Here is a 144,179-nt window from a genome sequence, read left to right as displayed (position 1 = left end):
CTGCTTAGCGGTTCTGTCAGAACTGTACTCCACACCTAACTACACTTCTGATCTTATCTACACAACACCCCCTTTTGTTGGAAGTATAGATAGAAGAGGGTTATTTATAACCACTAGCCTGGACCATAAGTCCCGAGTGCTGTCCTGGCCTTCCAGGAGGCAAGCTACTGATGTAGACATTTTCTGAAAGAAATCTTGGGATATTTTAGAATAATGTTCAGTTGTTCTAACATTAACTACTACTGCACATCTAATAGCCAAAATGAAATTCTAGACAAAATATAAATTTGGTTAAATGGGAAACTTTTTAAGAAAAAAAATTTTGGTTAAAGATCCAAGAGACAAGAAATACACAAAAGAGAAATAAAGAACATCCTTTGATCATCATATTCATTTACCTCGGTAATTTCCAGACATCATCTGTGTGCCAGGTGCTGGATGAGTGTTACTTATTAATTGTCCCAGGATAGTGAGTGCTAAGCTAGCCTGGACTGCAGTGTGAAACCATGTCTCAAAAAACAAAACCAAGCAAAAAGAAGAAAAGTAAAATGAAAATAATCAAAAAGCTGGGCAGTGGTGGTGCACGCCTTTAATCCCAGCACTCAGGAGGCAGACGCATCTCTGTGAGTTCGAGGCCAGCCTGGTCTACAGAGCAAGTTCCAGGACAGCTTCCAAAATAATACAGAGAAACAGACAAACCCTGTCTCGAAAAACCAAAACAAAAGAACTAGGTGTAGGATGGCTGGGCCAAATGCTCTTCCTAAGTGCCTCACATAAGAGCGTCATAAAATCTCTTCCTTAAAACCCATCGTGATAGGAACTATTTCATTCCTATGTCCTGGCAGGAGGAACTGAGGCTAAAGGCAACCAAAACAAACAAGGAATTTGAGCCCTAGCACTCAGACATCTGAGGCAATGCTTGATTGCGATCTCCAGTGTGTAAAGAAATATAAGCGTACACTTGAGGAGTGTATAGGTGACTGTTTATTGTGGAAAGTACTTACAAGAGAAACTGGCAACCCAGGCTAGTCTCAGCAGCTTTCCGAGACCTGACCGGACCCCCGAGAAGAGAAAGCATGCTTCTCTTCTCAGCCCTTTATTCCACACCTTACACACCTGTAGCCATGCCCAAAATGGGCATGGTCAGTGGCACAGGTGCCCACGTCTCTCCCTACACCAGTGGCTGGCTGAAGATCTGTGTTATGGTCTGAGTGTGACATATCCCCCACAGACTCATGTGTTAAACACTTGGTCCCCAGCCACTGGTTTTATTTGAGTGACGCTGGAAACTTTAGGAGGTGGGACCTTGATGGAAGAAATAGGTTATGAGCTTTCCACTTCCGTGATGATATTTTTATTACTGCTTTAATTTTTAAGACTATAACATAGTTATATCATTTCCTCCCTTCATAGACTGAACTCTATGACACCAGGAACAAAATGGGTCTTTCCTCTTTTCTGTTTTGTTTATCAGATCACAATGAAAACATCAACTAACACAGATTTGGGTATTAAGAGTGGCTCTAGACCAGAACTAAAGCTGACCTTGTTTAATTGACTTGGTGGTTTCTAGAATTAGCTTGCTAATTTTATTAGACCTCCCTTTCTGGTACCTTTCTGACATCCAAGCATGATAGTGTGTTTATGACTGCCACTCTTTCCTGTGGACGCCAGACTCTAGCTCTTCAGCCTTTCATTGCGCCCACATTCCAGAAACTTTCCAGACTGCGTCCAGGCCCTCAGTCTTCCCGAAGGAGCAGCATTATCCCCTTGTTCTTGGGTTCAGCAGCTACCAAGTTGCCTGCCTCTGCAATGGGCACCCAGACATTGCTGACCCACCCAGATGTGAATTTTATAGGCCAATCCAATTCATTCCCCTTTGTAATTTCTTGTATCCATTCTACTGGTTCTAAGTCTAGAGTACAACTTCTTAAATTTCTTCCACTCAATCTTTTACACCCAAACTTTTCACACAACTCCGAGTATAGAGGTATTTAAAGTAAGATTTTAAATCAAAATTTTTGATAGTAAACCATAAAAATTCTTTTCCAACAGTTATTTGCTAGACAAGTGATTTTACCAACCCAGGTACAGAGGCTCACAACTTTAACCCTATCACTTAGGAGGCAGAGGCTGGTAGATCTCTGTGAGTTTGAGGTAAGCACTGTCTATATAGTGAATTCATGACAGCCAGGGTCACATAAAGACTCTGACTCAAAAAAAAAAAAAAAAGGAAGAAAGAAAGAGAGGAAAAAACAGAAAATGAGCACAAACATGGTTTTATACATCAGAGAAGAAAAGAATTTTGTTCAGTTATTTTCACATAGTGAGTTAAATTTTGGCTGAATACATGAAACTACAAGATGCAGAGTGAGCTTCATCAGTGGTTTGCAGAGTTGATTGGTATCTTGATATCACCATTGCTGGGAATTTTAGGCATCCCTGGCAATTGCCACATGTTATGGGGAAATTGAGTTCCCTTTTGAACTGATAAAAGAATGTATGAATGGACTCAACAGGAAGCTAGATCATTTTATTAAAATTTGTAAGAAACATCCCAGAGAAGACAACCTATAGCTTATGCAATTGCCTGGAGGAGGAGGAGGAGGAGGATGGAGAAGAAATTTGAAGTCAGCTGGAGTGGAAGTCAGCCTAAGGGCAGACAGGCAGCCATGTGGGAGGTACTGGAGCTTTAGCAAAAGATAAAGCCCAAAAGTTTCAAGGGAAACATCCTCAGACAAGAGGCAGAAGGAAAGTAAACGCTGTGCTTTCCAGAGAAATTCACAGAGGCCGCAGACAGGAGCAACTCTGTAAACAACTGTGTACCAGAGTAGGGTCCTGGGAGGAAAGGGCAGATCATTTCATTACAAAGAGTCCTCCCATGTCTTTAGCATAGCTTTAAGTGAATCTGTCTTCCAGAGGGTGTTTCCTTAGCCAGGCCATTGAGCAGCGCAACCAGACTCCCTTACTGGAAGAGACAACAGCTGTCTCCACCCACGTGGATTCCGTTCTTCTAACCAGAAGGAAATAGCTTTTCCTTGATGGGCTTCCAGTACTTCTGAATATTACAATCATCAATGCCGACAACACCACTTTATATAAACCCATAGTAAAAAAAAAAAAAAAAAAAAAAAAGGGGCAGAAATGTTTAGGGCCCTTAGAGAAATCGTTGAAAATTCTATCCCAACACAAGCTTTTTATGAACCAAGCCAGCAACTCAAACAGTAATTTTAAAAGTCCAACATTTGAACACAACAGAACCTACAGGGATACTAATTTGATGCTTGCATGGTAAGGAGTGACAGAGAGAAAAATAGTAAAAGATTTTGCCTACTGTAATTAAACCGTATTTTTTATAAGGAAAAACACTAAAAAGCATTATGGGGGAGAAAAGCACCACAACCAATAGCATGCAATCGTCTTGAATTTGAGTTGTACTTCAGGCAACATTGGTTTGACTGCTGTACGGCGCGACAGTTTCAGAGTTAAGCACATACGCTGTGTGTTCAGACCCAAAAGGGTGCAGTGTAGCCCGCGATGAGGGAGCTTCCAGAAACACCCAACTTTGAATTCGTTTTGCTCCTCTAAACAGAAAGTGTTTACTGTTACCAGGCTCACATGCCTCCATTCGGTTCCACAGCCCCATGTGGGGTTGTGACCTCTGGTTTCAAAAGCTAAACTCTAGAGAACCCTGACAGATGCAGGAGGGCAGGTGCCTGGGAAGGAAGGCGGAAGACGTAATTACACTGGAACAGAAAATGTGGCAGGGGGGTTATCAAGAAGCAGAAGCAAGCCGAGCGTTGGTGGCGCACGCCTTTAATCCCAGCACTCAGGAGGCAGAGGGAGGCAGGGGGATCTCTGTGAGTTCGAGGCCAGCCTCGTCTACAGAACGAGTTCCAGGACAGACTCCAAAGCTACGCAGAGAAACCTTGTCTCGAAAAGTAAAAAAATTAAAAAAAAAAAAGAAAGAAAAAAGAAAAAAGAAAAGAAGCGGAAGCAGCCTGGGACAAGCGTACTGTTCCGGTGTGAAGCAGCTTACTGTTCCGGTATAGAGAAGAGGAAGTGAAGGGAGGCGTCTGACTCTCGGTTTCAGCATTTGAATGAGATGTAGCTTCCTGCGAGACAAGAAACACTTGGCAGAGAAGTGGAAAGGGTTACTTTTGGACATGTTTCAGGAGAAGCTTCTAAAGGGAAAACACAAAAGAGAAAAAGAAAAAGAAAAGGCTCTGGCTACATAATCTACAATCCAACACTGAGGTATGGAAGGAAGACACAAACTTGAAAGTATTTACCTGAGGGACATGACAAGGCAAACTTTCTAAAGTCACATTTTGTGTGTGTGTGTGGGGGTGCTTTTCTAGACACGGTTTCTCTGTGTAACAGTTCTGGCCACCCTGGAACTCACTTTGTAGACCAGGCTGGCCTTGAACTCACTGAGACACAATTTACAAATGTAGTGTTTTCCAAGACTCACATGAAGAAATTCTCTAAGTGCAGGCCTGTGAGCCCTTGTTCCCCCAGCCATAGCTAGTCTTGCTGTAAGTAAAAGAAGTGACTCTTCACAATTGGCCCTTTAGAGACGGGGAGTGGAATCAAACTGATCGAGCATTCCCGGAGCACACTGAGGCCCTGCATTGATCCCCACTAGCAGGAGATACGCTGAGGAGGCACGCAGACAGGCGTGGCAGCTCTCTGAGGTGTATGAGGAAGCAGGCACAGTGTACTGAAAATGCGCAACCAGCATGGTGGGAGGAGCTGACCGACCTGGACTGTGACTGAACAGTCAAGAGAGAAGAGTGTTTTAAAAAGAAGAGCAGCCGGGAGGTGGAGGCGCACACCTTTAGATCCAGCACTCACAGGCAGGCAGATCTTTGTGAGTTCGAGGCCAGCCTGGTCTGTAGAGTTAGTTCTGGGGCAGCCAGGGCGTTCAGAGACACCCTGTCTTGAAAAACCAAAACCAGAAGTAGGACGCGGAGGAGGAGGAGGAGGAGAAGGAGGAGGAGGAAAATAAGAAGAATCAAATATTATGCTGGCACATGACCAGCACTTCTGGGAGCCAACTGTTTTTCCTAAGGGCTCTAAGGAGTACAAGATACACCCACAGTAATGGGAGAGATCCAGGTACACGTGTCAAAGCAGGCATGGACTTTGTATCATATGTATCATGTTTATTTTGCTTTGCCTAAAATTTATATAGACTCATGTTTACTTACGTTGAGCGAGAGGAGGTTTTGTGGAGCAAACTGTAATCTCAGCATGCTGCAAACCCAGACAGGAGACCAAAAGTCCAAGGCCAGCCAGGGTTATACAGTGAGGTCCTATCTCAAAAAGACAAACAGCTATTTAAAAAAAAAACAGGTAAGGTGACAAGTACAATCTCTACTATAGACTTTTACATTGAGGCTTCCTGAGATTAACATTTCTGAGTATAGGCTGAATATAAATTCAGGAAATGATGAACACACAACTCAAATCCAAGGCTAAGACTGTAGCGACTCAGCTATAGAGGTCACACTCTCCTTTGCATGAGAGCCACATATAGGACACTTGGGAAACAAAGGAGGGGCATTCCCCACAGAGGAGGAGGAAGGGTTGGGAAAGGCCATGAGCTAGCTAGGCCTTAAAGGAGAAGTGCCTGGTCCATGCTGGGTGAAGAGGGTATTTCCAGCCAAATAGTCCATGTGGGTGGTGACAGGAGGGACCGGGGAAGAGGAAGGAGGGGACAAAGGTAATATCAGGGACCTTGTGAAGCCCAGGGTTCCTGTGTGGGAGCCAGGAGTCTTGGGGAGGAAGACGGGAGGTAGGACTTCATACTGAAGCATTTAGCTATTTTAAACGCAGCATCACCAGGGCAACCTTCAGTAGGAAATCTGGTACCACTGTTGAGGAAGACATGGCACCAGGGGAGGAGAATGCCCTCGGGTGGGTCAAGTGACAATGCAGTCAATGGCAGGAGAGAGGGACCAGGAAACCATAAAGTAATGGGAGCTGGCGGCAGGCCCCAGGCTTGGGAAGGAGGCGGCAGGGACTCCTTTCTGCCTTGGGCAGTAGAACAGCAGGGGAAGCAGTCAGAGGAAGTAGGTGCGACTGAGAAGGAAGTCCCACTCTTGACTTCCATTGCCCGTGGAATATGTCCAGGAAGTCAATTGCAAAGATAGCTGGGGACTTGGGACCAGAACCATAAACAGAGGGGTGGGCTGTGGCTGAAATAGTGCACAGCAGTGCCATTCTGGGAAGAGTTTACAGCTCTCCGCTCCTGGGAAAGCAGTCAAACTTCAGTAGTCCTCTTTCCACATTGTTTTCAACAACTGGATAGCTCACGAAACCAGGATGGCAGCAGACCAGGGCCCGTATTCTTCGTCATTCCATCAGAGTCAATCTCACTTACAATGATGGATTTTATTTAAGGCAAACGGTACTTGATGAAGCATCTTTTTTTTTTTTGTTTTGTTTTGTTTTTGTTTTTACGAGACAGGGTTTCTCTGTTTTGTTTTGGAGGCTATTGGTCCAGCCTGGCCTCGAACTCACAGAGATCCGCCTGCCTCTGCCTCCCGAGTGCTGGAATTAAAGGCGTGCGCCACCACCGCCTGGCTGATGAAGCATCTTTTAAAATAAATTCTTCAGCTTTGGTGTTCCCGGACATTTCCATACCAGTGACTCGGTTTTGATGTATGCTTTGGGTTAGGTAAAGGGGAAGGAAAGGAAACTGCAGTGACACCATCTTTCAGATTGTGACAGTTTGAGAATTCAAAGCAATTTATCACGTGAAGAACTTCCTTTCAAACAAACAAAAGTCAATCCATGAAGAACGACAAGGACAAAGGGGCTGGGTGAGAAAGGTCTTGGCATGCAAGCACTGGGTTCTGAGTCTGGATGCCCACATGGAAGCCAAACACGGTGGCACGTGTCTGGATCCTCAGCCCCCTCCCCCACTGAAACAGGATCCCTGCAGCTCATTAGTCAGGTGGCCTGGCCAAACTGATACGTTTCAGGATGAGTGAGAAACACCATCTCAAAAAATAAGATGGAGAGTGATCATGGAAGGCATCTGATGTCAACCTCTGGTCTACACACACACACACACACACACACACACACACACACAGAATGGCAAGAACTCGACTCCTCTCTGATGGTGACACCACAGAAAAAGTTTCAGATCCTTTATTGTTGGTATGATGTAGCATTTGCTTAAAAATGGGAGAGGTGGAGATTGCACAATTTTCCTAGTAATGGCCCAAAAGGGAGTTTCCATAGCAAATGCATAATTCTTACATGGAAACAGCCACTTACTGGACAGAAAGCCCCCACCCCAAGGGGAAAAAACCCAAACCATAGTTCTCCGTCTGACCATTGCTTCCTTTAGGGACTAAAGTGGTAAGGGAGAAGATGGAGTAATTCTAGATCCCAGAGACAGACTCTCCCATCCGAGCATGGATGCACCGCTGTTTAAGGAGACGTTACAGCACATGAACCAGCTCTCCGTACGCAAGTCACTTGTTCCCGAACAGGAAGCAATACAGACCTGATAGCAGAAACACCTTTGGGTCATCATGACTGGCAAGAGCAGGATCCTTTCTCATTCTTTGCCAGGGTTCTAGTCGGTCTCAGGGATGCTAGACTTTTGAAAACTTCATAAAAGTGCACTAAATATTAGAGGTCTGTCTTAATTGTGTGCTACCAACTGTTAGGGTCAGGGCATCCCTGGGGTTTCTGGTTCTTATGTGCCAGAGCAAGGAATTGGGCCCAGTACACATGGATCGTGGGAGAAATGAAGATGTTAATTAAGACAGAGAGCACTCCTGGGAGTGGAAACAGGCCAGAGAGCCAGAAAAGGCTGGAAGCTCTAATGATGGGCTTCTGTGGACCACTTACAGGGCACGAGCCTTCTCTGTGATGGGGATCCATTGAGTGTACCAGAGCACTTGTTGGCCTCAAGTCAGAGTCGGATGCTGGGTAACTGATCTATGGCTATCAAAGCCACTCCAAGCCAGTGGTGTCCATGTTCTTTGTTTCATGGCCCCCAAAAGAATAAGGGAAGGCAGACGAGCAGCGCAAACACAGATATTAAGGAAAAGTGAAAATGAACTCCCCAGAGTGGGTGGGACTTCCAGGGAGGAATCAAGGCCATGCTACCCGGCAAAGTGATCCTTTCAGGAAGCTAAGCTGCCGTCTCAAGCTGGGAGATGGGGAGGGTTTCTCCCTTGCGTGTTCGGCCCTTCACATGTAGGAGAGGGGTTTTCAGTCCTGCCAACCAGCTTCCTTCATCAGTTAACCCTGGTGCCTCTCCCCATGCCCAACTTTCCTGCTACACAACTACCCTATCCCAAAATCTCACACACACACACATCCCCAGACCTGGGCCTCATTACAGAAGATGACCGTCAAGCTTTCCAGTTGCACCGGGAAGTAAACTACAGAAATGCTAGTGTGTACAGAGAAGGAAAAATAGATGTGGAGCCGGGGTAGGGGTGAGTGGGTGGGGTAGTGTCATGGCACACCTTTAATCCCAGCACTCGGAGGCAGAGACAGTTAGCTCTATGAGTTCAAGGCCAGCCTAGTCTACAGAGCAAGTTCTAAGATGGCTACACGGAGAAACCCTGCCTCAAAAAACAAACAAAATTAGCAAGCAAACAAAAGATGTGGAGAGGTATGCAAACAAGAGAAACAATTGTCTTCAGAACAGGATAGCGGCTTATGGAAAATGAGTAAGACTTGGAAAGAAATAGCCAAGAGAATTTTAAAGTCCTTTTATGTCAGTGCGATGGTCATTATAAGACACGGGGTTCATGTTAAATACCTGGCACTAAAGGAGTAGTCATGACTCTATCTAGACATTCTAGAGATGGCTTTGAGTCAACTGGTCCAATCCAACCCCAGGCGGCTGCCAGGGACCACAGCTGGGCCTGTGGTCCTACCACAGCAAGGGTCTATGTTGATGTCTGTGGCCCACAGTGCCACCAAAGGCTACATGGATACTGGGGGTCTAGGCAGCATCCCGTGGCCATGTTGGTGTCCAAGGGCTGGGTCCATGCCCATCTGAGTGGTCTGTGCTGTCACCTAAGGCCATAGTGATGTCTGCACCAGAGCTACTGCTGAGGGTCATGTCTGGGTCCTTGGTCCTGCTGCGGCTGGGGTCTGTGACGCTGTCCAAGGCCTATGTTACCACTTGTATGTTGAAATCCAAGGACCATGCTGAGCCAGCCCCACCCAGTACTGGCCCTAGGATAGCTGTCCCTGTGCCTCACTGGAGGCACACTGTAGCAGGAGAGCTGGTCCCACCCTCCCCTCCCCACCCAACTCGGGAGAGATGGCCCCACCCTCACCACGGGCATGGGAGGGCTGTCCCTGATGGCATGGGCCCAGGAGAGCTGGCTCTGCCCCTACCGGAGGCAGGGCTGGGGGTGGGGAGGAGGGGATGGTCCCAATGACCTGGACTGACCAGCTCAGCCACCACCCTGACCTACATCCTGGACCTTGGGTTGGCCCACCCTAACATCTGCCCCATCTATGACCTCCTGGAGTGAAAGAAGAGACTGGTCCTGGGAAACAGTAACTGCAGGACCTCCATGGCTAGGGCAATAGCAATATCTAAGGAGTTTTGGTAAGGGCCCAGTGATGATGGTGTGTAACCTTGAACCAGACCAAGGACTCATTGCATTGAAAATTGTGTGGGGAGGGCTGATTGGACAAAAAAAGTATACTACATGACACACCACAGCTCCAATGCCACTAGGATGAGTGACAGGTGCCAGGAAGATGGAGAATGGGGTGGAGATTTGTTTGTCTTGTTGTGCTTTTAATTAATTTGGGGGTCATGCTACAGGGGTATGGAGAAGACATGAAGGGATTGGGAGCTGAGTGGGATCGGGGTACATGTGAAATCCCCCAAATCAATAAAGAATTATGTTTTTAAAAAAGTCGTCAGTTCAGATAAGGCCAGTGGCAGGGCGAGAGTAGATGGAGACGAATCCCAATCCCAAGTTGCAGTGCCGTACACACCTCCTAAATAACTAGTATCTTCCTGCCCCAAACTTCACTACAGAATACTTCAGCTTAGCTCTGGAGGACATTTTCCCACTGCCTGGTCTTGTGACTGGTGGCTGAAGACATCCAGAATCAGTCATTTCTTGTTGGCTGGCATCTGTGTGGGCTCATTAAAACTGTTATTTCTGAAGTGGGTGTGATGTTTCATGCCTGTAATTCCAGTATTCAAGAGGCTGTGGGATTGCCCAGTTTGAGCCAGCCTGTGCTACACAGTGAGAGGGGAGGAAAAACAAAACTTTCTGTGATGTGAAGCCCCCAAGAGCCGCAGCTGCATACAGTCTACGAAGGCTGATATGCTGACCATAGCTAAAGACTGCAGAGGGGTCAGAATGTTGCAAGTACACAGTCATATTACCATGGGCTGTCTTACCTCCTAGACAGCCATTTAGTACCCAGCTGCGTGACATAACACCCTTGGGACTGTGAAGCAAATTCTTTTGTAGTGTATGAGCTTCTACCAACCCATGAGCTATTAGTGTTACCAGGTAACATCTGAGACATATGTGTCTCGGTTGCGTTACTATTGCCGTGAAGAGACAGACACCATGTCCAAAAGCAACTTGGGGAGGGAAAGGATTGTTTGGCTTACATGTCCATATCACCGCTCGTCACTGAAGGAAGTCAGGACAGGAACACAAATGGCAGGAACCTGGAGGCGGGAGCTGCTGCAGACAGAGGCCATGACGGGTGCTACTGACTGGCTGACTCCTTCTGGCTAGTTCAGCCTGCTTTCTCACAGAATCCAGGGCCACCAGCCTAGGGATGGCTGTACCCACAATGGGCTGGGCCCTCCCGCATCAATCACTACTTAAGAAAATGTGTACAACCCTAGTTAATGGAGGCATCTACTTAGTTGAGGATGTCTCCTCCCAGATGACTTCAGTTTGTGTCAAGTTAACCTAAGACTAGCCGGGACAGCGACAGCAGAGGCTTCCTTGCTTTCTGCAACTCGCCTATCTGATGTGCAAAGCAGTGTGCTTGAAAGAGTTTTGATTTATGACTTTGTTGTTACTATAAAAACCTCATGAAATTGTTACCTCGTTGGAACATGGTAATTGGGGCGACCCGAATATGTGTTCCTGAGCCAGGGCCACTCACATTTGGTTCCAGAATAAACTGTCTCTTATTCCCTTTAGGTGAGGGCTGTGTATTTACTTCATCCTCTTTTATTTCTGAGATCCTTTGGTCTCCAGAGTTTGGGTTTAAGAAATGTTTTACCTTGTTTAAGGGAGGCTTTTAAGTGAATATTTGTATTAGTTTGGGGCTGGGAAAGTTTCATCTAAAATAAAAACAAAACATAGTAGGTATATAAATATTAAACTATTTAAATGTTGTTTGGATTTTGGAAGGAAAAGAAAGGGGCCCGGAGGTAGAACTCAGTGGCAGCGTGCCTGCATTATAAAACTGAATTTGGTCCGATTGACCCAGTGTGAGGCCTTGATGGCTGCTAAGCCACGCAGTCACCTTGAAGACCAAGTTCCTGCACTTAAAGGCCAGACAGCTGCTGTCCTTTCCCGGGACTCAACATTATCTCCAAATTCCTTTTTCTTTTCATTTCAGCTAAGAATTTTTTTTTTTTTTTTTTTTTTGGTTTTTCGAGACAGGGTTTCTCTGTGGCTTTGGATGCTGTCCTGGAACTCACTTTGTAGACCAGGCTGGCCTCACAGAGGCCCGCCTGCCTCTGCCTCCCGAATGCTGGGATTAAAGGCGTGTGCCACCAACGCCCGGCTTCAGCTAAGAATCTTTGGGGAAACACACAAAGTGTCCATCGCCTTCCTTTATTAAGATGTTATGGAAGCACAGTAGACAATGGAGAAGAGAGGGGAATCAACATTAACATATGAAAGAAGCCAGTTAAGAAGACAAAAACTGGCTGGGCATTGGTGGTACACGCCTTTAATCCCAGCACTCGGGAGGCAGAGGCAGGCGGATCTCTGTGAGTTCGAGGCCAGCCTGGTGTATAGTGTGAGTGCCTGGATAGGCTCCAAAGCTACACAGAGAAACCCTGTCCTGAAAAACAAAACAAAACAAAACAACAACAAAAAGAAGATGGGAAACGGTTCCCTTCTGAGCTTCACCCAACCAGTGGTACACGCCCAGGAGAACCCTGAAAGGCACTGCCCTGTGAGAGGCTGGCACTGTGAAGATGTGGGGATGCCCTGCATATGGCCAGCATATGTGATCAAGGGTCCAATGCTTTCAGGAGGCATGCCCTTCTTTTAGCTCATCAGCTCTAAGGCTGGAGAGGTGGCTCAATGGTTAGTGTGCATTGTTGCGTTGTTTGTGCCGGGGACCTAAGGGGTCCCAGCACCCACATGGGGGGTGGTTCATGACTGCCTGTGACGGCAGCTCCAGAGGATCTGGACACCTTCTTCTGGACTTGGTGGACATCTGCACTTCCATGTGCACATACCGATACGCAGACACACACAGTTTAGCTGTTCTCACTGGCTTTGTGCTTTCGGAGGAGAGCAATCCCATTTTATACCATTGTGGGGAAGTATCACACAGTTCATTGCTGAGATTGACTTTGAAGAGGACTTGGAATACAGCAAATAACCCCTCCAAGCACAGTAAATTAGGAAACAATTGTCACTTATGCCTCTCTCTAAACCCTCCCCATCATCCCTTCCCCACGTTATTCTAAATTTTTTCTTTTATTCTTTTCTTTCCTTTTTTTGCTTTTTTTTAAAGTTAGAAACAAGCTTGTTTCACATATCAATCCCAGCTCCCTCGCTCTCATTATTCTAAATTCTAGGAACCTTAACGGTTCCTCTCCTCAGCTGCTGTGAACCGACTGGAGCATTCGGAAGAGAAGAGGAGTCTAAGCTCTAATGATTGGGGCTGCCCCGACTCTAGGATGCTAAGACTCTGGGTGCCAACTACAGTCCAGTCTCCATGTTCAGCTCTCCCTTCAGACAGTCTTTGCCTGCAGCTGCCTGTGTGGAGTAAGGTCCTTCCCCTTTGATGCAGACCGTGAGCCTTTTCTTTAAAGGGGTAGTCTCCCTAGCGTGGGAGTCTGCCAGCGAGCAATCCTGAAACTGCTTCCTAAGGGGACACTCACTGGGCCCCACGCTTTAGATCACAGCAGACGAGCCTAGAGCAGCAGCTTTGAAATCCCAGGGCTGTGGTCAAAGTACCGACCTCCTGGAAGGACAAAGCGTTCTGTTTCTGCAGTACAAGGGCGTGGCGTTGGTAGCTAGTGAAATACTCTGAAAACAAAGGCCTCCGGCTCCTGCGGGGCACGGTGCTGGACTGACTCAGCGGAAAGCGGTGGGAAAGGAAAGTAGCTCTTAGATTTCGGAACCTCCAAAGCTGCACCACCCCTCTTAGTTCCGTCCCCGCCAGGAAGGGGCTGTCAGCGGTTAAAGTACACACTTACACACATTCACACAAAACAGGATAGGATGAGGAACACCACGAGTCTACCGGAGCCTCCTCCTAACCTGTGACCAGCCAGCCTGCTGCTCCGTCTCAGCATCCTTTCCTTGAGTAAACCATCAGGCTGTCTTACGCTGGTGAACGCAAGCTCAGCCTCTGCCTGAAACAGGGCTGCAAAGTCAAAAATCCTCCTTAGCACGGGGTAGCGTTCTGAATATCGTGAATAACCACAGATGTTCTGGTTGCTAATGTCCAATGGAGGACTAGTGTTTTAGAAACAAAATAGTTCTTTGTTAGACAAACTGCCGTGGTATTTCAAATACTCTGATTCCATCAATTAAAAGACCCAGAGGTAAGGATTTTTCATAAACTGTCTACAGTGTTTACATTTTTCTCTCATAATTGCTCATTTTTAATTTCATTTAGATAATTTTGTCTAAAGAGGGTGTGGAAAGATTTTAGCAAAAAAAAAAAAGCTATACATAGGTTCATGCTCTATCACAGACCAATGAGGTATGGAATTGAGATCCCAAGAATTCATAACCAGGGAAAATAAATCATTGGCCAGGAACCTGAAGCTGACTGATTTGGCTTGACTGGATGGCCAGCAGAATCCTCAAGCTCCTCCAGTCGGTGTGTACCAGACCTATTTTACTCTTTTTAACTCCTTCACGGTATACCATCATGCAGCCATGAAGTCATTTAAATACCTCCTGACTCATGAGCACTCACATCAACGTCAGTATTTCTAGGATCATTGTTCCTGACATAGTTGGTTTTGGTTGTCAAGTTGGCTGAATTGAGGGATGTCCAGAGAGCCGGCAAAGCACATCTGGCTGTCTGAAAGGTGCTTCTCCAGAAGACTAGTGTGGGTCAGCATACCCACACTAGTGAGCAAGAATGTAGGCTAGGGGCGGGGACAGAAAGAAAGCAGGAAGAGTTCCCTCACTCACACTCACCTCCCCTTCCTGAGCATGCCTGGATTCCTTTGCTGTGGTCTGGGGGTTTTGCTCCTGTCCTCTGTGACACCAGACTCACGGCTCTAGTTTTCCACTCCACAACACAGAGACTCACACCATGGGCTATAGGGAGGGCTTTTGGAAAATGACCTTGGATGGGTTCTCCCTCCCTCCCTCCCTCCCTCCCTCCCTCCCTCCCTCCCTCCCTCCCTCTCTCTCTTCCTCCCTCCCTCTCCCTCACCCTCCCCTCCCTCTCTTCCCCCCTCTCTCTCCCCTACCCTACTTATGCCCCCTCTCTCTCTCTACTATCCCTCTTCCCCTCCTTCTCTCTCCCCTCCCCCTTTCTCTCCTCTACCTCCCTCTCTTTCTCCTTTCCCTCTCCCTCTCCCTCTCTCTCATCTACCCTCTTTGGCATCTAGCTACAAGTTTTATGCAGCCTGCCTACAGACAGCCACTGTAGGACTTTTTAGCCTCTAACTGGATAAGCTGGTCCATTAAACCCCCTTTATACTTCCCCTGCTGTTTCTGCTTCCCTGAAGACTCCTGTAGTTCCAAATCATGCTATTGTGAAGTCACAGGGAGCATCACAGAATATTTCTGAACTTTGAGTGAAATGCACCGATGTCTGGTAGATAGTATAAAAACTGACAGTATAAATTTAGGGCAACCTGCTTCCTTAACAGATAAGTGAGGCAATTCTTTTGTACCAGAGCCAACATCACATAAGGATCACTGAGACATGAAGAGTACCACGAACTAAGAACATTCAAGAATTAAAAATGAATCCTTTCCATCTCTTTCTTTAGGTCTGGGAATCAGACTCAAAGTTCTCTGTGGACCACACCAGCATCTACCACTGAGCTACATGCTCAGCCCTTGGATGTTTTCTTTCCTGCAAACAATTTTACCAATTTAGTCCCAGAAAGTCCTCAGCTAAACTTGCAGGCACTTTAGCATTCATATTTACTGTCACTATGACAACACATCTCCCAGAACTTCTATTCCTCTAGCTTTTATGCCTTAATGGGCTTGCTATTTATTCTGATCACGGATAGAGTATACCTTGCTTTGTTTCTGTTTTGAGACAAGGTCTTGCTATGTAGTGCAAGTTGGCCCAGAATTCACTTGTCCTAGCTGTCCTGGGCATTGCTGTCCTCTTCCCTCGGCTTCCTGGCTACTGGGTTGATAGATGTGTATTACTGTATCCAGCTCAGATAGTTTCACTGAAAAATACATTTAAGTAGATGTTTCCTGGCATAAAGAAATACCAGATACCTCCAATGCTTCTTGGGTTTCAAAAATTCAAGTGAATGTATTGATTTGTCGACAGCCCACAACCTTATTTCTACTATGTAGTATTTATGCCAGTAAAGTTTGGCAATTACCAACATAATTTCAGCAGGTAGGTTTGTGCAGTTGCTGGGATTCAAAATAAAACTATATATATATATATATAGTTATCTGCTAAGAGACAGACACACAAGGCGTCCCATTGACTATAAAAATATACAGAGTTTAGAAGACACCAACTCCTATCTGGGACTTCATAGCTTTACTGTATAGTTCCAAACACTTTAAAAACAGTGATTCAATTGTCTTCCCAATCATTAAAGAATCCATTAGTGAATAAACCTGAGGACAAAGGTCTCCTAAACCATGTTACAAGACGTTCCTTTGTGGTTTCGGTGCCTTGTTAATTACCCCTTACACGAGAGTCATGAGCATAAGAGGCGTGGTCATCACCCTCTTAGAATCGCTGTCACTGCTGTCTCAGATGCTTTCAGTGCATGTCTATAAAAAGGCTAGTGTAGCCATAGCCCAGCCATGGTTTACACCTTACACCAGCCCTAATTTGAGGTACCACTTACTGCCTATTTTCTGAGACCCTCAAAACAAGCTTAGTATAATTTGGCAGATATGTTTGATGAAATGATTGTAAAACCACCACCATAAACATCTCTTTAGAATAGCCCAGGAGATAAATCTCAGAGGACTGTCTTCTTGAGCATCTTTGAAAACAGTTTTTCAAGAATTCTCATCACTCCTGTCAGTTGTCTTTGAACTGGAACTATGAGTGAAACCAAAGGGAAGAGGGTAAAGGCTCTAAAACCTTTGAGTAGGAGGTTTTAACTCCTATTGCTGCTTTCTAGTTTTAAAGTGTTAGTGAAGATACATCTCAATCCAAAGTTCTGAGTGGTAACTGTACCTACTTATACAAGGGGCTGGCTGGCAGGGGCAGGGTTTCTACCCAGCAAACTGTTTAGCAGACTTGAGACCTACAAGTCACCAAGGTGCAATTAGCTTTTCATGTGGCTAGTTGAACGTTGGAGTTTCTGTGATTGCCTGTGAACCCTGTGAACCCGTAAGTCACAAGGAAAGTGTCACTGCGCCACGTCCAAGTCCAAGATAGAATCACAGCAGGCCCTTCGTGCAGACTCTGCCCTAAGCTGCAGCTTCCTTTCAATAGGCCTGAGAGTCTTGTCAAGAGGAGCCCCAGTGTCCACATTGCTTACCTAGCATTCAAAGGGTCCCAGTGGGAACTAACAGTGGTGCCCGCATTAAGGCCTGACTTTAAAAATGTGAAATATACAATTAGGGAGAGTGGCAGGTGCTTTAATATCTGAAGACTCACTTTCACGACGAAGAAAGGTAGGTTCTGTGTTATATCACTATTGCCTTCTTTGCCGTCTCAACTGACATTTGTACTAAATTTGTTTTCTTTGAAAATTGAACACCTGAAGTTTTGAGAGTCAAGGCTAAGAAAATATAATGGCTTACAGAGGTAAAATCTGAAACTCAGGTGACTTAGAGCAGCAGCCAGGCTGAGATTCACTAGCGTGGATTATTTATTCTACTTGTACCATGTAATATGGGATCAGTTTCTCCATGTGCCCTAACTTCCCTCCTTAGAACCATGGAGCAATAGCTGTTCACTGGAGATAAACCCAACCTACATTTCCATATCATTAAGACACCTAATAAGCATGCTTTGAAAGACACTGTTACTGGGAACTAACAGTGGTGCCTGAATTAAGGCCTGACTTTAAAAATGTGAAATATACAATTAGGGAGTGTGTCAGATGCTTTAATATCTGAAGACTCACTTTCCTTAAAAGGGGAGGGGATGAAATTAAATCATCTTTCTATGAAGTCCTTAAAGTACACATGACCGACTTCACAAAAATTCTAGAATATTAGCATTACTTGGCAATGTAAACATTTTTATAAAATCCATCGAAAACATACAAAACTTGACATTAGCTGCCTTCCTGTGCGTAGTAACCATTGTGTCTAAGACAGACTGTCCCTGCTGACCTTCCCCAGTCGTCTACAGGGTAAGTCCAGCAGAAGAAAAGATCCAGAAAAGGCCGGATTTGGAAGCTCAAATAGAAATGAAGCCATTAGTAATCACTCTTCAGCTGCCCTATCAAAGCATGTGGTCTCTGCTCCTGAAACTTGTGTTTTTCTAGGAGTCTATGTGGTTATAGGAGTTTATGTATCTTCCTGTGTCATTTTAGTTAGGGTTTCTTTCAGACTATGTCTCATGCCTCTTCCTATGTCCTATTCTGTTACTGTTCAGCATTATAACTTAGTAAAGACAAAATGTTAGAATATAGACTCAAGATCAGAAAGAAAGAAAAGTGAACTTGGTTGGCCACGGAGGGAAACAGGACGGAGGCGTCTGCATTGCAGTCAGCAAAGGGGCTGGCAGTGGCCCACCTGCAGGATGGGGCGTGTGGCAGACAGAGGTTTGTGGGATACATGGAAGGTTGATGATAACCCTGTGAAAACTGGTAAATGGGATGGACCAGCTGTGCAAAACTCTTTGGACAATTCCCCCAAAACAGTACTCCTGGAAAAACACAAGTATGTGGAGAACTTTGGTCCAATTGGTGGTGACCTCTCCATCTGTACTGTCTGAGTCTTTGCCAGAGTGGCTTTGATCTAGGATCATATGTACCCCCCCCCTTTCCAGATTCCAAGCCAGTTTCGGCTTTGTCCGTCGCATCCTATTTTGAGATGATGGGGATTCTGGTCATCTAAACCTCATATCAGGAGAAGAGCATCTTGTGTCCTACAGAAAAGATCCTACAGGAATGGATTCTCCAGACTCAAAAGGTCTGACGACAAACACACTCCAAGGTTGACCTTCAGTTGACCTTCATCCACGGAGGACAGCAGCAGTGGAAAGCCCACCGTGAAGTTCTTTGATCACAGCAGGACACTGGTCATGGATGCACACGAACCTGAAATATCCACAGGTCTCGATGGGTATTCCCGGTTATACATAAATGTGAAATGTGTATGGTGCACACACTAACGCATGTGTGGAGACGGCACGTATGTAGGAGCAGTTTGTGCACAAATCTCAGTGTCTCCTTGAGAAATGCCTAAAGGCTGCTCGTCTCAGGATCCACCAGCACGCCCAGCGCCCAGCAGCTGGCTTCTGGCTGCCACTCTCCTCAAAGGAAACAGCTTCTTGGAGAAATGGCCGATTCTAGTATAGGGACAAGGAAGCCAAGCCGGGTCATCCACTGTGCCAGAAACTAAGGAAGTGCTGAGTGACAGGGATGTCACAGAGACAGAGGAGTCAAGCCAAGCATGGTGCCTCACACCCGCAATCTCAGTACTCAAGCAGCTGAGGCAGGAGGAAGGCACGTGCTGGGCCAGCCTGGGCTACCTAGTCTCAACAAACAAAAGTGTGTGCCATTCAGAGGGCAGAAGCAGGGAGATCCAGAGACTCAAGATTACCCTGAGCTACACAGTGAGTTCCAGACCAGCCTGCAGTCTGAACTTCATGACAGCCTACCTCAAAAATAAAATAAAAACAACCAAAACAATACACACAGCATCTACCCTGAGAGGGCTCGTTCCAAACACTCGAATCTCAGACAATTTGGTCACCAAAACCAAACCATGATAAACTGAATTAAGAGCTCACTGGGTAATACAAGATTCAGGAAATCACAATGACATCAATCAATCATCAATCAATCAATACAACTGTAATGACATACAGAACATGAATAAATGGAAAATGAAGGCACTAAAAATCAGAACTTTTTAAGCCAATATAATACTTAATCAGGCCGGGCATTGGTGTCACACGCCTTTAATCCCAGCACTCGGGAGGCAGAGGCAGGAGGATCTCTGTGAGTTCAAGGCCAGCCTGGTCTACAGATCCAGTTCCAGGACAGCCTCCAAAGCCACAGAGAAACCCTGTCTCAAAAAAAAAAAAAACTTATCAGGTAATAAATGCTAAAGGTAATGGACAAAAGAAGGCTTAGTACTCAAAGGGTACTTTAGCCTCAAATTTCTCCTTACAGAGTAATCCCTAATTGCAAGTTGTAACAAAATAGCAATGCTTCTGGAGGATCTTCACAAACATAACCTGTTTTTGTTTGTTGATATAGGATATGTAGCCTTGGAGGCTCTGAACTCACAGAGATCCTCCTGCCTCTGCTTTTCCAGCTCGGAGATTAAAGGTGTGCACTACTATGCCTAGCCCCACAAACACTGTTACTGAAATAACTAAGCCAGACATTGCCATAACAGGAACCCATTGACATCACATTCCATATGATGGATGTAAGAAAAATAGCACAATTGGGGAAATGTTGTCAAACGATCACCTGGATACAATTACTAAGAAGTATTAATTCTCTTATGTTAAAAAACCTTGTACACTAAGAAAAATAATAAAACATAAATCAAGAAAAAGAAAAGAAATACTAGATAAACCCAAGGTCACCTCAACGGCTATTTCTGCAACAACTGACCTGTGACCTTCATAATCGACAGGGCATGAAAGTCAAGCAGGAAGGAAGGAGCAAGTGTCCCAGGGTACACGAGACCAGCTACCTCGCTGAGCCTGGACTGCACCCATGTCATAAAGGGCATTGTCGAACCCACTGGGTGAAAGGTTGCAGATATTTTTGTGCTATGTAACTCTTATCCAGTTTGAAACTGTCCCAAACTTAAACGTGAGGAACACATCTCAATATGTTACTCTCTACGACTGTTGCCTCTAGGGAGTGATGCCCACACCAAAAACGCCATCTTAATGGGTGTGTGTGTGACTAGGACTCTCCACAGTCAAATGTACATCAGAAAAGTGGCGCATTCAGAGAACCGAGTTACTCACTGTGAAAACACATTAAGTGCCGACTCACCAAATGCCTCACCTGAGAATTACCAGCTGTTGTTATTAGTGTTAAACAACCATGCAGCGCCCATATCGTTATTCATAATTCAGCAAAAGTAATGGCTCCTTCAAGTTACCCTTCAAATACAATCCCAAAACTAACATACATACCAGACACATCCTAACACTATGTTTACAAAGATAAGGAACCCCCTTTCAGAGGTCAAATGTCACAAAGGAAAATAAAAAAAAAAGCCTAAGCATACTATTCTTCTCCCTTTTACTTCAGGTCAGAGAAGGCACAAGCCCAGGTGTCCGAAAATTACTGTTCGGTAGTTTGAAAGGAATGACGATGACATCCTGTTTGGGCATGGCCAATTAAGTATTATGGCACACCTTTAAAACCCCAGGCCATTCACACTTCAGCAAGACTGTGCAATCAAAGTGATGATACTTATTATTGAGAATATTGGTGTCTGTGTGGACACTGCACAAACTCTCTGTCCTGACTCTATTACAACAGGGGTCAGAGGCATCCAAAGAAGACAGAAAAGCTTGCTGCTGCACATCAGAGACCCCTGAACATTCATCTTTGCTTCAAAGAAACGTTAATGTGCTTCTTCAGGATCTCTTTAATTCCCCCAATGCCAACATCTATGCTTCCCTATTTCAACACTGGATTTGACATAAACACGTGCTTGTTTAGCCGGGTGTTGGTGGTGCTCACCTTTAATCCCAGCACTCGGGAGGCAGAGGCAGGCGGATCTCTGTGAGTTCGATGCCAGCCTGATCTACAGAGCAAGTTCCAGGACAGCCTCCAAAACAATACAGAGAAACCCTGTCTCAAAAAAGAAAACAAAAACAAAACAACAAAAAAAAAACATGTGCTTGTTTCTATCCATTATTGTTCTGACCGCAGATGCTACACAAAGAAATAACAATACAATATCACACTGAGAGAGAGCCATAGCTCATGCACACTGAACAAACTATAAAAATGGTATTACCTGAAAGAATGCCAGGGACTTCAGATAATCTATGCAAACCCACAGTGTCTATGGTACTTCTGTTAAATTTCATTTGTAACCTAACAGTAATGCCCTGAATGTACACTAGACAGCATCTATTGATCCTTGTAATTTTAATTTTAAGCCAGTATATTAGTATCCCATTCTGCAGTTTTAGTAACCCATTCAAAGGAGCTGGTAAGTGGCAATCACCAGATCTTATTAATTAACAACTTTCTCCTGTGAGGTCTTCTAAGTCATTGCCAACACTTGTATTTAGCAGCTCTCAAGTTGCAGCATTTCAAATCTAGAATTTCTAGATAATCAGTCCAGAAGACATAGGGAATTCACTGGTGAAAATTTATTAGGAAGGCCAGTAAAAGAGCACTTGCCTACCATGCACAATCCTCTAAACTCAATTGCCAGCACCTGAAAAAAAAAATCCTACTAAGTCCAAATCATATAAAAAATTTCAGGTATACTTGCAACAGAACTTCATAATTTAAGAAGACAAGGGCTTGCGGCAGATACTGTGGCCTACACTAATGGGGAAAAGCAAGAGCAATTTAAAAATGTATTTATTATTTATTGTGGTGCTGGATACTGATATGTACCATTCTATAGATATTCTGTTAAAATAATACAAAGAAAAGCACCCCAAACACACAATCAATTGCCAAGAAATAAAGACAAACATCACAAGTGACCAGAGACCGAAAGACCAGCTACTTTCACAGGAACAACACTATTCTAGTGGCTCACTTGCCAGCAAAGACAATGGAAGTAAAAAAACAATGGGATTACATGACTTGAAGCACTAACAAGAGGCCAGAGACACGGCTCAGTGTTGGGGTTCACTACCAGCCCATGCCAGGTAGCCCACTCACATCCACCTGTAACTCCGGCTGCAGGGGATCTAGCTGCCTCCTTTGGCCCGCAAGGGTGCCCATGTGTGAGTGGCATACACTCACATAGAAGCTAACATTCATACATTAATAAAAATTTAACAAAGTAAATCTTTAAAGTGCTAGTAAAAACTTAGTGCCAGGCATAAGGGTTCATCTTATAATCCTTTACTCAGTGTCTAGAAGACAGAGACAGAAGTTTCACTGCAAATTTAAGGCCAGCTTAGTCTACATAGTAAGTTTGAGTTCAGCAAGGACCATACAGGAAGTTTATTACAGAAATACTCAAATAGTACAAAAAGTCTGATAACTTCTGCAAAATCTTATTGAATGGATAGACTTGCTTGCCCTGTCTAATTTAGTAGCAACAGTCACACATGTTCTGTTACATGAATTTCTGTATAAATTTAAAACATGACTCCTCATATATGCAACCATATCTCAGCAGAGAATATTTACAGCATCATAGTCAGTTCCATTAAAATGGTGACAATCGGTAGCTAACATTACAAAAGAAGAACCAACAGAAAAATCAAAGCACTAAGAAACATGTCATTAACACACGACTACCTATATGCATTCAGCGAGGTCTAGGGCAAGGGTTCTCAACCTTCCTAATGCTGCAATCCTTTAATACAGTGCCTTGTGTTGTGGTGACCCCGGCCATAAAATTATTTCATTGCTACTAATGACTGTAACTTTGCTACTGTTATAACTAGTAATGCAATATCTGACATGTGACCCCCCCCCAAAGAGTTTCAGCCCACAGGTTGTGAATCACTGCTCTAGAGGATGGGAAACCTAAGGAGATTTGTATCAACAAATCTCACTGTATGGACCAAAACCTAGTAGGATCCTGATTCTAAGACTGCAATTTTTACAAATATTTTGTGAATGTGTGAGTGTGTGTAAGTGTGTGAGTGTGTGTCTGAGTGTGTGTGTGAGTGACTGTGTGTGTAAGTGTGCCAGTGTGTGTCTGAGTGTGTGTGAGTGACTGTGTGTGAGAGTGTGTGAGTGATTGTGTGTGAGTGTGTGAGAGAGAGTGTGTGTGATAGAGAGAGAGAGTGTGTGTGTGTGTGTGTGAGTGTCCACATGAGGCTCCCAGCTTGTGGAGGTCAAAGGACAGCTTGCTGGAGTTGGTTCTCTCCTTCCATTATGTGGCTTCAGGCAGCTTTATAGGCTGAGCCATTTCACTGGCTCATGATTTTGAAGTTTCAGGAAAGAATTCTGTCATCAGGGAAACACCAAACAGACAACCAGCAGAAGAAACCAGATTGGTCCTGAGTGACTCAAACGAAGTGAGAGCTATTTTGAGTGTGGGTAATTGCTCTGGGTTAGACATGAAATCAAGACTTGGAGGTAGGGCAGTGGGGAGGGGAGGCCACGGAAGAATTTAGGTCACTTGGGGCATGCTCCTAACAAATACTGGGATTGCAGCCCCTTCTGTACTTCCCAGCTACAGAGAGGTGAGCAGAACTCCTACTCCTCCCCATGTCTCCAGCATGATCTAATGTGCCACCACAGGCCCAGTCCTAGACAGAAAGGGAGCACGGACCAAAAGCTCTGAAACTGTGAGCCAGCCACAAGCCTTTCCTCTCTTTTAAAGTCATCCCAGGTGGTTTTGTCACAGTGCTGGGAAGCCAATCAACACAGTTATGCTGGTCTAACTTCTGAGTAAGATTGACATTTGATGTATGACTTTACTTTTAAAATCTTAAACCAGGGTTGGAGAGATAGCCCGGCTGTTAAAGGCTAGGCTCACAACCAGAAATATAAAACCTTAAACCAGCTTGTTTTAAGTGAGTCTGCTTGAACATTTCCATCTATCCATTTTAGAACTCTATGCACATCTTAAGACATCAGCTAGCTCCAAAGCAAAGCTCCTTTTGTGTATGGGTTAAAATGAATGTGTAGGCTTTGACACTCAACAACATAGTGTCTCTCTTGGTACTGATTCAGATTCACTCAAGTTTGGCTGAATGTTTATTACAAAGCAACCACTGTCTAGCCAAGATGGCAACTTACATCGTAATCCTAGTACGCAGAAGGCGGAGGCAGGAGCATCATTCTGGGTTCAAAGCCATCCTGGGCTAACACAGTGAGTTCCAGATCTCTCTAAGCTACGGTGAGACCCTGTCTCAAAAAAATAAGTAATAAAAGTAAGGCAAGCACTGTGCTTCTGTGAAAGTACTTCTTCAAAGGTCTGAGGTTTAGAGACTCATGCCTAGAACACTAGTACTCAGTAAGGTGAGGCAGGATTGGCAGCTCAAGACCAGTCTGGGCTACATGGAGAACTCCTGCCCAGCCTAGGCAACTGAGTGAGACACCGTCTTTGAAACCAAACCATAATAAAAGGTCTGAATTATACAGTATTCAACAATATTTTTTTCTACTAAGTCTCTTTCAACTTTCTTTCTACTGCTGGAGATAGGAGAGCCCCAAACCACAGAGCCATCTCCCCGGTCATCTTATGTTCTATAACAAATGCCTGGCTTTACACTAGTGCAGTGATTAACTTCAATGAGTGCCACACTCACCTGGACGGTGTAAGCACAAAGACTGCTGGGCCCAACCCTAGAGCTTCACATTCCTCGGTCTGGAGTGGAGGCCGAGGCTTTGGACTTCCACAGCTTCCCAGCTAACAACGCTTCCTGCCCATCACTGCCGCATCTCACCCAGCTGGTCATTCAGAAGCTGTGATGCAGTCACATCTTCTCCACTAGGTATGGAACAATCTCAGTGATGCCTTAAAGGTTACTTTTCATTGTTTTTAGTGTGTGTGCGTACCCAGGAAGTCACAGGCGTCAACCCTGTGGGAATTACAGGCAGCAGTGAGCCCCAGTGTGGGTGCTGGGAACTGAACTCTGGTACTCTGCAAGAGCAATGTGTGCTTGTGACTGATAAACCACCTCTCCAGCCTTTCACCAATGCGTTCATTCTCCCTCATTATAAAACTGGGATAAGAACCCCCCCATTGGACTTACTTAGGCCAGTATTTGTTTTTTGTTTTTCACCCAGTTTACTTATAAAACCATCTTGCCCGGTATGGGTAGCATCGATTGCAGCAAAAGAAACCATGTAAAACATGAGCTGAAGAGCTAAGGAGACAGCTCAGTGGTAGAGCATAGGCTAGTACTCAGGGTTCTGGGATGTCTTAAATGTGGGGTGGGGGTAGAAAAGCCCCCCCCAGACTGAAAGAAATCTAAAAATAACAAGCATTTCAAAGATCCACACTTTGGTTTTGAATTTTCAAGTTCTGTAGAGTAGTATATTCTCACTACCTAGAAAATAACTGAAACTCTTAATTTTTGTTTCCTGGGGGAATGTTAAGACTTTTATTGTACTCAAACGCTACAGAAATCAAAGAAAATGAGCTAAATTTCTAAGAACTGAGGATGCTTAGACTTTCCTGAGTTCTACCAAACTGCCATTTTGTGTTATGGCACACAGGTCCTAAGAAAAACATACTATGGCCTTCCGTCATTCCTACTCCAAATGTCTTCTTTTCAACTACAGATGCAAGAAAATACTCCAGCTACTAATGTATTCAATGCTTACTATGAGTCAAGTCCTCAAACTACAAATGCATTTAATCCTTTCATTCAATAGACATGACCTTGGCTTACAAGTGAAGAAGCAAGAGACCCATATTAAACTGATCAAGACAAGTCTAGTAAGCAGGCTCCATTATCAAGCAGGGGCTTATGTGGCCATTATCATGCCACACTGCAACTCAGCACATCCCTACTCAGTAAGAATAGTTTACACACATTATTTCCCTCAACCTTCTCAAGCTAGGTGGGTCTCCGTGTTACCAGGACACTCACAAGTTACAAAGCATGTACTCAAAGGGCTACATGTATAACCAAAAAGCATCAGGCCTGGGACACTGGCTGAACCTCATGCTGGTTTTAGTTAGCACAATTATTCTTCACCAAACCTAGCATTTCATTTGATATTCCTATACTTTGAATTTGCATAGAATTGGAATATTCTCTGGCTGTGATCTATTGGCAATATCTTTTGTCTTTAATATTAATTTATGGTATTTTTGGTATCCTTTGTTTTCTCATATGAAACTCTTAATAAGAAAAGGAACCTGCCGGGTGTTGGTGGCACATGCCTTTAATCCCAGCACTCGGGAGGCAGAGGCAGGTGGATCTCTGTGAGTTCGAGGCCAGCCTGGTCTACAGAGCGAGTTTCAGGACAGCCTCCAAAACAATACAGAGAAACCCTGTCTCAAAAAAAAAAAAAAAAAAAAAGAAAATGACCTAAATATTCTATATCAATACCATCCATTTCCAGAATGCTCTGCAAAAATGAAAACTTTAATATAAAATCACAATCCAAGTATGGTAGTACATGGTTAACATCATCCCAGTACCCAGCAGTAAAAAAATTGAACTTCAAATGACAGTCTAACCCAAGGTTCCAAGTTGCATTAATTTATTATTAAGAGTTATTAATGTATTATTAAGAAACACTTTTGTATCGTTGTTCCAGTAAAATCATTGTTTATATGATTAAACTGCTACATTAAATAGAACACTAAATACTATAAGCAGATTTCTCTCAAGGTCATTATTAACAATGAACTATTCTCAACAAACCAATCCTATAATGGCTTATTGTTCATTTGCAGTGTTAGGAATTGAACCCAGAGCCTCATACCTGACAGGCAAGCACCTACCACACCTGATAATCCTAACTCCTACAACTGCACTCTAAATCTATGTGCTTCTTACTCGCTCTTAAGTCACCGTCCATCCACCCACAGGTCAGTCATCAATTCCTCTATATATCCTAACACTGTACTTTTTAGCTCTCAACAAGGATTTACCTCATTTTATGGTTATTAATGAATCTATCAGACTAAAACATACATTTATAACTTTGGATATCTGAGTCTTTATATATTTTAGAACTTTTTATTCTACAGTAGTTAATTTAACCCAATTAATAGTTTATATTAAACCAACTCATTTCGAAAATAGTCAACTACTTTAGAAATCTATTTTAGGTGCTGGAGATGTAGCTCACTGATAGGATGCTTTACATACCTGGGGCCCAGGGTTTGATCCCTGACACTTCAAAAAGACAAATATGCTTTGGAAAAGAGTGCCTTAACTGAAAATCAAAACCCTAGACACGTAAGCAGTCCCTAAACTGAGACTGAGAGTCTCATTAGCTTATGTGGCTGCCAGCTGTAACAGGTGATAGACTTCGAATTTACCAATATGTAAAATTTTAATTGAAATGGCTTATATAAATACAATTTCATGCAATGCCCATTTTTGCTGTCCTTTAAATATAGACTTGCTGCCCCACTTAGCTACAAAAACAAGGGTCAAGAGATAGTTAACACAAACTCCGTTTTTCGTTTTGAGGCAGGGTCTCTCTATATAGCCCTGGCAGTCCTGGAACTCACTCTGCAAACCAGACTGGCCTTGAATTCAGAGATCCACCTGCCTCTGCCTCCTGAGTGTGGGGATTAAATCTATGAGCCACCATCCCTGGCCCAAACTACTTTCTAAAGCAAGAACAGAGAAAGGGAGCAGTGAAAATCTAAACTGATTTAGAACTGAGGAAAACAAGCTTCATTATCCCATCATGGACTTAGGGATTTGGGAGAGGATCCTGAATAATTCAGTATAAGGGGGAAAATAATCTCCCAGAAAATAGCCTTGTGTGAAAAGCTCAGTAAAGTCCAAACTATTATAAAACTAAATAGAGTCCAACTGATAAGTCCTTCTACACATCTAATTAAGAGCTGCAGCAGAAATGGAAATATGTATAAACTCAAAGTTAGACTGTTCTCCTGATGCCTCAGGTCATTTACTGTAATTATTATCCACAGCTCTATGAACATAAACATTCTAGGTGACCATCACTAGTGCAGTATACCTGACAGTCCCACATGGAGCTACTTCATTTTGTAACAAGAATCAAGGTTCTAAAAACTCAGTTGTACTGGAAAAAAAAAAACTAAAAGCTCAAAACCAAAATGAGTCCTGCTATCAAAGTGCACTTCCCTTGCTGGATTCTGAACAAGCAGCTGTTGGCTTCAAACATAGGAAATATGCAGATTTGCTAATACGTGATTACTGGAAATAAGTCTTTTCCTGGAGATAAGAATTAAGGTTCTCCCCGCCTTGTAATTTCATTTTGCTTTTACTACAGTAGAAATAGCGCCAGTTAACTGTCGAGAAATGGCTTTGCCACTTTCCCCTTCATTTTCTGGGATCTTAATTCCTAGCTGCAGTATCGTACTATTTCTTCCTAGGATCAGAGCTAGAAAGCTCTGGAAATACTGTTCAGCTGGTAAACAAAAAAGTTAAAGCTCAGAACACACACCAAAAGGTATCTTACATATTCATTCCACAACTCATCAGGTGGTTATAAAGCTTTCATCCCTCCCAAAATTGTACAAAAATATGTGAAAAAAAAGATGCTTCCAGACAGCAAATAGTAATAAAACAAGTATCTTTTAACTAGATCATTTGAGACTATGTATTACAGCAACTACCCGTGATTGAATCCACTTTCTCCATAAATTCATTCATGTATTCAAGCATATGCATTTAGTCTGCATGTTCATATTTACTACATTAGAGTCATTTTTAGGTTCAAGTGACAGTTCTTCTAACAATGAACTATTTCTACAATAGCTCTAAGGCCCCCAAAAGATTGTTTTAAACTTGTGTAAACAGATGCATAGCTATTTCTAAAGATTACACACCCAAACATGCTTGTCCAGAAAATTAATTCATGCACTTGAATATACTGCAAATATTTTTATTAATGATGGACCAACTAAATTAAACACTGCCTAGAATTAAAGAGATACCATTAAAAACTGATTCCAGAAAAATGTTCAAAAATCATCTTGCCAAAACCTCAAAACAGAAAATACTTCCTTCTTATCCCAGTGTGTTCAATTTATCTGTTTGTGTGTACACACAATAGATATACCTTAATATTTCCATTCATTAGCATTTTGTGTTTACAAAGCCTTGTTCTGCAGTTTCTTGGCAAAGACTTCCCCCCAAGATACAAGCACAAAACGCTAGGCATACACTCTTCAAAGTTTTATTTCACTAACTTCAGGTCAAATATTTCCACAAAATTGTTTTCTGGTCAATGACTATCCTTTTCTGGCTCCCCAAAATGGTAGTACCACAAGACCTGTGGGTCAGGAGGAGAGACCACTTCGAGAAGCATTGCAGTTACTCATCTTCGCCAAGGCAACAGAGTTGGCATCTGACTGTTCAACAAAACAAAGCTTTAACAGCATCCAGGAGGGCAGGCAGGCAGGAAAACCAGGCTGCAGACACTCTTCAACTCATCAAATCAGCCCAGGGAAAACTATTCCACACCGATATAAAAGGCACTGATTGCCACTCATCTCTTCTTTTTCTGTTGCCGCAACATTTTTCTTCTTTTAATTATCATATCATGTAGTTTCTCAAGTCCTTCCTTTAGTCCGTCTCCTATGATTGCACAGGTGGGCTGCAAATGCCAAGGGGTCGATGAGCTCAGTTCACCCATGGCTAACAACTTCTCAATTTCTGAGAGAGACAGTGAGTTCCTCAGGTCTTGCTTGTTAGCGACTATAAGCACAGGGACCCCTTGATTTTCTGATATCCTAGTTATTTTATGAAGTTCAGTTTTGGCTTCTTCCATTCTCTCCACATCAACAGAGTCCACCACAAACACGATGCCATCTGTGCATCGGGTATACGACTTCCACAGTGGCCTTAGTTTCTCTTGACCACCTACATCCCAGAAGTGAAAAGTGACGGTCTTGGAATTGCCCAAGGTTACCTTAATTTTCTCAGTGTTAAATCCTTTGGTAGGTACGGTATTTACAAATTCATTGAACTGCAGCCTGTATAAAACTGTTGTCTTCCCGGCGCAGTCCAGACCCAGAATCACAATATGAAAGGACCGAAGGGACGGCAGGCTGGACAGGATGGAAGTCTGGTCTGACAGTCCATTCCCCATTTCCAGCTGCAAATGGAGTCCCAAGCCGAATGCGTTCTTCTTGTCTGCTTACAATTTCTCTTGCCGGGTGATCGAGCTACGAGACTGCTGGGGAGGAAACCACCACGTTACTACTGTGAACACATCAAAATGGGTTTTCTCCGATTTCTCTAAAAAATAAGCACCGCGAGGGACTTAATAAAACTTGCTGTAAGTCAACCCGCCAGATGAGATAGGAAAGGTACGAAATCCCAAACAAACGATGAATAATCATCGCCAAAAGGCTCTGATCCACTCCACTTGGGGTAACGTGCCCTTTTCCCTGTCCTCCGCGACCCCCGGACATCCAAAGCTCCTCTGAAGACAACGCAGTCACCGGTGTCTGGTGCACGTCACCGTAGCCACCGAAAGAACCTTTTCTTGGCAGAAAATTGGAGAAGGGAACCCCATCTGGGAGATCTAAGCCGGCACGTCTCACCGCGTACCCAGGATCACTTTGCAGGCCCCCTCCCCGAGGCCAGCGCTCTCACCTCCCGGGCTGGAATCCCGATCCCAGCGAGGACACATGGGCCGGCGCCTCTCCGCGCGGGGACCGCGCCGCGGCTCCTCTCGGGCCAAGACCTCCGCGCAGCTCTGGCGGCCGCGGCGCCGGGAAGCCTGGGACTCGGCCCTGGCCACGCCCACCCCCAGGGCCCACCCAAGCCCCGCGATCCCATTGGTCAGCGCATCAGGGCGGGCCCCGCCACGCCCTCCGCGGCGCCCTCATTGGAGCGGGTGCCCGCCGCTCCCAGGGCGGCCGCGCAGGGCTCGGGGGCGGCCCTCCGGCACCACCTGTTGACGTTGAGTGGGAAACGAGGCGTGCGGGGAGCCGGAGCCCCGCTGCAGGCCGCCCCGCCCCGCCCCGCGCACCTGCAGCGTCCCCGCGGCGACGCGGCCTCACAGCCGGGGACCGCCGCCGCCAGCCGCCGCGCCCAGGAGCTCGCTGGGCCGCGCCCGCCCGTCGGCACGCCGAGCGGCTGTCCCCGGGGCGTGACCCGCGCCGCTCACCTGGCTGCGGGTCCCCCGTCGCCCCGCCTCCGCGGCTGCGAGCCGCCGGGGAGCCCGTCCGTCCGTCCGTCCGTCCCCGGGCAGCGGCGAGGCCTGACGGCGGCCGGGCCGACGCCGCGCGCCAGCCCCGCTAACGGTGCTCGCCCGGCCTCGCCAGCGGCCGCGGCTCCGCCCCACGCGCCGCTCCTGCCCCGCCCCTGCCGAGTCCCGCCCACGGGCGGGGAGGGGCAGGGGAGGCTCGCGCGCGCGTGCGCCCGAGCCGCGTCTCCTAGCAACGCCCAAACAACGTCCCGTTCCCACCCTCCCGGCGCCCCGCGGCGGGCGGAGGCGGGCGGGGCTGCGGCCGCGGCTTCTCTCGAGCTTTCGGCCACCGCCGGCGGGGTGAGAGCGGGCGTTGCCGGTGCTGCCCCGTCTCCTGTCACCCTGTGGTGACCTCTGGACGGCGGCGGTGACTCAGGGTCCAGGGTGCTGGCCCCGCGGGCCCCTGACGTCACGGGGCGGCCGCCCCCAGCGTGGGCTGGCTCGCATGGTGACCTCCCGCCCGTTTGCTAGCCCAGGGTTCCCTCCTGCCGGCGTCTGGCTGCGCCCCAGGACCGTCGGGGCCGGAACCGGTGCCCCCGTCACGGGGAGGAGGAGCGAATGCTCTCTGAAACGCTAAGCGTCTGCAGTGGCCCAGGCAAAGACTGGTGATCAGCTGTAACTAGCAGCACTCTCCATGACATGTGGCAGAATGCAATTGTGCCCCCACTCTGTGTTTGACACTGCAAGGCAAATTGTCCTTTTGCCAATATCCCGTTCTTTATTAAGACAGGACGAACCAAATGGGTTCATGGGCCAGTTCCAGAAGGTGACAGCCATCCTTTCAGACTGCCCCCAACAGAGAATAGGGGCGTTAACGCCTGGTAGAGCCCATGGGAAATTTTTATTTGAAAACTATAATTTTATGGTGCGCTTTTAAAATGTGCTTATTTAAAATAAAGATTCTGGCCGGGCTTGGTGACACGTGCCTTTAATTTCAACACTTAGGAGGCAGGCATAGGTAGATCTGGATGCCTCAAGTCCAGCCTGGTCTATATAGAGATTTCCAGGCCGGCCAAGGCTACATAGTGAGACCCCCAACGCAAAAAAAATAAAAATATAAAAATATAGGTTGTAACTTTCCTAGGCAATTTTCTAGTCTATTCAAGACTATTATTGCCAGTGGTGTGTATTTTATGAACAATGTAGAATTGTTTCTGTTTTGGTTTTGGTTTGGTTTGGTTTGATGTTTTCCGGGGCAGGGTTTCTTTGTGTAGCCTTGATCTAAGCTGGTCTCAAACGCAAAGATTTGTCTGCCTCTTCCTCCCTCCTGATTGCTGGGATTAAAGGAGTGTGCCACCGCCCGGCTGTTTCTGTTGTTTGTAATAGCTGATATATAATCTATGGAATAAGCACAGTGCTTAGTTTTAGTACAGCATCATAAGTTTTGGAAGAAAAAGCTAGAAATCTCAAATGACATATTCTATCAAGTTATTGAATGTAATCCGAGCTAAAGACTGTTATAAGTGTGGGATCTCATTAGCCCTTTACAATCATTAGCCTGAGAAATGAGAAAAGCTTTAGAGCAATAATTGCTCTCCTTGGGAATTTTAACAGGCGTTCCTTATTAAGCTGGAAATGCTTGCAAATCTCCTTAATATAAAGTAAAACTCCACCATTTACAATAGTTTTGAGCTCAAGAAGGCCTTCAAGTATTCTTGCTCAGTTGCAGTTTTGGCAGTGAGCTCTGCAAACACAGAGACTCCAGCCTCCAGAAATCACTCACTGAACTGCACTTCACTGTTTCCTGTGGACTTTCAACTGCAGCAGTCACTAGCAGACAACAGCCTGTTAGTTGAATTTGAGAGAGTAGAATTTTTCATGTGTGTTAAAGAACTCCGACAGAAAGAAAAACTTCAATATAGACCATCAATGCCCCTACAAAGCTTAAAGCATTTATCCTGTACCTCTATATAGGAAAATGTTTGGTATACTTAATCTATAAGTAATAATAAACATGCAAAAACAGCAGCAAATGATTAAAAAGTAACGATATTTATGAAAGCCACTCTTCACTTTGCTGTACAGAGCCTATTTAGGTATTTTATTTAGATCCCAGGAAGATGTTACCTTTGGGCTGCAGTTCAAAATCTGCATTGCTCTGCCCTGGGGTTGCCTTGGGGAACACCTGGGTGCCTAGGGGAACACATGGGGTTTCTGTGGGAGATTTTAGTTTTTGAGGGCAACACTGACATCTGTTGGACTATGTTTGTAACTACACCTATTAAGTGGTTTGCAGCTATCTAAATAAATGCCATTTTGAAACTATCCTGAGACACTCTGGTAAGTTTAGGCAGACACTAGGGCCTGAGAATTCTACTTTGAGCTACAATTTTCCAGTTTCAGCTCAATATCTCTCAAGTCAGAACCATCAGAAGAAGGACCAAGGAGTGATGATCGTATTTCAAGTATGTGTTCCAGTCAGTTAATGACAAGCCATTTGGAGCAACCACTGAAGACATGGATAAAGTTTTCCTTTCCAATAACTCTGTTGACTGACTGACACTGTTTCCGGTTTTTAACCACATCCCAGACCTCAGAGAAGGTCTGATAATTGTAGTACCTGCCTTCTCTCCCAAAATCCACCACAAAATACTAAAAGTAATTCTGAAAGTAGCATGTCTTTCCCATCCTTGGCCGTGTTTCTACTCTTGTTAGTGCATTTTTGTTGGAATCTCCAAGTGGAATACCAGCTAAATAGGAGGAATGGGTTCTGATGGAAAGGAACAGGACAGTGGATCTCTTAGAAGCACAGATAGATAGTTACTGTGGTTTCCAATGGGGTTTCGGACTTGTAAACTAGACATAGCACCAAGCCCTATGCTTGTACAAATGGACAGAATGAGAAATGCCATTTTAATCTGGATGTTAATAGAACTCTTCACCACATGGGCGGGAGAAGGAATTACAGTGGAAGCAAAGGCAGACAAAGCAAGGATACATGAAGTGAAGAAACATTTAAGCAAAACCAAAAGAAAGCTGGGAACCACTGCTCAAGAGATTATAAGGGCATGGATCCCATGACCCGATCGCCTCTCATGGCTCAACCTTCACCATAGCAACTTTGTAATATTTAGTCCACTGCATAAACTCAATGTTGCCCCTCTTGAAACATGGCCTCTTAAATTAGTCCTTATTGTCTGGTGGTAATTTATTTAAGAACTCCAAGCAGTAATCTCAGAATCATTAAGACATTTATTTCATGTCCTACTTATGAGTAGCCACCAATCTCCATTTATCCATTTTTCCATTCCTAGTTGTGTGTGTGTGGGTGTGGGTGTGGGTGTGGGTGTGTGTCTGCGCACTCATGTGCATGCAGGCTTGCACGGTTAGGTAATAAAGTGGAGCACGATCAAGGAGGACGCCCACTGTTAACTTCGGGCCCCCAGATGCATGCAGACAATGGTGTGTCACATGCTAGTACGTACATACACATCACACGCACAATTATAGTCAACATTGTTTTATATATCTTTCCACCCATAATACATTCTGTTTAATATTTGTGATATCTGTGTTTCATTTGTCAGACATCAAAAGAATGTCAAAAATACTCTGGGGAAAAAACTTGAATGCCTGTAAAAGTAAATTTCCGTATAGTTGGTAGTTGTCCCAAAGCAAGAAAATAGAAAAGCAGTGTGGAAAGGAGGATAAGAGGGAAAGAGTAAATTGATCCCAAATGTATAATGTTTAACTGTTCTCTCTTCGCAGTGTTCTGTCTTGGGTTTTAAGAACATTCCTCATGTCGACCTAGTACAAGGTCTCAATCTTTTAACCTCTGGGGCAGAAAACATGGACTCCATTGCTGATGTTTTCAAAACTTCTCAACATATGTAGAGATTTGCTCTTTCCTCCTGACAGGTGGGGGAGGGGCAAGGAGGGGCAATGGTGCATGCTGGATGTTGGTAAGGTGATGTGATCGTAACACAAGACGAGTTTCTCATACTTTAGCTTCTCTGAATCATATTCTGTATTTTCTCTACAGGAAATCTGCTCCAAATTCTCGTTCAGATCTGAGTAGAAGGTTTTTATTATCAGGAAGAAGTGTTGTACATGTAAATTCATTGGAGTCGTGTTCACGTAGAAATTGGAAGAATACATATTGGCGTCAAACTGCCTGGATTCAAGTCACGCTTTGCCCATGTTGACTAGTCTCTGATCCCTAGTATACCTAGAAAGGTAACAAATACATATGCCTTTGCTACCTTCCTCAGTGTAGTCCGTCTAATTTTCTGCCCTAGGCAGCTATATAGAGAAATGTGAGTCACAGTATTAGTGTGTATTATGTTTTCTTTTTTCCTTTTTGGTAATTGGTTAATTTATATAAAGAAGCATAGACATAGCAATTTGAAGTGAATGTGTTACTGGTATATGTTCTGGTTTGGTTGTGTTGTGTACTGAGTGCTTAGTGTCTAGTGTGTTAGTGTACAGTCTCCAGTGTGTTAGTGTGCAGAGTCTCCAATGTGTTGGGGTGCAGAGTCTCCAATGTGTTAGTGTGCTGAGTCTCCAATGTGTTGGGGTGCAGAGTCTCCAGTGTATTAGTGTGCTGAGTCTCCAATGTGTTGGGGTGCAGAGTCTCCAATGTGTTAGTGTGCAGAGTCTCCAATGTGTTGGGGTGCAGAGTCTCCAGTGTGTTAGTGTGCTGAGTCTCCAATGTGTTGGGGTGCAGAGTCTCCAATGTGTTGGGGTGCAGAGTCTCCAATGTGTTGGGGTGCAGAGTCTCCAATGTGTTGGGGTGCAGAGTCTCCAATGTGTTGGTGTACTGAGTCTCCAATGTGTGTAGATGAAGGACATTGTACGAGATGGGGCCTAATGGAAGGTACTGCCCTCATGCAGGGTCATGCTGGGATCAAGGAGTGAGTTACTAAAGTGGACCTGGCCTCTCCTCTATCTCTTACTCCCTTTTTCTCCATGTTACCCCTTTTGTGAAGACCTTGCCACGAAGCCCTCACCACAGCTGAGGACATCTGCACCATGCTCTTGAACTTCCAGAGTTATGAAGTACTTAAGACCGCTGTTTTATAAATTACCTACTTTAAGCCAGGCAGTGGTGGCTCACACCTTTAATCTCAGCACTCCGTAGACACAGACATGACTCTTTAATCCTAGCTGCAATTTATCAGGGAGAAATAAGAACTACACGTGAGACTATTTCTGCTATTAAACTACTTTCATTAATTCCCACATGGTACTAACAAGTGTGGCCATCAGAAACATCAAATACCCACATGTGTTCCTGCAAGTCCCAAGATAACATGGTGTCCATATCAAGTGTGGACTTCTCCATAACCAGGGGTCACTTCTGTGTCATTTTATTCAGCCACTGTGGCTGTATCAAGATACATGGTCCAGAACAGGGGCAGTGGTTTGTGCTGTTTCCATGATACCAGTCTGCAGATTAAGGAGGAGTATAATGCATTATTTGAACTATTTTCTTCCTTTGGATAGCTTTATCCTGTATTTTATATCTCAGTATAAAGTTGTTCACAGTAGTTTTATGTATCCATGTTAAGAAACTGGTGATATAGTTCACTTGGTACACTTGATGTATATTATTTAGTATAAAGTTGTTCACAGTAGTTTTATGTATCCATGTTAAGAAACTGGTGATATAGTTCACTTGGTACACTTGATGTATATTATTCAGCATGAACAAAGCCCTGGGTTCGATTTCCACTCCAGAGTATCAACTGATGTCTGCCACATCCTTGTCTCTACCCCAGATTCCGACACTTAGGGGGATATTATGCTTCTATTGACAGACCTGGCTATTCAATGTCTTTATGTGAGTGCCTGTGTGTGTGTGTGTGTGTGCACACAATCCTCTCTCCATTCCCCAGGGAGGGTAAGGCCCTCCATGGGGGATTTCTAGAGTCTGTCATTTCGCTCCTGGGAGGGCCTAGGCCCTTCCCCAAGTGTCCAGATTTAGAAAACATCCCTCATTATGGGATGGGAGCCCAAAGTCCATTTGTGTGCAAGGGATATATACTGATCTACTACCCAAAGCTCCACAGATTGCCTAGGTCTCCTCACTGACACCCATGTTCAGGGTGTCTGGATCAATCCCATGCTGGCCCCTCAGCCATCAGTTTGGAGTCCAAGAGCTCCCCCTTGTTCAGGTCAGTTGTTTCTCAGTTTCACCAGCCCAGTCTTGACCCCTTTGCTCATCACTCTTCCACTCTTCCCTCTCTGTCACTGGGTTCCAGGAGTTGAGTTCAGTGTTTAGCTGTGGGTGTCTGCCTCTGCTTCTGTCTGTCACTGGATGGAGATTCTAGGATGGTATATAAGATAGTCATCAAAATCATTATCAGAGAGGGGCACTTAAGGCAGTCTTAGTTTGCCAGTTGGTGTCATCCTTGTAGATCTCTGGAAATCTCACTAGTGCCAGATCTCTCCTCAAACCTAGAATGACTCCCTCTATTATGGTATCTCTCATCCTGCTCTCCTCTATTCTTCCTCCAACTCAATCTTCCTTCTCCCCCATGTCCTCCTCTCTCCTCTCCTCCCCCTCTCTTTTTCCTGGCTGCCTCTCCTCTCCCTCCCCCATGCTCCCAATCTGCTCAGGAGGTCTTGCCTCATTCCACCTTCTCTGGGGTACCATGCATATCTCTCTTAGGGTCCTTCTTGTTTCCCAGACTCTCTGGCAGTGGGATTGTAGGCTGTCACTCCCCTGATCCATGTATAAAATCCATATATGAGTGAGTACATACCATGTTTGTATTTTTGTGACTGGGTTACCTCACTCAGGATGGTTTCTTCTAGTACCATCTATTTGCCTGCGAATTTCAAGGTTCCATTTTTTTTTCTGCTGAGTAGTACTCCATTGTGTAAATGTACCACATTTTCTCTATCCACTCTTCAGCTGAGGGGCATTTAGGTTGCTTCCAGGTTCTGGCTATTACAAATAATGCTGCTATAAACATAGTGTAACAGACGTCCACTATGGGTATATGCCTAAGAGTGGGATTGCTGGGTATTATGGTAAACTGATTCCCATTTTCCTGAGGAATCTCCATATTTATTTCCACAGCGGCTGTACAAGTTGGCACTCCCACCAGCAGTGGAGAAGTGTTCCCCTTTCTCCACATCCTCTCCGCATAAACTGTCATGGGTGGTTTATTTATTTATTTTTTATTTTAGCCATTCTGACAGGAGTTAGATGGTATCTCAGAGTTCTTTTGATTTGCATTTCCCTAATTGCTAGGGATGTTGAGCACTTTCTCAAGCCTCTCTCAGCCATTTTAGACTCCTCTATTGGGTATTCTGTATTTAGTTCTGTAAACTTTTTAATTGAATCCTTTGGTACTTTGGAGACTTGCTTCTTGAGTTCTTTGTAGATTTTGGAGATCAGCCCTTTGTCAGATGTGGAGATAGTGAATATCTTTTCCCATTCTGTGGGCTGCCTTTTTGTCTTGTTGACTGTGTCCTTTGCCTAACTTCTGTTTCAGGAGGTCCCATTTGTTAATTGTCATCTCAGTGTCTGTACTACTGGTGTTACATTCAGGAAATGGTCTCCTGTACCAATTCATTCAAGAGTGCACCCCACTTTCTCTTCTAAGTGGTTCAGTGTGACTGGATATATGTTGAGGTCTTTAATCCATTTGGACTTAAGTTTTGTGCATGTCTATAGACATGGATCTATCGGCAGTCTTCTACATGCCAGCATCTAGTTATGCCAGCACCATTTGTTGAAGATGCTTTCTTTTTTTCCATGGTATATTTTTAGCTTCTTTGTCAAAAACCAAGTGTTCATACATTTGTGGGTTAACATCAAGGTTTTCGATTCAATTCCATTGGTCTACTTGTCTATTTTTGTGCCAATACCAAGCTGTTTTCAGGACTATAGCTCTATAATGGAGCTTGAAGTCAGGGATGGTGATGCCTCTGTACATTGCTTTGTTGAACAGGGTTGTCTTGGCTATCTTGAGTCTTTTGTTTTTCCATATAAAGTTGAGAATTGTTCTTTCAAGGTCTGTGAAGAATTGTGCTGCAATTTTAATGGGGATTGCATTGAATCTGTACATTGCTTTTGGCAAGATTGCCATTTTTACTATGTTGATCCTACCTAAGACATGGGTAATCTTTCCATTTTCTGGTGTCTTCTTTAGTTTCTTTCTTTAAAGACTCAAAGTTCTTGCGATACAGGTCTTTCACTTGTTTGGTTAGGGTTACCCCAAGGTATTTTATGTTGTTTGTGGCAATTGTAAAGGGTGATGTTTCTATGATTTCTTTCTCAGCCCTTTTATCATCTGTATATAGTAGGCCTAATGTTTTTTTAGTTAATCTTGTATCCTGCCACTTTGTTGAAGGTGTTGATCAGCTATAAGAGTTCCCTGGTAGAGTTCTTTGGGTCACTTATGTAAACTATCATATCATCTGCAAATAGTGAAAGTTTGTCTCTTTTGCTTCATCTATGTTGTGCTTTTTAGGTCTTGTTGGTGTGGGGTCTCTAGATTCTGCTGGAGTCATATTGGTCTTCCTATTGCTGAGTGTGTTCTTATTCTGTCGTCTTCCCATCCCTTCTTCTAGTAGGTGCAGATGGGGTCTTCCTGTCTCCACTGGTCTCCTTCTTTCCTGAAGCTGGGCACATACGTGTGGGAAGAGCCGGGAGTGGGGTCCTGTGTGGCAGGTCCTCTCGATGCTGGGATCAGCTTAGGAAGATTGCCGGAGTGGGTGATGGGCAGGGAAGGGGTCCCCAGGAGGACCCAAGGTCACCTGGAGCTGGGCACAGAGGCGTGGGAGAGCTCCTGACTTTTTTTTTGAGACAGGGTTTCTCTGTAATATTTTGAAGGCTGCCCTGGAACTAGCTCTGTAGACCAGGCTGGCCTCGAACTCATCTGCCTGCCTCTGCCTCCCAAGTGCTGGGATTAAAGGTGTGCACCACCAATGCCCGGCCTCGAGCTCCTGACTTTTAATATAGGCTCACTCATTAGAATCTGGGGATCACCAGGCCTAGGTAATCTATTGAGCCTTGGGCAGCAGATCACTACCCATCCCGAGTATACACATGGACTTTGGACTCCCATCCAACAATATGAGGTGCACTCTCACCCTGAACTCTTGGGGGAGGGTCTAGGCCCTGCCCTATATGAAATGACAGACTATGGACACCCCCATGGAGGGCCTCACCCTCCCTGGGGAAATGAGGGGATAATGGGGGGGTTGGGGGAAGGGCACGGGAGGAGGGGAGGGAAAGGGAGAGGGACCTGGATCTGACTTGTGAAGCAACCTTGTTTCTTATCTAAATTTAAACTGAAAAATAAAAAAAGAAGAATAAATAAATAAATAAATAAAGAGAAAAAAATAAAAACAAGAAAAAAAAGAATCTGGGGATCACCAATTAAACTAGATTTTGGCTGCCAGCAAACCCCAGAGATCCTTTCTCTACTTTCCCAAGGGATTATACATGTGTCACCTGCTTTTCATGTGGGTACTAGGATCAAATTGAGGCTTCATCCTTTGTGGCAAATACTTTATGGACTGACCTATCTCTGTAATCCTGTCTTTTGAGTTTGAAGATAGTTTAAAGCACAGCCAAATCTTGTTTATTTTCAGTAGAGCAACAGATTCAACCCATAGACAAAAGTGTTCTAGAAAAACACATACACAAGCGCCATGTTCACTAAGTATCAAATAAAACAGCTGTATGCAGATTCTTGGTATTTTAACTTAGAGTGAGTCTGTAGCCACTAGTGGAGGCTACCACTCAAAATATAACATACAAGTATGATGGCAAAAGTAAATGGGGAAATTATTTAATCAAGTCGTTGAACCAGGAAATGGGATCACTAAAGCTTTTGCTTGATTTAGTGCAGACACAGGTAACTGCAGGGTTTCCATCTGACTGAGCTAAGCATCGATCGTCCTTTGGAATCAGCAAAGATGAGGCTGACCCCTCTGACAGTGAACTTCTGGGTCTTTCTACCCTGCCTGAACACTAACTATTGCACAAATATGCCAACATATCACTCAGAAAGAGCACCGGTGGATGGCTTGTCTCCCCTGCCAATACTCACTCTAATACCTATGTTTGACAGTTTGATGCTTTTCTGTGTGTGTTTAAACAGAGACACCACTGTGTATTGATCAAAACAACCTGACTATTCTCAGCACCCCTTAGCTGCGCTGATAAACCTGAATCCACCCTTCATGACTTCTGATGTTTTCACATTTTAGTATTTGCCTATTTCACAAGCAGACAAAAATTCTTTTGTTATGTTAGGAACTTAATTATGAGCACCTTACAGAAACAAACTTTTCATTGTCTGGTTCCTTGTTCTTTTCTATGAACTATATGCAAATTACTAGTTGGAAAATGACAATGCAATATACTCAGTCATTTGTCTATCAAACTGCTGAAACCTTTCTAGGAAAAAAATTCTGTTTCTTCCCTGAAAATTGGTATGTTCTTTGGTGAATTTGGTTCTGTGCTAGTTGAAAATCCCATTCATTGTCTTTCTCTTCCCTGATTTTGCCCTTTGGGCAGTTGTTCCTCACTTCCCATAGTTCCCTGGCTCACGTCTCCAGCAGGTGTTGGAAGGCATACACTTCTCTTCTGCTGTAGATGTCAGGGGTGGACAAGGAATCCCGTGTTATCAGCTGAATACACCATGACTTTCTCAGCTGATAGAGGAGCTGGGTCTCAAAAGGTGTTCAGTGGTCAAATAATCATAGGTATTTGTAGACTGAGCCTTCACATTTTTGGCAAAATAAATTTGCTCAAAAACAGAAGACTTCTGGTCTATTTGGTTCCAAGGAGTTTCATGTGACAGAAGCCACAGGCAGAGGCTTTGTCTGAATTGTGCCCTGGCAGTGTTAATAGCCCTTTCTCTGTTGAGCTAATAGCAGCTACATTCAGTATGAAAACACCCTTAATCTGATTTTGTATCTGGTTTGGCTCACATTTCTGGAAAGCCCTTGAGCAAGGGCTGAGTGACATCTTTATCTACTGCTATTTTGTTTACAGTTACTGCTGGCTTTCCCAAGTTACTAATCTGTCAGTCAATTCAGATTGCATTCCACATGCTCAGAATACAGTGGCAATGGAGCACATTCCTGTTTAACTTCTTACTGACTTGGAGCATGCTATTGGAAGCCGGAGAGAGCAGTCTGTTCTCATTAGCACCCTGAGTTCTTTCATCTTCTCCCAGGAGGAACATAACCTGGCCTCTTAGTTACTGCTGGTAACCAAGCTAAAACGGGATTGCTTTGCTCTCGGCTTATGCTACCTGTTTAAGACCTCTCAGCAGGTCTCCCATTAAAACAAGGCCAAACATGGTTATAGCAAAAGCCTACTTTTGGCACCAGTTTTTTCTATTACACTGTAAGGTGATCTGCTTTAGAGAGAGGGTTCCTAACGCTATGGTTCAAATCCCATGGGATCTTCCTTCTGCGTGCCTGTCTTAAATGAGCAGGTCCTGTTGCAAATGGAAGGGAGCTCTGCCATTTGCCACTGGCTTCTTCCTCTGGGCTCCACAAGGGAACCCGCGCACTCATCATCCCCAGCTGGTGAAGTGTAGGCAGAAGAGTGGATGGCAGAAGCTTCCTTTTGGAGAGAGTGGCAAGAAACAGGCCCTCTTAGCTCAAAAACACAAAGACAGAAGGCAAAACAACAACAAAAAACCTGCTTGCACGACGTTTTCCAGAGCTGTAAAGTGACCACACTTCACTGACAGAGGATAGGATCTACAAAAATGTGCCAACGTGGTTTCCGGTATTAAATGGCAAGATAGATTATAAAATGAAGATATCAAATAATCCCAATATATTTGATTCTCGTGATTTTTTTCCTGTCACTTTGGGGAAAATAATATGCATATTTGTTGTCTTAGTTTGCTTTCTACTGTTGCAATAAAGACCATGACTAAAGGCACTTTGAGGAGGAAAGGGTTTGCTGGTTTAAATATCCTGAGTCATGGTCCACTGAGGGAAGCCAAGGGAGGAACCTGGAGGCAGGAGCTAAAGTAGAGACCATGAAGGAGTAATGGCATTCTTCTGATGGGCTGCTCAGCCCACCTAGACCACGTAGGACTTCCGGCCCCGGGGAGACACAACCCACACTGGGCTGGGCCCTACATCAGTCAAAAAGATGCCCCACAGACTTGCCTACGGGCCAATCTGCTGCAGGCGGTTTCTCAACTGAGGTTTCCTCTTCTCTGGTGAACCTAGCTTGTGTCAAGTTGACAAAACTAGCCAACCAGCACACTTAGAAACAATGTTTAGCTTCCAAGTAATAGACAAAGTTACATATTTTCAGTGAAGATAGTTTTAAAAATCCAGCCTGCTCGTCAGCTCTAAGTTAGCGCTCATTAAGCATGCTATAGAGCATTTTGCCCCTCCACTCTTACCACTGAGATTTCTCGTGGCTGTATTTCCGTGCTGCTGAGAATACTCTAAATTTTTACCTTTATACTTCCTGAAGTGCTCCATAAGGTCTCAGTTTCTTACTAACGTGTCTGGTGGTAGCAATCATTTGTGGTAAATATACAAAGTGGGAATGGGGGTAGCTCAGGTAGTAGAGCCCTTGGCTAGCATTCGTGAGAGTCGCTTGCATGAAGCTATGAAGGAGAAGCCTGGATTGCCTTGGAGACCCCAAGATGTTGGGGATGCCAGAGCTGTGGGGTACCTGGTGTGGAACCAATGCAAGACAAAGAAGTGTGTTGCAGTTGGAGATCTCAAAGTGCTCTGCCATTAGATGTGGCGACAGAGTTTGGATTTGCCCAGCTGTTTTTTTGGTCTTGCTTTGATCCAGTATTTCCTCGTTATGTTCCCTTTCCTCCCTTTTGGAATGTAATGTATGTTCTGTTCCATTATGTTGGAAGTATGTGACCTGGTTGTTCATTTTGACTTTACAGGGGGTTACAGTTAAGAGGTGGCCATGAGTCTCAGAAGAGACTTTGGACTTTACAACAGTGTTGGGGCTGTGATAGACTATGAGGACTTTTGAAGCTAGACAGAGTGCAGTTTTACATTATGTATGGCTTCAAGCCTGTGGAGGCCAGGGAGTGGTGGTTTGAAATGGGAATGGCCCCCATAGGGCTACATATTTGAGTAATTAGTCATCAGAGAATGGCATTATTTAGGATTAGCAGGTGTGGTCTTGTTGGAGTGGCTATACTCTTGTAGGAAATTTGTCACTGGGGATGGACTGAGGTTTTGGAAGCCCAAGCCAGACCCAGTGTCTCTCTCTCTTCCTGCTACCTTAGATCTAGATGTAGAACTTTTAGTTACCATGTCTGCCTGCATGTTGCCATGTTCCTTCCCATGAAGACAGACTAAACTCCATAAATGCACTAAACCTCTGAAACTGTAAGCAAGCCCCAATTAAATGCTTTTTACATGGTAACGGTGTCTCTTCATAGCAATAGAGCATTGACTAAGCAAGGAGTTTTTTGTTTTTGTTTTTTATACTTAAAAACACATTTATTTCAGTTTGCTTGTCTGAGATCCTGGGCATGGTGTGACCCACATTAGGGAGGATCTTTCCCTTTTCTTCTCAGGAAACTTTCTTAGAGACACACTTAAAATTTGCTCACTAATGCTGAAACAGGCTCATTTTCTTCCTTGTTATTATTTTACTTTTTATTTAATTATATGTGTGGGAGCCTCAGGCCACTGAGGCCAGAGGGAAAGGAGATCCTCAGGAGCTGGGATTCCAAGTGGTTCTGAGCCTCCCCCATGTGGGTGCTGGGAACCAAATTCAGGTCTTCAGAAGAGCAGCACGCTACATTCTTAACCACTGAGCCATCTCTCCAGACCCCAAATTCTTACTGATGCTCAGGGTGTGTGTAGGCACCACCCCCACACAGCTGTGGAGATCCGAGGGTATCTGGTTCTCCACTTCCACTTGGACATGGGCTCTGGGGATCGACCTCAGGCTGTGAGGCTAAGACAAGGAGTTTTAACTTCTGTGTGGTGGTTGTTCACCTTAGTTTTTACTTCTCACTTCTATGACTATAGACAACAAAAGCTACTGATCCCAGCTTAGTTGAGACTGTAATAGCAATAGTTTCCAGCTTTCAGTTTTCTTCACCGTCTCCACACCCGGACCACCTCTGTATACCCTGTGTGTGTGTGTGTGTGTGTGTGTGTGTGTGTGTGTGTGTGTGTGTGTAGGTGTGTGTAGGTGTGTGTAGGTGTGTGTGTAGTGTGTGTAGTGTGTGTGTGTGTAGGTGTGTGTGTAGGTATGTGTGTGTAGTGTGTGTGTGTGTAGGTGTGTGTGTAGGTATGTGTGTGCAGTGTGTGTGTGTGTGTGTGTGTGTGTGTGTGTGTGTGTTGCTAAGGATGAAATATGGAATGCAATGCTGCACTCCTCCATGGCCTCTGCATCAGTTCCTGCCTCCGGGTTCCTGCCCTGCTTGACTTCCTGTCCTGACTTCCTTCAGTCATGGACAGGGATGCAGAAATGCAAACTTGAATAAACCCTCCCCTCCCCACCTTTCTTCTGTCATGGTGTTTCATCAGGTAATAGTAACCCTAACTAAGACAGCTCTTATTTTTGGTTGTCCTTAATAATCAATCACCTTAAAAGCCAATGAACACGAAACGTTAAAAAAAAAATAAGGCCAGAAATTTCAGGAATGCAAAAATGTTAATAAACCACAAAGTGCCTTTAATTCTTATTAGGAAATTAGACATTATTCTACATTTTTGTTATCAGCCTTTTCCACTAAAAACTGGGGAATCATTACTTTGTGGCCATTACTGCCTATATGCTTTCTGAACTTAGAATAGTTTTCTCTATGGAATATTAAGTGGTTCTCCTGGGTCATTTATGCAATTCATTTGGGAAGTACTGAACTGCTGTGCTTGGCAGGGAGGGACCTCTTACCCTGAGGAACATTTCATGGATTATAAAGAGAGAGGTGGTGTGGATTCCCAAGGCTGAGCCCATGTCAGCAATACACAAATACACATTCACTCAAGACTTCTCTCTCTCTCTCTCTCTCTCTCTCTCTCTCTCTCTCTCTCTCTCTCTCTCTCTCTCTCTCTCTCTCTCTCTCCCCCCTCTCTTTCTCTCACATAGGTGCATATGATGTTATCAGAAAAAGTTCTTGTAATATATGTTTGCCCCTACAAAGCATGCCTGATCTTCCATAAGCATGATTATATTTAAGTCAGAACCTCAACAATGGTTTTTCTTGTTGGAACCTGTACCATTAGAGGGCCATTGTCTACCCAAGGACCTTCTGATAGCTTCATTCTCCTAATGTCCTCACAGAATGTCAAAGCACAGAAAACCCACAGAGAGCCTGTGATCCAGAATAGGAAAATGCCACTCCAAAGCAAAGAGGAAATGGCTGTGGGGGCGGGGGTGTCGCCTTTTTCTCATTAAACCAGATCATTAGTTTAAAATATCTGTGGTTTGGTTAACCACAGCTGAAATACCTACCAACTCCCAGCTGTCCACAGATGCTCCCCTAGCCTCCAGATTTTCCAGCACTGTTCCCCATAAATGTCCAGACAGCAGTAGATGTCTGTGAACCCAGCCTCAGACTGTCTTCTTTACCTGAGTTTGTGAATTTCCATCTTGGATGAAGAAGAGCATTTTCACAAGGATTGGGACAGAGAAGAAACATTACCTATATCCTCTTTTCCCCCAGTCAGCACATCTTCTATTTTAGAAATAGAGCTTTAGGTGGAAGGTGTGGCTAATAGAATGTAGGAAAATCTACCAGCTTCTCACTATATCAGCTTCTACCCAATGTGCCAACAACCTAGGACACTAGCTGATTGCATACCCTGCTATCAAGGCTGGCTAATAGCCCTATGCTCTAAACTACTCGCATACCATAGCAAAGACTGATTGTGGATCCATGTGTTATCTCACACAACAAAAGGGATTTTGCAGTGTGATTAAGACTCTGAGATAAGAATACTATCTTGGATCACCCCAGGACCCAATATTCTGTAAACAAAAGGGTCCTTGTCAGTGAAGGAGGGAGACAGGAGAATCGGATTTTAAAAAGACATAAGTGATAACAAAGGAAAAGAGACAAGAAATGAGAGGGGACATGGGAAGAGCTGGATAAAGAACACAGAATGGAGGGAAATGATGTGATTATACTTTAATAATAAAGAACACAGAATGGAGGGAAATGATGTAATTATACTTTAATAATAATAAAAATTTGACCAACAGAGACAGACGCTAGATGGGGCAGACATTTTTGAAGATACTATTTTGGTAGTCTAAGGCAGAGAAAGTATCCACAAACCAATGGATGTAGATAGCCCCTAGAGACAGGCAAACAAAGGAAATGGATGATCTTTCCCTAGAACTCCAGAATGCATCTCTAGCTACCTGTTTCAGAATTCCTAACACCAGAACTATGTGACAAGCTATGTGTACTGTGTTAGATCACTGAACTGTGGTCTTTATAGTGGCATTAGAAAAAAGATTCGATATGAGCAGCAATAATTGGACTTACAGTTTATTAATAACAGTAACAAAAATGAACTATTAATAACAAAAAAGATGTAGTTGGGGAAGTTGGAGGAAGGTAGTAGTAGATGAATATGATTAATATGTATCATATAAATCTATGAACTATTCAAAGAATAAAAGTACTTTAATGAAGAGATACAATTATAAATTTAAGTAAATATTTAATATAGAAACATCAAATTTATAGCGCTTGAAAGTATCTAAAATATAACCTAATGTGTATACCTCTATCCATACATATTAAATATATTAGGCCTTGGGTAGAGTATCTATTTCATGAGACAGGAATATAATGGGTGTAGCTAAGTGTTTTATCTGGTCCTTTTTGTGAAACACTATAGTTTTAAGCATGAAGACTGCTGGCACTCCATTTTAGCTTGTTTTCTTAAAAGTCCACTGTAGTAACAGAATGTTATGGTTCTATTTGAAGTCTAGAGCAGTGGTTCTCTACCGTCCTTTTAATACATTTCATCATGTTGTGGTGACTCCCAATCATAACATTCTTTTTGCTGCTACTCCATACCTGTAATTTGCTACTGTTAAGAATCGCAGTGTAAGTATCTGATATGCAGGATATATGATCTGCAACTCCTAAAGGGGTCACCACCCACATGTTAAGAGCCACTGGTCTGGAGTCTCATTTACAGATTCTCAGCTTTGGCACTGTTGACATTTGAAGCCAGATAATTCTTTGTTGTGGGTGGACAGTTATCCTGATCATCTAAAGTCGTTTACAGCATCCTCAGCATTAGATGTTCACAGTTGTGAAAAACAAAATGGCACCAGGCGTTCACAGTTGTGCCCTGGCAAGCAAACTTGTGAAAACTACTGCTCTGTCGCCCACAGTTTGGTGGTGACCCCTTCAGCATCCACAGGGATATTTGACTATTTTGCTAGGGAAATTATCAAAACACCCAAAAGATGGGTGTTTCTATAAAACCCACATTTATGAGTCAAGAAGGCCAACAATCTCAAGAAAGCTTTCTCTAGGAAGCCTTGTTCTTCCTGCTGCCTGGATGAGATCTCTGGTCGATGGCACATTCCTTGGTCTGCTGTCTTTGTCAACATTCATTCCCAGGCCACCCATGTATGGCTTACTGTTGTCTGTGAGGGTTTCTTGTTTGCTATGCTTCCTCTTCGAGAGCTTTGTGCTTGGCTCTCCTACCTGGGCCTAACCACCCGGTGTTGGTTTTCTCTTTAGCCTATATTGATAAAATATCAGCCACCTTCTCAAATTATAGAGCTGCACCCAACACTTCTCTTCCAAAGGCTGTCTGTATTACTGGAGTTCTAGATTCCTCCCCAACTCCTGGCTCTTGAGCCTGTTGTTTTTCTATACACTCTGTGATATTTAAAACATGTTATAATAATCTAACCATAGAAAAGTCATTTGACTACTAAATAAGGATGTAAGAAATATTAAATACATATCTATTTATACATAAAAGTATTTCAATTTGACTGAAATGTCACAACACATTTTCTAAAAAGATGTATTTTAATGATGACAAACAGCATTCAGTACATATTTTTATTATATTAAGCATGTCCTATCAAATATATAAAGCTAAACTGGCAGAACTACAATTTGCTTTATCATGAAGGGTTTGTGATTTAATGTTAGAGAAGGACACTTAGGGGTGAGTGGCATCCAAGTAGTAACTAAACCTTGCTACAAGCAGGACACCTGGGAGGGAAAAGACTCAGGAGCACTGTGGCACTCTCCTCTGCATTAAGACAAGTTCTAATAGTGCCTGCTGAATTATGAAAGTCCTCCAATCCCCCTAGGTTTTATAGTCTTTTAAGGCATATAAAAAGAAAAATTGATAAAAAACAAATGTTTTCTTTAAGCTATTTCAAGATAATAACATACAACAGTTCCTTTTAAAAAAAGAAGAGGAGGAGGAGGAAGGGGGAAGAAAGCCCATCCTAGTCATTTAAAAAAATAATAATAACCATTTGGCAGAGGTTTATCTTCTAAAGCCAAACAACAGAAAGTAAACAAATACCCAACAACAAAGTGGGCCAGCTGCCCTGATGCAGCTAGGATATTAACTGGTTTCATGATACTCAGTTTACCACCTCCTGGAGTCCCAGCCCAAGAACCAGCCTGTGAAGGTGGGTGGCTCATGGCCTTGTTTTATGATGACAATTGGTGTCCTCTTATCTCTTCCAGAAGGGTCTGTCTCGAGGTATGTTTTGGCTAAAAAGAGTTGAAAAGACAAAAGTTCAGTTTCAGTAAAATTGAAGCCAATACACACTGAAAATTCTTTCATACAAGTAGAGAACTGAATTCTCCTTGCCCCCAAGAAGCCTAATGTAAACAGTCTCTAGTCATGTCTCTCATCTGCCATGCAAAGTATCATTATAAAGTCTCTTTGTTGCCTGAGAGAATTCTTAAATTTATGAGATTATCCATATGAGTAAATAGAAAACTGTGTTTAAAAGGACACCAAAAAAATTCAGAAATAATTGTATTTCAAATAGGGCAACAAAACATTCTCCTTGTATCTGTTATGAAATTCTCTCACTTTAAAAGACACTATTATAGCACTGGTTCCTCTTCCAGAGGTCCTGAGTTCAATTCCCAGCAACCACATGGTGGCTCACAACCATCTGTAATGAGATCTGGTGCCCTCTTCTGGCCTGCAGGTGTACATGCAGGCAGAATATTGTATGTATAATAAATACAGCTTGAATTCTGATTTGATACGTGTTTGTGGAAGACAGGATAAGGGAGGACAGGCAGGCCAGCTGTGATGACCATGCTGGGCTACTGCTACAGTTGTCCCAGGACAGCTTACCAGACTTCATTGATTCCTTTTTCTCAACTTCATTGGCATCTTTGCCAATCCAGATAAAGATCTGAAAAGCAGAGTGAAAGCGTGTGCTTACAGGGCGCACTGACTTGGCGTTTTGCCCACTCTCCCACTTCACGTTCAGAACCCACGCGGGAAGGAGGTGAAGGTGGGGCCTGTGGAAGCCCTGCGGCTTTCTTAAGACTCCTCCCCCCAACAGGAGACCCTGTAGCTGCAGGTCTGAGCGGCAAATGACTGCATGTAGGGCCAGGACTCATTTCTGAAGGTCCTTGGGAATCTCTGGCTTCCAACTGGTGCTTTCTTGTAGTTTAGTGCAATATAAAACTTTTATAAAGTGATAGAATGTTCACTAGTTAAATATCAAGAGTTTAAATTTTAGCTGGGCTGTAGTGGTGGTTCCAGGACAGAAGAAGGAGAAGGAGGAGGAGGAGGAGGAGGAGGAGGAGGAGGAGGAGGAGGAGGAGGAGGGAGGAGGAGGAGGAGGGAGGGGGAGGGGGAGGGGGGAGGGGGAGGGAGGAGGGAGGGAGAAGGAGGAAGAAGAAGAAGAGGAAGAAAGGAAGGAAGATCTGAAAACAAGTACGTGGCTGATTCCAAGATTCCTAATCCAGTGTTTGACATATTGTTCTATATGATTTGATTCTTAACATATGTCTGTCCTTTTCACAGTTGTAATTTACAGAGATTTTAAAAGACCACCAGATGTAGATAGCCTGTCCAGTCACTACTGATTTTCTCCTAAAGTGAGATCTTTCAGACAGAAACATATTTTTCTGCTTCAATTCAAACCTATTCTGTGCCTGATTTTTTTTTTCCTGAAAGGGATGGGTTCCTTAAGAAATCTTGTCAAAATTCAGGAGAAATTCTCAATATTTTGTTGGTCTCTTTGACAGCATTGTACATATTCATGTATTTTAATATGGTGAATGTACAAATAACAGTGAGTTTACAAATAAATGAAAAGTTAAAGTTTTTGCCTGAAACTGTAAAAGGTGGAAGCTGCGAGAAATCAACAAACTCTGTGGCATTTCTCTTGAGGACAGCCTATGTCCCCAAACCCATTTATCATTTGAATTGCCATTCTCAAAGCAAGTACTGTCAGTTCCCAACCATAAGTCCAGCCCCTTGTGATGAGCAAAATATAGCTCTACCTGTTCCCACGCATCGAGTAGCATGACATCATCTTCTGCTAGGTCATCTTGGGTGAACTCTCCGGGAACTTCCTCAATCTGAAATGTTTGAAGAACTTTATGAGCAAACAAGACAGCAAGAAAGTTTCTGATACACAGGAGACAAACTCTGTCTTGTGCTTAGGATGACAGTGAAACCAGTCATATTTTTCTTAGTTTAGGGTAACAGATTGATCTAGGTAATCAACAAACAGATGGTACCGTGTGGTTAATATAAATACAGCATCTGAACACCTTTAGGATGGACATGTACCATCAGTGTGAACACGGCTCCTCTGACCTTTCATTTCCCCCTGACAAAGGCTTCACAGATTTTGTTGCCTGCCTAGCTAGTCTCAACACATTTGATATACTGGTCTGGGTATGGAGTTGTCTTTCTAAGTCAAGATTATTTTAGTTAAGAGTCAGTAGTAATTTTAATAAATCAACAAATTGGTTTTTTTGGGTTTTTTTTGTTTTTTGTTTTCGAGACAGGGTTTCTCTGTGGCTTTTGAGACTGTCCTGGAACTCGCTCTGTAGACCAGGCTGGTCTCAAACTCACAGAGATCCGCCTGCCTCTGCCTCCTGAGTGCTGGGATTAAAGGTGTGTGCCACCACTACTGCCACCACCACACAGCTGAAATCAACAAATTTAATAAGGCAGCATAATATATATGGAAATTTTCATTGTTTTTAGTTGTAATGGAATGCATTTTGTTGTTTTTTTTTACCATTAAATGGTATTTAGGTTACTGCAGTACCAATATAAATAGACACATGTTGACCTAAAGGTCAAAGTTTTAGAGAGTTCTGCAGTTTTCCCTGATTCTTAGGAAGATTTGACAGTTTCGATTTTGGTTCCCCCATTCCTGGTACCCTCCCTCTGAGCAGTCACATGGATGGAGTTGACCTTGGTGTCTGCTGGTCTATAATGGCAAATGTGACTTAGCAGTGCTTTTCTGTGCTTCTGACTTATCACAGGAAAATAGGCAGAAGCTCCAGGCTGAGCCCACCTAGAACAAGCTAACCAGGCAGCCCTATCATCATACATGTTTGTACCAGGCATGCCTGTTTGTTTTGCCCAGAGGAGATTCTGAAATCCTTAGAATAACAACAAAAAAGCAAAAGCAAAACAAACCAGAAAGAAACCTAACATGTTTAGAGAGGAATACATTGATTTATATTATCTTTGTTTTAAAGATTATTATTATTATTAGTGTGTGTGTGTGTGGTGTGTACCTGATGCATAAGGTCCTAGGAAAGCCAAAAGAGAGTGTCTTGAATTCTGTAGAGCTGGAGTTATAAGTGGTTGTGAGCTGACTGATGAGAGTTCTAGCACTGAACTTGGATCCTCTACAAGTGCAGTATGTGCTTTTAACTACTGGGCCATCTCCCCGACCCTGTACTGTCTTCTTACAGAATATTTACCAATCATCTGATCATCTAAAAAAAATAATAACTGAGTCAGAAGAACACGTGAGTGACCTGCCTGCCACCTGAACTGCTCCACTCCCTAGATTCTGTTACCATGGACCCATAACATGATCCATATCCTCCTGCCTCATGACCTTCCCTGCAGCTGTGCCCCGCCCCCAACTCCAGCTGACCTCCACTGCTCAGATACAGGCCACAAGAGTCAGAAGAAAAGGTTCAGTTCACACCAGCCAGAAGAAGAGGTATAGGCCACACCAATCAGAAGAACAGAGACCCTCCATACCCGCTGCACCAAAACCAGTCAACAGAAGATCAGCTCCTAACTCCCTAGTTGATCAGGGGTCATATAGGCCATCAGAAATCCAGGTCCAAAGACCAGAAGACCAAAGAGGAAACAGAAACCAAGAAACAAAACGCCCATCCAACAAAGGAAAACTGCAAACTCAGAAATCAGCACCTAGACCTATAATCAACCCAGACACCTAAATGTCAGTGTAAGAATACAAACAATAACAACCAGGGTGATATAGTACCACCAGAGCCTAACCATCCTATGACAGCCAGACCTGAATATCCCAAGACAGCTGAAGCACAAGAAAACAACCTTTAAAACAATTTTATGAAGATAATAGAAGTCTTTAAAGAGAAATATAAAACAGAATTCTCCTGAAGAAATCAAGGAAAAGACAAAAAAGGGAAGAAATCAATAAATCCTTTAAATAATGCCAAGGGGGAGGGAGGATAGGTGAAGGAAACTGTTCAAGACCTAAAAATTGAAATAGAAGCAATAAAGAAAACACAAACTGGGGGAATTCTGGAAATGGAAAATCTGGGTAAGCAAACAGGAACTATAGATACAAGCATCATCAACAGAATAAAAGAAATGGAAGAGAGACTCTAAAGTGTTGAAGATACAATAGAAGAAATAGATTGATTGGTCGAAGAAAATGTTAAATCTAAAATATTTCTAACACAAGACATCCAGGAAATCTGAACCACTATGAAAAGACCAAACCTAAGCCTGGCGGTGGTGGCACATGCCTTTAATATCAGCACTCAGGAGGCAGAGATAGGCAGATCTTTGTGAGTTTAAGACCAGTCTGGTCTACAGAGTGAGTTCCAGGACAGACTCCAAAGCTACAGAGAAAGCATGTCTCAAAGCAAACAAAAAAAAATAAGGAAGAAAGAAAAATAATAGGAATTAAAGAATCCCAGTTCAAAAACCCAGAAAATATATTTGATAAAATCATAGAAGAAAATTCTCCTAACCAAAGGAAGGACATGCTTATAAAGGTACAAGAAGAAGCTTACAGAACACCAAATAGATTGGATCAGAGAAGAAAGTCCCCTCACCACATAATAACACTAAACACACAGAACAAAACTACAAGGGAAAAGGCCAAGTAACATATAAAGTCAGACCTACTAGAATTACACTCAACTTCTCAAAGGAGACTAAAAACCAGAAGCAACTTGCAGACTCCAAGAGATCATGGATTACAGTCAAGACTATGATACACAAAAAAAACTTTCAATCATCATAGAAATAAAATATTTTATGACAAAGTCAAATTTAAACATCTATCCACAAATCAAGTCCTACAGGAGGTTCTAGAAGAAAAACTCGAATGCAAGGAAGTTAACTACACCCACAATAACACAAGCAATAAGCAATCTCACACCAACAAAACCCAGAGAAAGGAAACACACACACAAAACCATCACCACCAACAACAAAATAGGAACTGATATCTCTCAATATCAATGGATTCAATTCCCCAGTAAAAAGACACATGATAACAGAATGAATACAAAAACAGGATCCATTGTGCTGCATACAAGAAACACACTCCAACATCAAAGATAGATAGTTGTTCCTCAGAGCAAAGGGTTAGAAAAAGACTTTCCAAGCAAATGGATCTAAGAAACAAGCTGTTATAGTTATTCTAACATCTAACAAAATAGACATCAAACCAAAATTAATCAATAGAGATGGAGAAGGACATTTCATACTAATCAAAGGAAAAAGTCCACCAAGATGATGTTTCAATTATTAACATCTATTCCCCAAACGCAAGGCCACCCACATTTGTAAAAGAAACATTATGAAAGAAATCACACATTGACTCTCACACATTTATAGTGGGAGACTTCAACACCCCACTCTTACCAATGAACAGGTCATTCAGACGGAAATTAACAGAAATAATGGAACTAACAGTCATTATGACTCAATGGACCTAACCAATATCTAGGGAACTTTTACCTGACCACAAAACAATAAACCTTCTCAGCACATCATGGAACCTTCTCCAAAGCTGACCACAGACTGGATCACAAAGCAAATTTCAACAGATACAAGAAAGTTAACAATAACCCCTGTATCCTATCAGGCCACCAGTGGTTAAAGCTACATATCAACAAAAACAGAAACAACAGAAATCATACAAACTCATGAATACTGGAGAACCGCCTAGTGAATAACTACTGGGTCAAGGCAGAAATAACAAGGAAAGATTTCCTAGAATTTAATGAAAACCAATTCACAGCATACCCAAACTTTTGGATACAATGAAAGTGGTGCTAAGAGGCAAGTTCATAGAACTAAGTGCCTTCATAAAGAAATTGGATCTCATACTCGCAAATTAGCAGCACACCTTAAAGCTTTAAAACAAAAAAGAAGCAAACACTCCCAAGAGGAGTAGTTGGCAGGAAATAATCAAACTGACAGCCTAAATCAATAACATAGAAACAAAGAAAACAATACTACTGTGGAATAATCCCCTTGAACACTGCAAAGATTTGTCACTCAAAATGCCATAATAAAATGATATTGTCCAGTAGCTAGGCAGGACGGGTGACCAAGCTAAGGATGATGGGAAGAAGAAGGGTAGAGTCAGGGTTTCCAGGCAGATGCAGAGAAAGCAAGATGGACACACCAGGCTGCATGGCAAAGCTTATCTAAGAAATATGGGTTAATTTAAGTGTAAGAGTTAGCTAGTAAGAAGCCTAAGCAGTTGGCAAAACATTTATAATTCATATTCAGCTTCTGAGTCATTTATTTGGAAACTGGCAGGCAGGAGAGAAATGTCCCCTTCAATACAGCGAATCAGTGAAACAGAGTTGATTCTTTGAGAAAATCAACAAGATAGACAAATCCTTATCCAAAGTAACTAAAAGACAGAATATCCAAATTAACAAAATCAGAAAGGGAACCCATCATCATTTCCCTAGCTAACCATCCCCCACAACATCAGCAGCCCCTACAGGTATGAGCACCACCCGTACCAACTGGAAGAAGAGCAGCCTCCCCATGAACAGCCCTCTCCAGCAACATCAGCAAACCCTATAGGCACAAATGCCACCCATAACAATTGGAAGGACAGGCACAGGCAAAACCAGTTGGAAGAACAGACCCCATAGATAAAAGTAAAGTCCACACCAGTCATGAGAATAGGTTGATATGATGGACCTAGGCACCCAACCTTTCACAAACCTCAGCTGAGGCAACCCTATATGACCTGACAACCAACCAATCACCAGAACCCTTGGTCATTTAGCCCAAAACAATAAAGGAAACAACAATAAAGAAGCAAAAGACCCATCCAACAAAGACATCATAAGAATCAACACCTGTACCAATAAATAGCCCAATTTTAGATAGGTAAATGGCAGTGTAAGAATACATTCGACAACATGAAGAGTAATATGCCACCACTGGAAATTAGTGGCTTTTCAACAAAACCTGAGCATCCCAATGCAGAAGAAGCAGAAGAAAATGACCTTAAAAATACCTTAGTGGGGATGATAGAGGCCCCTAAAGAGAAAATGAAAATTTCCCTTAAAGAAACCCAGGAGGAGTAGATGACAGTAAATATCAAACTCAGAGCTGAAATCAATAAAATAGAAGCAAAAAACAATACAAAGAATCAATGAAGCAAAGAGTTGATTCTTTGAGAAAATCAACAAGATAGACAAACCCTTATCCAAACTAACTAAAAGGCAAAGAGAGAATATCCAAGTTAACAAATTAGAAATGAAAAGGGGGACATAACAACAGACACTGAAGAAATCCAGAGAATCATTAGGTCATACTTCAAAAACCTCTGCTCCACAAAATTGGAAACTCTAAAAGAAATGGACAATTTTCTGGATAGGTACCACATACCAAAATTGAATCAAGATAATTTATATAGCCCTATAACCTCCAAGGAAATAGAAGCAGTCATTAAAAGTCTGCCAAGCAAATAAAAAGCACAGGGCCAGATGGTTTCAGTGCAGAATTCTACCAGAATTTCAAAGAAGAGCGAATATACTCCTCAAATTGTTCCACACAATAAAAACAGAGGGAATATTGCCAAACTCTTTTTATGAGGCTACAGTTACCCTGATACCCAAACCACATAAAGAATCAACAAAGAAAGAAAATTACAGACCAACTTCCTCATGAACATTGATGTAAAAATATTCAATAAAATACTGACAAACTGAACCCAAGAACACATTAAAAAATCATCTACCATGATCAATTAGGCCTTATTTCCCAAAGATACATGGATGGTTCAACATATGAAAATATGTCAATGTAACCCACCTAATAAATAAACTGAAAGACAACATGATAATCTCATTAGATGCTAAAAAACCTTGTGACAAACTCCAATACCCCTTCATGATAAAGGTCTTAGACAAGTCAGGGATATAAGGGACATACTGAAATATATAAAGGGAATATACAGTAGGCCAATAGCCAGTATCAAATTGGATGGAGAAAAACTCAAAGCAATTCCACTAAAATCAGGGACAAGACAAGGCTGTCTACTCTCTATATCTATTCAGTATAGTACTTGAAGTCCTAGCCAGAACAATAAGACAACAAAAGGAGATCAATGGGATACAAATTGGAAATTAAGAAGTCAAGCTTTCACTATTTGTAGATGATATGACGGCATTTATCAGTGACCCCAAAAACTCTACCAGGGAAATCCTACAACTTATAAACGCCTTCAGTAATGTTCCAGGATACAAGATTAACTAAAAAAATCAGTAGCCTTCCTATATACAAATAATAAATGGGTTGAGAAAGAAAGAAATCAGAGAAACATCACCCTTTACAACAGTAGCCACAAACAGTATGAAATATCTTGGGGTAACTAAACGTGAAAGACTTGTAAGACAAGAACTTTAAGTCTTTGAAGAAAGAAATTGAGGAAGATATCAGAAAATAGATCTCGCATGCTCCTGAATAGGTAGGATTAACATAGTAAAATTGGCAATCTTACCAAAAACAATCTACAGATTCAATGCAATCCCCATCAAAATCCCCAAACAATCCTTCACAGACCTTGAAAGAACAATACTCCATGCATATGGAAAAATAAAAAAACCCAGGATAGCCAAAACAACCCTGCTCAATAAATGAACTTCTGGAGGAATCACAATCCATGACTTCAAGCTCTATTATAGAGATATAGTAATAAAAACAGCTTGGTGTTGGCATAAGAGTAGATACATGGACCAAAGGAATCACATTGAAGACTCTGACATAAATTCACACACTTATGAACACCTGGATTTTTTTTAAAAGAAGCCAAAATTGTGCAATGAAAAAAAGAAAGCATCTTCAAGAAATGGTGCTGGCATAACTGGAGGACAACATATGGAAGATTGCAAATAAATCCATATCTATCACCATGCACAAAACTCAAGTTCAAGTAGATCAAAGCCCTCAATATAAATCCAGTTACACTCAAAACTGATAGAAGAGAAAGCGGGAAGTAGCAGCACAGACACTGAGATCATCAGGGGAATGCAAATCATAATGATTCAGATACCATCTTATACCTATCAGAACGGCTAAGATTGAAAACACTAATGACAGCTTATGTTGGAGAGGATGTGGAGTAAGGGAACACTCTTCCATTGCTGGTGGGAGTGTAAACTTGTACAGGCACTTTGGAAGTCAGTGTGGCAGTTTCTCAGAAACCTAATCACTCGTGGGCATATACCCAAAGAATGCTCAATCATACCACAAGGACACGTGCCCAACTATGTTCACAGCAGCATTATTTGTAATAAGCAGAACCTGGAAACAACCTCAATGCCCCTCAACCAAAGAATGGATAAAAAAAAATGTGACACATTTCCAAAACAGAGTATTACTCAGCAGTAAAAAAAAAAGGCAATGACATTATGAAATTTGCAAATGAATGGAACTTGAAAAAAAATCATCCTGAGTGAGGTAACCCAGACCCATAAAGACAAACAGTATGTACACACTCATAAGTGGATACTAGATGCAAAGCAAAGAATAACCAGGCTGCAATCCACAGCCCCAGAAAAACTAGGTAACAAGGAGGCTCCTAAGAGGTACCCATGGATCACCCTGGGAAGGGGAAATAGATGAGATCTCCTGGGTAAACTGGGGGATGGGAACATGAGGTTCAGGATGGTTGAGTTGGAGAAGGGATGGAGAGGGAGAGCAAAGGAAGATACCTTGATGAAGAGGACCATTATGGGGTTAGGGAGAAACAGGAAAATGCACAGGAATCCACAAGGATGGCCCCTACTAAGACTGCTGGCAATAGTGGACAGTATTCCCCCAGTAGCTGATGGAACCAGATGCAGAGATCCACAGCCAAGCACTGGGCTAAGCTCTGGGAGTCCAGTTGAAGGGAAGGAAGAGCGATTATATGACTAAAGGTGGTCAGGATTATGACAGGGAAACCCACACAGACAGTTGGCCTAAGCTTTTGTGAGCTCACAGACACTAGACTGACAGCTAGGGAGACTGCATGGGACCTAGGCCCTCTGCATGAGGGTGACAGTTGTGTAGCTTGATCTGTTTGTGGGGTCCCTGGCAGTGGAACCAGGATCTGACCCAGCTAAATGAGCTGACTTTTTGGAACCTATTCACTGTGGTGGGATGCCTGGTTCAATCTTGATGTAGGGGGAGGGACTTGGTCCTGCCTCAACATGATATGCCAGGTTTTCTTGACTCACCATGGGAGGCCTTAGCCTTTCTGAGGAGTGGATGGGGGGAGCTAGAAAGGATGTGGAGGAAGGGAACAGGAGGAGAGGATAGAAGGCAAAACTGGTTTATATGTAAAATAAATAAAAAATTAAACAAACAAGATCAGAAACAAAAATTCTTAGATCATGCTTCAAATACCTGTACTCCACAAAATTGGAAAATCTAAAAGAAATGGACGATTTTCTCAATAGATGCCACTTACCAAAACTAAGTCAAGATCAGGTAAACAATTTAAATAGACATGTAAGTTTTAAGGAAAGAGAAGCAGTCATTAAAAGTCTTCCAGCACCACCCCCAAAGAAAAGAAAAGCTCTGGTCCAGACACCTTTAACACAGAATTTTACCAGACTTTCAATGAAGAGCTAATGCCAATATTCCTCAAATTATTCCATAAAATAAAAACAGAAGGAACATTTCCAAATTCATTTTATGAGGCCAGAGTAACCCTGACACCCAAACTACACCAAGACTCAAGAAAAAAAGAGAATTATAGACCAGTTTCCCTCATGAACATTGATGCAAAATACTCAATAAAATACTGGCTAACAAAATCCAAGAACACATCAAAAAGATCATCCACCATGATCAAATAGGATACAGGGATGGTTCAACATATGAAAATAAATGTAATCCACCATACACACTGAAAGAAAAAAGCCACATGGTCATCTATTTAGATGTTGAAAAAGCCTTTGACAACATCCAACATCCCTTCATGATAAAAGTAGTGAAGAGATCAGAGATACAAGAGATATACTGAAATATAATAAATGTAACGTGTATTCTTCCTGCCAGTCGCCTGGGTCCCGTTGCCATTTTAGCCCCCAAATAACACACAACACACTGTATTAATTATGAAGCTGTTGGCCATTTGCTATGGTTTCTTAATGGCTAGCTCTGACTTAATTATTAACCCATAATTACTAATATATATTTCTATAAGGCATCCTGACCCATCCTTTCTTCCCCAGGGAATCACATGGCGACGATTCTCTTCACTACATTTCCCAGAATCCTCTTGGACTCCTACTCCCACCTATCTTCCTTCCCTATTGGCCAACAGGGCTTTATTCATCAACATATACACAGAAGAACTTCCCCCATCAAATAAAGGCAATATACAGTAGGCCAATAGCCAACATCAAATTAAATGTAGAGAAACTTAAAGCAATTCCACTAAAATCAGGGACATGGATTTACATTCCTTATCTATTCGATATAGTACTTGATGTTCTAGCTAGAGCAATAACACAACTGAAGGAGATCAACATATTGGAAAGGAGGAAATCAAAGTATCTTTATTTACAGATGATACTATAGAATACATAAGTAAAAATAAATATGGAGTTTTCTCAGAAAATTGGGTCTACTTGAAGACCCAGCTCTGTCACTCCTGCGAATACACCCAAAGGATGCCCCATTCTGCCACAAGGACACTTGCTCAACTCTCTTCATAGCAGGTGTATTGATAATGACTGGAAGTTGGGAAAAAAACTAAATATTTCTCAACCAGAGAATGGATAAAGAAAAATGTGATGCATTTACACAATGGAGTGTTACTCAGCTGTTAAAAACAAAACAACATGAAATTTCCAGGCAAATGGATGAAACTTGAAAAAACCACCTTGAATGAGGTAACCCAGAACCAGAAAGAGAAACATGATATGTACTTACATAATCATGCTATAATCTGCAGACCCAGAAAGTCTAAGTAACAAGGAGAGTTTAAGGTGGGATTCAAGAATCTCCCTTGGAAGAGGAAATAGAATAGATTTTGCAGGTAGACTGGGGGAGGGTGGGGTTGGGAACAGGAGGGATCATATGGGGAGTTCGATAGTGGAATAAATGACTGGAGGGGAGGAGGGAGAAATGACAGGAATTGGGGACATTTCTGGGCCCATGTGCAAAGCTAGTGTAATGGAAACTCCACGGAATTTATGAGAGTACCCCTAGCAAAGACTCCTGGAACCTGAACCAGTCACCTTCTGTAACCAGGCAAGGCCCCAAGTGAAAGGACTAGACACCAACCCAGCCTCTAAACCTACAGTTTGTCCTGCTGGTAGAATATTCTGGGACCAGAGCCTAGCAGAATCAAGACCAGAGACCAGACAGACTTCATCCAGCTACTGATGCAAGCAGATGCAGAGTTCCATTGCCAAACATTAGGCGGACCTCAGGAGTCCTCAGGAGGAGGGGGAAGAAAGAGTGAAGGAACCAGAGGAGACAGGGACACCGCAAGAACACAGCCCACAGAATCAACTGCCCAAGACTCACGGGGGCTCACAGAGATCAGGGAGCCTGTAGGGGTCGGACCTAGATCCCCTGCATATATGTTATGACAGAGTAGCTTGGTGTTCTTGTGGGACTCCTATCAGTGGAGCAGGGACTGTCCCTGACTCTTTTGCCTACTTATGGGACCCTTTTCCTCCTACTCAGCCTCTTTGTCCATCCTTGATGTGATGGTATGTGCCTGGTCTAACGTAGCATGTTACGCTGTGTTTGGTTGATGTCCCTGGGAAGGTTTCCTCTTTTCTGAGGGGAGGCGAAGGTGGGGTAGATCTGGGAGAGAGTGGGAGAAATGGTGGGGGGGGGACAGTGACTGGACATAATATATAAGAGGAAAATTTAAAAATTAGTAAACAAACAAAAAATCCTTTAAAAAAAAGCCTAAATGTCACTTTTCTGCTGTGTATTAATTTTTGTACACAAACCGTTAACACAGCAACCATACAAATTAAATACTGTGGTTTTCTACATTTAACAACTGAGAACATGGGCACAGAGAGTAGAGACTGGTCACCCATCCAGCATGTAACATCATCAGGTAGGTGATACCACGTGCATGGACTGGTTCTAAATGTTGTACTTTTCAACAGTGGGCTCTGATACCACGTGCTAGTCTACGTGATTAAATCTGTTTTCTGATGGTTACAGTAAGAGCAAACACATATCAGTAATATTTTTCTTAAACTGTTACAGGAACAAGAATGTTTCTAAATATCCCATAAGAAAAGCTACAGAACAAATGTATTTCTGATAATGGCTAATATGAGCATGAGTAGGTAAAAAAATGATCAAAGACTAATAGAGACTAATACACAGTTTTAATATATAACTGAAAGAGAAGCCAGAGTGCCTATTTTTGTAAATTATGTCTTTCTGAGAGTGTGGGTGCCTGACTACAATTGGCAGACCTACAATGCAACCTCTATGCTTAGGGCTCAGACAGCAGCACATAAGAGGAGGCAGAAAGATGATAAAAAGCCAGACGACCAGGGTCCCTGTAAGGTAATAGCCTAGTGGAAAATCACTTTGTCCCTGACTCGTCTCTAAACTCAGCACTTGGATCCATGACTGGAGTTAATGGCCAGCAATACTTCTGGGCCATGCTGTTTTTCTCTACTAGCTTACTGCACCTGCTCCGTAGCTCACTGCACCTGCTCCATAGCTCACTGCACATGCTCCATAGCTCACTGCTGGTGCTCCATAGCTCACTGCACATGCTCCGTAGCTCACTGCACCTGCTCCATAGCTCACTGCACCTGCTCCATAGCTCACTGCACATGCTCCATAGCTCACTGCTGGTGCTCCGTAGCTCACTGCTGGTGCTCCGTAGCTCACTGCACGTGCTCTATAGCTCACTGCATATGCTCCATAGCTCACTGCATATGCTCCATAGCTCACTGTACTTGCTCCATAGCTCACTGCATGTGCTCCACAGCTCACTGCACCTGCTTTATAGCTCACTGCGCCTGCTCTATAGCTCACTGCACATGCTCCATAGCTCACTGCATGTGCTCCACAGCTCACTGCACGTGCTCCATAGCCCACTGCACATGCTCCATAGCTCACTGCACATGCTCCATAGCTCACTGCTGGTGCTCCGTAGCTCACTGCACGTGCTCTATAGCCCACTGCACATGCTCCATAGCTCACTGCTGGTGCTCCATAGCTCACTGCATGTGCTCCATAGCTCACTACTGGTGCTCCATAGCTCACTGCTGGTGCTCCATAGCTCACTGCACGTGCTCCATAGCTCACTGCACATGCTCCATAGCTCACTGCACATGCTCCATAGCTCACTGCGCCTGCTCCATAGCTCACTGCACATGCTCCAAAGACCCTATAAAAGCCCACCCCTCTGCACAGCCCACTGTTGTCTCTGTTCCTACTAGAGGTGCCACCATTCTGTGTTTCTCCCCAGTCTCTTGTTGAGGTTGGTTGCATGATGTAACATTGTGGTGTTCCCTGGCTGCCAGTACCTGGACACTGGGAAACATCTAGACATGACAGAGAAGCTACACTCATGAAATCACAACAATATTGTTGTCTAAATGAGACCTGTCTAAGGACAATACCATTCAACATGACATGGATAGGGAACTTTCTGAAGGCCTTACACCTATATGAAGAGCTACAGAAAACCTATGCTACTGGTTTTATCCAAGAACGAGCCCCTTTATACCCAATCCCAAGCAGTCAAGCATTAACACATGTACATTCAAGCAACACTAAATGAACCTTATGTGGTGTGTATGTATGAATGTACCAAGAAGAGGTCATAATTTTGAGCTGGAATGGGGAGAACATGAATGGCACTGGATGGGGGAGGGGGTTACATAGGAATTGTTTAAATATAGGATTCATGGATAAAATTGTAAAAAAAAAAAGTTTAATTAAGAATCTAATTTTAGCAATATTAGCAGATAAAGCAAACGTGCATGTAAACCATATGCCAAAAGCTGTTTTGATACAATGCAGTATCCTATTAATACTCAAAATATAAAATAGGCTTCTCAGATAGTAAATTTATAAAATACAGCAAGTTCAAGGATTTTTTGTGTGCATGCATGCGTGTGTGCGTGTGTGTGTGTGTGTGTGTGTGTGTGTGTGTGTTTCTTAAGTTCAAGGATTTTCTACAAAGTAGGTGGCAAACTGTGGGTCCCAATAATTAATATTTATCATTATCCATTATTACATCTAAATTTTTGAGGTTAAATCGCTTGTAAGCTCCAAGTATGTTTTATAAACGGACAGTTTCTTAAGCACTTTATTTCTAGTAACGTATCTGGTGAGCTCTTAGGAAATTTTGTGTAATGAAAATTGTTTGTATCCAACAGGAAGAAAAGAATCCTTTAAGCTCACACAAAAGTCTAGCAGGTCAGTGATGGTCAAACATTTCTGATTAAGTGGCGGTAAGTGGCTGTAGCCCAGAATGGAATTTCAGAACCCAATATAAAATCATGTTCTGTCATGGACTGCATGTTAGTGTTCAGTATCAGGAGGCAGAGGCTGACGTGAGGTAATTAGGCTTAGTTGAGGTCACATGGACAGGCCCAGTGACAGGAGCTGTGTACTAAGAGACAGAGTCAGCTTACTGGGCCATGAGACCATGCTGGGAGGGTCCTCCCAGGTAACAGGTGTGCCTTGGTCTTGGGCCTCCCAGGCTCCAGAATGTGAAAAAGCCATACTTGCTGTTTAAACTCCCCAGACTACCACATTTGTGTTGAAACAACTTAAACAAAGACTTTGATGTGTTCTAAAGGGAGGTAGAACAGTCCATCCTGCATTAATCTCAGAAAGTAAACAACTGAAAAACTTCTGGAAGTCCCAGAAACTGATTAGATACATTAGGCCCCTCCCTTCCAAAGCAAGGACTGTTGTGAGACACTGTCAGCCCAGCCAAGATGCTTGGAAGTGATGTTCTCCATACAACAAGCTGCCTGCAAGTCATGCAGTGCACTCCAGGTTTCCAACTTTCATGAGCTGTCCTCCACAAAGGAGTTGGCTTTTGATGATGTAGCTGTCTTTGAGTAATTTCTGTTCTTATAGTAACACTAATAAAATTCATTGGTTTAGCATGTTGGACTTGGGTGGTTTCCTTACTTTGGTCTGTCATTGCTTCTCTATCTGGGTGTGAGCAGACATTTGTTGACATCTCCCTAGGAATAGTGTCACACAGTAGACATTCACAGTCTTCTAAGTCTACTTTTAATTGCCTGAATTGTAAAGGACTATAAAACAAAACATTCCAGCTGATATCAGTTAATTTTCAGGGGACCACAGAGCTCTCTGACTTTTTTCATTCAATCAAACTGAAGAAATTTTCCACTCCTCTGTGAAACTACCTGGAAATTTTACACTGGATGAACAATGATGGCTCCCCCATCTAATTACTCAATGTACAGAACCAGCCATCCATAGTTCACAAAGAAACAGTAAATGCTGAAACCAGGTATGAAGTAGCTATTTTTAAGAGCATTTTGATTAATATATTACTTTAGAGTTTTCTAGATGTTTCTGCATCTGTCACATCATTAAACTATCCTGCACAGAGTGAAGATACCCACATTTTACAAAGAGACTAACCTAGGACTCACACCAGTCACACATCTGGAAGTTCTAACACATCTGCCCAACATTAGGCTCTGTCTGTTTAAGACACTTACAATGAATCTTCCAGTTTTGTTGGAACAGCCGTAAAGCCGAGGTGGATGGTCTTCAGCCCGTGTTTCTAGCAATGGTGAGGTCTGGTAGTCTCCTCTCCCTCCAAGAGAGTTCCAGAACTCCTCTACGGAACACACAAGGAGTTAGCCAATGCGTATTCAGGAGCACATGCATGGTAGGATTTTACTTTAATGGCAATATTATCTCATGCTAACTTAATTATACCAGAAGACATCAACACTCTCGCAGTTAAAGGAGGCATCCTTATACAACTCTCGTGATACCAAACAATGATTATTTGTTGAATGAAGTCAATCAAGCACACGGCACCTGAAAGTGGTGACACACCTGGTTCTTGGCCTTCCTGAATCCTTGAGGCTTTGCACTTGAGGACATTAGTCACATACTCTGCTCCTTTCTCCTCGTCCTGACTAGCACCCTTTCCTATCCAGGTGAAGCCATTGTTTCGTGGCAGCTTTAGGACGAAAACATCATTGGAATTCAGTGAATTTGCATTAACATCAACCTAGAGAAGGAAGAAAAAAAATAACACTGTGAGTCAAATTCACGGCTGTCGCCATGCAACACCATCCAGCCTTCTGCCTGACCCCAGGAGATAAGCTCACGACACAGGTGCAAAAGACAGACGCCTGACCCCAGATCAGCTCAAGACTCAGGTGCAGCAGATGCCTGAAAAACTGGAGTAAGGACACCATGGTCAATGTCACATGACACTGAGCTGCTTCAGAAAGTAGAGCAAGGTTTGAAAGTTTGGCAGACTGTGGTATCCCAAGCCTTTACTCCCAGCACTCAAGAGGCATAAGAAGGCAGATCTCTATGAATTCAAGGCCAGTCTGGTTTACATAGACATGTCAGGGTAGCAAAAACTGGGTAGAGAGACCCTGTCTCAAAATTAATTAATTAAAAATAAATAAATAAGCAAGCCATCAGTCAAGAATTGAGGGTTTTGGTCAGGCATGGTAGTTCACACCTATAATTCTAGCACACTAGGGGCTGAAGGAGAAGAATCACAAAAGGCTAGCCTCAGCTACACAGAAGACACCATCTCAAAACAAGGCAAGAGGGCAGGGAGTCGGTTTAGTGGTTAGGAGTCTACACTGCTCTTCTGGAGGACTTGAGCTGGGTGCCAGCACCCACAACAAGGGGCTCCCAATTGCCTGTAACTCCAGCCCCAGGAGATCCAACACCATTTCTGGTTACCAAACACGGTAGGCAAACATGGCAGACAAACTTAGTAGATTCTCACATAGACAAACACAAAAGTTAAAGAGTACACACAACCCAATTAAGAACTTGACATAGTAATAAAAATGATATTCAGAGACACTACAGAGGATGAGACACGCTTGGCACCTGAACAGAGGGTGCAGTCCCGAATGTTAAATAAAGCAAAGATGACCCTTTTCCTCTTCGCTAAAGGATGGATCCCCAAACCCATAAAACAGAGATGGCTTCAGGTGCACTAGAGTCGTTTTCTGACTCAGGTAAATGCTGGCTCGAACCATAGATCTGTGGGGAGGATGGAAATCAGCCCTGGCACACATCTTCCTCGTAACCAGAGGCTGAAGACACCGCCACAGGTCTGCCAAGTGCAGTACGGATCCCTGTGTCCACAGATGAGGAAGCTCAGATGGGTTAGACACTGACCTGCGGTTGTGGCCTATGGGAACATCAGGCAAGGACAAGAGCCATGCAGTCTCTGGCCTGGCCATGATCATGAGCATTCTAGGACAGGCTTGGACCTGGGACTCTGTGGTTTGGTGACCTTGGGACCACATCTGTGAGAACTGGTCTGGGCACACAGTCATATAGCTGTGCATGGTTTTCTAGGTAACTGTGGAGCTGAGTATGACATCACTCCTAAGGGAACCAGGAACCACCAATAAGCCAGACCGAGACAGAGCAGACCAGGAGGGATGAGGAAAACAGGAGTGGACTGTCCAGATCAAGGTATCCGCCGTCGGAGGGATGGCTCTTGCCAGTCTGTAAGGGTCTGACTGGAGAGAAAACTAGAGGAAAAAGGAATGACTGTTGTAGGTTAAACGGCAAGCTCTGAGAATTGGTAGCATTGGGGAAACACAACTGTCCTCCTTCGGCAGGAATGAGGCTGACCCAAGCAAGGAGACCATCGGGTAAGAGGATGGGGAATGCTAGCAGCCAGGGCCGGATTTCAGGACTTGGGATTTCCTGTCTACATGTTTCCTTTTTAATGCAGAAGAAACAGCCAGGAATACAAAGGAAGGCGACAAGAGGCCAGGGTCTGGATTGGCGTGAGACTGGGGAAGGGTTTAGGAAGCGGCAACTTTCCAGGAGGCAAGACAGAAGGTGACATAAAACCATCATGACTGATGTGCCCGAGAAGCTGGAGCGGTAAAGGCTGATTCGGGACGCTGCAGAGAAATGCGGTGATGGACTGAGTTCAGCTGACGGCGCCTCCTAAAGAAACGCCAACTATGGAAGAGATCAGGAGTTCAACAGCGGAACACTATGCTCATCTCTGCATCATCCCAACTTCAGTAGATACGCTGCCGAAGCGAGCACAAGTACAACGTTATTATTTATACTTCCATATAAAGTCAAATGGGTGTCCACAGAGAACGCCACTGTCAGTACAAAGGGTTTTTTTAAAAAATAGCTATGATTAAATACATGAGAATCTGTGCCCAGAGACTTCAATATGGAAAACAAAATTTAAATGACTGACCATATAAGATCACCTTGGCCTGGAACACTTGCATGCTTAGAGGCCAGGCAGAGTAAACCCCAAGAAAACTGCTCTGGAGGGGTGGCTAGCATTTTAGAAGAACACTCAGGAAATGAGGTGACATAGTCACCTCATCAGAAAAAAATATGCTCAACAAATAAGTTGGCTGTGGCGAATTCCTGCGGCAGGTTAGGGAAAACAAGATCCGAGAAGTAGCCTTTGAAAGCGTTGCTCTCTTCGCCCAGCTTACCTTACTCAAGCTACCCAGAATGTGTGCTCTCGGGAAGATACAAATGATGGACCCAGAGAAAATCTGGAGAAAGCAAGAGACGGCTTCTAAAGCATTTGCTTTCAAACGCATCTCCTGGGTTCAAGGTAAATGATCCAGGGTCTGAGAATAAGTTAGTCAGACATATGAGGAAGGAGACTGCGCCCACAGTCAGGAGACACTCACTGCATGGAGAGAATATGCATGGGCATCTCCTGCCTGCAGCCAGGAGACACTACTGAAGATAGAGAATACGCATGGGCATCATCTCCTGCCTGCAGTCAGGAGACACTCACTGCATGGAGAGGATATGCACTGGGAACTGAAATCAAAGGAAGAGTCTAAGAAAACGCAGAGAAGGGGCCTTAGGCAGAGTAGGAGAACCGGGTCTGGTGCAATTTGGCTTTGGATAGAAGCCACAGGCTTTTGTTCTATGTAACAAGTATTTATTAACCAATTTAGGAAATCACTATAAGATATATAATGTATGGGTAACGTTGATATTAATTGATAAAACACTATCACTTTTATATAAGCTACTTATATATGAACTATTTTTAAATGCAAATAACCAGGAAACTTTTAATTCTTCCATAACCCAGAAGAGAAGATAATGTCTATGTGCAGATGTAGCTCATGAAACAGATCACAGGTCCGGTGATCTGAGGTGACTACCTTTATAGTCCCTCTGGGAGAGAGGACAGGATGTGCGAGGAGGAGATGCTGATAGAAACAAGCCAGCATGAAAGTGACAGAGACCATGGCTGAAGCCGTCACAATCACAGGGAAGGACCGGCTTCCCGGCAGATGACAGCAGAAGATGCTGTGGGCGCAGGACCGCAGGGGCGAGCGGCTGCTTTGGTGGAAGAGGTGGGGGCACCACAATAAGAAGAGAAATAAATCAGAGGGGCCTGAGAGAACAAGGCGACTGCCGGGCCCCGCCCCATGGGGCGGGGTCTCAGCGAATGGAAACCGAGGAAGAAGAGGATTGGAGGAAACGGTCCAGCCACCAGGCAGGGGGCGTCTCAGAGAGGTCTGGTGGATCTGGTGGATCGAGGAAAGACTGGCTAGATTTTCAGAGCTCGCTGAGTGGCTCGTGAAAAACTGAAAGGTTTAGAAGCATCTCCAGATCCGGGGAGACACAGGGCAACGGAGTGGTGGGAGAGACCTGAATTTCAACGGTGACTACAATCCAAGGTGTGACAGCTTACGCCGGTGTGGCCGGATTTTCTTGTCCAAAGGGCCTTGTTCTTAGACATCCCCGGGTTCCGTGGCCATCTGTCCATGCCTCCCAGTCCTTCTGCCCCAAACCTTTCAAGATGGAGCTGCAGCTACTTCCTGACCCTTGCCAGCTTTGCCGGCTGCTGTTGTCCCAAAACTCCCTCGTTTGGGTTCAGTGCCGTTGAAAACCCGAGCTGCCCTCTCACCCAACGCCCCTTCTTCTAGAAAGAGCACTGGCTTGCCGGTGTGTAGACGCTAATACCCCAGTGGCCAGGAGCGTTACAAGTGCACACCTGGAGCATATTCAAACGGTGCACAGCCTTACTTACCTCCACGATTCTGGTGATCGACGCCAAGTTCCTCCGGACTTGAAAGAGGCGCGTAGGGGGCGCCGGGGCCTGGCCCCCTTGCTTGGATGTTCCGTTCTGATAAATAATGAGTGGTTTGCTTTTGAACAAACTCAGCAGGTGAGCGGGCTCTTTGCCTTGAGAGACGCGGACCTGGGAGCACAGAGCAGGGGAGCAGATGTGTGAGGAAGAGCTTCCAAAGGTCAGGCTAATGGGAATTCGGAGGCACGCCCAGCTACCGGGGCCTGGGGAGTACTGAAAATAACCGACTTCACAGATGTGCTTCAACAAGTACACACCCAAGCGGGCGAGCAGCCACTTACAAAGCATCTTCCCGTGTGGAAGTGTGGAAGGGAGTGCAGAAAACCCCTAATGTGTCCCATAACCTTCAAAAAATGGCAATTGCCAACATGAGGAAGGGACACTGATTAAGGTCCATGCTTTCCTCCAAAGGAGATTGGAGGGGGAAAAAGGTAGATCAAATCGTGTAATAAGTTGCTCAAATACTGCCAAAGATAACACCACACGAGCTTCAGCTACTCAGAAGCAATTGTTGCGAACCACTGCCATCTAGTGGCACAATAGGGAATCTGCATCTCATCCACTGTAGGAGTCAACTGGTTAATTCCCAGGAATTCGCAAATCGTGTACCAAGTACTGTACTGTGAAATCTCGAAGCACAGTGTGTAGCTGCAAACATTTTGAACTGTTTGTGAGAAACAGCTGTAAGCTCAACTACACGAGGTAGGTGGCATCTCTTTTTACTATAAATATTATATTCCAGTGAGAGAAATACTTGATTTTAGGAATGGAGCTATATGCGCCTTAGGAATCCAACAATTTTGTTAATCAGCTTTTTTGTATAACCATGGTTGATGTGCCCTTTAAATGTAGAGCCAGATTGCCTCGTCTACCTATTCATTCATTCCAAAATGGAAAGAAAGCAGCTAAGGACCAAGTTCAGCCTCCACACGCCCATCTTATGTTCTAAAGTATCTGAATCATCTCTGTGATTAACTATTACACTTGAAAGCCAACCCACACATTTATACAGGTTTGAAAAAGTAGCTTTTTTGTTTTGTTTTGGTTGTTCGTTTTTTTTGAGACAGGGTTTCTCTGTGTAACTCTGTGTATGTCCTGAAGAAAACAAAAACAAAACAAGGGGAAACCCACCTTTTCTGCCTTTGAGACCCTGAGCTCACCTGACGTCAGACACGAGGTAGCTAAGCTGACAGACACCTCCTTGTGAAGAGGGCACTTCAGGGTGTTGAATCAGGACCATCATAAACAGGCCAATGGAACTGTCTAGAAGATGTTTTCCCCAGCACATGGGAACAAATGGCATCACCCCAAACCCATCAGAGAATACAGCCAGGTGGGAGGGTGAGCAACCTGGTTATAGAGAGAGAGGGAAAAAGAAAGAGAGAGACAGACACAGCGATCTCCAGCTAGGGACAGGCAAGGGCCATGGTGTGCAGGTAACAAGAGCGGACAGGTAACTGCGGGTACAGGGGAAGGAACTAGGCAGGCAAAGACCACACATTTCCTGTGGTTGCTAGCAACAGTCCTGAGTGTGGCAGGCACTCCAGCAGAAGGAGAAAGGCAGAACCTGAAGAGAGAGCGTTGACGTTGAAACGGCCTCCTAGACACGGCAGAGAAATCTACCTAGGTGCTGATACTGTCTGCTTATTGTCAAACATTAGCTGCTGCCCCGCTCATAGACACAGCCTCTCTGTGTGTGTGTGTGTGTGTGTGTGTGTGTGTGTGTGTGTGTGTGTGTCATCTTCAGAGATAACAAATCCAGGGTCCATCTCCCCCTCCCTCAAACCACCTCTCTTCCTTCATGTCTCTTCTCCCTTCCCCTCACCCCTCCCCCTTCCCTTCCCCTTCCTGGTCCCCTCCCCTCCCACTTTTGTCCTTCTCCCCCATTTCCCTGACACTTTCCTCCTTTTGGGCCAATGGACTTTGTTTTGAGCAAGCTTCTCATCCCTGAGCGGGAAAATATGGATCTATGTGTCTGTCAAGGTTGAGTTCAGCTTGCCTGTGTGAACCATACTTTATGAATGTCTGTGACTGACAATGCGCAAAACACTGTTGTAGGTTTTGTGGGTAACTGGAAATTACTCATCTGCGTCTGCTCAGTACCGATGGGTGCTTTCTTGTTGCTACTGTAACAATTTACCATACAAAAACTCATCCTCTGACACTTCCAGGAATTTGAAGTGAGATATTGATGGGGGATGTTCTTCTGTATGCTGTAAATATATATCTCTCTTATTGGTTGATGAATAATGCTGTTTTGGCCAATGAGCAGGCAGGATTTAGCTAGGTGGGAAATCCAAACAGGGATAGAGAAAGGTAGTGGGCAGAGTCAAGAAATGCCACGGAACTACGGGGAGGATGGGATGCCCAGGCATTCTCCCGTAAGCCAAGACCACTTGGAGATACACAGATTAATAAAAATGGGTTAATAATTAAGAGAGTGGTAGCCAGTAAGAAGCCTGAGCCAACAGTCAGTTTATAATTAATATGAGCCTCTGTGCATTTATTTGAGACTAAAGGGCTGTGAGACCGGGCAGGACAGAAACTTCCATACATGTGGCACTTCAGTCTACAAGTTACTTCCCTGATTTAGTCACTGGGTTAAAATCTACCAGAGTTTAGTCACTGGCTAACACAGTATGGAGATCTGAATGAGAATGGCCCCATAGGTTTATATATTTGAATGCTTGAATAATTAGGATGTGTAGCCTTCTTGGAGGAAGTGTGTCCCTGGGGGATGAGCTTTGAGGTTTCCAAAGCTCATGCCAGGTCCGGTCACATTCTCTCTGCCTACTGCCTGCTCCAGGGCCATGCCTCCCGTCGGCAGCCATGCTCCCGCCATGATGATCATGGCGTAACCTCTGAACCTATAAGCAAGGCCCCTGTTACAGGCTTCCTTTCATAAGATGCCTTGGTCATGGTGTCTCTTGACAGCAATAGAACAGGGACTAAGACACACAAGGACTCTAGGATGCATTCTTTTCCTTGCCTGGTTCAGCTCCCAGAGGCTGTCTGCATTCCTTTCTGGGTCCTTTTGTCCCCTACAGTCAGCGGTTGTCCATGGGGTCTCCATCACACAGTATCCTCCTCATGATGCCTACGTCACTAGTTGACCCCTAAGTACTCCAGAGGATGCTTGGCATCACGCAGCAATCCCAGATCATCTCCCTGACGAGGTCAGATGATGAACGATATGATCCTGCCTTCCATTTTAATTTGCTTTGTAACATAACATTTTCACAGGGTCTCAGGGTCGAGATGTGCACATATCAACACATAAGTCTGCCTATTATCACTGTCTGTTCACAGCTGGAAATGTCAAATGACTGTGACATACGGTGGATTTTAAAGAGAAAAGCCCCTCTGCTTTCTTCTTGGACTCTGAAATTATTAGTTTGATAATGTGTTTATTTTACTGCTGGCAACTTTCTCTTCTCCAGGATCTGAGATAACTAGCGTGTTATGAAATATTTGAATTTCAAAATAAAAAGAAGTCAACATAAAAATCTCAGGCAACCCCTCTGGATGTGGGAAGTGAGCTTTCCCGGGAAGTGATCTAGAAAACCCTGGAGTTGCATGAGCGGGGAGAGTGAGGTGTACCAACCTGCACGGCCTGCCCTCCGAGGGACCGATCCAACTGAACAGTCAGGAATGCAGACATGGTCAGCTCATCTCTGGTAGCTTTTGCTCCTTGCCTTGAGGGAATGTAAGCAAATTACACTGACTTGTAGCTAACTTTCAACAGCCTCTCAGGCAACCACGTCAAAAAGAGGCCTGAGATACAGTAAAATATCAAAAGGAAGCAAATGTTTCCCCAACGATCAAAGCTACGGGTGTTCTGTTACATACTAACTCTAGATTGGCCTGTGAGTTTCTAGAAATACATAAAGTGGATATTTCCATCTCCATTTTAAGGGGCCTTAGCCCCTTATATGACTTTGCTAAGTGGTCATGTTTGTCCAAAGCCTGTTATTTTTGGGAAATCGTCCCCGAGGCACACATGAGTACTAGTAGTCTGCTGTAACCAAGGGATGGTTCTGCCTCATGCAACATGGAGTTCAGTCATCTGCAGCATGATCTGTGGCTCCTGAGCTCTGAAAGGACTCACCACGTGTAGATGATCTGTCCTCTGGGATAAGTGTAGAGGATAATGTAGCAGTCGCCACCATAGAACTCGCCATAGGAGTTTGGATCAATCTGGACTCTACCACTGTTCTCCACACGCCAGATCTGAAAGGCAGAGTAGACGTAAACCGTTACAAGTTCACTGACCTAAAACACACTCATAGCCGGGCGCTGGTGGCACACGCCTTTAATCCCAGCACTTGGGAGGCAGAGGCAGGTGGATCTCTGTGAGTTTGATGCCAGCCTGGTCTACAGAGTGAGTTTCAGGACAGCCTCCAAAACAATACAGAGAAACCCTGTCTCGAAAACCAAAAAAAAAAAAAAAAAAAAAACACACACACACACACACACACTCATAAACTATAAATAGTTTCCACTGCAGACTCATTATCAAACAACGTTATTTTTTTCTAACCAGTTTATAATCAAGCAAAAGCAAAAATCCATGAATCCGATGACTTCTTGGCTTTTAAAATCTTCTATTTCTTTTGCTTCCTCCTCAATATTTGGTCAGTTCTGAGAATTTTGTTGTTGATTGTTTTGTTTTAAATTTTTGTTGTCATTTTGTTTTCAGATAGGATTTCCCTATGTATCCCAGGTTGATCTTGAACTCATGACTCTTCTGTCTTAGCCTGGTAAGTGAAAAGATTATGGGCATGTACCACCATGCCCAGTAGTTCTGAGTGTGTGTGTGTGTGTGTGTTTGAATTCATAAAAATAATCATACTATTATATGAAATGACACACTATGCACACCCCCATGGAGGGCCTCACCCTCCCTGAAGAAATGAGGGGATAACGGGGGGGGGGCACGGGAGGAAGGGAGGGAATGGGAGAGGGACCTGGAACTGACTTGTGAAGCAACCTTGATTCTTATCTAAATTTAAACTGGAAAATAAAATTTAAAAAAATGTTTAAAAAAATAATCATACTATTATAATAAAACTACAATCCAGCCCAGAAATGTGCTTCATCTTTAGAATAAAATATTTTCATCATTTGTGAAGTGGCCAGTGAGCAAGAGGCCACCAGACACTGCCCTGTGCTCCTGTATATAGGACAATTGCTCCTACATGTGTGCTGGGGAGGAGCAGGGCAGTACTGGCTTTAGAATGTGGAGTGAGCAATCGGGAGGAACAGGGCGGGGCTTGTAGGCAGAAGCATCACTACACCATCTCTCTAGAGAGCAGAGGTCTCAGGAGCACAGCCCCACCAACGCCAATCACCTAAACAGAGCCACATGGTTTAGCATCCCTAGTGTGCATAGGAGGCCTTCTCAGACAATGTGTGGCTGGAACCGAAGACCGCACTGTAGGGACAGCGGATGCTGAGGAGCTCTGTCTGCTCAAGTGCATTCTAGCCAAGCTGCCTGTGCCGAGCTCCAGAGAGGGTACCCAAGCAGCAGGGGTTGCGACCTGGAAGTTGATCCTCTTTGATGATATCAGAACATTTATGATCTTGTCATTTCCCATCCCCCAGCTCAGCATCATACTTCAGTTCTTTGAAAAGAGGAAAATGTATGTGAAATATTTAACTGTTATTCTCAAAACATTGATGGGAGGTCAAGGAGAAATCTGTAAGTAAATAGCAATTCTGTGATACTTATGTGATAAATTCTGTGAAAAGTATCATCTCCTAGCACTGAGAAAGGCCTTGTCAGTGCTGGTACATCATCTACGGTTCCTCAGGAGAGGCAAAGCTCCTACTGGCTGGAGCTGCTAGGAAAGGGAGTGTTTGACAATAGTTCATGGAAGTTCAGACAGCAAGAGGAGACCAAGGTTCCAATCCTGAAGGTCCCAGCAAGGAGGAATGCCTTCAATAAGGCTGGAGGGCCATGAAGATATTTTAGAAGAAAGATTATGTCATTCATTCCTCATTAAGTTATACAATTGGAGGAGAGTGGACTGAGTTTGAAGAGATTTGAGTTTTAAACAATTAGGAGACAGAGTTCTAGCAATTTTGATCTAAACTATCATAATCAATACACTCAAGTTGAATGCTCAGAAGAGATCTGCTTTTAGCTCATTCTGTTTCCTGGATACTTCCAACAGGTAGGGAAAAAAAACGGATGGTACATTCTGAGAACAACCTTCTACAACCCCCAGACACAGGCTTTTTCTGGTAGAAAGAGCTGTTGCACCAAACACCACCTTAATGTCAGCATACTCGTGTGCAAACCTGAAGCTACCCGGCTGTAACTCCCACCACTCAGTGTAGCCTTGGGTCACTCACCTAAGTAAAATCCACCTTTTAAAGGGATTTAGAGATAGCCAAAGCTATATTCCGCCCCCCCCCTGTACACTGCCATAAGGAGGTCTGATGAAAACACAGACAGAGAGACAGATGTGAAAATACCTCCACCGTGCCGGAGCCGTCATCCACCATGTTGTGCTGGGCTGCCATCTGCGGAGAGCTGTGCAGTTTGGAGGCATCAAAGGGAATCTGCTGTATGTGAGCCACTCTCTCTGTGATGTAGACCTTCCCAAAGCCATCGCTCTGGTCTTTATCTTTCCAGTCCTTAAAGAACTGTTTGAAAATGGGCGTTTCACCACCTTCGGGAAGAACCTGAATCTGCAATTCAAAATAATAATTAATGGGAAACTAAGAGACAGGGAAAAATATCTACAGGAGGAGAAAAATATCCTGTTTCTATGACTACACCTGTAACTGTGTAAGTCCTCGCAGCTACAGTAATCCAACCTAGGTTTTTCTCACAATGTCATCGCCGCTGAATTTGAATGACAAAGATGAGGTTTCCTGTGTTACCACTACTTGAATGCCTGTTCCCATTAGGTTCACAAGAGATTTGACCAGGAAGAGATTATCCTACTGTATATTTATGCCAGGATAAATATGGAGAAAAAGAGTAGCTAGTTAATGTCTGAGTTGATCTGGCAGAAACCAAATATGATGAGGGTGTTACCCAAGTCTTCACAGTGGTCCGAGGAGTGGTTGGTAGTCTTTAGGTGTTTGGTTTTTTTGTTTGTTTGTTTGTTTTTTGAGACAGGCTAGCCTCAATCACTCTACATTACCGAGAATGGCCTTAAAGTGACACTCCTGCTTGCACCTGCTGAGAGCTGAGATTACAGGTGTGGACCACCACACAGTCAGTTTCATGCAGCTCTGGACATGGAGTCCAGGTTTTCACACACTGGGCAAGCACTCTCCCAACCACATCCCCAGCTCTGCAGAGTCCTGCGGTCTGAGCTCCACTTTCTGCAAAATGTTCCTCACAGAAAGACCATTAGGGATACATGACCCAAGGTGGCACATACTCAACTAGAGAATGACACACACACATACTACACACACACACACACACACACACGCGCACATGAATGCACACATACATGCATGCACACATGCATGCACATACAAATGCACACAGACACACGCATGCACATACACGCAGACTGCTTTGACACAAACTTTTCATGAGCTTTGTGGAAACGTCATGACTCTAAGTTTTAATGGTTTTTCTAGTGATTTCTTCACACATACTTGAGTATTGGCAGAATAATTCATTTTCTGTAGGAACTCCTCAGCTGTCTTCATTGCAGTCTTCCTCTCCTGTGGGTTAGCATTTTTACCTAAAATCAAAAATAAAGAGATGATTACAGAAGGGGACTACACTGCATTGTACATGGCCATACCACCTGGAACATGCCCACTCTCATCTGACCATGGAATCAGCTGATTCCTCCTTGGATGGAAATACACTATATAATTACTTGCATACCAAGAAATAAACTTAGTTATAATTTAGTTTAAATAAAGCAACAGGAGAATGGAAAAATTCCCTGGTACATTAAACACATTTAATATCACAGCAGTTGACAGCATATATATATATATGTACATATATATATATATATGTCACTCAAATGCTTTACCTAGCTCCCTGACCTTTGCTGAAGAGTTCCAAACATTTGATCACTAGCTGCATCTTGGGTGAGATATATTTACAAACTGTATCTCAAGAGGGATGCTTTTCTTTAAAATCAGGACGTTTCCTTTCTTTCCCCTCCTGGGAAAAGAGCATCTGTGCGAGCATGAAACACAGCAACCATTATCAATGGCACCTCTTACCTTTCCACACAAAAATTTGTTTTGCACTACCATGGTCCAAGATGAAGCATTCTTCAGAAAGCAGCATTGCCATGGAGAAGGGGTTTTCTTCCGCCACCAGAGTCACTTTCATGGATCCGCTTGCATCTGAAACCTAACAGAAAACCACGAACTCGGTGATCCCGTGTAGGGAAGAAACAAGCATTCTAAAACCATGCCATGGTGATCGTCACCCACTCTGTGGTGCAGCGAGAGTGGACTGCACACTTTGAGAACACGAGCCTTACGATGTAGATAGCAAGACAAAGAGACAGAGCATCCCTGAGCCCAACTGTATCCCAAACACTTCGGTAAAAAGATTCTTAGAGGCAGAAGAACTGCTAACGGAAAGTTTAATGCTGACACTGTCTCTAAAACATCAGAAAACCCTGGTATGCACACACAAAGCTGAACATAAACTCTTTTAGACTCCAGTCACTGGGTCTCTATCAGAGAGTGCAGTCTGGGCTCCACTCACTGGGTCCCTAGGCTCCAGTCACTGGGTCTCTATCAGGGAGTGCAGTCTGGGCTCCACTCACTGGGTCCCTAGACTCCAGTCACTGGGTCTCTATCAGGGAGTGCAGTCTGGGCTCCACTCACTGGGTCCCTAGGCTCCAGTCACTGGGTCTCTATCAGGGAGTGCAGTCTGGGCTCCACTCACTGGGTCCCTAGGCTCCAGTCACTGGGTCTCTATCAGAGAGTGCAGTCTGGGCTCCACTCACTGGGTCCCTAGGCTCCAGTCACTGGGTCCCTATCAGAGAGTGCAGTCTGGGCTCCACTCACTGGGTCCCTAGGCTCCAGTCACTGGGTCTCTATCAGGGAGTGCAGTCTGGGCTCCACTCACTGGGTCCCTAGGCTCCAGTCACTGGGTCTCTATCAGGGAGTGCAGTCTGGGCTCCACTCACTGGGTCCCTAGACTCCAGTCACTGGGTCTCTATCAGGGAGTGCAGTCTGGGCTCCACTCACTGGGTCCCTAGGCTCCAGTCACTGGGTCTCTATCAGGGAGTGCAGTCTGGGCTCCACTCACTGGGTCCCTAGGCTCCAGTCACTGGGTCTCTATCAGGGAGTGCAGTCTGGGCTCCACTCACTGGGTCCCTAGGCTCCAGTCACTGGGTCCCTATCAGAGAGTGCAGTCTGGGCTCCACTCACTGGGTCCCTATCAGTGCTGTCACCGCAAGGGGGAAGCATTGACAGAGTGCAGTTTATGGTTGTAGATCATTCGATCTCAGACCTGAAATTTAACTACGCTTTGAGAAAACCATCAAGGTAAATTGTTTCCCGTCACAGATGGAGATGAAGCTTCTAAGGGGGTTCTGTAGGTGCCTGTATGGAGTTGAAGGTGATTTTTATTATGAACCATTACAATGCACTGGTTTTTAGCTGTCAGCTTGTGGACTGCAGGATGACTGACTGCATGTTTGTTAAATATGAAGGCTTCAGACCCAGATCCAACCAGTAACCAGGTTTTGTATCAACAGTGAGAACTTGCATTCTGTATATTTAGAAAGTGCCCACAGTGATTTGGCTTCCCAGTCTTATTTGACTCCAAATGATTTCCAAGATTACTCAGCTTAAATTGTACAATATACTATAGATCCACTAGAGGGAGCCATGGTTCAAGATTAATATTTCCTTAGGCTCAAATATTTAATTCATGCATAATGCTGTCCAAGAAGGAAAAGTGTTTTGATCAGTGGTGGGAAATAAATGACATTTTTTAGACTATAAAAAGAGTAGTGAAAGCCACAAACTATTTAACAGTGTCTGTATGGATCATGTCAAAAATATCAGTATTTAGAAGATATGATCATCAAATCTTTTTCCCTTTATCACCTACAAAGAAAGGAAGTCACTTCCCTTATAAAAAGAAAATTATAGTGCACAAATTAGTAATCCATCTTCATTCAGAACTATGAAGTTGTAAGCTAGAAAGTTCCTTAAAGGGACCAGGTGTGGTAGTGCACACCTTTAATGCCAGGACTCAGTAGGCTGAGGCAGGTGACTCTCCATGAGTTCTAGGCCATCCTGGTCTACATAGTGAGTTCCAGGACATCCAGGACTACAAAGAGAAACCTAGCCTCAGAATAATGAAAAAAGAAAAAGGAAATAGGAAAGTTCCTTAGAGACTACCAAAAGCATTTTCCTTCTTGTGGAAAGGAGGAAATCACTAAATTGTGCAGGGAGATGGCCACCTGCTCCGAATCACTTGCTTGGGAAGCTGTGAGAGAGGGGAGGGGGAGGACTCATCCTCATGTCATCTTCCCTGCTGCATTTGGTGGCTTCCGTCACTTTCACCAAGAGTAGATTCGAAAGTCTACCGTTGGGAGAAAACCTGAGCTATCACGGAATAAAACCACTTTCTTCCTCCTCCCCCTCCCCCTCTTTCCTCCCCCTCCCTCTCACCTTCCTCCTCCCTCCCCACGCCTTTCACATTAGAAAACTCAGATGACTGTGCTCAGCTGCTAGGTCAGCCAGTGCCTGACCAGGGCGGGCTCCGCCCTGTCTCCTTCCTGCTGACTGACTGCAGAGTTCACCCTCCTGGAACAAAGAAAGCACTCCTTGGACTGCAAGGATATTCTAAAGGCAAAGATTCTAGTCTTGCCGAGAATTTATAAGGAAAAGCCTACAAAATGTTTTATTCAGCAAAGGAGACATTTTTATCAGCGGTATTATATCAAAATACTACAAACTGACAGATAACTATACACTATTGTGTAAGTTACAGCAGAAAAGAACCAAGAGGTACGGGCATGAACATTTCAATACACCATGTGAAAAACTTGCCTGCACATTTTTCCGAGAGGGCAAGAGGAGTTCCCCGCCGCGGTCGAGGCAGTCTCCCCAGTGCGGAACTCAGAGCCCCACCCCAGCAGACTCCTGGCCATCTTCCTGTCACTCACCATGTAGAGCCTCGCCATCTTCCTGTTACGTATGTCTGCCACGGCATCCTCATCGCTGTCCCCATCCGGAAGTGCAGGCTTTTTCCCCAAAACCTGGGAACGGTGACCATGGGAAAAAGTCGTGCATCAATTATAAAGTACACGCAATCAAAATACCCGGATCATGAATTTCTTGTCAGTTTCTATAGCACAGGCTTCTTCTCATGGGTGAAAGCTACAGGTGGCGTGAGGAAGACAGATGCTGCACCTGCTGCTGACACAAGCTTCCAAGAAAGCGCACATGAAGACTTAGGTACACACATGCACACACACACATGCACATGCGCGCACACACATGCACACACGTGTGCACACACACATGCACATGCTCGCACACACATGCACACACGTGTGCACACACATGCTCGCACACACATGCACACATGTGCACACACACATGCACGCACACACACACACACTCGCACACACACCCATGTAGACTAACAGGGATTAAGCAAAATGATTTCTTAAACTCAGCTCCACAGCAAACAGAATCTTCTTCCTTGATCTCTGCTTATAGGAATAACCCGTAGTTTCTAATTCAATACTTGAATTATTGTTTTGAGGTAAAGTATCGTGAGGGTTAATTAATCTCAATCATCAGCTTGACCTAGAATTGCCTAGGTGATAAGCTGTGGGCATATCTGTGAGGAATTACATTGGTGAGGTGGAGGCAGGAAGATCTAGATGTGGGCGGTGCCTCTCCCTCAGGCTGGAGTCCCAAACCTGTACAGAAAGAAGCTGGCTGAGGGTCAGCACTGGTCACCTATAGTTCCTAGCCACGGCTTTGCCACTGTAACTTCCCTGCCGTGACTGAGTGCAGCGCAAAGTGTGAGCTAAAATAAATTCTTTTGGTTTGTGTCGTGGGCCACAACCGAGCTTTGTTTCACGTTGTGCTTCTGCCTTCTGGGACAAAACTTGAGACACAGTTGATGCTCCACAAGTATTTACCAGCTGAATAGATAAATACGTTTATCTGTGCTTTGTATGTGTGATGCAATCCAAAAGTTCAAGGACGCTAAGATGGAGACTATTCATTTGAATCTGCTTTGCGTGTGTTCGTACTAAAGCCACAAGATGCAAGGAGTTTAATTCATTAGCTTAAGTGACATAAATAACACAGGACACGCATAAAATGTAATGTAATTGCCATAGCATCAATTGAATTTAAACTCAGAAGAGGGACAAACGGTATTCATGTGGACTCCGCAAATGGTTCATGACAAGACGTGAGCTCCTAGCTGTTCATCTCACCATTCCTTTGCTCTACCATCATGGACTCCAACCTTCTGAAGCCGTAAACTCAGTAAAACACATTCTCCTATAAGCTGCTTTGGTCGTGGTGTTTTGTCCCAGGAATAGAACAGTAACTAGGACACCGAAACAAAACAAGAAAATAACCATTACTGAATGTCAAGCAATACAAGTGTACACAAACCTTTCATGAGCATGTGTACAGTCTCAAGTTGGGAAAGTCACCTGGGGATTTGTGCTCTGGGAACTTGACATCTCTTGTTTATGTGGTGAGTAATCGAGCATTTTAATTATTATCTAATCTAAAAGGCTGCAATAGAGTTTTGTGGGGGGGTTGTTTGTTTGTTTGTTTGTTTTTACTAGAAGTTGGATCATACCCCCAAATTAAAATACTTGAAATGAAAGTCTCTTTTTAAGGGCATTTGTAGTTTGATAAAAGCAGGTGTGGCACTGAAGGATCACTCAGTCTCCTTGTGAGGCCCCTGGAAATCTGTCACAACCAAGACAGCAGTTGGGAATCAACAATTCTGGTTAAGGGTGTAACTAATCCTAGCAAGTCTCCCGTTGGGCCATCTGAGTCTGGGAACTGGGGTGTATTTTAACTTTTAATTTTCAGAAAATAATTCCCACATTAGCCAGGTTCTTAATTAGCCCTTCGAAGGATGCTAGCACAGTTGGGACTTGAACCAATGCAACTTGCTGAAAACAGGCCAACTCGTGGGTAGAGCTGGCATGTGCTGCCGTGTCCCTACGGGTCATCTGCAGCCTCAGCTCAGCAAGTGGGCGTTTACCAAGTACCTCATGGGGAATGAAAGTGAGTTTCCAAACACCTTGCCCGTCCCTAAGGATTTTACACTCTGGCTAGAAAGAACAAAATAATTAAGTTACATCACTCTATCAGCTAGGTGGTGCCTTTTGATCTTTGAAACAAACTGCTCACTCCTCCTTTCCATTTCGCCGCAGACAAAACATAAGTGTAAAATGTCTTCATTTTCAGTTCTGTGTTGTTGGCATCTGGCCCATGAGCTCTTTGTGTGTGGATTGGTGTGTTCTGACAGCATTAAGGGGGTAAGGAAACAGAAGAGCCCTATTTGAATCTGCTCCATAAATTTCACGTTGTTCCTGTGAGTTCCCCCACATTCAGACCCATCACTCAAGCAAACCCAGAGCTCGCTTGTCTTCCCCTCCTGTCAGTAAGCATCTCTTTGAAATGTCAGCATCATCCCGCCGGTTCCCAACTAGTCATCTTCCTTCCCCTGTTTCCATCAGGGTATCTCCAATCCCTCTTGTTGAACTCTCAAGCCCGCTCTCCACTGGGTCACCTTTCGTGGTCATGGTAAAGGGTCCTCCATGTGGACTCCAGTGAAAGCCCCATCCTTCCTGCTGCGGGCCACAGTTATGCCGCCAACTCCCTCCTGCCTCCAGAATCACCTCGCTTTCATCATAAGCTGCCTAGCGCACTAGCTGGCCACCCTTACTTCATACGTTCCCTACGCCTCAAGAGTATAACTTGACCAGGGAAATCCTGACATTTGAAACACGTATGCAACAGCAGGACATTCTGCTCAGTGATGTAACCCAGACACAGGAGGAAAGATCTGGCATGCTGTCGCTCATACATGGACTCTGAAACATTTGAACTCATGGGGGAGCAGTAGACTGCAGATTCCAGAGATCAGAGCATGGCAGAAACAAGACTTTGGTCATGGGGCCCAAATGTCAGTTATAAGATGAAAAAGTTCTAGAGACCTAATGGACAGCACAGTAACTAGTTAAAGGACCTTATACATGAAGTTGTCCAAGAGAGTGGGTCCTAGTTTTACATGCATGTGCACTCACACACACACTCACACACACACACACACTTATTTGACTGTGATAGTTTCTTCACAAATATACGTGAACACCAAAACAAAACAAAACACCTACCCTCAATATTTATAACTATTATCAGTCATACCCAGAACTTGATAGAAAATTCAAAACAAAGGGCTTTTTACTTACTCTGCAAAAGTCACTCTCAAACTTCAGTGTGCCCAGCCAGCATCTGGTGACATGACAACGCAAGCCATCAGCAGCCAGAGCTGAGTCAGTGGGGTCAGGCTAAGGACTAGGAAAGTTCAGAGCTGAGTACTATCCTGTCAAGCCAGACCGGGAGGTAGGGATCCCAGAACTCTTCCAGATGTGAACGTTACCCACCCCATGCTCCTTCCAAATATGGACATCACCCACCCCGTGCTGTCTCAATGCTCTCTCCAGAGCACCTTCTTTCTCTGATCGGGATGGTGTCCTCCATGTCCCCTACGGGGGCGTGTCCCAAGCTTCCCCTGGGCTTTTCCTCTTGCTGGTTGTAGCCTCTACCTGGGGTGATGGCTCAGTTAATTATGATGATGTACATAGTAATCCCTGCTGGTTGACTGGCTATGAGTCACTCAGGAACTCCAGTCATGTGATCCCACCCTCGTTAGAGCCAGATATTGTTACCCAACCCCACAGAAGAAGGGGAGCACTCAAGAGTTGACATGATTTCATAAAGCTGGCGCTTGAGGCCAAGATTCCCTCTGTGTTCTCTTAATGTCCTTAGTTAACTCGGCATAATTGGTTACATACGTCCCTGAATCAGAGGAAACTTTCCAAGTTCTTGAAATAGATAAAAGGATTCATTTCTCCAGATAATCTGATGCTACAGGAGTTCTGCATCTTCCCTTTGACCTACAATCTAGTTCTGTAGTAAGTGGATGACATCAAGTCACAGAATTTTTGTTCACAGAGAAGCACAGCGTTTTGTCCGGTAGAGATAAGAATCACCTCTCCACTGCACAAGACGCCAGCGTTGCCGCTACTTGCAAGTTCATGTCCACGCGTCGCCCGCGCACACGCCCGTCATTTGGAAGCCTCCTTTGATATAATACATCTTTGCTGCTTTCAGGAGGGAGTTAAACGCCATCACTGACATCAGCCTGTGGCAGTCTGAATGAGAACAGCACACCTATCTGGATGCTTGGTCAGCAGTAAGTGGCACTATTTGGGAACGATTAGGAGGCGTGGCTTTGTTGGAAGGAGGTGCGTCATAGCGGGCAGGCTCTGAGGTTTCCGAGGCCGAGCACTACGGTGGGCGTTCCCTGTTTCTCATGACCCTGCTCTCAGCACCTCAGCTCCTGCTCCAGCTCCATGGCTGCCTGCCTGCCTGCCTCTTGCTATGCTCCCTGCCATAATGGCCATGGACTCTAACCTTCTAGAACCACAGTTCTCAACCTGTGGGTCATGACTCCTTTGGGGTTCACATACCAGATATTCTGCATGTCAGTTATTTATATTACGATTCAAAACAGTAGCAGAATTACAGTTTTGAAGTAGCAATGAAAATAATTTCGTGGTTGGGAGACTCCACACTGTATTAAAGGGTCACAGCATTAGCAGGGTTGAGAACCATTGTCCTAGTAGCAGAATTACAGTTTTGAAGTAGCAATGAAAATAATTTTGTGGTTGGGAGACTCCACACTGTATTAAAGGGTCACAGCATTAGCAGGGTTGAGAACCATTGTCCTAGAACCATGAGCCCCAAATTAAAAGCTTTCTTTTACAAGTTGCCTTTATTGTGGAGTTGTGTCACAGCTAAAGAAAAGTATCAAAGGCAGTCATTGTATACTTGTGTAAGACTTCATTCATTTGGTTTTACTTCTTTGAAAATTACCTTTAACATCTGCACTCAACTTGTCTAAAGCACGTGTGGTGGCCAGGGTCTGCGTGTTTCCCCTATGTGCACTGAGCAGTACTTCTGAGTGCTATCATGTGCAATGCCAAGTACTTTTAAAGTCTGACTTAACAGACTCAGGACACCCGTCGAAGCAGTCTACATTGGCCGTCATTTCATGGTCACAACAACCCGAGGGTTACACTGCTTTAAGTGGCAGATCAGTGTGCACTCCGGTTTCAAACTACATATTCTTAACACACTGGGCTTGCCTTTCAAAGGCTCCAAAGGTCTATCTCTGCACAGAAGTGCTTTATTCTCCCACTAAGATTAGCCCAGCCTGGCTGTGAGACGGGACCAAGCATGTTCTACTCATGGGGAGTATACCAAGCATGCTCTACTCATGGGGAGTATACCAAGCATGCTCTACTCATGGGGAGTATACCAAGCATGCTCTACTCATGGGGAGTATACCAAGCATGCTCTACTCATGGGGAGTATACCAAGCATGCTCTACTCATGGGGGTAGAGTGTGCCATTTCCCAGTCCACAGAACTCCTTTTCGTCTTCCTCCAGTACGTGTCTCTTTCTCTTCTTCCCTCTTCTTGGGTCTGCCTATGCTGTGGCCATTAAATTCTGAGACAGAGAAATTCTGTCATTGTATCAGACTGCTATATGGGTTAAGAGACCATAAAAGAAGAAACAGTAGGTTAGGATGTATCTCAGTTGGCAAAGCGCTCGCCAAGAATGTTGTGAAGCTCTAAGTTTGATCCTTGGCACTATATAAAATGGGGCTTGGTGGGCACACACCTTTAATCGTAACACTCAGGAGGCAGAAGCAGGTGGATCTCTGTGGGTTCCACGCCAGTTCCAAAGCTATGCAGAGAATCTCTGTCCGGAAAAAACATTTTTAAAGGAAGTTCAAGATTAACCTTGAGTTTGAGGGCAGCCTGGGATACAGCAGACCCTGTCCCAAAATAATGTAAATAAAACACTAAATAGGGAGGATCAACAGCCTATGATGTGAATGAAACGTGGTCAACTATCACTCTCTGCTGTGAAGGAAAATTCTAGAATTCTAGAAATTATCTTATGGGAGGGAAATATTCATATATTCAAGTAAATATTCAGGCTGCTAAGCATTATCAGTAATATGAGCACATAAAACAGCAATATGTATAGAAAAACATTGCAAAGTAAATAAAATGGTTTTTTCCTTCAAATATAGTAGTTGGGGTAAATTTTTCTCTGAAAATTTTTATATGTATTTCACAGAATTTTAGTAATAAGTATATTTGTTTATCTAGTAAACAAAATAACAATTTTACTACCAAAAATACTTCTTGTTTTGTTTTATGATCTTTTTCCGTCCAAACAAAACAGCCATGTCCTCTCTTCATAGGGAGTGCTTATCATCTCCTATTCAGTGCTGCCTACCACAGACAAACATGTCATCAAAGCATAGTAAGCATAATTAATGGGTTGCTAACTGTCCCAAAGCATTGTACCAAAGAAGCATTAGCTCAGAGACTTAGAGGTGACCCCAGGCACCCTGGCAGCTCTTCAGGGAAGAATTAAGTAGCTCCTGAGATGACAAGGGCTGTTGCTGGAAAGGTATGACCTGAGCAGGAAGTGGGAGGAGCCTGCCTTTCTTCTTCCTTCTGTCAACAAAGGTACTGGAAACATTCTGCAACCTGAGGTTGTCTTTCTACATTCAAAAGGTTGGAAATCCATATAGAGATAGTTTTTGTCTATCAAAACTGACCCCCATCTCTGCTGCTCCCCCGACTCCAGCGAGAGCTCAGTTCTAAATAAGTCAGAAGCTTTTTACATTAAATAACGGAGCAAATGAACCATGCCCGCTTCAGATACACAGTCTCCTGCCTCAGAGCTTCCCGGTTGTCATTACCAGCGCCATGACCACCACTGAAGGTTCCTCACATGGAAAATGAGGCATCCCGCTGGGATCTTGATCACTTTTGTGGGCATGGCTTTCCTTCTGTTTTCACAATAGTATGCATGGCTTTCCTTCTGTTTTCACAATAAGCAGAGAAAGCTCTAGGCTGGAGGAGGGAGCATTTTCACTCTCAATGATGTCTGCATCCGTGTTCCTCCACCTCAGTGAAGACCAATCAGTATCCCGAGAGCACACAGAGCACAGAAATCAATAATAAAAGCCAAAGCAGCTCCTCTAGTGTGTTTACTTTGCTATAGCACATTTGGTGCCTTGGGTAAGACAAATATTTGATAACAGGGAAGATGCTTAGAGAAAGAAACACAGGGACTTCTGAGGAAGGGCTGTGGCCTCCTGTAGCAGCTGTCCCTCCCCAGGAGGACATGAGATCCCAACCCTTGCCCTCAGCTCTCCAATTTCTTGAACACTCATATGCCTTTATTGCCTTATCCAATGCAGGGGAATCTGCGGTATTGGCTTGCAAGTAGAGGGGTTTTGGAGTGAGCAATTCGGGCACGTATTGATTGACAAAAGGGTGGTGTAAATGGGACACGTGTGAAATGACTTAGCTCAGGGCTACCCACCAGCACTCACTACAATGACGACATGCCCCGTGGCAGTGTTGCTCAACACAGTTGTCACCAGCCATTGATCCCATGGAGGGTGGTTACTGTAACTGCCTGAATTTAAAACTTTATTTCATTTCAGTCTAGTAAATCAAATTTAAATGATGACACAGATCTTGAGGAAGCTGTATGCACTGTGAGATTCTGGGAGGTCTAAGGAATGCCCGGGGAAGTTGAGATGTTGGTCTAGTACTCAGTATTGTTCTAGAATCCAACCATGAGCAGTTTCAGTTAGTTCAAGACTCCCAAGAGAGCTAACCCATATGTCACTGTCACTGATAATAGAAGTTATTAGGCAGAAAGTTAATACAGGAGCTACTACAGTATAAAAAATGGACTCAGAGTCTGTCAAAATGTGTTAGACAAAAGCCAACATCTGATTTTTTTCCTTTGCAATCAGAACACCAACATATTAAAAAAAAAAACAGCTATTGCTTTCACCGCTGCATATCAGAACTATCTGGGCCATTAGAAAAGGGAATGTCAATGCCTGACTAGCGAACCAATGCCATCCCATCCATGTCTGTGCAGAGCCTAAGCCCTGCTGGCCCATCTGATAATGCCATCTAAGGACTCAGGGTAGCAGGGCTGTCAGTCACCCATCTCCACCACCAGGACGGCTCAGCTCACCAAGCACTCCGATGTTCGCATTGCATGTCCTGCATACCGTCCCTGGGCAAGCGGTACTAGTGGTCTGGAAGCTGCCCTAAAGCAAATTCAGGGGGCTGGAGAGATGGCTCAGTGGTTAAGAACATTGACCACTCTTTCAGAGGACCCAGGTTCAATTCCCAGCACCCACATGGCAGCTCACAACTGTCTAACTGCAAGATCTGACACCCTCACACAGACATACATGCAGGCAAAAACAGCAATGCACATAAGATAAAAATAAATCAAAAAAATTTTAAAGCAAATATCAGGGAAGGGTTTTAGGCCTTCCACCTTTTCTGGACACAGCTAAACATTCTCCTGTAAGCCCTCAAATCCAATTTGAACATCTCTCTCTGTCCAGTGCCTGAATGGGTACTGCCAGCATTTGCTTTTGGCTTTTCTACGTGTTCCCCTCTTGCCTTCTGAATGACGACTCATTCAGCGGGATTACGCAGGCTGAGCTAGAAGGAGCGTTTGTAAGGCTCCCTGAACTTGCTGCTATGGTTAAAATGGTGTGATGATGCTGATATCACTTAGTGAGATTAGTCAAAACTGTATGTGAAATGATTGTTGATATTCCTGGCACACTGTGAGAACAAAAGCTAAGGCCTCCGTATGTGCTACCCTGGTCAAAGCACCATTCCCCGTCTCTTAAATGGCCTTGCATATTCCTACTTGAGTGTGTTTTCTTGAGGCACAGTCTTCACCACAGAGCCCTGGCTACATGCAGCCATCGCCTGCCTCAGTTGCAAGTACTGGGATCGATCACTTCACCCGCCTGGACTCCTCATAATGCTTTCTCCATGAGCTTCTTTCCATTTCCTTGTGAATTTTTATTCTCTTGTTATTTTTTTCATCTTAGTCAATGATTTTGCTAAGCAATTTTAATTAACTAGAGACAAGGTCTTTCTCATGTATCCCTGGACGACCTCAACTCACTGTTTAGCAGAAAGTGACCTTGAACCTTGGGTCCTCCTGCTTCCAAGTGCTGGGATTACAGGTGTGAACCACTGTGTGCAGTTTATGTGATGCTGGGCTCGAACCCAGAGCTTCCTGAGTGCTAGAAAAGCACTCTGCCCACTTGGCTGCATCCCATCAGCTGATCCAACCTTGCACTCTAGACCCAAAACTACAAAGTGCAGAGGAAAGGCAAACAGCCTGAGCAGTCAGCAGGGAAGTGGTTAGTCACGCCCTGAAGAAGGGACAGAACAGTCACTCTCCCTTTGGACTTATCTCTGTACAATGCCACAAGTATCTCTCGGGTGAAACGTCAGCGAAACCTCCATGGACATTGCTCTGCTCCTTTATTTCCAGGCATGCAAATAGTTTTATCATCCATCCCTTCAAAAGAAGGTAAAGAACCCTGGCTCCCAACGAACATTTAACTGGATTAAGCCAGGTTCGGGTTTAATGGCAAAACCTCCTATACTGACACAGTCCAGAAAAAAAATCCAAGCACAAGAATTTAATTGCACACCCTTGGCGTGGTTTCCACACACTTGGCTAGTTTGAAACTATCTAAGTATCTTCACACCTTTGGCACTAGGCTTAAAAGACGGTTATTTCTTTCTAAGACAATGCCTACCCCAGTGATGATGACTCTAACACCTCCAGAGAGAAGGAACAGCTGGGCAGCTACAGCTGGAGTCTGAGACAGAGGATCCAGCTGGTCTATGGCAAACAGCCTGCTATAGAGACTGCAAATAATAACAGAGCAGATCCAAGACAAGATAAACTTATCAAGGTGGTCTGCCCAAGTCTTCCCAACAGTTAAGAATACGTGACCTAAGCTGGGTCTCAGGTCTTCTCAGCATTTGAGAGGCTGAGGCAAGAATATGGCTGAAAGTTGGAGGCCAGTCTGTGTTCAAGTCAGCCTGAGGTCTTATCAGAAGTTGGTTTGTAAACAGAAGAATGTTTGCTCTCGTCTATAAAAGGGGCACATAGCAGCTGCTACAGTGTCTCCGTCAGGCCATCCTTGCCGGGCCTCAGAGGTGGCTGTGTGTGAAGTGTGACTTTCCTCTTCCAGACAGTGTTACCAGCTGCAGAGCTGTGCCTGTTCACACACAAGAGCAAATGGCATCTAACTGACTATGTGAGTTCTAAACTGGTAAAAAGTTATGAGTTATCAAGAAAATCGCAACCACAATGAATGAGGACTAAAGAGAAAACTCATCCTAGATGAGCAAGCAGGCCTTTGTCCAGCCACGGGCCCCAGGGCAGACAGTGAGCATCACAAGCCAACCATGGTGCACTCAGAAAGTTTATAACTAGCTCATTAGTCTCACTCACTATCATTAACTTTTACTTCTCGTTAGTGATAAGCCTTTTAGTTTATTCATTGTGACAAAACACTGGCACTTTATTTCTAGAGTATCTAGGACTTCACTTCATGAAGATTAGAACATATTTTCATTTCTGTCATATGGTAGTATCTTTTTCATGATTAACAAAAAATATGGGCCCTCTGAAACTAAAGTTCTCCTAATGGCTTCTTCTCCCTTTGCAGACGGCAGAATACTATATTTTCCTGAACAATGATTTCCTTATAAGGTCATTTTTAAAATTACTTTTATAAATGTATTGTATAGATGTATTTTTTTCAAACAATGTAACTCCAAAATTGTGATGAATTAGATACCCATATGACCATAACTGCTATAACATTGATCTGTGCAAATACTGTTAACACAATTCAGCTAGGGCACATTGGGACCCATGGCTCTGGGCAAACAGCATTAACACCATAGTTCAAATGTCCTCCAACTCAGAGAAATCTTCATTCCACAGAAGCAGATTTCTTCATGGCATTAAACAAATGCTAATCGCAAAATAAATGCTAAGGGAATATTAGCTGGTGAATCCTGAAACCCTTTTGATATGCAGGCTCAAAAAATTCTTAGCGCTAGATATAATAGGAAGCTGACATAAACATTAGTGTTACTGTTGATTGTTTTAGACTTAAAAACTATGTCATTTATAAAACAAATGCCAAAGAGCATAAACTGTTGAGTAAGAAATTTGGCCACTAATATCCGAGGTTGGTTAATTTTTAGCACAAGAGAGTAAAAGGATATTTGCTTAAAAGAACTGAAGGAGGCAATCTTATTATTAGTTCTTTGCTAACATTGATAAGATGTAATCAATATTATGATAACAAGAGGTGCGCTTAAATGACAGAGCTGGATCCTGCCATTCTACTTCAGTTTTTATGGCGGTTTACCTAGTTTAATATTTACTTTAGCTTACTGAATCAAAAGTGTACTTTGGGGGCAAAGTTTCACTGCTCGCTCCCTCTGCTACTCACTGGGTCCGGCTGTCTTGGGATTACATCAGTTACACTCTACTGCTCGTCCCTGGCTTCCACGGCAGAGTAAAGGAGAAAGCTGCTCACGCAGAAGCGACTGCCACATGACATCAAGTCAAGCCGATCCTGTGAAGGTGGTATCTTATCAGTAAGGTCACAAGGCGCCATGTTGGACTTTGATGAGATACTGTCACTTTATTGCAGCATATGGCCAAGCATGCTGTCGTACGCACAGCTCTTATCTTGGTGTATTTCGATTCCTCCCATCAGAAGAATTTGATAAGGGACAAAGTGCGCATATCGGAGCTAAGTAAATAAAAGAAATTCAAATAATCCGCTGAATTAAGTGACTGAGTCAAGTCTGGTGGTGCAGGCCTGTCATCCCAACTCCTCTGGAGACCGAAGCAGGGGGGTTGCAAGTTCAAAGCCTGACTGGGCTACAGAGAGATGCCAAGGTCAGCTTGGGGCTACTTAGTGGGACCCTACCAAAAAAGAAAAAGGAGGGAAAATGGTGCACCTCAGTAGTAGATCACTGGCCTGGGGTTCAATCCTCGGTACTGACATAAAACAGAAAACATAAATGAACACCGTTTTGAACAGTCCTGGGCAGTATGGAGAGGTAGATGGCCGCCGCGACTGTAATGTAATGTCCACCAGTGTCCTCTCTTGACCACCAGTTATGCAGAGCATCATTGCTCTACTGGAAAATGGAAGAAAAGATTTCCTCGTGATGCAACAGTGAGGAGAAAGGGCAGGGAGTTTGCTTTCTGGTACTCCCTCTAGTCTGTAGACGCAACCTCAGGAGCAGCCAACAGAGTGGCAAATATTTGATCCCCTTAACTAAAGCATTTGAACAGTAAACCGGGTCTGAAAGTCCTCTCTGCCCTGGCTCTCGTAATAATGCTATTCCAATCAGATAATAAATTCCGGTGACCACCCACGTGCCATGGCCCAGACACCAGGGATGAGGGTTTGACGATATTTAAGGCACTGCTCAGTTTCTCAAGAACCAACAGAAAGGCCCAGGAGAGCAGGGGAAGAGTCAACACTGGGCACGGCACCCTGGAAAGCAACCAAGACAAACGTAGTTTCTACCAAACTTTCTGATTGCTTCTCACCGCTAAATCGTTTACCGTGCCTGTTTCTCAAGCAACTCGTATTTCCGCTCTTACACAGTGCAGGGTATTTACCAACAACAAAATAAATGAGATGGCTACAGAACACAGCTTAAGGAGTGTTTTTTTTTTTAATGTGTGTAATATAGACACAGAGCACAGCTTAAGGAGTGTTTTTTTTAATGTGTGTAATATAGACACAGAGCACAGCTTAAGGAGTGTTTTTTTTTAATGTGTGTAATATAGACACAGAGCACAGCTTAAGGAGTGTTTTTTTTAATGTGTGTAATATAGACACAGAGCACAGCTTAAGGAGTGTTTTTTTTTAATGTGTGTAATATAGACACAGAGCACAGCTTAAGGAGTGTTTTTTTTTAATGTGTGTAATATAGACACAGAGCACAGCTTAAGGAGTGTTTTTTTTAATGTGTGTAATATAGACACAGAGCACAGCTTAAGGAGTGTTTTTTTTTATGTGTGTAATATAGACACAGAGCACTCTTAGGCCCTTCTTATATTTAAGGGCATCAAAACTCCTATGCTTGTTCTCTGATGAAAAGAAACAGGGTGGTGCTATTAATTAGCATTTTCCCATGAAGCTCTAAAGACTTTGAAAATACTGTACGCATTGTTCCAAAATGATTGCAAAAGATTTTTCACACCAGCACCTTCTTCGGTTGACTTGATTCTGACTCTCAAAGATAAATTGCCTAGGGATTAGGAAATAATGCCCCCATCCTCTCCATAGAGGACATTTGAAAAACTGTCAGATTGAGTTAAATGTGTAATTATGCTTCAGTCTGAAGCGCAATCCTGGGGCTGGAAGGATGGGTACATGGTTAGGTGCATACCGCTCTTGCAGAGGACCAGAGTTCGGTTCCCAGCACCGGTGTTTGACAAACAGGGTGATTTCTTTCTTTAGTGTCCTCCATGCTGAAATGCACAGCATGGATGGGTGCTATGTTTGAGTGTCCCAAAGCTGAGGTCATCACATTCAAAATCATTCTCACGTCTATAAACTGAAGCTGCCTGAGGCATTCAGAAACACTGGAAATGTGCATAGCCTTTTGCAGTTAAGCTGGGGGAAGGAAAAGACATAAGCTAGGCGATTGAAAAGACAAGCTGAATCTCTAGAGATGTGCAGTTCCTGAGGGTTCTGGGAGCATTCGGCCTGAGTCGGAGTGATAGGCTGTGTACTAACAGATCTTAAAGGAGCAGCACTGGGGAGCTAGCCAGGCCAAGAGGCCGAGGACAGTGAGCAGTGGTATGGCTTACCTCTGTAGGATCACGCTTCTGTGGCTGCTGGACAATATCTAGGAAGCTGACCTGACCAAGGAAGGAAAATACTACAAATGGTGGCTATGTACTGTTATCAAAAGGACAGTGGCATCATGCATTCCAGGGCAGGACATCCACCTGGGAATCTGAGCTGTTGTCTCAGTCACTGATTATCTCAGAACACGGCAGTTACTTTCCAGGGAGCTAACCGTAACCAGCTACCAAAACAAGGAAGACTAGCCAAATGCATAGATGATTCTCACCTATATGCTAGCTACTCCGATGTAAATATAGTTGGTCTCACCATGCATTCCAATCAAGAATATGGCTTTGTTCATGTGTTTGCCAACACTGTCATCTCAACCTTGAGAGCACGGAAAACTGGCTTCATTTCCGGTGCATGCATTTTGTATTATCTAAACATTAATGAGCAATGGGTTGAGCTGCGAGAGCTACACAAATATGGAAGTAAAGTCTGACCCCAAGGACCATGGAGTGCCATTAATAAGATACAGATTTTATTTGATGGCATACTTTGGGGAAATACTACTAAAATTTTGCTCTTTGACTAAATAGGATATAGGAAAGTTGATTTAAGAGTCATCTACCCTACTCTAGCCTTTACTCATGAGATTCCCAGATCTGCACATATTAAATTCCAATCAACTGGTGTTGTGGGCAGTGTCTCTTGTCCCACCCGGTCCCGCCACCACTTCAGCCCCAAATAAGCACACAAAGACTTACATTAATATTAATCTGTCGGCCAATGTCTGGACTTTTTATTGACTAGCTCTGTCTTAATTATTAACCCATTTCTATAAATACATGTATCTTTATGTGGTCTTGGCTTGCTGGAGAATGCCCAGACCTGTTACTCCTTTGTGGTCTACCTGGTGACTCTCTGCCTACCTTTCCCAGAATTCTCCTTGTCTCCTCCTCCTACCTCTCTTCCTGTCTTATTGGCCAACAGTGTTTTATTCACCAACCAATAAGAGAAACATATATACAGAAGGACGTCCCACATCGGACTGGATACATTATTTTATTATTATCATGTATGACTGATGAAAAGAAGAACACCCCAACGCATAGACTGGGAGAGCTTTAGAGGTTAATCTAAACTATCTGTGGCTATCAAAGAGACCGGAATAGGAGTTTCATAAGAGGGTTTCAACAAACCCAACAAGACAGCTCTGTGAAGTGTGTGGTCCTCAGCACCCATCACCACTCTTTCTCTTTTCCAGTGCTCTACTAGACAGCACAGTAAACTGAGACTGCAAGCTTTACTTGCAAGCAACCTGTGATGGTTTGGAGGGCCCGTTTATTTGAATGTTTGGACTGTTGAGTGGGTGAACTGTAGAGGAAGGATTAGTGGGTATGGCCTTGCTGGAGGAGGTGTGTTGCTGAGGGTAGACTTTGAAGTTTCAAAAGCTCCTGTCAGGCCCAGTATCCCTCTCTCTCAGCCTCCAACGTGAGAAACAGATGTAACCTCTCAGCTCCTTCCCCAGCACCTGACTGACTGCCTGTCTGCTGCCACGATGAAACTGTTAGCAAGCCTCCCGCTAAATGCCTCCTCTTATAAGATGCCTTGGTCAAGGTGACTCTTCACAGCAATAGAACAGTGACTAAGACGCAACCCAAATGCTCAATAAGTGCTGTAAAACACTATTTCCTTCCACTAGTCTTCCTTTATCAAGAATCTGAAACAATGTTTGAACATAGGACTCTGCAGAAGCCTGAGGGCTGTTTTTATGAAAACAAGAGAGGAACCGAACCGGGTCAGTCCCACAGCAGCTACCTGCATCTTCTGTCTTGTTTTTTGTTTGTTTGTTTGTTTTGTTTGTTTGAGACAGTTGGCTACTATTTACTACCAGCATTTAGAATGATTATATAGTCAAGTTCATTGCATTATATTTAAAAAGAATATTTCTGACTTAGAAAACAACTTGCCCTGTCTCAGTCACCCATTTCACCAGATGCTGTCTTAAAACAAAACAACAACCAAAATACCAAGTCCAGCCAGGAGGTGGTGGCGCACGCCTTTAATCCCAGCACACGGGAGGCAGAGGCAGGCGGATCGCTGTGAGTTCGAGGCTGGGCTGGAAACAATACAGAGAAACCCTGTCTCGTAAATCAAAAAAAAAAAAAAAAAAAAAAAAAAAACCAAGTCCATAATCAGATAGAGAAATTGTCTTTCTCCTTGGGACATATTTCAGCTTCCCTCCCAATGTTTAAAGATGCACACTGACAAAGAATAAATTCCAGGGCCTTTGAGCTAGTGAGACTGCTAATTTCCCTTCATGCTCGCTGTATATTATAAATATGAAGAGAAGAAAGACCAGGAAAAACCTTTACATAATTTATGTACAGCCTTTCATGGTAAATATGTTTATATTGAAGAAAGAAAGCACAGAGCAGATGTGACTAGCTAAGGCTTAGTGGCTTCATCACAGAGGATTGCTAAACACACAGCAGAAAGCAGAGCGACCACACACCCTGTGGCCCCGACAGTCTGTTAGCGTGTCCTTACCATGCCCTGCCTTCTCTGTGGTTTTACTCTGCAAAGTGCTTTGGTCTGAGATAAGGCAGATTTAAACTGTGGCCATGGCCTTGCTGCACACATGTCCCAAGCATTCAGCACTGAGTACTTGGTCATGGCCACTGTGTCATTCAAATGATCGGAAAGTCCTTGACTTTGAGGGTTTACTAACTTTCTCATGTAGACATGAATGTTTTCAGAGCTAAGTAACTTAAAACATCCTCTCCCAAATGAATAAGGGGTAGAATATGAAAGGTATTCTGAAAGATGTTTAGATGTGCAGACCCCTCTTACAAGACCACCGCTGCACAGAGTCTCAGAAAAAAACAATGACATTTCATTATTACACAAGAAGACTCTGGGCCATTTCTGTGCTTGTACGTTATAGAGAACCCTGGCTCCCTCTGAAAAAAATATGTCTAAATGCATAAAATAGATGCAAAGGATTACAATGAAAAACAATTACATTGGAATACAGCTATCAATAAATCTATCATCTACCGATTTGTTGTTTTGTTTTGAGACAGGCTCTCCTGTAGCACAGAATGGATCTGAACTTGCCATGTGGCCAAGAATGCCCTTGAATTCTTCATTCTTCCCTCCATCTTCCAAGTTCAGAGATTCAATTTACTGTGCCTTTCCCAGGTCCTAAATATATTTGTAAGAAGCCAGTTAATATATGAGCTTTTTTGGGCTGTAGAGATGGCTCAGCCATTAAAGGCTAGGCTGACAACCAAAATATATGAGCTTTTTCCAAGTGTAGTGGAGCATGCCTTTAATCTATCACTTGGGAGGCAGAGGCAGGAGGTTCTCTGTGAGTTCCAGGCCAGCCTGGTCTACAGAGAGAGTACCAGGGCAACCAGGGCTAGGTAGAGAGACCCTGTCTCAAAAAAAAAAATCAGCTTCTTCATCAGCTCATTGAACAACATTACTGAACAGCATATATCAAAAATAACTAATGCTGGGTGGTGGCGGCACACATCTCTCATCCCAGCACTCAGGGGGCAGAGGCAGGTGAATCTCTGAGTTCAAGGCTAGCCTGGTCTACAGAATGAATTCGAGGAAGGCCAGAGGTTCACAGAGAACCCTGTCTAGAGCTGTGATGGAGCTCACTGATATTTTGAGACTACCCACAGTCTAACTTGTGAGTCACAGGGACGGCCATGCTTCTCTGGTTCGTTACACTCACAATCTGAGGAAATGCCACAGTCACAAGTGCACGAGAATTCAAGTTGTGTTTTCCCAGCCAAGCTGAGGTCTTCCTGAACCCTATCATCACAGTTACCAACTCTAAAAACTTCTGGAGGATAAACTAGTTCCCCCTAGGTGCACAGTTAGTTCATCAAGCAATCGCCACTGTGATCAGGCCGCAAGGCATCCGTGGTGGCAGGAAGCCCACCAGCCACCGTGTCCCCTCGCCTAGGGGAGGCTCTCACTGAATGCTCGCTTCAGTTCACTGCTCCAGGAGGAGCTGTGAGAGAGGACGCAGAGGAGACCCTGAACATCCTGGGTGGAGACACAGTGCACGAATTTTTAGGAACCAACCCAACAAGAAGTCTCTGAAACACAGACAGCATCTTAGGAATGGGAACTCCACTGCTCTCTAGTATTTCAAAGTTAAACTTGTATTATTTAGGGTTTATTTCCCTTCTATTAGTATTTTCACATCTTAAAGTATCATACAATGCATAGAATGTTTAAATTTCCTTTTTCAGTTTTTTAAAAGAAGCACAACAAGCAAGGACCCCAAGTGTGAGCGTGCAGAGCCATGCCACTGTGCCTCAAGTAATTGTCAGATGGCAGAGTGTCTTAGCTAGGGTTTCTATTGCTCTGATAAAACACTGTCACTAAAAGCAATTTAGAGAGGAAAGGGTTTATGTCAGCTCACACGTTCCGATCACATCCATCATGAAGGGGAGTCAGGGCAGGAACCGAAGGCAGGAACCTGGAGGCAGGAACTGAAGGGAAGGCTATGGGAGATCACTGCTTACAGGCTCGTTCCACATGGCTTGCTTTCTTACACCATCCGGGACCACCTACCCAGGTGTGGTACCACCCACTGCCTGCCTGCTCTGTGGGATGGTCCCACTCACATTAGCCATCAATTAAGAAAATGCACCGCAGGCTTGCCCATAGGCTAACCTGGTGGGGGCGTTTTCTCCGTTGCAGTTCTTTCTTCTCAAATGATCTTGTTTGTGTTGACGTAAAAACCAGTCTGTGCATAAAGGGTTAGTTCTGGAGAGCTATGGAGATTTCCATACTCATTTAAAACTATAGAAAACCATAAATGTCCTATGTATAAGACAAACTTGTCTTACATATAAAATATTGGTGTATTTCACATGTTGGTACAAGATCTTCCATTCTTTTTGAAAACTTACTTTTATTTTACTATTTTTTTGGTGTGTGTTGGTGTTCCACTGCCTGCATTGTCTGTATACCATATACGAGCCTGATGCCAGGAGAGGCTACAAGAAGGCATTGGATCCCCTGGAGCTGGAGTTACAGATGGCCGAGGGCTGCAGTTTCCAACCATGTGGGTACTGGGAATAGAATCTAAGGACTCCGGAAGAGCAGCCACTGCTCTTAAATCCTGAGCTATTTTTCCAGCCCCAGATTTTTCATTATTTAATGAAGCAGTTGTTAACATTTTAAGTTAAAGAAAATTAGTGAGTCTTAAAAGTAATTAAATCCAAATGATTAGACTATTATATACTTCAAAACATATGATGATGAGTTCAGTGGTATACTCAAGGCCCTAGGTTCAAGCACCAATATTGGAAAAAAGAAAAAGAAATAAAAGTATGATCAAGAGCTCATGAGAGAAACCAGGTTTGACTGAGTTTTCACGGTACCATGACTTATATAACCACGGTGCTTTTAAAAAGCTGGGTTTCGCCTAGGATCCCCACTTGAAAACGTTTGATCCCACCCCTTCCCCTAGCCTCTCTTGTCCCTTTCTCTCTCACACACTCTCACACACTTACACACTGTTATATACACACTTTCACACACTCACTCATTCTCACACTATCACACACTCACTCTCACACACATTCACACACACACACACACACACACACACACTCTCCCTCCCTTACATATGACTGACGCTTTTCACCACACAAATCACAATACCTTCATAAGCTCCGAAGGCTCACTTCCTTCTTCCACCACAATGAGCTGAGATCTTCCCTTCCTTTCATTGTCCCGAATGCCAGTGGCAACCTGGCTGGCTTTCAGACGCTCATATTTGTTGCATGAGGAACCACACCACTGGTAAATTTCCTAAAAGAAAAAGGCAGATCTTTTTATCTGAAATATATGTAGAAGACTTTCAGCCTTAGTATGAAACTCACTGTGGTTAATAAAAATAGTTTAATAAAAATACAGAGATATGGTAATAATGTTATACATAATAGATAAGCAAAGGATGGCGGTTAGTAGAAACACATTTGTCACAGTGCAGAGAATCCATGTCTGCAGAGTGCTCAGCCACAAATCAAACACCAGTGTCACACACTCTTTGACAATAGCTCAGAGAACATAGAGGGAGAAGGGAGTGGAAAGATTTTAAAAGCCAAAGGTCAACTGCTTGCATAACATCTGCACAAGATAAACACACTCAAAATTCCAGCATGGATTCAGAAGGAATACACGGCCCCCACACCTACTTGAGGAGCCACCAACAGCTGGTAGCTGCCAGAAGAGAAAGTCTGTTTTCTTTAGGGTTGTGTCCAGTGTGCCACACCCATGTGTATAAGGGCAGCACTAACTACATTCAGTGGAATATACATATATACATATATATATATATATATATGAAGATGGGAGGGGACATGGGGAGTGATCCCGGAGTTGCTGAGGGAGGGGAATGAGAGTAATCAAAATGTGTTGCATGCATGTATGAAACCCTCCAAGAATACATATAAATGTTACATTTTTAAGAAGAAAAGTAGAGTCAGCTACTAATAAGGTATGCAAAGGTTTCTGTATTTATCTGCATCTTATTGCTTTGATGGCATTATAAAGAAAGCATTTAAATGAAAACTGTAGATATATATCATCAAGCTTTTATGCTTATCTATTAAGTATAATTTATAAAAGTAAATTTATATAGATTACTTAGATCGAAATTTCTAAGTACCTTATTTCAGAAAGATAGCCAAAATCTGTTAAAGTGTTGACTTTGATGCTCATAAATTTTATATATCATTTTCATTGAAGAATTTATTCACTTGTTCATTCATTTTAATTAGCCAATACAAATTATATATATACATGCACACACACATGTGTATATATAATCCCATACAACATGGAACTTTATTTAGATAGGTATATATTATTGAATGATTAAATCTAAGAAACTAAGATATGTAAAAATCACTCAACAATTCTTATCAAAAGCCATGAAAAGAGCTAATGACAATAATAATTCATTTTAATAACTATCCACAAAACAAGAAAAAGTTACCTGGACAAGAATTGTGACCACTATGTTATGTTAGTGAGGCATTACAAAGATATTAAATATTCCATAACAGGATACGATATTTAGATTAAGACACATAGAAAGAGCTGGATGCTGAACCACTAATTTTTTTTTTTTAAGACAGGGTTTCTCTGTGTAGCCCTGGCTGTCCTGGAACTCACTCTGTAGACCAGGCTAGCCTGGAACTCAAAGAGATCCGCCTGCCTCTGCGTCCACAGTGCAGGGATTAAAGGCAAGCACTACCACTGTCTGGCCTAAAATTACTCAACACAGAAATACCGAGAAGTAGGAAAAGTCATTTGTTGTATCACAGAGATTATATTACGTGTTATTTAGGCTGAAACATTACAAATTTAAGTTTGACGACAGTGGTCATAATACACACAACAGTATATTATGTAAAATATAAAGACTGTAAAATGAAGACTTTTGTAACTATTTTGTTTTTTAAGATTATAATACATTTCCATCACTTCCCCCTTCCCTTTTCTCCCTCCAAGCCCTCCCATACTCCCTTGATTTCTAAGGTGAAAACATTTTATCAAAAGTGGCTCGGCAAAGGGAAGAAACTAGTCATTTTCCAGGCACCCAGTCTAGGAGAGGGGTCCGAATCATCACCCATTATTTGGGTGACAGAAACCTACAGGAGCCCCCTGTGAGGGTAGTCTGGCAGGAGAGCAAATCATCCACCATGCTTCTAGTATCACGAGTTTCTACGGCTGCGATGGCACAGGAAACGCATTCAGGGAGGGATTGCTGCGGAACTGCCCAACAGAACTTTCAGAGAGTCCTCATCATGGAACGGAAACTGGGGGCGTTTAAATACGGTGCGGGAAACACTCCGGTAAGCTATGAAGAGTAAAATAAAGCCGCCACGGAATAACGGAGTTAAGCAGAGCCAGAACTCTGCACCGGCTACCGAGAAAGGTGTTTAAGGAGGCCTCCTAGCTTTAAGTGCTGTGGAGGCATGGCTGGCTACAGAGAAAGCCACCGCTGTCCAGTTCGTTTACCGGAGCTCTGTGTGAGGCCGACTCCGGAGAGAGAGGGGTAATTAGGACAAAACTAGCAGGATCGTGTGTAGAGAGACACCTGCGCCAACATTTGCACCACCATTGTTTTTCAATTTCTCCAGGTCTCACCTGGTAAACTGTGGCGAGGTAGTTACCGCGGTAGCTAAGTGTGAGGGATGATTAAGTGCCAGCGAGGAGGGTCTGGGCAGTCACTCTTTGATACGTGACATTGCGTTTGCAGATTCTAAACGTGTGGTGTGTGTGTGTGTGTGTGTGTGTGTGTGTGTGTGTGTGTACAAAATGAAAGCACGCTCGCACTGTACGGTATCTTCACTCCAGAGTCATTTCATCACTCACAAGCAGTGCACTAAAACAACACAAGCTTTCTTGTGGGTACTGGGGCAAGCTTTGAACAACATGGGCTGTGACTCTTTCTTACCCTCCTTTTTATCGTGTTCCCAGATGACTTAATCCTTAGTGCTCTTTAAGAACAAGGCATACCTATTAGCAACTCAAACTTTGATAAGAAATACAAAGAACTGTGTCTTCTATTCCATTTTATTCTAGGATATGATTTCATTACTCAATATGATCAAGATACATCTCTTTCACATTGCTAATAGGGTGGTATATTCCTCTTATTTCCTCTCTAGCCCCTTTTCCAGATCTGCACACTGGCGTTTGAGGCATGCAAAACCACTTGAATTCCACGCCAACGTCAGCCATTAGAATACATGAAAACACACAGTTTCCAATGACTATTAGTCACTGAGAATTCAGACCAATGAAGCAGAGAGGACATTTCAAAGAATAGAGATACATAGAGAGATGACAGTTTCTTTTGCTATCACAGTTCATGTCTGAATCATTCTGTAGCATAAAAACATAGAAATTTCTGATATTAGAAACATGTTTAACTATTGGGTCTGCTGCCAGACAGCCTTCACAGAAAGCCCTCCCCTGAGAGGCTCGCTGAGAAAATGTGTTGAGAGTTCCCTGGAAGAACTCAATAGCATCAAAACAACTGTGGGTCATTTTGGGCAAACAATACATACATGGAGCCCAGCTCACCACTCTGCCAAGTGCAAGCCAAGGTCTTAGGTCATTTCCCTAAGCAAGTCGATGACAGTCTGCAAATAATTCCTTTCATAGTAGATGTGAGAAAGTCAGCTTGAGTGATGATTATTTTATAATACAGTAAAGCAGGGTAAGTGCTTCATGATTAACTCTCCAGGTTTCTCAGATTAATTAGTAACTTTCATAACAGATTTTCTCCATAGTTACATAATCATCTAACTTATGTTTATATTCTCATCATCTCCTTTGTATAAATGACCTCTTTTCTATTTCAGAGATTTACATAAAATCGTAATTGTACCACCTGTAAAGCCTTATGGAAACCTAGGTAAAAAATAGATAATGATAATTCCATGAACATTATTATTTATAATAAAATTGTATAATAGTCTATGGATTCCAAAATGTTATCTATATTTTTGGATGGAGCTTTTCATGTGCATATCAATTGACAAGTAAAATCAATTATCAGTTGTATAAAATATTCCTCACTATTGCATAGAGAGACCAGCATCTATGTTCAAATTAGGGGGGAAAGTAAGCATTACTCATATTTAGAACAATAAGAGTTTTAAGTGACGTTCTCCTTTGAGTTTCAAAATGACTAAGCAACTAAAATTGCAAAAACTAACAACTTTAGTTTGGCATGAAAGTAGATTGTGTGTTACGTTTACTGTTTATGATTTTTATCATATATTATTTATAGGCAAGTGACATATTTTCTTACTAGACTTGGTTTTCAGTTGTAAAAGGGGGCAGAACCGTTCGAAGAGCCACAATTGATATGCAAATAACTGACTGTTGGCAGTAACAAGTTAAGCTTGCTTTAAAAGTGTAAACAGCTCCGCTGTGCTGCCCAGGCAAGGTGCAGAGCCAGCTGGTAAGGAGGAGAGTCAGCTCCGTCTCCCATCACAGGTGGCAGGGATGGGAGTGGGTAGAGTCGGGGAGGCGGGGGATGAGGAGCTGGCGGGGGAGCCTGGGGAGGAGGAGGAGGAGCATCTGCCCTTGACCCTCACCACGTGGCAGACGAAGTGGGTGTGGCCAGCTCTCCCACGCTCACACCCTCAGGGCCGGCTCACCTGCCCCTCCACCAGCAGGGCCAGCTCTATGGTGTTGTCCAGGCCCTTGAGTGGAAGAGCCCACTTTCCTGAATGCTGACAGGGCTATGGGTGAACCTGCTCCTAGAACATAAGCATGGGAGATACGGCCCTGCCCCCATCTGCTACATGGTGGTGTGGATGGGGGAGAGATGCCCCGCCCCCTTGCTGCCTGTGGCAGGTGGGAGAGCTGGCCCTGAGGTCGTAGGAGAGGAAGAGCTGGCCCTGGCCCTCACCCGCTGCAGTGCTCACCGCGTGGCTCCTGCGCTTCACCTGGGCCACACCGCAGAGCCGGCCCTGAGGGCGTGAAAGCAGCCGAACTGGCCCCGCCCCTTGCTCATGGCTCTCAGGGGTGAACGAGCTCGGGCAATGCTGGAGAGCTCACTCTAAGGGAGGCCAGGGGAGAGCTGGCAGGCTGAACAACCCTGAAACTACCCAGACCCAGAACCAGGGTTATGAGTTGGTCCACGCCAGCATCTACCCCATCTGTGGTCTGTGGGAGCGTGTGAAGAGACCGGTTCTGCAGACCCAAAGCTGCAGAGTCTCCATGACACAGGGCAACAATTTCCCAAAGGAGTCTCAGCGGGGTCCCAGCATCGATAGGGTAGCAGAGACCAGAAGTTTGCAAGTAAAGATATGTGGACAAAGGGGTTTACTATGATACTCACTGTACCACACTACAGCTTCCATGATGATTTTTTTCCTTTTTTTCTCTTAAATTTTATTTTATGTGGGGTGGGGGCAGTTTGCACAGGCAGAGGGCAAATACTAAGGGGACAGGAAATGAGTGGGGTTGAGATGCATGATGTGAAACACACCAAGGATCAATAAAGAGGAAACTAAAAATAAATAAATAAAAGTGTAAACAGAACTGTAGCAATCCCTTTCATAAAAACAGTGTATACTTTACCATATGATTAAACACTGGATGAGGCTGTGTCTAGGGTGTTTCATTCCACAGAGCCTTTGCTTGTGGAAACAGAGTGGACAGTGCTATTAATAAACCCCGCTGGCCAACACTCACTCTATTCAGAGGTAGAAGTAAGACTCCTTAGCTTTTCCACACAGAGAAACTTTGTATTCAGTTGGCACCATGCTTGGGTAAACTCTCCTAAAACTCAACTTGATCTGTTTTCTAGATTTGCATCAAAGGCAATTCTGTCTAGAACTATTAGGGAAAAAAGTCCAGAAGACATGATAGTATAGAATGTGCCATTACAACAAAAATGTCTTCTATAATCTAAATCATTTTGTTTGTAATGCTTCCACAGGAGTTAAGGGAAAAAACTTCCATCAATTTGAGTGCACTGGGCCCTGAAAATTGTAAAGTAAACATGGTTTCAGAGGCAACTGTTTTGCCTTCTAAAACCCGAAGGCATTTAGCAAATACTAGATGTGGTATTTCTTTGGACACAGAATATTAAAGACGTCTCTGTATACATGAACGCATCCACACAGTTTGGAATGAAATTTGCTTACATTTTTAGTTCTTGATATACACATTCCCTAATCATACCCCCCAGTAGTTCACAAAGCTATCGGTGACTTTTACCATCCGAGCTGTGAAAGGAAAACAAATTCTTCTGCATAACTGGGAAAGGAAGAAATAAGGACAGAAAGACAACCTATTATTGGCAATTAGTCTGACCCATGAGTAACCAGAAATAGAAGCAAACACATGACCATTACAGAAACACATTTGAGGAGGGGAGGCCTATTACTCATCTATACAACCAGCGTCTCAAAATTTTCCTCTCAACTTCGTGGTCAAAGTTAATAAGTAAGACATCAAAGGGCAGCCAAACATCCCTGGGGGACATGGAAATAAGAGCACAAATAAACGGGTGCTCAATGATGCCCTTGGAGGCTAATTGAAAGGGGCATAAACAGGCTGTGTGACTCACAACACTACGGAGTTGGCATAGCCACACTGCATTTGAGCTCTTTTCTAAGTTACTTATTCTAAACGTTTACACAGGAAGAGTGGTGGCCCAGGCCTCTCCTCTTCCTCACTTCAGTTCTCCTTAGACGTAGTTAACCATCAAGATATACCTTTTGTCCAGAAGTTCTCCAAGCTCAAACCAACGATCTGTGGGATACCGCCACACACCTAACACCCTCATTCCCCTCGTTTGGTTTTCAGATAAAGATGCTTATCGGTAGACTATAACCAGCTTAAGTCACCATTATTCAATGGTGTGTATACTTATCTCTTTTTAATACAATTTATTTTACTTTTATTCTAAAACCTCACTGTTTGTGTCTCTATTTTATTTTTATTTTAAAATAATATTTTGTTTGTGTGTGTGCGTCTGTGAATCTTTGTTGTGAGTGTATGTGTGTGTGTCTGTGTGTGTGTCTCTGTATCTGTGTCTGGGGTATGTGAGTGTATCTGCGTGGGGGGTGTGTCTGGGAGTGTGTGGGTGTGTGTGTGTGTATGAGTATATGTATCTGTGTGTGTCTCTGTGTATCTGTGTGTCTGGGTGTGTGTGAGTGTGTCTGTGTGTGTGTCTGTGTGTGAGAGGGTGTGTCTGTGTGTGTACCTGTGTGTGTGCCTGGGTGAGTGTGTGTCTGTGTGTGTGTGTCTGTGTGTGGGAGGGTGTGTCTGTGTGTGTGTGTACCTGTGTGTCTGGGTGTGTGTGTGTGTGTCTGTGTGTGGGAGGGTGTGTCTGTGTGTGTGTGTACCTGTGTGTCTGGGTGTGTGGGTGTATGTCTGTGTGTGGGGGTGTATGAGTGTATTTATCTGTGTGTGTCTCTGTGTATCTGGGTGTCTGGGTGTGTGTGAGTGTGTCTGTGTGTGTGTCTGTGTGTGTGTCTGTGTGTGTGTACCTGTGTGTGGCAGGGTGTGTGTGTGTCTGGGTGTGCCATGGCGCAGGCGAGGAGATTAGAGAATAGCTTCCGGAGTTAGGTCTGTCCTTCTGCGTGTGAGTCCCGGGGCCCAAGTGCAGGTTGCCAGGGTTAGCAGCACACCCCTTTGCCGGCTGCTCTCTCTCATCAGCCCACGTTCTTTAAAGGAAGGCTGCAAGATGAGCAATGGACATGCAAGGCCACTGAACACGAGGTGACCAGAAGAAACCGCATCCTAATGTGGGCAAAGCAGCAGGCAGTAGCAGGAGAACTGAGGCTGTCTATGAGGATAAGACCTGCAGGACTGATGGACAGTAGTTCCCTAGAGCAGTGGGTCTCAACCTGTGGATCATGACCCGTTTGGGGGAGGTCTGAGACCCTTTAACAGGGGTCACCTAAGACCCTCAGAAAACACAGATATTTACATTATGGTCCACAACAGTAGCAAAATCACAGTTATGAAGCAGCAACAAAAATAATCTTATGGTTGGGGTCGCCACAACATGAGGAAATGTATTAAAGGGTTGCAGCATTAAGAAGGCTGAGAAAGAGGAAACAAGTTGGACCATTCTGGCTCACCCACTGATGGCTATGCCTCCCACAGACACCAGGTGAACTGCTTCGGGGTTCTTGTCCCAGCACCAGAGAGAGTGGGTGAGGCTGTGTTCTCTGTCCTAGGAAAGTGTTTGGCCAGTCAAAGAAGTCTTATAGTCAGTCACACTTTGTCAAAGGCCATTTCCAGTGACTCAGCTGCTCAGGTGACTTACACAGTCTTCCTGACTATGGCCCTGAGCTGGCCAGCACCAGCAGACTGTTCCCATCCGGAAGGGGTTCTCAACATCCACACCACCTTAGAAAGTAACTCAGGGAGAAGCAGCTTAAAAATCACCCACACCCATGTGACCCCAACCTTTAAATTCGGAACCCTTTGGGGTTAAATGGCAAGCTCAGCATTGGTCCGACACTTTGGGGGCACGAGTGAGAATCAAGGTAGAAACGCCAGCATCAGCAGCATTGTCTTCCCAGAGCTCTTATCTGCTCATCAACCTGGCCATGTCGTACCTTCAGCATGCTCACCTCCTACCCAGAGGGCAAAAGTCACCTCTTTCCTCCCTTATCCACTGAACACACAGGCAATGCCTCTGGCTCCGGCTTTTACTGCAGGGTGCATACACAGTGTAAGGACTCCAGACTGAGTTGATCTCTCTTCTTATCGTTTCCTCTTACCACAGCGCTCTCCTCTTATGAAACCCCTGCCCTGCATTCCTTTGGAGTAAGGGCAAATTTGTTTAGAACAAAGGACACTTGTTTATCCCGTCTTTATTTTTTAAACTAACTTTTTGGTTTTTACTTAAAGCAAAGACAAAAGCCTGAATGAATATGTGATTGTGCCAGAAAAACTCTTTTTTTTTTTTTGTCAGCAGAGGGGTTGAACCTAGAGCATCATATATGAGTCAAGCACCACTGAGCCACAGCCTCCTCCTCCTGGGGCGAGAATGATGATTAGAAGAATTGCTTTTGCACCAAGAAGCATGGCCATGCGTTAGGTGCTAGAAAGTACTAGGAACCACAGTCTCTAACCCTTTTGTTTTGTTTTTGTTTTTGCTTTTCTGGGACAGGGTTTCTCTATGTGTAGTCCTGGCTGCCCTGGAACTCCCTCTGTAGACCAGGCTGGCCTTGAACTCACAGAGGTGTGCCTGCTTCTCCCTCTGGAGTGCTGGGATTAAAGGCGTGCGCCACCACCGCCAGGCTCACAGCTGCTAATTATTAAGCAAGACTATAATATGGCACAGGAGAAGTAAGGGAAGTAGGGAGGTGGACCGGAAGCAGAGACCCCAGCACCCTTGCCCTCCCTGGATTTGTCATAGCATGGTGTGGAGAAGCATCCCAGCCTGAGATGCCATTAGGAAGCAGCAGAGCCTGCAAAAGATGTGGCATCTCTAGGAGTTCTGTGGTGAAAGACTGGCATGCCCTTAGAGGGGATATTGAGATCTCAGCCCCCTCTCCCATGTTGCTTCTCAGATGCCTTGAGTAAGCCATTTCCCTAACAAGACATTCCCAGCACGGTATACTCCCATACACGCCCCAAAGCAATGGGATCAAGCAACCATGAACCGAGACCACAAGCCGACATAAGCCTTCACTCTTCTCAGCTTGGCTATCTGAGGTACTTTTGTTAAAGGCACACAGCGATGACTAAATTCACCACTCATCCAGTCATCCCTGAGCCTGAGTATTCGAGCAGAAATGCCTGTGGGGCCTGGTCCGCTCAGGCCACTGGTGGGATGTGGGCAAAGTGGCCCAGAACTCTGTCATGGCAAGGGAAGCACTAAGCAGGGCTCCCTTGAAAAGTGAAATAGTCTAAAGAGCAGAGGCCAAAGCTCAAGCATGGACACGGCTGCGTACCGTGGGGTACACTGCAACCCCAGGACTTGGAAGGCTGACACAACAGAAGCTGGGACAAGGCCAGAGGAGGTCAGACAGCACTCTGCAAAGCAGGCAGTGTCTGTGGTGTGTGTGTGTGAGCATGAGATGCCATTGGAGCCCTGCAAAGCAGGCAGTGTCTGTGGTGTGTGTGTGTGTGTGAGCATGAGATGCCATTGGAGCCCTGCAAAGCAGGCAGTGTCTGTGGTGTGTGTGTGTGTGTGAGCATGAGATGCCATTGGAGCCCTGCAAAGCAGGCAGTGTCTGTGGTGTGTGTGTGTGTGTGAGCATGAGATGCCATTGGAGCCCTGCAAAGCAGGCAATGTCTGTGGTGTGTGTGTGAGCATGAGATGCCATTGGAGCCCTGCAAAGCAGGCAGTGTCTGTGGTGTGTGTGTGTGTGTGTGAGCATGGGATGCCATTGGAGCCCTGCAAAGCAGGCAGTGTCTGTGGTGTGTGTGTGTGTGTGTGAGCATGAGATGCCATTGGAGCTCTGCAGGAGAAAGGAAGGCGTCACGGAAGAGGGAAATATCCCAGCTGAAGGAAGCCTTCTGCAGAAGCAAAGACCTGTCCCTGGAGAGATCATGTCCACACAGTGTCTTGAGGAGCAATAGTGACAAAAGGATGGACAGGTCTAGAATAGACTTGGAGAGGCATTGACTGCAAGGGGGCATCCTGGGAGAGTTATCACATGACTCCTGGCTTGGGCGTTTTGCAGCCCTGGTGGGCAGTTACAGGATAGAACAAGAGGAGAAATGATTAGAAAGGAGAGCAAAGTTGATGGGTATCTTCTCTTATTTATCTACTTATTTCGATGTTTCTGAACTTGTTCAGTTTAAGGCTCTCATGATATGTGTCCGCTAAAACTGGGCAAGTCAAAGACACCTTGGGCTCAGGGATAGACTTGCCAGGACATAACAGCTAAATCACCGCGGCAGTGAGTGTGATCCAACAGAGTATGTGACAACAAGAAGACAATTAAAAACGGTGTCACTTAAAAAAACTGCTTGGTGGCAGGTGGGCACACAGATCACGCGAAGAAAGGTGAGGAAGGGTGGCCTCAAAGGAGGCCAGATGAGGAAGCCAGCGGAGGAGCGGAGCTGAAGGCAGGAAGGGTTAGCACACAGACAGCGCCCACACAGCCCAGGGACAGAGCGCGGTGGTGAGCGTCCAAAGGATGGAGCATCAACGGTACCCCAGGAACCGTCTCCAAGAATAAACCAGACTCTGTGGACCGGTGCCTGGTGACTAAGGAAGCAGAGACTGGCTGGATGTTGCGGGAGGGTGACCGGTTATGGTCTGCAGAGCGGGGGCAAAGAGAGTTCACAAGGAAACAGATCTAAGAGAAGGCCATGGGTGGTGCCGCACTGCAGGAATTCCCACTCTGAGGCCTTGGGCCTCAGTCCTCCACTTTTGGCTGACTAGCAGGTATTGGTGAACGTTAGCCTCACAGCCCAAACCTTGAGGACACCGCCCCTTCCAGCCAATTCCCATTCTGTAGTTCCTGGTGCGTTGCTGTGACTGTTGTTTGTTTGGTTTTGAAACAGGGTAGCTGAGACTGACCTTGGATTTACTGTGAAAACAAGGATGAACCTGAACTCTGACCCTCTTGCCTCGACCTCTCTGGGGTTGGATCTGATAACGATCTAGCCACATCCCAAGTTATTTTCTGGTGACATAATATAAGTATATGGAATATTCCCTAAAATATTCACTATTTTCTTTACTTTCATTCTGACTGATTAAACTCCTTACATTACAGGCTCGGCAGGTGACACCATAAGCCTAGGGAATGTCCCCACAGCTTAAGAGCCTACGCAAGAGTGTGTTCCTAAGGCACATAGAATTCATGTTAGCAGTACTGACTGTTTATCACAAAAGCTACATTTCTCAAACGTTATTTCTAATGGGATTTGGGTTGCACATATAACTCAAGTTTGGTCCAGCTGGCTTTGGTTCAGCCACAGCTTTGGGGATTTAACTTGCATTTGTCATAGTTGGGTGGTAAAACAAACTTAAACTGAAATGGCTTCAAGTCTGTGCCCTCTGATTCAGATAGTGGTCTTTGACTAATTAGCCCAAAGCTACATTGAAATATTAGGGTTCAGAAAAATTTTGTCCAAGGTCCCTCTTTGTTCCCCCAACCGTGCCACACCCCAAAATAAAGTTATCAAGTTGATAACAGGATCTTATCACCATTCGAAACATTGAGCAACAAGTCAGTGGGTTAAAGGTTAGTGACTCAGACACAGATCTCCTGGGCATTTACTGCAGATTCAGGAGGATTCTGCCTGGGTACCCTTCAGGGTGCAGGAAATTTCTGAGTCATGAGAGACAACTGAATACTCTGCTTCTTCATCTCATCTATGAGGCCTCAAAGCAGAGAAGACTTGAGCTTTGCTGAAGGTAACTAACTATACAGAATAAGGCTAATTTGAGAGCCGGAGAAATGGCTCAGCAGTTAACAGTGTGTACTTCTCTTGCAGAGGACCCCAATTCAGTTCTCAACACCCACACTGGGTAGCCCACAATCATCTGTATCTCCAGTTCTAGGGGATTCAATGCCTTCTCTAGACCTCCTCAGCATAAGTGCACAGACTCACACATAGACACACAAGCAGACACACAACTTACAACAGCAATACATGTTTAAAGCAAAGATAATTTGTTGTTGGACAGACAGATGTCTTTGGGTTACGCACACACTGAACCTTTGAGGTTTTGTGGGTCATACATCCACAGGCTGGCATTGCCTATGAGAAGAAGTACATGTCACTGGAACCTCAACCTGCCTGCCACATCTGACTGCCTAACCCATTGTGGAACTCAGTATTTGTTTCACAAAATAGCGATTACACGAAAACAGTTTTCAGTAGAATCCTGGCCAGACAGATTTGCATCGTCGGTTCCGAATGCAGCTGAAATATTTCAAGACATTCAGCCCCATGCATCTCACACAACACAGCATGTGACTTTGTGCAGTGACAGAGTGTGATATGGACACAGACACTCCAAGTCCCCTCTGAGGTCACCACTCAACATGAGTCACTTGCACATACCTTCAAGGACCTTAGAGAACTGAGGTGATGGCGGCTATCTCTCAGACGTGAGTGTGTGTCAGGTGAGAGTGAACATAGTCATGAAGGCTAGGGAGGGCATCAGAAGCCCAAACAGGATGTGGGAACAAGAGAAAACCAGGGTTCCAGAGGTTAATCATTTGCCCAAGGACAAAGAGTAGACAGTTAGAAAGCTGAATTAGAAGTCATTCTTGATAATTAAACAAATTATGTCATCTGTACAGCAATCACATAGTATGTCAAATTCAAAAAGCAAAAACTTTTGAACACGATGAATCACATCACTAGAAAGTGCTTCTTGATTAAGGTCTGCAGAAATACTATAACCATATACCCACCTTCATAGCTGAGAACCTGAGACCATCATAACTGGACCAGAACTGAGGTCTTCCTTGTCTTTGACAATGATATCGTTTCATATGCAAAACACTTATATAGTGCCTTAAAATATATATTAAAATAAAACTTAGACAAAGACTTTAAAGTGCACAGATTTGAAGGACTATATGGCTTAATGATGCCTTTGAACTTTTACTTTTTATTTTTGTTGGTAATGAAGGAGTAGCCATCTTACTCAAAGCAATCTACAGATTCAATTAAATCCCCATCAAAACTAAAACACAATTCTTCAAAGATCTTGAAAGAGCAATTTTCAGCTTCACATGGAAACACACACACACACACACACACAAGGGCAGCCAAAATAATCCTGAATAATAAAAGAAGTTCTAGAGGTATCACTTTCTCCAATATAAAGTTGTAGTACAAGCTACAGTAATAAAAACAGCATAGTACTGGCACAAAATCAGAAACATTGATTAATGGAATTGAATTAAAGACCCTGTCATAAATCCACATACATATAGACACCTAATTTTTTTATAAAGTAGCCAGAAATACATACTGGAAAAAGACAGCATCTTCAATGAATGGTGCTAGTCTAACTAGACGTGTACATGTAGAAGAATACAAATAGATACATACTTGTCACCCTGCACAAAATTCAAGTCCAAGTGGATCAAAGACCTCAACATAAAATCAGATACACTGAACTTGATAGAAGAGAAAGTGGGGAATAGCCATGAATGCATCTGTATAGGAGACAACTTCCTGAACAGAACACTATTAGCATAGGCACTAAGATCAACAATTAATAAATGGAACCATTAAGCAAAAAAAGCTTATGTAAGGCAAAGGATACCATTATTCAGACAAAGTGGCAGCCCACAGAATGGAAAAATATTTTTACTAACTCCACATCAGATAGAGGACTAGCATTCAAAATATAAAAAGAACTCATAACTATAAAAATAGACTAATTTTAAAAATGAGGTACAGATCTAAACAAAGAATTTTCAATAGAGGAAACTTAACTAGCTGAGAAACATTTAAAGAAATGTTCAACATGTTTAGCCATCAGGGAAATGCAATCAAAATGACTTTGACAGCACTTGGGAGCCAGAGACAGGTGGATCTCTGTGAGTTTGAAGCTAACCTGGTCTACAGAGCAAGTTCCAAGACAGGTTCCAAAGCTACAAAGAACCCTGTCTTGAAAACAACAGCCAAAAAGACTTTGAGATCCCATCTATACCTGTTAGAGTAGCTAAGATAAAAAACACAAGTGGCAGCTCGTGCTGGCAAGAATATGGAATAAGGGGAACACTCATCCATTGCTGGTGGGAGTGCAAACTTACAGAGCCATTGTGGAAATCAGTGTGGCAGTTCCTAAGAAAGATGAGAATCAGTCTACCTCAAGACCAAGCTGTACCATCTTGGGGCATATGCCCAAACAAAGATCCATAGTACCACAAGAACCCTTGCTCAATTATGTTCATAACAGCTTTATTCATAATAGCCAGAAACTGGAAACAACCTCAGTAGAAGAATAGATAAAAATAAGTGTGGTACATGGAATATTACTCCACTGTTTTAAAAAAAATGAAAATTTCAGGCAAATTCATGGAACCAGAAAAAAAATCATCCTGAGTGAAGTAACTCAGACATAGAAAGATAAATATGGTATGTAGACTAAGAAAGAGAAATATGATATATATTCACTTCTATGTGAATATTAGCCATTAAGCAAATTATAACCAAGCTACAATTCATACACCCAGAGAGGTTAAGTATAGAGGGACTTAGGGGGACACATGTATCTCTCTAGAAGGGGGAAATAGAGTAGACTTTATGGGAGGACTATGGGCAGGATGGAATAATCAGGTGGGGGAGAAGGGGTAGAGTTGGCATAGGGAATACAGGAGAGACACCTAGAATTGAGGGGTGATATGGAAACCTAGTTCAGTGGAAACTTGCTAAAATTTATGAAGACAATACTAATGAAGTCTCCAAATAATGAGGAAGACAGAGTCCCAGATGGCCATCACTTGTCATCAAACAAAGCTACCAACTGAGTTGTGGTCCAAAGGGGTCCCACAGAAATCCCCAAATAACCCAGGCTGTTGCCAAGACAATAGGTTTCCCTCCACAAACTGACAGCAAGGCCCCGTTGCTGAAGACAGCACCCAGACAACTCACGGAACATGGAGACATCAAACTGGTGCCTACACGGAACCTTCACGCCTATGTTCTAGGGTCTTCATTACAGGAAGGTACTCTACAAGCTACCAAAGAAGAAAGGCAAACACCAACCCAGCTACGAACCCTTTGATCTACAGTGCTGTCCCGCCTGCAAAATACACAAGGGCAATAGCAGCACAAAGCTTGTGAGAGTAACCAACCAATATCTGAAGTGACTTAAGGCCCACCCTCAAGATGAAACCCATTATTGACACTGCTTGGGTATCCAGAGACTAAATAGACCAGGGACCTAGAGTAAAGCCAAATACTACTGGTCTTAGAAAAAAAGTAGTGATAAAATGACTCCTAATGACATTCTGCTGTACTCATAGATCAACGCCTTATTCAGCCATCATCAGAGAAGATTTCTCCTCCAACAGATGGAAACAAATACAGAGACCCACAGGTAGACATTACACACACACACACACACACACACAGCAGGCACGAGGTGAGGGCGGGGAACAGGCAGACAGACAGTCAGACAGACCTAAATGGGATGTTTCCATCAAATCATCAAATCCCTCTCCTCAGATCTCAGAAAACCCCATAGAAGAGGGGTCATAAAGAATGTAAAAGTCAGAGGGATAGAGGACACCAGGAGAACAAGACCCTCTAAATCAACTCAGAAAAGTTCATAGGATCTCAGGGAGACTGAAGTGGAAAGCCCAAGGTCTACACGGGTCTGCACCAGGTCCCGTCTCTCTCTCTCTCTCTCTCTCTCTCTCTCTCTCTCTCTCTCTCTCTCTCTCTCTCTCTCTCTCTCTCTCTCTCTCTCTCTCCCTCCCTCTCTCTCTCTCTCTCTCCTCTCTCTCTCTATCTATCTATATCTATATATATATATGTCCTGAATTTGTCAATGTGATAGTTTTTGTTTTGTTTTATTATTATTTTATTTTGTTATGTTTCAAAAAAAGGAAACCATAATTTAAATAAATAATAAAATAAAAGCTGAGACGAACAATAGTGCACAGGCCTTGAGGGACAATTGCAGCTGATTTTTAGAACTGTGTGGTTTGATGATGCCTCTGGTCTTTTACTTCCAATAAGTATTTCTTCACTTCTGATGTAGGGTAATTATGGAGTGGTCCAGTAGCTGGTTTGTGAGTAGGTATAAAAGCCAGGTCTCAAATACGGTTGTGGAGTGGATTGGGTTTTGAAGTTGGAAGGGATTTCTCGTGATATTTACTGAGACTCGGGGTAAGAGAGCAGCCATCTGCCTGTGCAGACAACCAGGCAGGACTGGGAACTGAATTTTGAGCATTGGTATTATTGGAATCTCTTTGCCCTCACAAGCTGCTGTGAACTGGGACAATCAATTACAGGCTAACAGTACTGAAACTATAGACACACCCTAACTTAGAGGAATGGATGGAACTTGCATTTCGGGGCTACTCCCCAAACTATACCTTAACACACTCATGCCTTTGTTGTTGCCAAATTGATACTATTCACACAGAACTAACCATGCAGCTCCATATCAGAACCCTTACGCTGTGTGCAGGTATAATAAACCTTCGGCTTTTGTCTGCTGCTTTGTCTCAAATACAGCCCAGACAGATACAGTAAAGCACCGTGCCTGGAGGAGAATCAGGTAAACCTGCAGCCCCGCTCTGCTCCGGCATCACCATTTACAGGATATGCAACCTTGAATGGGTCTCGGCACTTCAAACACCTGCTAACTGAAGCAATGGACTCCATGTTTGGCTAGCTGTGGTGTAACAAGTAGCTACCAGAACATGCCTGTGGATTGCATCAGAAGAGAGAGGATCATGAGGAGGATCCAACTTCCCTGCCTTCTCAAGCCGTGGCACCTGGTTCTTCAGTGGCAGGGAATGACCTTTACTCTGACTTTCAAAGCCTAAAAACACAACATAAGCCGTACCTATGAGGTTCTAACATGAGTCCTTACAATTTTTCTTTGTCATAGTGATAATGATTAAGGAATGTGCCTGAAATTAGAAGGGCCTATTTCCTGGGAGAAAAAGTAAGTTAGATATAATACACCACTGATCACGCCGTTAAGATGATATGTAATATTTGTACTTCTGGTTTTTCACTGCTAACCCTAAGATCATTGGGAAAACATGAAGCATTGTGACTCACACACACACACACAGGTACACCCATGCGCACACATGCATACACATTTATGTATGTTCATATGTTAAAATATTTTCTTCTTAGCTCCTCAGGCTGTTTAGACTCATCATACGGCCAGATTAAATTCTGGAACCTTTGGTTGCTTAGAGAATCATTTCTCTGACCCCCAAGCCACATTTTCTCACACACAATCAAAGACGAAAATAATCAGTAGAAATCTGTTCAGAGTCATGGGGAAATAAGCTGAAAATTGTTCAAGTTCTGTTCTGTGGTAGGAAGAAGTAAATCACTCTTCCATTCTAAACCTGTCAGAGAACAAAAAGTCTTTGAAGTCCTACACCCTGTGCCACTTAAATAACCGCCAAGTGCATAGAAGTGGCGGTCTTCAAAGGCGCGTACATCTCATTGGATGCAGCAAGCTCCCACAGATGTCTCTGTGTGCCCCCGAAACTTACAGTGCCGAGGTCAATGATGAAGCAGTCGCCCTTGTTGAAGCTCTTCCAGCTGAGAGGAACTTCCGTGGCCCTGACCACTCTCCGACCCTTCACGTGCAGGAGTCGCTGGGCTGTCAGGTCATTGGTGAGAACATGGTTTAGTCCGGAAGCCACGCCTCCAGCCTGGCCGTTGGGAGGGAAACACAACACAAAACAGAGAGAGGTGAGACCGCCTTGCAGACACAGCAGGCCCCGGCAAGACTGCAGAGACCAGGCCAGGGTAGACACCGCCTCAGAGCAGGTGGAAAGTGAGGCCAGGAAAGAGAACAGCTGGCGAAGTCAACAGGTGAGCTGGTTGCTTCGCTCTTGTTTTCCCCTGATCATAGAAATGTACTATAAAATTAAAAACATTTACGAGGGTCCCCAGTGAGGAATACCCTGCTTCATAAGAGGAAAAGTCAGCAATGATTGTCCTGGTGTTTCCAGAAGACTCATGGGTTAGCACACAGACTGTAGGCAAGGAAAAAAATAGGAGGCTGGAGAAATGGAGGTGAGGGACATCAACTACAGTAGTGTAGAACAGGTCCCCAACCTTCCCTTCTCACTCACAGAAAGAAGTCCACAATGCTCCCACTGTCACCATAGAGAAGACATCCCCAACCTTCCCACTGTCACCATAGACAAGAGGTTCCCAGTGTTCCTACTGTCACCATAGACAAGATGTCCCCAATGTTCCTACTATCACCATAGACAAGATGTCCCCAATGTTCCTACTATCACCATAGACAAGATGTCCCCAATGTTCCCACTGTTACCATAGACAGGATGTCCCCAACCTCTCCACTGTCACTCACAGAAAGGAGTCCTCAATGTTCCCCCTGTGACCATAGAGAAGACATCCCCAACCTTGTTACTGTCACCATAGACAAGATGTCCCCAATGTTCCTACTGTCACCATAGACAAGAGGTTCCCAGTGTTCCTATTGTCACCATAGACAAGAGGTTCCCAGTGTTCCTACTGTCACCATAGACAAGATGTCCTCAATGTTCCCAATATCACCATAGACAAGATGTCCCCAATGTTCCTACTGTCACCATAGACAAGATGTCCCCAATGTTCCCACTGTCACCATAGACAAGATATCCCCAACCTCTCCACTGTCACTCACAGAAAGGGGTCCCCAATTCTCCCACTGTCACCATAGAGAAGACATCCCCAACCTTCCCATGGTCACCATAGACAAGAGGTCCCCAATGTTCCTACTGTCACCATAGACAAGGTGTCCCCAATCTCTCCACTGTCACTCACAGAAAAGAGTCCTCAATGTTCCCCCTGTGACCATAGAGAAGACATCCCCAACCTTGTTACTGTCACCATAGACAAGAGGTCCCCAACTTTCCTACTGTCACAGAGCAAAGAAGGAGATAGGAGATGTGACTAAGGGTGGGCTGTTCCTACAAAGGGTACAAAAACAACAAACAAACAAAAAACCCAGAGCTGAGCATTTTTATCTTAAGCTAAGGGAGATAAAGAATCCGGATTCTACATCCCCAAACAGTACAAAACAAAAAGCAGCCAATGAGAGTTTCTGAAGAAAAAAATATTAACTGTTATTCACTATATCTTCCTGTAGTATTGTGATCATCTTTCACACTTTTCTCATTTCCTAATTAAAAATGAGGAACTATTTACTTTTATGATCAGCAATAAGATGATGTGCATAATTATGAGGTTGTATTATAAATTTATATATATGCAGGTATACACATATCTATCTATACATACATACACACATTTAAAAAAAAAACAGTGCTGTTAAGTTGCCCAGGCTGGCCTCAAATTTACAACCAACCTGCTTCAGCTTTCCAAGAACATTCTATTTTAAAAAATAAGAAGGATTGCATTGTGATCTGGTTTTTAAAAGTAGTACGTGAAAAGAAAGTTATAATGTGGAATGAGATTTAGATTGTTATCCCTGGCCCCTTTCCCACATACATATAAAGCATTCTGACTAATCTCAGAGAGGGAGCCATCAGCATAATTTATACCTTGAAAATTTAACATTCTTTTACAAAAACACAATCCTTTTTCTGGCCGCTGAAATGACTGAGTAGGCAAAGACGCTTGCCACCAAGGCTGACAACTTGAGTTTGATCCCCAGGACCCACATGGCAGAAGGAGACAACTGACTCCTTGCAAGTTTTCCTCTAACCTACACACACACACACACACACACACACACACACACACACACACACACACACCTACACACTCATAAATGCATGAATACATTTTTTAAAGTTAAAAATAATACGGCTTCTAATATTCACAAATGCCGCCCATCCCCCTCCTCCACCCCAAGAAGGCTGCATGTGGTCAGGCTGGCATGTGGCTCAGTGGGTAAGAGCACTGCCTGGGAAGCATGCTGGCTGGAGTTCCATCCCAGGAACCTACATAAAGGGGGAAGGAGAGAACTCACTCCAGAGAGTCGTCTTCTGGCCTCCACACTCATGCAGAGGCACATGTGAGCCCGCCCCAAAAATATCATACTAGTGATACTAATATAATGATAATAATAATAATAACAAAAGTAAGCAAAGCAAAGACGACAGGCAAGGAAGCAGCTCTTTCGTGAACACCGAGTTAGCGCTAGAAGCTTCCAGACCATCTCGGCTCTCACTAGAAGAGCCACAGCTAAGCAGATGAGCCTTCTAACCAGTGCGGCCGAAAGCACAGCTTTGTGAGTAAAGCTGTCTGCCGGTCGCCGTCTACAGAAGAATACATTAGTCGGAAATTCACCGCCAGTGCACAGTGGTGATGGGCTTTTATAACACTTGGCTGGCTTTGGATACGCCCAGAGAAAAATGGCACAAACCCTGGCACTGGAAGATGATCCCGGCAGCTCCCAGGGCAGCCTTTACATGGTGGGCAGCAACTTGGCTTGATTTTGATAATGACAGGCTCTGTCAAGTTTGCCCTCGCAAAATAAACGCTAAACTGCTTCCCGGGTACTCTTCATTATATCTGTGTCCTGATATGACTCACTTATTTATGTTAACGGCAGCAGAGAACAGTAATTACCATCTTAGGCGCCGGGGTCAGGCACCGGTCACTGGCAGAGATCGCAACTTGCCAACTCTCTGAGTCTTGCTTCGTCTATCTGAACAGAATAGAATGGATGGCAAATGCACCACCTGGGAGTTTATACTAAATAAGATAATTTGCATGTCACGGTTAGCATGATCTATAAACTTGAAAGAAAGAATGGGGTGAAAGAGCTTCACATGGTCGTCTCTGCCATTCTGAGTGGCTGGTTATCTCCGAAGCCACACCTCCCAGCACGTAGTGGGTCCTGCAGCTCCCCGCACCAGCACCGTGCTGTTGATGAGAGACTCCGCTGATCCCCTCTTTGAAAAGTGCTGGTCGGTGGCAGCTTTAATGTGGATAGAAGGTAATTACCAAACAACTATGAAGTTACTTTATTATTATTATTATGTCCACTTTTGCATATGTATCCCAGAATTTGCTTTCCAAGACCCTGTTTCGGGCAAGTTCATCCTGAGTATGTGGTCTAGTAGAATCTTATTGTTCACTGTAATGCTGAATCACCACACAGTGTCTGTTTAGGGAACTAGTATAGGTTACATTGTTCATCTTAGAAAACCAAGGGTTCTAAAAAGCTCTGCACTCCCTTGAGGCAAACCAGTTGTCTGGATGAAATGGCTTCTAACAAGGTGACCCCATGGAACCTGCTGGGAACACATGGAAGCTCTCAGTCCTTCAAACTGCTGGGTTCATAGAAATGAAGGAAACTGCGGGAGCTTTTGACACAAACTGGAGGAGCTCGTGGGAATTCAATAAAACGAGAGGTAGCATCTCGTGTTTGATGTGGTTTGCATCCCAGTGTGAAAAAATGATTTCAATAAGAAGCAAATATTCAACCGAGGACATAATCAGAGGAAGACAGACAAACCTGACATCTTTTGGTCATTGTTTGTGGATTTGCTTGGTTGGTTAATTGGTTTGTTGGTTGACTTTTTTTTTTCCACTTTGATATTGAGGGTGACTATATAGCTCAGTCTGGCCTCGAACACATGATACTGCTGTCTTAGTCTCCCTGATGATGGTAATGTGGGTATGCACCCCCAGGTCTGACTTAAACCTAACATTTTTAGGGCTAGTTAACATATACTCAGGAATCCCGTTGAGCTCTAAGGTCTGGGTACTCAGCAGGAGTGAGGCGGTGGGAGTGTACCTGCTGGCCATGTCTTCCTTTAGAGAGGGCTTGCTTCTGGGGTGTCTACCTGCAGACCGAATTCATGGGCAGGGAGGGAAAGGCTAGGGAAGGATGACCCAACTGCAGAACTCACTGGGAGAGCTAGGGTGAGAGAGAAGGGATCGAGCCTTTTACTAAGAGGTAGGCCTACTTAACTATTAATACAGACACGATTTTTTTCCTTTAATTATCAAGGAGGCAAGAGTGTATCTCAGTTGGTAGAATGATTTCTCAGCATTTGGAAATCTCTGGGCTCCATCTCAATACAGCATAAACACACCTGTCATCCTACTGCTTGTGAGGTAGAGACAAAAGTATCAAGAGCTCATGGTCATCTTTGAATGTAGTGAGTTTGAGGCCAGCCTAAGGCTACAAGAGGCAATGTCGGAAAAAAAATGCCCACATCACTAAATTAGGTCATAATAATTCACACCATACCATACCTTCTGAAACTGGGTTTCATTTACCCAGTAGGACACACACTCCAAAGCAAAAACCAAATAAATCCCTGGCCTCCAGGAAGTTGTGATCTATGAAGACATGAAGCATCAGGAAGAGAGGCTGTTTTGAAAGTGTCCCATTGGACAGCATCAGAGAGAAGCACTCACCTTGTATTTCAGACCGCCTTTGAAATAGCCCACAAAGTCAGTAGACTCGTAGCCTTGAAGTTCTCGGCTCTGCACTGGCTTGCCACCCAGGTAGTCGTCCATTTGGACTGTGAAGATGGCCGCTGCTGTGCTTTCATCCTGGGAACATTCCTTTCCTGAAACAACACAGCCCTTGGTTACTCCGGAGTTGCAGCGTGGAGGCAGAGTTGATGCAGAGGACACTAGGAGCTCTCTCTTACTTACTCACTCACTTACTTACATATTTTAATTGAAATGTAATCCTACTACTTCCCCCTTTTCCTTTCCTCCCTCAAGCCCCTCCCATTCCCCTTCTCAAATTGAGATTCTCTTTTTATTGGAAAATGGATGTAGATAGATATAGATACAAATGTGTGTGTGTGTGTGTGTGTGTGTGTTATAACCTGCTGAGTCCATGTTTGTTGTTTGTGTGTATGTGATTTCAGGGTTGATCAGTTTGTATTGGGTGACCAATTAGGGAGCTCATCCCTAGGAGAGGCTAATGCCCCCTTCTCCAGCAGAACAATGACGACATCAACGGACAAGTTAACATGGAGAAGCTTTCGTCAGGGTGAGGTCTCAGGACTGCAATCTGCGCCTGAAAGAGCCTATCAGGAGCAGTACGTGATTTGTTGTTTGGCTCATAACCAAAGGGTTTTCACACTCCTGCTTTTTCCAGTTTCTTTTTTTTAAAAAATGCTTAAAAGAAACACTACTACACAGATCTGCTTGGGGGAAAGTCAATGCATACTAGTAAGACTCGGGAAAGCACTCGTTTCGTATAGTTAATGAGATGCTGCCGGAAGCACCTTGGAACTGCTTTATCATCACACTTCCGGTATGTTAGTGAGAAGCACTTTATGGGCCACAATTAAATAACTTCATGATCTTTAATATCGGGAAATGATTAAAAGTTCGCCTGCCCCTATTTTTGGTCCCATTCCTACTTCACTCTCTCTTTACTTTGGGCGTATGAAATAATCACTGATGGAAAGATAGCAAAGGAACCAACGTGCTGATGTCTCCTGAATTCAAGACAGTATTCAATTAGCTTTCAATTATGAAAGAAAATCCACCCAGGCATCTTTGCTGAAGTCAAACTCTACACGGTATGTGATGTTCAGAACCAAGGCAAGCTTGAGGAAGATTCATAGTTCATAAAAACAAAAAACACAACCCTAAACCTTGAAAACCCTCACTATATCTGAGCTGACTGAGAGTTATAATTAATAATAATGCAAATATCCACACATTGATAGTATTCTTACCATGGGCCACACAGCACTAGTGTTTTATATGTGAATGATATTTAAGTAGCTCCATGAAACAGATGTGATTTATACCATGGTACTGAGGAGGTCATGGACCATGGGAGAGGCTGAGTAATTCTTGAGGTTACAAAAGATTTTCAAAACAGGTATATAGAACTCTAAAGGACAATACATGTGTTTTGAAGAAGATTTTTTAAAATTATGTGCATGTTTGTTTGTCTGTGGTATGCGCATGGGAGTGCAGGTACTCAAGGAGGCCAGAAGGAGGCACTGGACCCTCTGGAGCTGAAGTTACAGGCAGTGTGAGCCACCTACTATGGGTGCTGGCAACTCATGTCCTCTGCAAGAGCAGTAAGCTCTCCCAACCACAGAGCCATCTCTCCAGCCCCACATGAACTCATTTATTACAGTTCTTATTAGTAGTAAATTCTTTGGTGATCACAATATGTAACTTCCCTAGTGAGCCATAAGTTTAGAAACAGTAACAGTATTTCCCTGAATAACACCAACTGAAATTCACCAAAATTGAGGAAAGGAAATCAGTTGCCTAGACTAGGAAATTCAAGTTCCTTCATAGTTCCCCTTCTGTGTTCACAGGTGACCTATATAGTAAGGATCTCAGAAAAAAATTTCAGTAACCAGAACAGTACTTATATGGTAACAACTTTGTAGACTTTCTGGGGCCAAAAGTATTTTAACATACACCTTTAAAAATCTGTACACAATTCTGCAATCTGAAAAGATGCTTGTGTCATTCTTTGCCCATTTTTCCAGCTCTCAAAATAGCAGATCTTGGTGTAAATTTCATACAGAAACACTTTAGGAGAGATGTTTAAGCCAAGGTTGCTATCAAAAATATTAAGGACGATGTAGTCGACAGAAACATTGTTATCTGATGAGTTGAAACATGACTCTTTTGAGGTAGGTGAGTATAGTAGGAATGAAGTTAATGAATGAGATGAAATAAGTTAATTATGTCAGGCTCTCATCTATTTATGTATTGTGCTGGGCCAAAGAATATCAGAATAAATAAGCCAAAGCCCTTGCCTGCAAAGGTTGAAAAGACTTAATGAATCCAATATCAATCTCTTTAACGATCAGAACTCAGTCAAAGTCTGTTGAATCATGATGACACTCTAGCAGGTGTTCAAAAAACTTTGTGTATGAATTCTGCTTATGACTCTGTTTGATGTCCCACGTGAATTCTGCTTGTGACCTCATCCATTGTTTTCCTAAGCTCATCTAAGGATGCCTGCTATGTCACGCTGTGCTGTGTTGCTTTATATTTTATATGTGTATGTATGTTGCACTTGCCTGTGCCATGTGAAACTCCTAAAACCAGGAAATGTGAAGAGTTTATAAACGAGACACATACTTAAAGAGAGGCTTCACAGCTAGACTGAGTTCTCATTCCTGATTTTAAAGATCTTGCTTGCTACAATAGGCCTAGAAGAGAAGGAGAACCCTCAACATGGTCGGTAGCATCTACTGGAAACACATGAGAGCGAATAGCAGTTTTACCAAGTGAGCGTGGTGCGGCATTGTGTAATATGCTCGAGTAGAGGGAGCACAGACTTGCACAGGGGATCACAATACCCCCAGGGACGCAGTCAACCTTATTTATATACTTTCCACAGTGTTACTAGTTCCAACTGATGTGTTGGTGTTAAGTCAGTTTTACCACATGTGTTAATTCTCTAGCCTGCCTTCAGAGTCCAGATTCTAAAGAGCTCCATCACCAACAAGACCCTCGAGTAGTCAAAGAGCTCCACTGCCAAGAACACCCTCAAGTTATTCTTTAATTGTTTTCTACATGTGTTTACTTAGTTTAGGCAAAGACATGTTCATGCCACAGCACATGTGGAGATCAGAGAGAGAGAGGCTTCTCCCCTTCCAGAGATGGGATCTGGGTGGCCAGGCTCGGCCTCTGTGGCAAGCTCCTTTACGCACTGATCCTGTTGGCCCAGCAATCATTCCTTGGTATTGCATTAGCCCCTTGTATGTTATGAGATCCTTGTATTGTATATGATGTGTTATATATTACAATGCAGTCCTTTTGTGTCCCAGTGCCCTGTGTGAAGCCACACACGCACATGGTATGACATCACAGAACGTTACTTTAGAACGGATGAAAGTAACGTCTACAGCTGGCAAGGAGAAAGGGTGAGGGAAGGTGTTTGTGATAAGGTGAGAGGCACAATGAACCTTTAAACAAACCTCTGCCCACAGACTGTGTGCTGCAAGGGACCAGAGGCAAAAGCTGGGTGCAGCTTAACTGCTAAATACAAAATGTTTTCTAAGACGGAGCAATACAAAACACGTTGAGCCACGGGCAATCGCTTCATACTTTAAACTGCGTCTAGACTTACAGTGTTACCACGGTCATCTGAAACATGCCCTAATGTTGCTGAAACAGCGTGGGCAGACTAGAAGACTGTGTTTTCCGCATCTTAGTCCTGCCTCCCTCCCACTTAGCTTGCTTCCTCCTTGGGTCCGTCCCTTCGTTTGTACACTGGGCGCCTCTATGACGCAGCCTCTCTTTAATTTAGCTTCCTCGGGCTGACTTCCTCACTTCCTTCAGGAAGTCAAGCATTCCTTCCTCTGAACGTGTTTCAGTCATTCTCTAACTAATCCATGAATTCTTCCCTGTTCGGATCTCAGAAAATACTCTTCCAGGTGGAGCTTCCTCTGTCTGGAGAACGGAAATAGGAAAGACTGACTGTTGGGGAACACTGAAGGTGCGTGGACTACTCTCCGCGCTTTGATGGTTATGTCTTGGCACAGGAACCTCGCCACTTTGCTCATTTCCCCATGTCTGTCAAGGCTACTTGTCCCTGTCACACACAGCCTGTAAATGTCTTCCATGTCGCTAATCACATTCTACCAGTGTTTTATCTTTTTTTTTTCTTACTGCACCTTTGGGATTATAAATTCTCTGTGAAGTGACTTACAGCCTAGGCAGCCTGGGTTTACAGATGAATTAGATTGTAATTAATGTACTATTAGCTTTAGTTTTTGAAGATTTTTAAGATCAGGGATTGCTTCTGCCCGAACTTTGACTTAATATTATTGTGAAATTGCTTTGCACTAAATGGATAATTAAGAGTATAACTGAGTCAGGCACTCAGAATAAGGAAGCAGGAGGATAGAGCATTAGAGGCCGATTTGGGCTACATTCAAGTTCCAGAAAGTTCTGGGCCATCCTACCATAAGGTCCTGTTTCACACAAACACATAGAAAGAGCTAAAGGGAATCTATGAGCACAATACTTAAGGAGCTGGCTTGGGTAAGAATTTAATTTACCAAATTAAATAACTGGGTCTTTTTTTTTTTTTTTTTTTTGAGCAGTCTCCAGATGAGGCCAAATGCTGTGTGGACAAGTTGCTTGTGAACCGAAAGCAAGCTTCCTCCCATTTGAACTCACCCCTGACGCTTCAGACACACGTCCACTCCTGACCCAAGTTCGGAGTGGAAAGGCCGTTCTCCCTGGGGTCACCGTTTCATGAGTAGAGTGTAGATAGATCACTGTGTATCGTGTATTATGACTGGAGTGGCGTAGGAAACAGCATTGGGCCAGGAGCTCAACCACCATAATAAGCAAGCACCCAGCACTGTCAAGACATTACGTTCCCCTGCGTGTTTCCTGCCTCAGATGCCTGCTCTGGCTGTCTGCTGATGCTTAGGAAATCGCTTCCTAAATGTTTTCACTTGTTCCTTCAGTCTCTCAGACGTTAGAAATTAAAGTGACACGGTGGCTTTCAAAGTGTGTGGTTTTGTGTGGCTCCCCCCCCCACACACACACCCAGCTCAAGAATAAATACACTGAAAGAAACACTAGCACCGGGAGGCAAGCTAGTTTGAAAAGAAAGCTCAGATTATCCGCACGCTGTCAGGCGGGTATGTGCCTACTGGCACAAGACCTCACAGGGAGAGGTTGAACATTCAGGATGTTTACCGGTAAAAGTAGAAGCTAGAGAAAGTGGAACACACCCCCAGTGTCCTGAAAGCCTGGCACCAAGGCAGCTCAAAATAATTACCACTGCTGAGGGAGCTGCTCTGGTCCACTGTGTCCTTGTTAAAACGTGAATATTAAATGGATAATTTTAAACGAAGCACTCTACCTAGAGAAATATACCACGGGGCAATTTTTAAAAATAGATGGTGGCTGTGTCTTGCGTGTTTCCCCGAACTCACAAGCAGCAGTACGGGCCAGGGAGAGTCTTGGTTTGGAGTGGCATAAGCAACTCAAATTAGCAGAGAAATCTGAACCGCTGCCCCGAGGCAACAAATAAAAATAAATAAAAGTGTGGGGCTGGGCGTGGCATTTTTCTCTCCAACTGCAGCAGATGTCCACAAACGTGTTTAACTTCGTCTCCACCCTGGCTGGGAAACCAGGACCGAACTTGCCGGAGGGTGCTCGGTACTTGGCCAGCACCCGGGTTCTCTCAGGCAGCCGCCCAGGAATAGAATGGGGTTTGGGTTAAAGTGGAAAAGCCCGGAGGAAGGAGCATGGATCCCAAGAAGCAGTTTGGTCAAGGCCGATGGGCACGCCTCCTGGTGACTCACCTCACCCGTTTCGCAGCCCGCCAGGGGCTGACCACCGGCTAGGAGAGGGTGCTGGCTGAGTGTCACCTATGCCGCCCAGGTGACAGGACCCTACCCTGTACAGCTCACTGCTTACCCAGCCAGAAGTGCAGGCGGTAGGAGAAGCCACTGCTCGCCTTGGCGGTGTACAGCACCAGGTAGGCGTCTCCCACGTAGAAGTCACCATGGGCACCCTGGGGCACAGGCACCAGTTCCAGCTTCTCGATCCTCCACACCTGCAGCCCCGCCTGCCGGCCCGCGCTCGCGAACTCGGGGTGCTGTAGCTCCTGCGCCATGGTACCCGCGATGCTGGCAGAGCCGATGGGACTCCGATTGCGCCCTGAGCCCAAGTGTGCGTCTGGTGAGAGCAGCGAACCTGCTCGCCCGGCTTTTATGGGGCTCGCCCGGGAACGGAGGTGGAGCCCGGAGCGCAGCCAACGGCCACGCCCGACCCCAGGCGGGAGTAACCCGCAGCTCAGATTGGACCCGGCTGACTAAAAGTCTAGCAAGTGCTTCCCTTCTAAAATAAATAAAGAAATAAATACTGAGAGAGATACTACCTGACAACAGAGGGGTTCCTCCCGCAGCACCCAGGCTGGTGCATGCTGGTCTAGGCATTCCGGCTCCTTACCTGGTCGGATTCACCCTGTGATCCACCCCGCCGGCGTGGGAAGCCGGGTGTAGTGACTAGAATCATCCACTCACAAAACAGGTCAGCTGTGAGGACACAACGCGTACCGTTAGGGGTCTGAATGACTGGCGGTGTCACTGAGGCAAGCACGGTCCTTTAAAAGTCCCGCATTGTGGGCTCCCTGGATTCCTGTTGGATAGCCTCTCCCAGACTCCCGGTGGTCACAGTTTTTCTTTGGATAGGTTTGGAAACTCCATGTACGACAGTACCTCAGGTTTTCTAGAAAAGATAAAAATCTGACAAACTATCCGTGCTTTTCTGGCGTCAAGTGCTTTCTGTGGTGCCAAGAAAGTCACTGCAAAACACATCCACAGCCCTCCAGGGAAGCTCTGCGCTGGGCTGTTCAGGACTAATTTTAAGCCCGACCTGCAATTTGAATTACCTCGTTTCTCACTGTTTCATCGACACTTCTTGGCTTTGCTCACAAAGGATGATTTGCGTTCATTTTATTGCACTCAGAAACTAATGTAGTAAAAATTTCTATTAATGAAAACGCAAATCGGAAGCTACATGCAAGATTTGAGAGTTGATTGTTATTGATCCATGTGATTGCTTCACTATTTCTCAAATTGCAGAACTTGCTGGAAGGCCACTAATAGTAAGGGCACAGTTAGAGTTTCTTCTTAATGAACATTTTAAAATGAGTCATACATGCAGTGTTAACAATTAAGTAGCACAAAACCTGTTCTTGCCCAGGGCTTCACACATGCTCAACTAACTGAGCCACACCCCAGCCCTTGTTGAGTGCATGCGTGTGTGTGCCTTGAGCTTAGGAGAAATGTATAAAGCCTCCTGGAAGTGCTCCAGGGATGTGCATCTCCTGATAACATTTTCCTAGCAATAGCAAGAACATGCACACACACACACACACACACACACACACACACACACACACCAGAGACGGACAGACAGACTGACAGACACTGAGAGAACATCAATACTCCATGTTCATAGAGCTCCTATTTTTATGGACTACATAGTAACCTAGATAATAAATGACTGTATTTGCTTTGTCCAAGTTCACAGTCATTTAAATTGTGTCCATATTTTGCAAGTAATATTGTGAATCTCCTTCAACAAGCTTTATCGTGCACGCTAGCACAACCAGGCTCTGTTGCCTTCTGTGTTAGTCAGCTTGCTGACGATGGTTGTGACCAAACACCTGACAGGAACAGCTTGAAGGATGGATGACTTATTCTGACCTGCGGCTACCCCTTCAGTTTCTCCACCCCTGTTTCTGTGTATAGCTTCTTTGGGGAGTGGGAGACTTCTAAGAAATGGGAATTTTCCTATTCCGGTAGCATCCTTTGTTATAAATTGAACTAGTGATCAGCAGCCTTTATTAGCTGCGTCCCCACTTATAACCAGAACAAAGAGAGATAAAGACGGTGTTTCTCTAGTGTGTGTGTGTGTGTGTGTGTGTGTGTGTACACGTATTCAACATGTTCCCACCTTTGCTGTCCTGACCTCCCTGGGCCCAGTGAACCCGCATCCTCCCTGTGTTCCCGCCCCCTGCTCTCACCTACAGCAGTCACAACACTTGAACTCTGTGTTCTCTCATGAGCAATGGACCCGTCTAGACACTCAAGTCTCAGCATCACCAGAATTTGCATGTTGGGTACATGTGACTGAACTGTTGGCTTTGTATTATTCTGTACTTACTTTTCATCAGTCTACAAATTCTGTCATTCCACAGGAAATAGCCAAACGGAAACAAGGCGTTTACCAAGAGTCAAAGGGTTAGGATTTGGAGCCTTGTGACTAATTCAAGGTTGGTGTTGGGGGAAAGTTGATGTCCAAGTGGAAACACCACATTGTCTGATCCTCAAAACAGTTACTATGTCAAATGATGCAACTGAGACTTTGTGAGTTGCTAGGGTGGTTTAGTGAAAACTTGTTGGGAGCTGGTTAAGAGCTTCCAAGGGACCTAGGTGCAATTCCCAGCACCCACATGTCAACTTGCAACCATCTGTAACTCTACTTCCAGGAAATCCAATGCCCCTTTTCTTCAGACACCAGGCATGTGGTGCCCAGACATGCATGTGCAGAGAACACCCACATACATAAAATAAAACAATAATCAAAACGTAGAAACTGGCTTCAAGTGCTTGTCATCCTCAAGTCACAGGCTTTGATTTTAAAGGTATTTCTTTTTCACTTTTCTTATTTCTATTCTTTTAATTTTTTTGAGACAAGCTCTTCTTCTATGTAGACCTAGCTGTCCTCAAACTATTAAAGATCTGGCTGCCTCTCCTTCCCAAGTACTGGAATTAAAGTCATGTGCCACCATGACTGCCCTAACACCTTTTAAGAGCAATAAAAAATAATTGTATAGAAAAAATGCAAAGCATTTACCTGTCTGCAGCACCAGAACAAACAAAAAAATCTAGACTATGTAAAGATTTTCTTCTTGATTTACCCATTATGTAAAAACAAAATCTAACAGTGGAGGTTGGGGGGGTGACTCAGTGGTTAAGAGAACTTGTTATTTGTCCAGGGGACTCAAGTTCAATTCTTGGAACCTTCACTAGCTGGTTTACATCCAGTTCCCAGAGACAGTTACACTCTTTGTATGGCCAGCACCTGCACACAGGTGACATACACGCACACAGACAGACATGTACAGGTAAGAATAAGTCCTGAGCAGGGCAGTGGTGGCTCTCTACTTTAATCCCAGCACTCGGGAGGCAGAAGTAGGCAGATATGTGAGTTCAAAGTCAGCCTGGTCTACAGAGTGAGTTCCAGGTCCGAAAGATTTAATGATTTCCCTCTTAATCATACAATAAAACCTTAATATTTATTTCATCACAAAAACAGTGTAATCAACTGCTGAGAATATATTCATTAGTCTTTCCTCATGTATTTCTTCTCCCCAAGAATGTTTTGATCTCCCGTTATACCTCAGAAATGTGCTAATAGCTGCTTTTGGTCTTCAAAATACAAAGTAACTTTTTTCTTTTAAGCAAAACATTGGGAATTACTACTTCAAAATGAGATACTGAGTCCCCACACACAGGCTTTTCTTTTTCTTAATGGTCTAAAGATCTTTGCAGCACACCTGAAGGCTGTTTGTGACTGAGATGTGTTAAGACATCATGACGTCATTAACTGAGGTGGAAAGACCCACCTTGCACGGGGTGGCATTATTCATTGAGTGGGATCCTGGACTGAATAAAAAGGAGAGCAGGCTGAGATCAGCGTTCATCCATATCTGCTTCCTGATTACAGGCTCCACGCAAGCAGCTGCCTAAGCCTCTAAACTTTCTTTTTGTTTTTGTTGTTGTTGTTTCTGTTTTTCAAGACAGGGTTTCTCTGTGTAGCTTTGGAAGCTGTCCTGGAACTTGCTCTGTAGATCAGGTTGACCTCGAACTCACAGAGATCTGCCTGCCTCTGCCTCCCGAGTGCTGGGACTAAAGGCGTGCGCCACCAACACCTAGCTACTTTCATTTCTTAAGTGCCTTTGTTGGGTATTGTGTCACAACAAGGAAAGTAACTTACACACACACACACACACACACACACACACACGTGTTTATTGGAGTCAATTCGAAATTATCAAATATAGATAAGATCAAGGTAATAAACACATAACCTAAGATAAACATTGACCACAGTTTTCTATTTTTTTTTAATTGAAGCCTTAAGATGACCCTGTGTATGTTGATTGGTAATTTTATGGCCTGTAACACCTGGACATTTTGGAGGGTGAGTGGCAGCACTGAAAACAGTAAGATTTTCTTTTTTAACTCACCTTTCTTTTTGGAAAGCCTGACAGTGTGCATAAATGATTCTGTGTCATTTTAGTGCCAAAGAGGACTCTATTTTTAATGAAAATTATAAAAAGCACTTATGCATAAACATATTTAATTATGCATATATTTATTATATAATGTATGAGATATATAAATATATAATGCATTTTCTCACCAAACTGATCCCCACTTCTGGAAGGTTTTGAGTGATGCAGACATGACCTTGCACTACCTGTCTGTCTGCCCATCTCTCTGCTCACACGTGCTTCCTTCACTGTGTTAGCGGCTGGAGCACTGTTTCTGCCAGCTGCTGTCCTGGCTCCCTGTTTGCCGGGTCCAGCCCGTGACTTCTCTGAAATCGCTGGGCTTCTGTGAATGACTTTGCCCGGTCCAGCCATGTAGCTGCCAGAAAATACCTCCAAAACTCAATGTTCTGAGACCAAAACTGAGAGTGCCAAGAGATAGGATTGCTACAGGAAATGAATGTGTGCAGGTGAAGTTCTTAAAGTTATTCTCGACACATTTATGTCATTCACAGCAGCACCAATGTCCATGTCTACCACAGGCATTTGAATCAGAAGGAAGTGCATGTTGGCATGTAGCTTCCATTATACATGAAGAACATGGATGTTATTCCTTTAAGGTGTGTATACAAACACTTACTTCATTGAAAATAATGACTTCATAGTTCATTATATTAATGCACTATTTCCTTATTTGTGAACTTCTTTTAGCTGCCTCAACATGCATCTCCTTTTAATAATGTCTCACGAAACAAATTTCCATGCATGCTGTTCTTTGCATGCATACAATACTATTTCTATGGAGCAGACTTCTAAAGACAGAATTATCAGGATAAATGACTTTGGCTTGGTTTCATTTCTCGAGTCAGGGTCCTGCTGTGTAGCTGGCCTTGTCCTGATCCTCCTGCCTTCGACTCTCCAGTATCGATTACAAGCATGTTAGTTCTACATTAAAAAAAAGTTTGGGGGTTCCTTTGGGGTTTTTTGTTTTGCTTTGCTTTGTTTTGTTTTTTTGAGACAAGACGTCTTGTCGTCCAGGCTGGCCTCACACTCAGTGTGAGACAAAGGAAACCCCTAACAAATGATATGCCTGACTCCGTCTCCTGAGTGTAGAGTACTAGGCATGACCTTGCTAAGTAAAGGCTCAGCATATCAAACTACATTCTCCAAATCAACAGAACAATGGCCATCTCTCCATACTTGGTCACTAAAGTCTAAGTGACTTTCATTTGAAAAACACCTTTTCCAGTCTGATGCATTAAAAAAACAAAAATCTACTCATCTGTTAGCAGCTGAGTATCTAGGATTACTAGTGGAATCAAACATCATTCTATGGATTTGTTACCTACTCCTATTTCTCCTAGAAACTAAATGTTATGCTATTTATATGCATTTTCTTATATATATATATATATATATATATATGTACATACATACATTTGATAAAAAATAAAATTTCCATTCTTTGGCTTGCAGATGTGCCATTTATTTTCCTCCTGTTTTTCCCCTAGTAAGCCTTCCCGATCTCATGTTCAATAGCATTCCCGTCTGCTCTGCTGTAAAGATTGTAGATCTGTTTTCATCTTTGGACTTTTGCCCATGTGAGATACATTTGCACTATCATGTCATATAGCAATTTAATCTTTATCCAAACTGATAATCACATTTTGCAGTATGACCTGTTTAATAATCCTTGTACAGATACTGAGTTGAAGCATAGTGATTTTCATACATAGAACCATTTCTCTGTAACTTTCAATACAAATGTCCATGTCTCCCTTTGATCTGGAATATTCTCACTGTTTTTATTGTTGTTGTTTGGTTTTGGTTTTTTGTTTTGTTTTACAAAGCTTTCAATGCTCACATATTTTCTCACAGGAAACTGAAAATTAATTTGAACATCAAATTCTATCATTGATAAAATTATTTCAGCTTTGTTTACATATTAGGACACAGCTGAAAATCATATTTCATATTTTAAAAAATCCTAAACTCTTTATATTTGGATGTCATATATAAACAAATACCTATACATACCTTTAATCACAGCACTTAGGAAGCAGAGGCAGGAGGATCTCTGGGAGTCTGAGGCCAGCCTGGTCTAGATAGTGAGTTCCAGGTTAGCCAAGGCTCTATAGTGAGACCCTGTCTCAAAACAAATAGACAAATGGGGGTGGTCATATATTTGGAAATCTGTTCTACCCTGCCACAAGTTCAGGAGAGTCATGATTTCTATTGTCTTTAAGATGTCAGCTAATAGCTGCAGGATGTCCTGGCCTCAGTGGAGAATGACTCCTATCTAAATAACAATAGCCTTGGGCCAGGGTGAATCTACACCCACCCTGAAGGCTAATGATACATGCTGGGGTGAAGTGCCTAAAGGCCTGAGTACGTGCAGCTAAGGAGTGTCTCTCGGATTAAGGGAAATAATTGCTATCAACCCTTTATACATGATAATAGATGTCTTCTGCCATTGCCCCCAATTTTGGATGGTTACTTAAGATGACGAATCAATAAACCAGGTTTTTTTTTCAGTATTAACTGACTGCCCTCCTGTTATGATCAGATATCTCCATCTTTTCTTTAATGACGTTGGATAGCCAGGCCTCCCCTCATCCACACTTCCCCATTCAGGGTCAGACCTAGGGTTTTTTGGCTGGTTCAGGTCACAGCCCCAAAGACATCAGTCCGAGACAAATGGCCCCTCAACATGGGGGCTGATACAGATAGTCACCAACACAAATGTAGTCATTACTGAAAGGAAGATTGTGACAGGCACTATCCATGTGCCTGATACTAGCTGGATCATTCCAAGCCCTTCAAACACAGTTCTGACCCTTACAGAAACTCTGAGTTGTACTTGTGTCTGTGTCACAGACTACAGAACAGGAGTGGAATTGCACCAACACTAAATGTAGACACAGAACCTGAAGCCTAGCAGATTGCTTAAGCCCAGGCCCCAACAGTCCAACTGCTATGAATGTCCTGCATCTGTGACACTATTTTATAGCCATCAGCTTATTTACAATGGGGAAGATTGCAGTTCCAGAACACAGACTCCAGTAGGGATACGGGAAAAGGAAGGACCTGGGACAGATCTCCATGATGGAGCCATTTGGGAAGCAGTCTGGTAATATTTAATGAAAACTGCAGGCTTGTACTAATACTTTAACTAACACTTGAGCTCCCAAAGTCCGTTTGTGGAGGAGGGCTTCCCAGATGTTCTTCATAGATATATCAGGAGACGTGGACAATGACACTTGCCAGAACATATTAAAAGCAGATCTGGGGTGTAGCTCCATTAATAGAATGCTTGTGTAGCATGCATGAAACCCTGTGTTCAATCCCTAGTAGTTCATAACTGCAGGGTGGTGGTACAGAGCTAATTCTAGCACCTAGGAGATAGAGGCAACAGGAACAGAAATCCAAGGTGAGTTAGGGTCTAACTTGAAACTGTGTGGGAACTTTCCCCCCAAAGACAGACAGACAAAGAAGTTGAATGTGACCAAGGAGAACAAAGAAATGTATGATTACAGCGTCCACCAGGGTGCTGCTTGTGAGAAGAAAGATAGGCAACGTCAGAGGCAAAATCATCCCGGAAGGAAGGGCAACATAGGCAGGATTCAAAATTATAAAGTCAAATAAAACAGAGCAATGAAATTATGCAATGAAAAGGCATGCTTATGTGAATAAAAATGAATGTCATAGGTTGACATGATTGCAAATGTCTGCAAGACATTTGAAAAGCATGGGAGAGTGCACGTGGGCTGAGTGTGAGTGAGTGTTTGGTAAGGAGAGGAAGAGGGCTGAAAATGGAGGAACAAATGCGGTACCCATGCAATTAAACATTAGAGCAGGAAGGAGCAAAGGTCGAAATCAAATGACTGATGACTCAGACCTGTGAACCCAGGGGCCTTATGACACCAAGGAAGGAAGGTCAAAAGTTCAAGACCAGCACGGAGGACTTAGGGAAGCCTTGCCTCAACAGGAAAAGTAAAAAGATATCTGGTAGAGTCGTTGACGAGGGCCTAGGTTCAGTCCTCAGGATGAAAGACAAGATAACAATAAACAGGCTCAAACCAAAGAATACTCCCAATTCTGGTCCGTGGACCTGAAATCCAAAATCACAACACGACACAAAATAAAATGGTTGTAAATATTTTCCAACGTGTCGGGTGGGATGGTGCACACCTGTGACCCCCGCATTGACAAGGCCACGGCAGAAGGAAAACAAGTCCCAGACTAAACGAGGCCGCGTAGGAAGACCCTATCTCAATGAACAGTTGGAAGTTTCTACACCGTATTTCTATACTTAAATGATAAGATTGTTTTTCAATGTTTGAATACCTGTGTGCAAATATTATAGTTCCCATAATAGAAAATAAAACTACTTAGAGACCTTGAGAACTCATGAGAATTATTGAAGGTAAAGATAATGGTTCGGGCTCCATTATTTCCTCAGCATACTTTTAGCTTCAGTGGAAAAAAGCACCTTTAATTCACGCTTCACATGAACTTCACAATGAGTTACTCATTGACTATTTTATGACTGCCTGGTTTAAGAATGTGTAGAGAAATACGTGCATCTATGGCCTAGATTTTTTACAGCCTAACATGAAAACATTCAAATGAGTGCTAAGAATAGTATGCTTCAGATAGCATGGATTTGGGAGATTTTTATCTAGCCACAAATATTCTAACAAGCCATGGAACATATTTACTTATTAAGATACGTGTACAACACAAAAGATGTGGCTGGTTGAGTGGAGTAAAAGCAAGCAGACAAACAGAGAAAGACTCTCCTTCCCTCTTCACTGCAGTCGGTGGCCGCAAGCACTGTCCTCTTGCACTGATGGTTTTCTATAATGCTTTTTTAATCTTTTGAGATCATGATATAATTACATCACTTCTCCTTCCTTTTCTTCTCTTTGGCTTCTCCTGTGAACATCCCTGTCTCAAATTTATGGCCTCTTTTTTTAATTGTGTGTGTGTGTGTGTATTTACGTGTGTGTATATAGTAAGCAGTATACACACACACACACACACACACACACACACACGGTCTGCTCAGTCTGTATAATGTTACTTGTGTGCGGATGCTCTCGGAGCTGACCATATGGTAGTGAACAGCCAATCAGTGTGCTCTCCCATGGAGAGGCCGTTGTTCCCATTCTCAGACTTCCTTAATTGCCTGTGGATCTTTGTGTAGGGCTGAAACCTCATAAGTTTTCCCACTCTGCACTGACGTTTTCGTTGTGGTTTCAATATTGGATTAAATAATAGCAATTAAATGTTGATACATGCATAGTCACTAACAATGACAGGTAAAAATAATACTAACTTGTCATTCTCATTTAGAGATAAAGTGAAAATGCTTGTGAATAAAATGATTTACTTTCATGTATTCCAAGAATGAATTTTGAAAGGACCAGCAAGGTAGAATTGCCCAAGTGATAATAATTACTGTGTTGAGTGGCTGGAAAATAGGGTTCATGATCCTATTACTTGTATAGTATTTAAAAGTCTTGGCTATGTATTAAAGGATAAACTTGAACATTAAGTAGCTTTAAAAATCATTAAACTGTTGCCGGGCATTGGTGGCGCACACCTTTAATCCCAGCATTCAGGAGGCAGAGGCAGGCGGATCTCTGTGAGTTCGAAACCAGCCTGGTCTATAAAAGCTAGTTCCAGGACAGCCTCCAAAGCCACAGAGAAACGCTGTGTCAAGAAAAACAAAAAACAAACAGTTATACTGTAATCACCACTTTGAAATACTTTTGCAGTGGGGTGTGTTAGGGTGACACAGCTGGATGTGTTTGTAAGGGTCTATGGTACTAATTCTGAACCAGCGTTTTGTGAATGAGAACCCCTGGGAAGAAGCTGTGTCTGCAAAGGCCGAGTGAACCCCAGTGGTGTGGAGGGGCTGCAGTGTTGCAGGTCCGGAAATTAGCTACCTTGTCTAGGGCTAGCATTTGCAGCCCCCCTTGGATCCAATCAGGGACCAGCTGCTTATCTCCCATAAAATCCGTGCCACGACTGCACCAGTTAGCACGTCTTGCCTCGCACGTTCGTAATGTGACATGCGACACCCAAAGCTTGGGAGGGCAATTGCTGATTTTGCTCCCCCAGCTGCCTACAAAGAAACGTCCAGCACTATGATAGCCAGCTAGCAGAGAGAACGCTGGTAGTTCAGTTCTATCATGGTCTCCTTGCCTTTTACAACTAAAGTGTGTGCTGTCCTCATCAACAGAGTCTTGCTGTGTATAATTCTGGAAGGCGAGAAAGGCGAATGCCAACAACCTGTATGGCTCTGAAGACCTCTAGGGCTTTCCTGGCCAAGAACTCCTAGCGAGGTTGTCTTAGTTAGGGTTTTATTGCTGTAAAGAGGCCCTGTGACCACAGCAACTCTTATAAGACCCACTTGACCTACTTTGACTAGTTTTCGTGCTGAATGGACCGGAAGAAGATAAGATAACCAGACTGACCTCTCCTTTTCACCTCTGTAAAATGACTGTCAAACCTTGATCCAACACAAAACAGTTCCGTGAAGTCATCGGCTTAACTCCCCCAGCGTTTCTAAGCAGCCTTCTAGAAAACAGCTCATAGTAAAAGACAGTCCCTGAAACTGCAAGCTGTCCAAGCCTGAAGGTCTCTATCTTTGCCTTTTTAATGTATTTGAGGGGCCAGACTCATGTTTTAGGAAACATAGCCAAAAACAAAAGATTCAGCTGTTGATCTCAACATGCGACAAACACAGCAAGGAAAGTTTGTCCTGTCCCTGTGCCACTTTGTGTGTATGGGATGCTCAGACACGTCACTCGGGGTTTTTCCCCTTAGAAATAAACACTATTGAGCCAGGCGTTGGTGGCTCACGCCTTTAATCCCAGCACTCGGGAGGCAGAGGCAGGCAGATCTCCGTGAGTTTGAGACCATCCTGGTCTACAAGAGCTAGTTCCAGGACAGGCTCCAAAGCCACAGAGAAACCCTGTCTCAAAAATAAATAAATAAATAAATAAATAAATAAATAAATAAATAAGAAATAAACACTATTACAAACTACCCAATATCCTCCAATTCTCAAACTAACATGTTCCTAGAAATGATTCTTTACCTCCGCCGCAAATGAAGCCTTCCCACTGTTTCTCACTGACTTGTCCCACTAGGAGTATACCCATTTGATTCTGAACAGCTTCAACTCTGGATGCCACACTGTTACCTATTTTTTATGTATACCCAATAATTATTCCTCTACACACAGCCGTGTGGCCATCCTGTAAGAGACTGTATGTGATACACAGACCTCTTTTTCATTGAAGGGTGTGGACATTAAACTACAGTGCCATAGAGAAGCTGAGTGTCAAAATTAGTAAGCATTTATTTTTCTTATCTGATTCTTCTTAGTTTAACCCCAGCCTGGAGTTAACTCTGAGGAGCAACAGAAAGTAAAACTTCCATTGGCGCTCATCCATAGTTACAAGATCCAAGCTTCACAAAGGAAATCAAAACCCTGTGACAATAATCACATGTTTCCAAAGGGAGTTCCAAATTTCACAACTCTGCCTGAAAACATGTGTTGCTTTAGAAGTCTCGTGTCTCTGGGACAATGAAGATTTCTCTGGAATCCAGGCTGGTGCCACAATTCATCGCCATTCTCATTAGGAGCTCAGGACATCTGGGGGGATTTCAGGACATGTGTTGTTGTTCCCCACCAGCTTCCCTGAGGGTAGCAAAGAAAGATGAGAATGGACTCCAGAGCCAGCTTCCCCAAAGGTTGAGGCTTTGCTCTAGTCGCTCGTGAGTGGGAGTGCAAGTCTAGAAGTGTCCATTCCATCTCTACAAAACAGCTATCTGGGGTCACGCTGCAAGATCCCCACACATGTCCCTTGGGGGTGGGGGAAAGTAGGCGGGACATCAACGGCACGGGCATCTGGAACAAGTTGAAAGAACAAGCTCGCCCTATTCCAGGAAGGGGTAAGCCTTATATACTCCCAACCCTGCCGCAGGGGAGGAGACCTGAGCTGCCATCCTCTGAGGTGATGTGGTCGCTGTCCATAGGTCCACGTCATCTCTCCTCAGACTTGGCTGCTGTTGTCAGGTCCTCTGGCCGACCCAGGCTGGCTGTCGGGAAATATCTACTGCGCATGCTCTAGGTCAGCAGTCAGGCCCCTTGAGGCTTAGTTGTCCCACAGACTCCCACTCCTCAAGGCATGGGGAGGAAAAGGCTGAGCATGACGAGCAGCTGTGATGTGAGATGAGAACTATGCCAGCTAGTCAAGTTGGGTTGTGGTTGCTGATGTAAAACGCAGGTCTCACCTCAAAGGGAAGAGAGCGCCCACTCTACCTCAGCTATGATTATGGCCGTAGAAATATGGATTCAGGTTGACATGAAGGTAGAAGCAGTTACATGAACTTTTATAGTCATGAGACAAATATAATAAAACATGATAGAGACCAAAGCCTTGGCCAAATATACTGGTGGGGACTCGGGTGGACAGCTTGCAGCAAAGCAGGAGAAGCTCGGCTGTAGGTTTCAGATGTTTTCTGATAGTGTCATTAGCTTTGGGGTCGGTGGAAGATAACGGTCTACTAAGTTAACTCATTCCATTATCTTTTATCTGACATTTACCTTCCTCTCCCTTCTTCTGCCTCCCCACCTCCCTCATCCCACCCTCCATCCACCCCTCAGAGGGGGAAGACCTCCCCCGGGGAGCCAACAAAGTCTTCCATA

At 43.8% G+C, this 144,179-nt stretch overlaps 3 protein-coding genes, 1 long non-coding RNA gene and 1 pseudogene across 7 annotated transcripts; 3 read left to right on the top strand and 2 right to left on the bottom strand.

Moving 5' to 3' along the window:
- The first annotated feature begins 18,114 nt into the window (after positions 1-18,114).
- On the top strand, positions 18,115-19,429 carry LOC101839743 (annotated as a pseudogene).
- A 10,088-nt stretch (positions 19,430-29,517) lies between these two features.
- Arl4a (ADP ribosylation factor like GTPase 4A) lies at positions 29,518-31,597 on the bottom strand. Of its 4 annotated transcripts, none has more exons than XM_040743211.1 (2): positions 31,475-31,597; positions 29,518-30,532 (listed from the first exon to the last, which is right to left on the bottom strand). In XM_040743211.1, the coding sequence occupies exon 2, from the start codon at positions 30,446-30,448 to the stop codon at positions 29,846-29,848; it is 603 nt and encodes a 200-aa protein (XP_040599145.1). In that variant the 5' UTR covers positions 30,449-30,532; positions 31,475-31,597; the 3' UTR covers positions 29,518-29,845. The 4 variants fall into 4 exon arrangements, with proteins under 4 accessions (XP_040599145.1, XP_040599143.1, XP_012973252.1 ...); XM_040743209.1 differs by having other exon boundaries at positions 29,518-30,535; positions 31,475-31,586; XM_013117798.3 differs by lacking the exon at positions 31,475-31,597 and adding an exon at positions 30,958-31,094 and having other exon boundaries at positions 29,518-30,535.
- On the top strand, positions 30,690-35,744 carry LOC121139431 (translation initiation factor IF-2-like). The gene is made up of 3 exons (XM_040743315.1): positions 30,690-30,732; positions 30,930-31,855; positions 35,538-35,744. Exons 1-3 carry the CDS (start codon positions 30,690-30,692, stop codon positions 35,571-35,573), a joined length of 1,005 nt encoding a protein of 334 aa, XP_040599249.1. The 3' UTR covers positions 35,574-35,744.
- Positions 35,745-49,516: 13,772 nt separating this feature from the next.
- Scin (scinderin) lies at positions 49,517-131,370 on the bottom strand. The gene is made up of 16 exons (XM_040743208.1): positions 131,083-131,370; positions 125,113-125,267; positions 120,249-120,410; positions 102,226-102,375; positions 82,634-82,726; positions 79,716-79,848; positions 79,128-79,216; positions 77,982-78,197; positions 75,610-75,731; positions 75,106-75,196; positions 71,442-71,612; positions 67,247-67,424; positions 66,901-67,022; positions 51,967-52,044; positions 50,804-50,864; positions 49,517-50,202 (listed from the first exon to the last, which is right to left on the bottom strand). Exons 1-16 carry the CDS (start codon positions 131,279-131,281, stop codon positions 50,075-50,077), a joined length of 2,148 nt encoding a protein of 715 aa, XP_040599142.1. The 5' UTR covers positions 131,282-131,370; the 3' UTR covers positions 49,517-50,074.
- Positions 120,372-130,164, top strand: LOC121139397. Its single transcript, XR_005876359.1, has 2 exons — positions 120,372-120,573; positions 129,750-130,164. It is a non-coding gene; the product is annotated as an uncharacterized LOC121139397 (long non-coding RNA).
- Positions 131,371-144,179: the final 12,809 nt, after the last annotated feature.

Source organism: Mesocricetus auratus, unplaced genomic scaffold (assembly GCF_017639785.1).
Source record: "Mesocricetus auratus isolate SY011 unplaced genomic scaffold, BCM_Maur_2.0 Super-Scaffold_15014, whole genome shotgun sequence".
In the NCBI taxonomy this organism is placed as follows: domain Eukaryota; kingdom Metazoa; phylum Chordata; class Mammalia; order Rodentia; family Cricetidae; genus Mesocricetus; species Mesocricetus auratus.
The sequence above is the reverse complement of the archived record's forward strand: the minus strand, read 5'-3'. Positions and strand labels throughout refer to the sequence as shown.

Excerpts from the sequence above, each read along its gene's own strand:
- Arl4a (XM_040743211.1), bottom strand. The coding sequence starts at position 30,448 with ATGGGGAATGGACTGTCAGACCAGACTTCCATCCTGTCCAGCCTGCCG.
- LOC121139431 (XM_040743315.1), top strand. The coding sequence starts at position 30,690 with ATGAATAATCATCGCCAAAAGGCTCTGATCCACTCCACTTGGG. Across the intron at positions 30,733-30,929 it reads TCTGATCCACTCCACTTGGG|GCCCCCTCCCCGAGGCCAGC; the intron begins GTAACGTGCCCT and ends ATCACTTTGCAG. Across the intron at positions 31,856-35,537 it reads TTTCGGCCACCGCCGGCGGG|GAAATCTGCTCCAAATTCTC; the intron begins GTGAGAGCGGGC and ends TTTTCTCTACAG.
- Scin (XM_040743208.1), bottom strand. The coding sequence starts at position 131,281 with ATGGCGCAGGAGCTACAGCACCCCGAGTTCGCGAGCGCGGGCCGGCAG. Across the intron at positions 79,849-82,633 it reads AGATGGCGAGGCTCTACATG|GTTTCAGATGCAAGCGGATC; the intron begins GTGAGTGACAGG and ends GTTTTCTGTTAG. Across the intron at positions 50,203-50,803 it reads AAAGGAATCAATGAAGTCTG|CCAAAACATACCTCGAGACA; the intron begins GTAAGCTGTCCT and ends AACTCTTTTTAG.